Source organism: Pantherophis guttatus, chromosome 4, assembly GCF_059756535.1.
Source record: "Pantherophis guttatus breed Tessera chromosome 4, ASM5975653v1, whole genome shotgun sequence".
NCBI lineage: Eukaryota > Metazoa > Chordata > Lepidosauria > Squamata > Colubridae > Pantherophis > Pantherophis guttatus.
The window spans coordinates 36046794-36190972 of record NC_142066.1 but is presented as its reverse complement, the minus strand read 5'-3'; the positions used below and the strand labels follow the sequence as shown (position 1 = coordinate 36190972).

The window sequence follows — 144179 nt, the reverse complement described above, 5'->3', positions numbered from 1 at the left end:
GGAAAATAAGTTGACCCTCTCTTCTTTGTGGCAGCTCTTCAAATTTTGCCAAAAAATAGAATACCGATTTTTCATAGATTTCCATACCAAAAATAGAATACCAGTTTTCCATAGATTTATTTTTTTATTGAAAGAATCTGAGAAATAATGGAAATGGGGACCCTGAGATGCTCCAACAGATATATTGACAAACACAGGTTAGATCTTCCTGGCTATCCATATTATTTAAACCCAATCAAATGTTCACCACATTTATACACTCTTACCTCTCTCACGATGCTGAACCTGTAGCACATGACCATAGGAGCCACTCCCTAGCTCTCTGGTTATGTTGTATCTCTCCTCTACCTCCAGTTTTGGTAAACTCTTCGAGGTAATGGATATGAGCTTCTCTAGGAATTCCTCATTGTCTTCAGTGTCATCCATATTCTCAGCAGAATTGACATCTTGCTCATCAGCAGCATCTGAGGAGAGAGAGGGATATTAAAATAAGCTATTGCAAATCAGATATCAAGTTCCAGTTTCTCTTAGCATTGATTGGAAAATTGAATGTGATTTACAAAAGTTATCAGATTTCAGCTGAGAAGAGTCTGGGCATTTGATGATCCAATTTTCTTTCCACTGTGATTTTACATCAAAGTTAGTATTATGTGACTGCTATGCAGATATCAGTGGGAAAAGGTTTAAAGGAAAAGGTGAAAGCCAGAAAAGGTTTGAAATAATTTTGCTCTCCTTAAAATGGAGATTAAAACAATCTTCCTATATTTGTAGTTTGATCAGCGATGGCATTTTAAATGTATGTATATGAGTGCATTCATTGCCTTAATTTACTCAAAAGAATGGACTAAGGAACATTATGGGAGCAGTGTAAGTCCACTGGACCTACTTGGCTATAATCTTAAGACCTTACAAAGACTTTCTGAGTACTGATCCAGTCATAAAAGCAAAGGTGAGACTTTTTTTTCCTCTCAGTTGTATCTGTAAATAAATTAATTCCTTTTATGAAAGTTTCCTTTTATGAAACATTATTACATTATTATTAACATTACATTACATTATTAATATTAATACATTATTATGTATTTCAAAATAAGAGCAGTATATTTACATTTGCACTAAACCATAATGTGATTTGTTTGGTTTGACTTATTGTGTGAACTTATTTGATCAGAAAACAATATGTAAAATTAGTCACTATTAATATTATGCATTTTCGTTGCTATAATTTTAGCACTTGTTGAGGGAAATCAATATTTGTGGCATTTGTCTTCAAATGCCTGGGTAACTTTATAGTTTAGGGTATTGTGAACCACAGTTTGGGAAGAGCACAACTTCATGCTCTGTGTCAGGAAAGCAAATTAATTCACCCTGATTTGAGAAATGTATTTCTCCTATTAGTGTATTTGGAAGCCTTTGTGATTTCCTCAACCTAGTATTCCATTGTAAGGAAATAATAAATCCAGTATTATGGGTTTATATAGCAAACAGATTTCACAATCTGGACTCTCATAAAGTAGTTTATTGGGTTATGTATTGCAACCCTTAAAAGTGTTTCTCAATCTTTGAGACTCTTAAATGTGTGAACTTTAATTCCCAGAATCCCCCAGCCAGCTGACTAGCTGGGGAATCCTGGGAGTTGAAGTCCATATATGTTAAAGTAGCTAAGATTGAGAAACACTGCCTTAGATAAGTTGCACCTTCCCAGAAGATGAGCTGTAACGTGCTGAATCTTTCTCTTCTTTGCCACTGAAGGGAATGTGGAAATGCGGAAATGTGGATCCCAAATCTGCTACGTTCCACGTTACAAATTCTGTACGAGGTGAATAGCCTCTCTGATTTGGAATGATTTGGAAGTGGTGGTAGAAGAAATCTTCTCGTGCACAGTAAAATCGGGGTGGGTGGGTGGGATGGGAGAAGCAGCTCTGGAACAAAAGCACATAAGGGAAACCTTCGCTGGATCGCTGACCGCTCCCTTGTACGCCTCTTCCTTCGTGATTAAGCATTCCTGCATCCCTTCATTTTAACTAATTGAAGTTTATGGTATATCGCCAGCTATTGCCTAAGGTTAAAAGCAGCCCACACCTTTCAAAGATCTCCTTGGGAAGAAAAAAAGAAAGAAAACAGAGAAGTTTTTTTGTTACCTAATTCCCTTTATTTGAGAATTTCGGACTTGGCGTTTACAAGCTTCCCAAATGGTTCAATGCCCGTGTCTTCCAAAGACCGCCGCTATCTTTCTCCGAAAATTCCTTTCTTGAGCGGGAGTGCGGGGTGTCGTGCCTTGAATCCAAGCCTGGCAGGTCAGGGTGCGTTCAGCACAAGAAAACTCAAGCCGCCAGCGGGTTAGGAAACAGCTAACCGGGAGATGAACCTGAACCAGCCGAGTGACACTCTTCCACCGTCCCGCACCCGGCGGAGGGGGGGGGGGCATTCTGTTCGTGCCGCTTGCGTGTGTCTGAGCGATTGACTCTGCAGTTTCGAATCCCAACCTTCAGAGAACTCAGTTCAAATAGAGCCGGAAAAGCATTCTGGGGTGAGGCGAAAAAACGGAAACCAGTAGCACAGAGAAATCCTAGTAGCAGTTCCTTGAGGTTGGATAGTTTTTCAGCCCAAAGCAGGAAAATATGTCTCTGTCTGTTGGAAAATCAACTTGCTAACTGATATTTCATGAAATCGTAAAATGACAGAGTTGGAAGGCACCCAAGAGGTCATCAACTCCAATCACCTGCACAATGCAAGATTCACTACACACAATCCCCAATATGATTATCAATGACTGTCCTAGCTTCTATTTGAAAACCTCAGTGAAGGGCCACTGCATATGAGTAATGTGTTCCACTGATTGACAGCTCTTACTCTCCATGAGTTTTTAATATCTGTATATACATCTTTTAAATTTCATCCAATTAGTTCCAGTCTTAAACTCTAGAAAAAGTAAAAAAAAAAAAAAAAATTCAAACAGCGTTTCAGGTATTTGAAGACAGCTATGAGGTCCTCTCTCAACTTTGTCTTCTGTACGCCATTAAAAAGAAATCATTCAGAGGAACATAATTTCCTCCCTCCCTCAAAACAGATACTGTTGTAACTATGACTGTTAGCATAATATTAATAAGCTATTTCAAACTAGAATCTTTGGGGGGGTGGGAGAATCCAATGTTTTAAGATTCAGTGGAAAGTGCAGAAGACCTTTAGAATGAGTATGAGTCTTTTCATATATACAGTGCAACACTTGGAAAAGTTACCTACTCATATGCTGAAAAAAAATCCCCTGTAATCTTTTCAAGGTTTAGTCATTTGGGAGCTAGAATGAGTCACTTTTTAAATTTGGCATTGTAAAACACAATGGCAAAAACAGGCATCACTGAGGGATTTTGATGCTAACTCCACAACAGCCAAAAATGTAAACACGGAACAATGTATGGAATTTCACTGAAGTCTACTTTGCCTTTTGTAACCAAACTCTCTTATTCATGTTCCAATATACAATTCCTTATTCTAAGCTGAAAAGAAAACTTCCCAGAAATGATTTAGTATAAGTATTGAGAAAAAGTTGCCTGAATTTTGAAGAGTCTGAAAGAATCTATTGGAGAAGTATATAAACCGCTTAATCTTAGAGACGGCTGAGTTAATTTCAGAGAGATGAAGTATGCCTATGTCATGATTCATTTTGTACATGATTCATAGGAGAAGACATCAGGCATGATTCATAGCAGAATTAAAATGTACCATATGTTTGCTATTTTTTTATTTTTTTACATTTCAGTGGGCAAACATCACTTTGTAACAGCAATTACCCACAGCAACAATGATCATCTTTCACTGCATCCTTCCTCTCTTTATTATGATATAGTAACTAAAGAAATGTGAGTTTAAATATGTAAAACTGATTTGAAGGGCTATGTGGGCTTGGAAAAATCAAACTTTGTCCCAGTTGGGTCTATATTATAGGGATATTTGTTTGTTTAAAACATTGAATCAATAGCCTTTAGTCCAATAGAAACAGTTATAAAAGTATAAAACACAAATGTAATATATTTTAGAATTTTAAGGTCATCAATCTTGATTTTCTGGAAGAAGGACGCGATTCAGAGGTAACCATTAATGTTAAAGGAAAAAGTTTGCCTCTGCTTTTGCTATTCATCTATGGTTACAAAAAACTAACAGTAAAGGGGGCAAAAGGAAGATCCTTTGTTTCATAATACTTTTATGCAGTACTTTTAATACTGCACTACAGGTGCAGAATTTCAGTAGTTTTGGCTTTCCCGTGCATGTCTTTAGATTTTTCTTTTTAACAAAAGTTTCCAAATTAAACAAAAAATCAAAGTAGCCGAAAGCCTAGGAGAGAAATGTATAAAAAATAAACTAAAGAGGAAATTCAACATAAAGTTTAATATATTTTTAATTCTTGGCAGAAAATCATCCTATTATTCATTCAGTAGCCCTGAACTGAATGTCAAGAATTAAGGTACTTTTCAGAGATATTTCATTGATAATAGTCATACACAAGACACTTCTGCATAGAAACTAATGGATCACCATATATTAATAAGTGTCCCTGCCATTCATTTTTCAGGTGTCCTTCCTCTCTCCCTCCCTCCCTCCCATATTTTAATTCCTTTACTTTTAGCTCTCCATCTTTTTTAACTACAGGTAGACATCAGAATAGAATAGAATAGAATAGAATAGAATAGAATAGAATAGAATAGAATAGAATAGAATAGAATAGAATAGAATAGAATAGATTTTTTTTTATTGGCAAAGTGTGATTGGACACACAAGGAATTTGTCTTGTTGCATATGTTCTCAGTGTACATAAAATAAAATAAGAGAATGAAAGAGATGTAGATGTAATTATGCAATACAAATATACTTTTTTCACCGGATTGGAACTGCTTTTTTTTCTGAAATTAATCTGATAGAGAAAAGTCAGTTTTCAGAATCACATAATTAGGCTCACCTTAAAATAATATTACCTCTCAATGTGTCACCAAAATTCTGCAGTGAAAATTTCAAGCAAAAACCTTGTCACAGAAATAGAAAGTAGCATCAAACATTACACTGTAAACAGTTACATTGAACCTATAGGGTTTAATGTAGTTCATATAGTTAAGAACTATAGACATTCAGTGTTTATTCCCCTCACAGAACTGCTACTAATCTGATCAGTGTCTTTTACTTAAACCCAGCTCCCAGAATTGTTGATTATATAATAACAAAGACATTAACTTAAACTCTGAAATCAGAGTTTAAATCTATGTATCAGATTAAAATGGAAAAGAGAGAGAGTCTGACAACGGGAAGTTTGAGTTTTGCTGATTGGTTTTTTTTTCTCTCTCCTCTAAGTAACCTTAACTGGTCCATTTACATCTGTGAAAATAAGATGACTTATTTTGGTTTGGTTTTGGCTTGGTTTGGTTTCCAGGCCATCTTACTTACATAGCACCTCTAGTTTTAGAATGTTACTTGGCTTGGCATTGTCTCTGTAAAAAACCTATGCCTAGGTAGGAATCTGTGGACAATTGTTTTCAGTGTTAAGCAGACACCAAGGAAGGTGGGAAAGGGTTGTTTCCACACCAAACTGAGGGGTAGGCTCACTTTTCTTTGTAAAAAAAAGTGCTGATGGGGCATCGGATGCCACTGTTTGATCCTGAGCAGTGATATTAGAGCTCCTGCTGAGACAAAATCTCATGCTTAGGGGACCCTCTCTCAAAAACATAGGAACACTATTTAGACCACTTGGAAGAAATGCCAACCACTTGTCCAATTAATTTGTAAACAATTGTGTAGGATAGCAATGCCCCTCACCACAGTGTCCACCGGCTGCATCAAGAAAACTACATTATGTTCCAATCATTAGAACTGATTATTATTATTTTATTAAATTTATTTTCTACCCATCTCGCCACAAATTGATCATGATTTAATCTTTATCAGAATTCATTTGAGCTTAGTCTGGAGTTTGCAAATTCTCTCCAGCATGAGGAATAAATTAAATTCAATGGATTAGGAATATTGGTTTCCCTAGATCTGGACTGAAAACATCTAACTGACTTCTAGGTGACAGCAAAGAGATACCTAAAGCTTTCTGATGTCATCCAGACTTTTGCAGCTCGGATCTGGTTACTTAATATAGTTGCAATTTCTTCAACTGCTGTATTTATTACTGTGACTCAATGGTGTGTCGTGCTTAAGCTGCTATATCACATTGATATTTCTTAAACATCCTTAGATCATAAGAGGCATTATAATTCCAATCTTAATCTTTGCGAAATAAATCTTAGTGATCAGTGAAAGTTAAACTGAATAAAGTGGTATAAAACAATCACAGACACAGACATACATGACAGTCTCAAATTGGACAGATACTCTAATATAAGAGGAACAGGATTAGCTTTTTCTTACAATATATAAAGAAAATGTAGACACAAGTTTTTATGCTAATCTCCCTTCTTGAAATAATAGCTTTACAACCAGCTAGAATTGGTATAGTGGTTAAGGAGCCAGCCTAGAAATCAGTTCAAGGTGGTTTTTGAGTTCTAGTCCTGTTTTAGGCATGAAATTCAGCTGTGTAACTTTGGGTCAGTCCCTTTTTCTCAGCCCAACCCATTTCACAGAGGAGTTGTTGTGAGGAAAAGAGGAGGAAGGAGTATTGGGTATCTTCATTGCCTTATTTATAAAACAAATAATAAAGGCAGAATGTAAATATTTTTTTCTTTTGAACAAGGAAACTTTCAGTGCAAAAAGCAAAAAGAAAATCAAGAGGTGCCACAATATAGGGTATTTAATAATGGCCATCTTACTGTAATTTAAGGCAATGAATAAATCTTATTATTCACTTCACTAAAGACAGCTGTCCTAAATATATAAATAAATGAAAAGGCAATGCAGGAAAATAAAATTGCAAAAGCAATAGAAATTTTTAAGAGGGAGAATCAGCCTTTCTGATTTGTATAGTCTTTTTCTCAGGAGTCTTTTTCTCCTGAAATTCTCCTGAAATTTTATTCAGGAAAATTTATTTATTTATTCAGGAAAATCCTTAAGATTGAGAAAACATAAAATTAAATCTCCACAGGCTAGAAGTTAATTAACTGGGTACACTTAGCCTAGAACAATAACCTTCTTTTCCCCTCCTTAATTAAAATATGATGCAAAAGCAGAGCCTGCTTAACTTGCTTTTGGTTCAGATAACAGAAAAAAGACATTTGAATCTGCTATCAAAACTTCTCTTAACATAAATCCTGCTCATTTGTACTAAGAGATATAAGTCAACCTAACAACTATCAGCTTTTACATGTGTTCTTTTCCACTCACTTAAGCTGGAACAAGATATCTTTGTGACGTGAAAGATGGCTTAAGCATTTTTCCTCACGTACCAATTCCAAGATAAGCATATCACCTTTTCCTCTATAGTTTCTCTTTCTACTATTGTTCCCTCTCAATTCTCAGCTGTTGCAGCCTAAAGTACCATTTTAATCTCTGTATTACACTATCACTAGGAGGTGTTGATAGATTAGATAGATCTTATGTGAATATATCTAATCCATTTCTGGTCCCTATTACTTTTTAGCATTGTCAGCATCCCAGAACAACAGGAATTTCTCTCTTTTTAAAGTCTTTTTTGTTTTTAGCGATGGGCAGTGATATTCAGGTTTGATTCTTATTTCATTTAATTTCCCAAATGAGGTTTTTATTAAAAACAAAACAGAAGTATCTTTCCCGGCCCCTGCTTCTGTGTCATGTAGCTGAACTCCTGTGGAGAGAGAAAAATTACAATACTAACACAGACCATGGATACAGCTTTGTTCATGTCTCAAAATAAATATGACTATGATCAGAAAGTCATAGTTAATTCTCAGCTAGGATTAGATGTGTTCAATAATGAGAGACCTGAGACCTAATGAGAGATCTATGCACAACTGTAAAGATCACTGAATAACTTGTGTACCATCCCTCTTTTTCAGTTTAACCTATTTTATAATATGGTTTTAAAATTAAAGAAAGAAACTATCAATACAGCCTTGAATTCTTAAGAAAGAAGCTCAGGCTATAAATATATAAATAAGAATATTTAGAAATTGTTTACAGTACATGATGATTAAATGCAGCAAGGAACTTTCTTGCAGAAATTCACTAAGTGATAAAAATATAAAATCTATTTTTTAATACAAAGCAAACTTCAGTTAATCATGTTAATTTCCTTTGCTCTCACCAACTCCTTATGATCCACCAACACTATCCTGGAAGACTAAGATATTGATATTCTTGTAGCAAAAACATCTCCACTAAGTTTCACTGTTCATCTCACTTTTATGTTGAGTTGCCTGTGTCTGCAGTATCAGTGGCCTTCCTTCTTATCTCTTTAGCCATCTATGCTGCGATTGTCTGGTGCAGGGGTGTCAAACTCAAGGCCCAGAGGCCAGATCTGGCCCATGGGGCCACCCTGTAAACAGCGAAGGACTGGCCCACGGTGCCTCTGCCAGTGAAAACAGAGCTCAGGAGGGCCATGTGTGGCCCTCCCGAGCTCCGTTTTTGCTGACAGAAGGTTGCAGGGGGTCATTGCAGCCAAAAATGGAGCTCGGGAGCCTGTTTTCACTGGCAGAGCACTCAGGCCACCACAGGTGCCCCCCAACATGAGTGATGTCAAGCTGGCTATTCCCACATGGTCATGCCAACCCGGCCCCCCGAGATAAAACACAACCCTGAGGTGGCCCTCAATGAAACTGAATTTGACACCCCTGGTCTAGTGCCTCCTTCACCAATATGGTGAGTTATTTGAGTTATTTATTTATTTCCCACATTTATTATTTTTACAGATAACTCAAGATGGCAAACATATCCAACACACTTTTATTTTCCCCACAATAGCAACCCTATGAGGTGGGCTGGGCTTTTATTTTCCCCACAATAGCAAACCTATGAGGTGGGCTGGGCTGAAGAGGGTGATTGGCTCAAGTCATCAGGTGGTTTCTATGGCAAAGGCAGAACTTGAACTCATGGTCTCCTATTTCCTACCCTGGTATCTTAACCACTAGACCAAACTGGCTCTCTGGTTTCCTTCAGTATTGCCTTTTATGAGCTGATGCAGCTCTATTGGGTCTTTTCACACCATCTGGCTGCCATGCCTTATGGGAGTGGCCTTGAATACTGCACTGGAGTCCTAGTTTATCTGTTTAATCACATATCTCCCCCAACATGATCTACATGATCTCTTGAGAAATAATTAATGGAAGACTCCTCTCTCAGAACTGTGACTTCCAAGATAAGAGGAAAGGGCCACAGGGTCCCTCTTTTCTGGGGTTTGTCAAGGGCCCAATTTTTATGTGAACTGGCCTTCATAATTTCTAAATTATACAGTACTAAAAATCAAACCCATTAATTAGTATATCAGACCATTTCCTTCATATAGCTCTTATTTTATATTTTCCTGAAAACATCACCCTTAAAATAAATGTTGTGTAAGATAAGATTTGGATGGAACGTTATCTATTCAGGGAACATGGAAGAGACACCATACTAAAGCTAATTTATGAATTGGCAAATGGGCCAATTAAAAGAATTTGGTGCATTAGCAGGCTTTAAGTTTAACAAACAGAAAACAAAGATGTTAACAGAAATAGAAGATCAAACATAATTGTTAAGTAAAATGGATTTTAAGGTTGCAAAGAAGCTGAATTATCTGAGTTTCACCATGATAAATATGAACTGTTTCACAATAACTATATTATGACATAGTATAAATGTAAAATTTCAAAAAAATACATTAAGACATGGACTAAAGTTAAAAAAGATATCTTCAAAAAACAATTGCCTTGTGGTGAGATGGGTGGCGAACAAATTTAATAATATTCTAGGTCCTTCGGAAGGACTCAACAGATGGACAAAAATGCCAAATCCAGTCTGCACATTTGGTTGACTGATTGATGAACCAAATAACAATGTTAAAATGGAAAAAATTACAACTGACATTTTGGGAGAGAATTTCAGTGATAAAAACGACTGTCTTGCCTAGAAATATATTTTTTGTTTCAGACAATAACTCTTTGGCAATTCACGTACCATTTAAAAACTGGCAGAGGTTATATCTAAATGTATGTACAGGTGAAAAACCATGAGTGTTTTGGTTTATGGTTTCGTAACACCATAAGGTGTTACAAAATGAAAAGAGTAGGACTGAGCTTACCTGATTTTAAACTGTATTTTGAAGCTTGCTGTTTAGATTTAGATGAAAGAGAGGATGCTGCTAAGAAACAAAAGACTTTGGAATTAGAAGGACATGACCTGATATTTGGGTGGCACAGATACTTGTAGCATGACAAAGTCAGGATTAATGTGGATTTTTAAAAAATAAATATTATTTAAGGCAGGCCAAAAACACACTGTCATATTATACACCATAAATAATAGGCACACATAAATGGCTGACTTTTTGTGAGATATTAAAATTTTGTCAAGGAGAAGGTAAAATAAAATCAAGAGAAGAATTGGTGACTAAGTTGTCACCAATTGGTGACTAGTTGTCAATGGTCCTCTTATTTACGGTAGACCAAAGAAATTATAATTTTGAATGTTGTAAGATTGAGTCTGAAATAGAATTTTGTCAAATGATGACCATGTAACTGCTAACATATAAACACTTTTATTGAAATTTGAAACAGAAGAAGAACAAATGAAAGAACGATATGATAAACTGGGCTAAAAAAATGGGTTGTAATATACAAATGAAACAATTGGAAAACGTGGCTGAAAGAATTGTAATTTATATTATATTTAAACTTAGACATTTTTTATAAAATTATCTACAATTATTATATAGCACCATATTGGCTAGAATGTCTAAAGGCACTTCAAATTTAACTTAGAAAATGAACAAGAAGGGACATTTTATCATGTTTGATGTACATGTAAAATAAGTAGAAAGATCTAGATGAAAATGCATACATTGATTCAGAAGATTGAAACCCATGCTTTTTCTTTTGGGATTATTGGACAAACACTTGAAAAATGTTATGGAACTTTGTTTTTGTACGTAACTGCAGCAAGAGTATTGTATGCACAGAAATGGAAAGGTTCAGCACTACCCATGATGGACTAATGGTTGGTGAAGAGGAGAGTACTTGCTGAATTTCTTTGATAAGAGAAAAGACAGTTATCTATTATTTATTGATGATTGGAACTTTCTTATAGACTTTTTGCAAGACAGAAAAACAGGAAATGATTAATGGTTTTGATGATTAGACAGGATAAATTATAGCAAGAAGAGTGTTGCAATCATAGAATAAAAGATAAATTTATAGTTGTTCGTGTAATTGCTATAAAGAAGAGTGGAAGTTACTTTGTATGTTTTTTCTCTTTTCTCTTTTTTGCATTTTAGCTTTCTCTTTTTTCTTTCTTCTATTTTCTTACTTATACTAATTTGTATTGGATTTTAGCTTCTTTTTAAAAAACTTTTAAATAAAAATGATGTAAAATATATATTAGAAAAAGTAAAAATAAGTATTGACAACTTAGGCTGCTGTAGGTGATGTTACTGATGATGTACAATAAAGATGCTTTTCAAAGAAACAATGAATCCCAAGAAACTTGTAATCTTCATTTTGTAGTAAGGTATTTATGAAATAAAATATAGTTTAACAACAATTTTGCATATTTTCTGTTATTTTCATGAAATGTTACAGGAATTTTAGACAATTCTGGTCTTGATATGTAACCCTCTTAAATTTTCCCAGTATTTATTTGTTTTATTTTTGTTTCAGGGAACATCCATTCGGGAAGAAACAGCAGAATATAAGTACAATGTCTTTAACTGATTACATCACGAAGCACCCATAGATTAGAGGAAAGCAATGTGTTTAGTTCTTGGCTCAAGTATGAGTAAAAATAATTTTACACTGAAATTCTCTAATTAATGAATTCTGAAGTATTCTGGTATTCCTGTGTGCATTTCAGGAACTAGGAAGATTTAAATTATCAATAATCACAGACATTCTGCAATGTAATTTTCATACATTTTATAGCGCTTTGCTATAGTTAGGACTTGAGTTTTTAAATTTTCTATTCACCTAATATTTACCTATGTGGTTATTATGTACAATTTTTTTAAAATACTAGCATAACATTCCGAACTTCAGTGGAATTGACAATTGCAATGCTTAATGATAGAAAGGTATGCAATTGGTGCATCTAAGATTTAAATCTTGAATACTTTTAATTGAAAGTAAATTCCATCAAATGCAGGAGAAGCAAACAATTTTGATGTAACACTTATCTATATACATGATGGAGAAATCAGTAGTTCAATGAAACTGGGCTAAATTTTGCTTTAGGGATGCTCCAAAGTATTATCTCCCAAATGTAGTGATTATCCCTGTTCTATACAAAATGCATATAGATAAGATTTTTATAGTAATTCTTGAACGAGTTGTATGTTCATGTGTATAAAAATTTTAGCAGTTTGCATATAATTTATTACTCTGGTGAAAATGCATTATAGAATAAAACAGAACAGTCACAAAAAATATAGAGTCTTTTTGCAAAATAGGTTCTTCTTGCAGAAATAATGGGAAGCAGTTGCATTTACCTCCAACATTTTAACATAAATGGCAAACATTATTGAAATCTTTTGCTTAAATATCCAAACCTTTCATCTGAAATAAATAATTCAGATAGGTATTAATTTAAGAATATGCAGTTGGCTCAGATGCACAAAGTAAATATGTGCTGAATGCAAAATACTATGCATTTAAAGCATTTGTATGTTTCAATTAGTTTTAGCTAAAATTAAAAAAAGCATCCTACTTGTTCTGCAGAATGATAGAAAAAAGCAGTGGAAGACTGGCTTCTCTATATCTGATCTCCTAGATTTTACCTTGATCTGGGAGGCACTTCTGGGCCGGTGCTGGAGTGGAAGGCTCATGTGGAAACATAGCGGCAGACCATTCTCCTGTTGCTGTTTGTTTCTCATGTACTATGGCATTCATCTGTCCAGGTGTCATTGTTACTGGTTCAGACTTGGAGCTTTTGCTGACACCCAAACTGTATTTCCTGGATGTGCAAAGAATTGTAAAATAGATTTTCTCTTGGATTTTTCTCTGTGCTCAGTCTGCCGGTTGCTCCTAAAAAAGCTGAGGCTGTCCTAGCTGGTTATAATCTCTCCACTGTGAGGAGAAGGGAACATGTGTCATAGGCTCAGACACAAGCCGGGCAAGCATCCAAAGATAGGCTGGGAAGGCTAGAGGAGGGTGGTGAGATAACAGCAACAATGCACAGTGCCAGAGCTGAGTCCAAGCCTTACACCTCTGCACAGTTGGAGGTCAACATGACATACCTTTAAAGCCTTCAGCCCATAAAGGATGGAAACTCAGATGGAGGGATGAAATCTGAATGCCTCGATATGGAGAAACAGATCCATGCAGTAATAAAAGTAAATACAAACTTTCAGTGATAGCAATATTCATTCTATTTCAGAGACTGGAATAGCACGTATTAACTTCTGAGTGCAAATTCCAGTCCAGTTCAGAGTGCATAAACAGTTTGGAAGTTCATATGACTTCTTCTCGTAAGCAGTTATTTTCAGGTGAAAAAAATTCATATCTAAAGCAGTGAATAATACCCTAGTAAAGTAAATCTGCAGATAAACTCACTGAATTAACATTAGGTGTTTCTGAAAGAATTTGATATTGCTATTAAAAATAAGGACTCTCTTTAGTAAAGTTAGATTTCTGACTGATTGCATCCATCTAGTTTTCTTGGCCATGGATGAAAGTGGTCAGACATTGCCTTTTTCCAGGTATTTTTTTTTTTCAATTTGGCAGGATAATCTGCAGTTTAGGATTTCCTACTCTCTCATTTAACTATTAACCATGTCCAATTCTCCATAACATTTTAAAGATAAATCAAGAATCGCTATGAGATGCTATTGTTATACATGATATTTCTGTTACTAAGTCATAATCTTATTTCCGTGTGTGAATATAATAATTATTCCTCAGGACTGATTCTCAGGATTCTTTCTTTTCTTTTAAAATTAGACAATCTTTAACAATATTCTGATTGTGACAAGCATATACAGCTAGTCTTTCTTTAGTGACTGCCTTGCACAATGTGCAAGTTTTACAGTTCTGATAGTGATGAGAAAGTAGTTTTGTAACCAATCCTTGCATTTATAACTTTGCATGTTGCTAAAGCAAAGGAGAGCTGAAGTAAGATTGCAAGCACAACTGAAGTTTCACTAAGAAACTACTGAAATTAGTTTCAGTATTCAATTTCAACTGATGAAATTGCCAGCCAGTAATGATGAAATTGCCAGTCCCAGTTACTGTTGTTAAATAAGGACTACCTGTAATATTTTATCATAATACCTGCCTCAGTTCCTGAGGTTGTGCAGCAATTCACTATTTAAAAATTATGGATTATTTGTGTATCAACTATTTTATTTATTTTGCCATTGATCTTTCATCTTGTTATACTTCGGCTATTTTTTTCTATTTTTCTTGGTTTTAAACAGCCCAAAGTCACTAGATGTCAGGCTGCATATAAATTTAATAAATTATTGATGGACTTCCGGTTTGATGTCGCGGCAAGACAGTCAGGGAAATAGTGGGCTCTGATGAGCCCCGCAAAAATCCCAGCTGCTGGACCGCCATCGATGGGTCTTCGGACCGGAACCGTCCTGCAATGACAGGGTTGGAAGAGAGGCGCCTTGGATGACCAGAGGAGCAGGCAAGTTCCTCAGAGGTCGGAGGGAGCTCTCTGTGAATTGGCAGTGGGGGGCGGCAGCCATGGTGGCTGCCACGAAGCTGGGACAAACTGGGCAAGTGATGTGCAGGAGGAAAGTGGAAAAGACTGATGCCTTTTGACGCCGGGTGAGTGAAAACCAATCCAGGGTTGAAACAACGTTTGGAGTAATGGCTTTTTATTTTGTAAGACCCCTAGCCTTAAATCAGCAGCTGTGGAGCTAAGGGGCATAGAAGATTTTAAGATGAAATTTTTAAAAGAAAAAAAAAAAGACCTGATTGAAAATTGATATTTGAATAGACTAAATTTGAAAAATAAACATTGAGACTTGGTTCAAAATTGAACAACTTTAAAATTTGAATTAGACTTTTAAAGAAAAGAAGATAAAGAAGAATTATTACTTTCAAAATACAGAAGAAGGAGAGAATTGGGTTGGAATGTTATATAATTGGCGATTTGCATGACTAAAGGAAATTTTGGATTGTAGAGGGACACCTTCTGGGCTAAAAAGAAACATTGTAACTGGCTTCTTGTTTGGGAACACTGTGAATACTTCAGATAATAACCGTGGATTTTGGAGATGGAGCTGTTTTTTTTTTTTTTTGTCTGCAGACAGTTTGACTTTGTTGAAAAAAAAGAAAAAGTATGATGGAACTCTTATAATTGGACTAATTTGCGCAGGAACAAAAGAAGTTAAATGGCGCAGGAACAAAAGAAGAAAATTGATATGATTTGTTGAAATAGAGATAAGAAAAAGAACTAAATTGATATATGGAGAATTAAATTGTGAACATTGAAACTGAAATGGAATATATGTTACAGACAAGGAAATGAGGAATGATATACACATGGCTGGAAAAAAGAAGGCAGAAACAATGTGATTAAAAATAAAGCAATGTATAGATAGACAGTAATAATAAAAAGGAGGTTTTTATAGATTAATAAAAATGAATATGAATATGAAAAGAATTTGATATAATATGTAAAAAACTGAAATAAAGAAAAAAGTAAGAATATGAGAGGAATAGAATATATTATCAGAAATTTACTAATTTATATAAGGAAAGGTTTGGAGTAAGAACTAAGCCTCAATGTTAAATTGTTATAAAGATGATAATGATAATATGATTGAATATTGACAAGTAATGTATTGATGGATGATAAAATTTTTTAAAAAGGATGATTATGCTGGGATAAGCAGTAAACTAAAATGATCATGCTGGGATAGAAAGCAAAACATAGAGAATTATACTGGGTATAACAGTAAAATATAAAGAAAATTATGCTGGGTTTGACAGCAAAACAAGATGATTATACTGGGAATAACAGTAAAGAAAAAATAATTATGCTAGGATTGACAGCAAAAATGATGATTACACTGGGAATAACAGTAAAACCTAAGAAGAATATGCTGTGATTAATAGCCAAAAGAGGAAGATTAAGAGGAAGATTATATACTGGGATAAACTTTTAGAAATAAAAATGATCATGCTGGAATTGATACTAATAATGAAATGATTATGTTGTGATTAAAAGGGTTAAGCTGAGATAAATAGTAAAATGAAGATAATAAATGGTAACAGTTAAAATACTGCGTAAATATTTTGTTGATTTATGTCTTTAAGATATAACCATCCATGTTAAAAGGAAAAGAAATTGAAATGATACTGAATTAAGGATTTTAAGATTAGTGTAATGGGTTTTAAGAATTTTTTCTTCTTTTAGATAGAATTTATGGCAATAATGTTAGAGAAAATTAAGTTGCGTTATTTGAAAACTAAGATTTGTGGTGAAATAATAGAAGGTAATTGATAAAATGATATAAGTTAAGAAAAAAAATTCTTTTTTTTTATGGTAATTAGCGGGGATTCAGGAAAAGCTTTTGTTAAAGAGGAATTAGTTGATGTTATTTTTGCCGGAAGAGCCATACAAATACTCCTATTCATTGAGAAGCATTGGATCTGTACTCCTCAACTCAATTATCCCATATAACTGAATAAGATCATTTTAAATCATTTTAAAGCGAAAAGTTTATATTGTATTATGGACACTTGGCATTCATAAGAATAATTTGGAAGAATTTACTATAACTATAGGGAACTCACTAGTCTGTTTCTTTTTGTATATTGTGTATTGCAACTTTGTTTCCTTTATGTTTGTTGCCCACCGGCCTCCATCTCAGCTTATCTATAGAGCTGAGACCTCGACTAGTCATTAATCATAGGACATTGTTCAATGTTTTCATTTATATACTTCCCTGTAAATTGAAACCTAAGGAAAAGGTTTGCTTGAAATGGTCTATCTAAATTTGTCATTGTTGTTTGGAGAAGAATGTTGGATTAGGGTCTTTGGGCCATGGCCAAACACCAATGATTGCTCTTTTTATTATCGAGAGAAATTTTTAAATGTAATATTTGAATAACTCTGAATGCTTTTTATACAGTGGGTGTCCTGAATCTTATGCTGGAATCTTGTTTGTCTGTAATCTATAAATATTATATATGTAGTTTGTTACTATTTTTTTAAAAAAATCCTGGAATGTTTTTTTTTAAATATTTCAGATAAAGGCTTTGTACTCGAGCCTGTACTTAACATACAATGATTTCATTTCATTTCCATTTTCATTTTATTGGATTTATATACCGCCCTACTCCCAAAGGACTCAGGGTGGTGAACAGCCACAGAATAAAACACATAAATACAAAAATTTAAAATAGAATAAAAATGAATTAAATAATTTGGCTGAGACAAATTTAAAATACCCAATAATTTAAAAACAAATTAAAATTTACATTTAAAAGGGGAAAAGATTTAGGCCAGGCCAGCTTGATGAAATAAGAAAGTCTTGAGCTTTTGATTTTGTTAATGCCAATGATATTCAAGTGGTGCTATTATTATTTTGGAATTGCATCAAGTGTACCTATTATTATTGGTTCTATTTTAGTTTTCTTTTGCCATGGTATTTCTATTAACAAGTCTTTTTTATTTTGTGATTCTCTTCTCTCTGTTCTCTTCTCTTCTCTTCTCTTCTCTTCTCTTCTCTTCTCTTCTCTTCTCTTCTCTTCTCTTCTCTTCTCCTCTCCTCTCCTCTCCTCTCCTCTCCTCTCCTCTCCTCTCCTCTCCTCTTCTCTTCTCTTCTCTTCTCCTCCTCTCCTCTCTTCTCCTCTTCTCCTGTCTCCAGATACTGCCACATGCAACAGTATTTGTAGTAATCATCTTCATCCAGATTTTTTATGTTATTTTCATAGGGCATCTTGAATGTGATTCATCACATAGTCAGTCAGATTTTTGGAATGGATTTGGCATTTTTTTTTCACCTATCAAGTCTTTTCCAAAGATCTGGGATATGTAGAGTTGCTATTTGATTCTGCTGTTATTATTATCTAATAAAAGTATGAGTTAAGGTTATTGAACTAGCATTGTTTAATTATATTAAAAATAATTTTAGGTGATCTTTCATGACAGAGTTATCAAGATGCCATGTATATGATATGAAACCATAAACATATAGCTAGTTTGGCCCTTTTCTAGGTAACATTCTTTAAATCAAAAATCATTCATCTAATTTAACTGCATAGTTCAAAAAGCAAAACATTATTAGGCATTCAAAAGTCTCTTCAAGTTCTACAAATTGCATATCTATATACTTAAAGAGAAGTACAAATACCATATTATTAAGAATATTATTTCAAAATTGATAAGTGTGTTAATGAAAAAGAGAATCTTACAAAACGATTTGTCTAGTTTCATGTGCAGCTACTAAGGAACTCAGATAATATCAGAAAATAGTAATCAGAAACAATGTGCAAGAAGTGAGGAACTGGTGAACTATAAATTCAAGCAGACCTAAGTGGATCCTGCCATAGCATGGGATGGGGTTAACACTAGGAAGAAGAAGTTCAAGCATGGCTGATAGTGAGGAATGCTGGAAGTTGTACTTCAACAGCTGCTACAATATAGGTCTGATGAAAAAGAATGTGAGCAAGGAGTTATTTAGTTCAAATAGTAACATAACTATTGGCTTGTTAAATTATGATAAATTTGAGTGAAAGAATTAATCTATGAGCATACTACCATGCTTTTGTTTAAACAGGTAATTGGTAATTACCTGTTAACTTGTAATTGTTTCTTTTCTTCCAGGTTGAACTGATGAAAAAAAATTCTATGGAATAGTAATAGAATATAACAGTGTAATGGAAATAAATGAATTATTTGTGTCTGTCAATTCACAAGCATTTTTTTCCTAACAGCATTTTTGCAGTTTGACTTGAATTAAATGTGAATTTTATAAAAAGAAAAACCCAATTTTGAAATGAAATCCTGTGTAAATGGCACAGAAAATGAGGTGCTATAAACAGTCTACCAAAGAAACTTGATTTACTAGTATATTCCACTGTCAAGATCGTAAAGATTTCTGAAGAATACTGAACACATATTTAAAGATGAAGGAAACATTCACAATCAGAATTCACAAATGAGAACTTTAGGAAACAAGTTGCCATGATCATGAGGTAAAGAAAAAATAATTTATTATTATTATTATATCATAATAATGCTTCAGAACCGATTTTTTTACTTCAATGAAAATAGTGATCAGATCTGAGATTATAGGGCAAGTAAATCTAAGTGTCCTCCAAATATCAAATAAGTTCTTTGTGGGCTAGCATAGCTTTATCTGGAAAAAACTAAGAAAGACCTTCAAGATATAGTATATGAGTTTACTACGCATAAAAATATGGGGCCAACAGCCAACCTTTTATGCAAACTAATTCTTCTAGTGATGGAGATAAACCCAATTGCTGGGCCTATTGGTTTGCAGTTTTAAGGCAAGTCTTCCTTTAAAAGATAACCATTTTATATGGACATTCAAGACAGATGTCTGAATCATGAAGAGTTAATATGATGAAAAATATTGTAAGAGAGACATGATTGATCTAGTCCTTGATGGCCCAGTTCCTGCATCAAACAATGTCTTGCATGTTCTGATTATACAGTGTCCCATAAAAAACAATAGTATCATATTTTAATTGCTCTTTGCTATATTTTAATTAGAAACATAAGCCTTCTTCAAAATTTGATCTAGTATCCAAGATTTAACAAGAACTTAATGTATGTATATTTTCCATGTTATTAAAATATATTGCTTCCTACATACTGATAATTGTTAAAAGCAAAAGAGTAGATTATCAATAGTAACCAGTCATATTGGCTTCTAATTCCCTGATAAGCTAGATGTCTTGAATATGACAAAATGTAAATCCAGAAAAAAAATGAAAGGAACTTTTCAGGAGGAGCCTACCAGTCTCTAACACTGTGTGTGTGTGTGTGTGAGAGAGAGAGAGAGAGCGTGTGTGTGTGTGTGTAAATAAATAATTTGCATAAATTATATTATCATATATTATAAATAATGCCTATTATATATATTATACATATATATAATTTAAAGCAACACTTTATTTATTTAGTATTCTTTTACTTAGTGAATTTGTCTCCAAGCAAACCCAACATATAAAACCTGAGCATGATTATGGATAAAGGTGAAATAGATTATTACAGGTGATAATGTTACATACTTCTCAGTATTTGAAATAAACTTATTTCATGTCCTGGTATAATTCTAAATATAACGTTTCCATTTAAAGAATGAGGTTAATATTTAGAAAATACTTGAAAGAGTGGAAAAGTTTAGAAATTTTGAGATATTAAACATTTGATGATATTACTAAAGAGATGATGATCATTATGTCAGCCTAATAACTAGCTCTTTTCTCACACCTTTGTTGCAATAAGCAATATTAAGGCAATCTTTTTAATGTTACATTTGATGAAATGAAGGGTTTGGTGTAATAAAGGATATGGTGATATCTTCAGTAAATTCTGTAAAACACTTATTTTTTAAATTATTGCTTCTCATTTCTACTTGGTGAACATACATATTCAGACTTTTCTGTTCTGTTAAACTCTTATCTACCATTAATTATTTTGTTCATTAAAACAATTCTTTTTTGCTTCAGTACCTAGAAAGCTAATTTAGCTTTATTAGTTACTTTTACTCTATAAAATACATTTTCTACATGGTTACATTGATAAAATAAAGGTTCAAAATCATGAAATCTGTTTGAGAAATGTCCACTTTGCATCATTCTATTTTTGACTACTGTCAGTACCAACTGCTTTAAATGAGATTAATTGGAAGAATTTTTTTCTTCATTTCTTACTGACTTCATTGTTTATTCTGTTGGACTTTCTTTCCCCACTGCTGCCCTACCAGGGACCTGTAGTATAATTTATTTTTGTTTTCCACCTTATATATAGTTTTTCATAGCTTTGATACTTTAAAAAAATGTGATACTTTTTCTCTTTACTCTTATGTATGAAAATTCTACATTGTGGTTAATACTGCAATCAAATAACTCTACTCTGTATGAAACATCGCAATTATTCCTATGAAATAATACACACATATCTTTACCAAATAACTAAAGTAGATGTGTTTTTCTTTCCTTGTTCTGCAGTTTACAAGGAAGAAATAGGTATGTGAAGGAACTTCCTAGCTTATCCTATTATTGCTAATATTATACTAATTCTAATTTGAACTCTTGATAATTTAACTCTTCTAAATACTATTATCTTTTTCTCTAAATATGAAACCTCTTCCTTCCCCATCTAAATTATTTGCTTAATGATTTATCTTTTTTTCTTGCAGATTTTATACATTAGTATTCAACTAATATAACTGTTTTTATAAAATTGTTGCTTTGCTGTTTTTAATTTCATCAATTGCTCTTGAATTGCTCTTTCTTTTGATAAAATAGCACAATGGTTTCTAACAATTTCTTCCAAGTTTCAAAATCAGATATCAAACACTGATAATTGTTACTATTCTTTCTACTTTTTAAACCATTTTAAACCATCTTTTTTAACCATAAAGTCTTAACAGAATTTGTAGAATTTTGATTCTTTTAGAGGGCAGTCAATCAGCTACCAGATCCAATTTTTGTCCTATTCAGTTCTTTTTAAATTCTCTCTTTTTTTGAAACCAATCTGGTAATGCTACCCTGTCCTCATTGTTCTACCGAAAGTAAGATAACCCGGTATATCATCACAACTATATCATCCAATGATTCATTGCTAAACATTTAAAAAGAAGCAGATACACACGATCACACTACTTTGTTTATTTGTAGCAATTAGTAATTTTACAATCTGCATTATAGAATTTTTCAGGTTGATTCAGGTCTCTTGTTACATCTTAAAAATATATGTTGTCTAAATAAGAAATTGGGATATAGGTCAGGGGTGGGTTCCACTTACCTTTACTACCGGTTCGCAGTGGAAGCATGCGCAGATCACCCATGATGATGTTGTAGCGGGTGGGCGGAGCCTCCCACCAATTTTATTATCAGTTCTATAGAACCGGACCAAACCGGGAGCAACCCGCCACTGTTATAGGTGATCTGAGCTAAGACATTTTGTGAACATAGATTTACATCAAATTATTTGAAGTATGTTTGCATATGGCCCCCAGCCTCTACTTTTTAAAATGATCCTTATGTAAGATCATACTGCCAAAAACCCCCAAATATTAGAATCTCTATTGATGATGAATATTTGATAGGAAACAAACTTCTTTTTAAAAAAGACAAGCCCACCTGTATTTGCCTAATGTCATCATCCAGTCCACTGTGCCCTTTTCCTCTGCTTTACATGGCCGGATCATTTTTGACAAAAGAAGGAAAAAAGAATACCAGGGTTTCATTTATGTATTCCACTTTATCACCATTTGATTCCCAAACCAAAGTAAGATATGAAACATCTGACATTATTTGCAAGTGAAGATACATTTATGAGGTAATGATAAATTAGTTACCTCACTGATTTCATTTCAGGCTTGTAAAATTCATTGAATGGTTCTTTTTATGCTTTTTAAAATTCCACAGCTGCTGGAAGATTTTCTTGCTACGCAATTGTTTGGCTTTTGCATCTGGAACAGTACTTAGGTACTCTTGATATGGTTACTTAAGCTTTGTAACAACTGGTATAAAACCCTTGTTTGAGCTTTAAAGCATGAAGTGAGCTTTTAAATAGAATAACCAAAAGGAAAAAAACAACAATTAGCACAATTTGATATATTATTTTAGAATATATTTTTTAAAAAATGGCAAAGATCGAACTTTTCTATGCCATATTGACAATAATTGTATTAGAACCATATCGACAATCAATTAATATCAATTGTAATAATAATTATTATATTAGAATGTAATATTTAAATAATATTTTAAAATTAAATGTTTAGATCATTACTTTCAGATTACATATGATTTTAGTTGCATATTGGTACTTAAGTTATCATGCCAATAAAAAAAAAAATCAGGAAAAATGATCTTTCGGTGGCACCGTCGACATTGCTGGATGCTCTCTCTTAGAGCGCCAGCCCTGTGATCTTGTAAAGCCACCCTGACAGCGCAAATCAGCTGTCAGGCGGCTGGAAAACCTTTCCCCCAGGAGAAGAGGGAAAGGAGAGCAATCGGATGGGGGTAGAGCTCCCCGAAAGCCCCTGAAATAGCTTTGGGGGCTTGGAGGGTGAAAGCTCTCCAGGAAGTCCGGTGAAACTCCGAGATCCAGGGCGCTTCTGCTTTAAGCAAAAAAAAAATGTCACGACCACTTCTGCAATCTTTATTGAGATCTAAATTGTTTATCTATGCAGACGGAGTGAAGACAGGAGAATAGACAATTGCAAGTAACAAACCCTTGATTCCATGTTTAAATTGCTACTTTTTGAAGTTGCTTAAAGAAGTGAAGAAAATGGCGCTTGGGCTTAATAGGGTGTGAAAGTGAAAGTTAACTCTTGTTGAAGCTGTTAACACCCAGCATTGCTCAAGATGGATGGATAAAAAAAATGGCTGGTTTTTTTGAAAGAGATGAAGGCTCATTAGCACAAACATTAGCAAATACACAAATGATGATTGAGGATCTTTTTTTAAAAAAATTAGAATCATTTACCTCCGTGCTGGACAGAATGGAAGAGTTTTTCAACAAGGATTTTATTCAAGCTCGAAACAAAATTACAAGTGAAGATACTGTATCGGTATTTCAGTTGCTAAATAATAGTGAATTGCTGAATGAAGAGGTGGAAGAAACAATCCAGTTTAATGTGTCTTTGGAAAATGGATTGGATGTTTTTCAAACAAAGAAGGAAAGGCTGAGTGGTTTGAAGGAGTGTAACTGGGAAATATTGAGAGAGATTTCTCCAGAGGCTTTGATACAGACAACTGGAAAATTGTTAGGAGGTGCTGGGATCTTTAATGTAAGAAGGAGGATTCAAAGTGGAATTTTACAATTTTTTTACAAAAATGGATTCTCAATCGCAGTTAAAGAGGCGTGCTTAATGAAAGGAATTACTTTCGAAGAGAAAAAGAAGATGGAAGAATAAGACTGAAGAAGAAGATTTGCAAAAAAGTCAGGAAAAAATCGAGATGGAAAAATTACAATCTTTTTGCCTGGGGAGGATAGTAGTAGTGAAAATGAATGACTAGACTTGTATTTAGGGATATGATTTGTTTTGAAAAGTTATGTTATAGTGTAAATGAATGATTTACTTATATTTAGGGACATGGTTTGTTTTGAAAAGTTATATTAAGTAATGTTATGTTTGAATTGTTATGGGCTACTGACCAAACTTTCACTTTTGTCCTGAAGTATATTAACACCAAAGTTATATTTCAAGGAATGCTTTGCTGAAAAATTTATATAAGCTTATAAAGAATGTTTTGTTGAAGAATAAATATAAACTTGTGGATTATAAGGAAAATATAAGTGGTGCAAGGGTTGAGGGAAGGTCTTTTACAATATTTTTTTATAGATATCAAATAGTGAAGATGTTATTTGATTATAAGCAGTGGATTTGTAGAGAATAAGATGAATAAGTTTATGCAAAGCTACTAAGTAAGGCATGTTCCCAGGAAGAATTAATATGAGTTTATGGGGTAAAAAGTACAAATAAGGTTTTTATAATATAGTTTATTTAAGATTGGTTAAAATATTTTGTTAATGTGTTAATATATGTAAGGGTTGGAGATGTGATGGTTAATTGTAATTGGGTGCTGATTGTGCAAAGCTGGATTGTGCTTATTATTGAAGAACGGACAAGAATGAAGTTGGATTGATTATTTTCAAACAATAATTGGTTTAAATAGTTATTTTCAGATATAAACAAGGGGAGTTAAAGTGTAAACGGAGATAAATCTATAGATAGTTAGCTTATGTTTTTTTTTTTTTTATGTTTGTTAAATGCTATAGCCTGTATTTGCTCTGGGAAGTCCGGGGGGGGGAGGGTTGGGGCAGGAGGGGGGAGGAGGGAAGGGAAAATATGTGTAAAATTTTTAAAAAACTTTTTAATAATAAAAAAAATCAGGAAAAATAAAACAGGCATGTTCTACAGGTAATTATAAATGCCTTTCATTAAATCTCCCTTAAGTTGTTTTGGCTGGAGAAGATGAATATTATAGTCCAACAAGGTTGGTTAATATAGATTTGGGAAGGTTCTGTTAGTAAAATAATAAAAATGACCAGCTTAAGCAGCTTCTACCATAGGGCCACTTTTTTATTTGTATATATGATAGGCACATACATCCAGAATTAAGACAATATGACCGATGATTTGGTAGAAACACTGTAAATTTCAACTTATTTGGGGGGGAAATTGGTATCAATTTGATTGAAGATTCATCTAATATAAAGTTAGTTACTTTCTTTTTAAGCTAACTTTTTATCCACTTTTGGAATTAACTTGTCAGAGGAAGAAATAGTATTTATAAAGTTTATATTCTATATTTTTCGGTATATTTAATTGATTTTAACAGTTAATGTATGACAGTACACTTGGGAATGTGAAATATATTTTTATTAAAAATATAATTATATATTGTACTTTCCAATATTTGTATTAATGATGTAGAGCCATAATTTTCCAAATACATGATTTCACTTTTAGCTACTGCAATTCTCCAAAACCATATTTACATATAAATGGATAAGGAAAATCATTTTTAAGTGAGGATAAACAATTTTTTTTATTGAAAAGTTTAAAAAAAAAATTACACATGTTTTCCCCTCCCTTCTCCCCCCTCCTGCCCCAACCCTCCCCCCCCCGAACTTCCCAGAGCAAATACAGGGTATAGCATTTAGCAAACATTAAAAAAAAAATACGCTAACTATCTATAGATTTAGCTCCCTCTTGCACTTTAACTTCCCTTGTTCATATCTAAATATAACTATTTAAACAAATTATTGCTTGAAAGTAATCAATCCAACTTCATTCTTGTCTGTTCTTTAATAATAAGCAAGTCTTCTTTCTTCCAGTATTACACAATCAGAGCCCAGTTACAATTAACCATCACATCTCCAACCCTTACATATATTAACACATTAACAAAATATTTTAAGCAATCTCAAATAAAATATATTATAAAAACCTTATTTTTACTTTTTACCCCATAAACTTATATTGATTATTCCTGGAAACATTCCTTACTTAACAGCTTTGCATAAATTTATTCATCTTATTCTCTACAAATCCACTACATATAATCAAATACCATCTTCACAATTTAATATCTATAAAAAATATTGTAAAAACCTTCCCTCAATTTTCCCTATAACCCACAAGTTTATATTTATTCTTCAACAAAACATTCTTTAATATAGCATTAATGTAATTTAAAACAAAGTATAAAGATTTAAGTAATATCCTTCTTCTAACCCATAAACTTATATTAAATGATCTGCACTGTCCATAACTTTTACATCCACAATATTTTTCTTTTAACCCATCAGCTTATATAAATTCTTCAACAAAGCATTCCTTGAAATATACTTCAAGACAAAAGTGAAAGTTTGGTCAGTGGCCCATAACAATTCAAACATAACATTACTTAATATAACTTTTCAGAACAAATCATGTCCCTAAATATAAGTAAATCATTCATTTTCACTATAATATAACTTTTCAAAACAAATTATATCCCTAAATACAGGTATAGTCATTCATTTTCACTATTACTATCCTCTCCAACAAGGAGCGTTATAATTTTTCCTTCTCCATTTTTTCCTGACTTTTTTGCGAACCTTCTTCTTCAGTCTTATTCCTCCGCCTTCTTTTATTTTTATGAATTGTTGAATTTTCAACTGAAGTTGCTGTACCTTACAATCTTGTTCTCTTCGCAAAGTAGTTCCTTTCAGTAAACACACCTCTTTGACTACGATTGAGAGTCCATTTTTGTAAAAAAGTTGTAAAGTTCCACTTTGAATCCTCCTTCTTATATTAGAAATCCCAACGCCTTCTGACAATTTTCCAGTTGACTGTATCAAAGCCTCTGGAGAAATCTCTCTCAGTATTTCCTGGTTACGCTTCTTCAAACCTCTCAGCCTTTCCTTCTTAATTTGAAAAACATCCATTCCATTTTCCAAAGGCACATTAAACTGGATTTTTCTCCCACCTCTTCATTCAGCAGCTCACTATTATTTGGCATCTGAAATACCGATACAGTATCTTCACTTGTATCTTTGTTGCGAATTTGAGTAAAATCCTTCTTGAAAAACCCTTCCATTGTTTCCACTAGCGTGGAGGTAAATGATTCTAAAGTTTCTTTAAAAAGATCCACAGTCAGTATTTGTGTATTTACCGATGTATATAATGGTAAGCCTTCATCACTTTCAAAAAAGCCAGCCATTTTTTCCCCCTCCCAATAAAACTTTCACTTTATACTTTTCCAGCAACTAAATCAAATTATTCCAATCCTTAAGTGGTACAAGTCTTTTTTTTTGGAAATAATTTTTAAATCCTTCTCCTTTTAAGATAAAATCCTCTTCTTTTAAACAGGGGCTTTCAACACAACATAATACTTTGTATCTAACTTTCACTTCTTCATGCCCCATTAGAATCAAAAGCCATCTTGCTTTCCTTTTCTCCCATAGAAATTCAGAGAGAAGTGATAGACTTTTCGGGGTTAAAGTTTAGTACTTGCAATTTTAGTTTCTCCTGTATTTGCTCTGCCAGCTTTCAAGTCTAAAATCTTTTTTAAAAATTGAGTTGCTGGGGTGGTTGCGGCGTCTAGTTCTGCTTGAAGCAGAAACATCCCGGATCTGGAGCAATGACGGGCTTTCCGGGGAGCTCTCACCCTTTAAGCCCCAGATTTAAAAAGAAACCTGGGGCTCTTGGGGAGCTCTACCCACACTCATCGCCTCTCTTTCCCCCCTTCTCCCAGGGGGAAAGTTTTCAAGCCGATAGACAGCTGATTTTCGCTGTTTTAGCGGCTCTAACAGAATCCCAGGGCTGGCGCTCACAAAGGAGCGTCTTTCAGCACTGGCCGAGCCACCGGAAGTCCCAGGATAAACAATTTTTGATAAATTGCTCACTTAGCTAACATTATATGTGTGTGTGTGTGTTTCATGCTAGGAGTTTTAAGTGCTTGCAGTGTGCTGCCCTCTCAGTATAGGAAACAGTAGTGACTTGGATTAAGACCATTTTAAAAAAAATTTAAACTCATGTATGAGATATAGACAACACACACTGACCCCCAAAGATGTAAGTCCCCAGGATGCCACATGTAGTAGAAAAGACTGAAGAAGGAAATGAACTTTTGTTCATCTGTATGTAACTAGAGCACTTCATGAGATTGGAGACTGTTTTGTGAAATACAAGTAGAATTCTGTTTCATGATGAAGCTCAGGCTATGTCCAGGAATTATGGGTTTTTTGTGCCTTAGGAAGAGCACCTCCTGTAGGGGACAGAGTGCTGTGCCTGGAACAGTTAATCTGCTCTGAGAACAGGGCTATGTTGAGATGCTGACAGTTATGTTTATGTAACTGTTTCCTCCAGCACTAGGGTAAATTGGCAAAGGGACTGAATTTTCAGACATAGATTCCAGCCGCACACCCATGCTTAGGCTGTGATGAGACAACACAGGTGAACTGTGCAGAATTGGTGTATAAACACGCTTAAATACATTCACATACCTTCACCTCTTTCAATGTGGTAGTTCTTGAACTCATTTACCTATCTAGTTATCTTTTGGTCATTGTTTTCATCATGCCCAAAAACTGTATGGATTCAAAACTTTCTGAACTTATTGCACTCTCAATATACAATATTTTAAACAATTAAATAAGAGTGAGGATATATTACGTTTCATAGTTATGAAATAATTGTAATGTATTATAATCCAGATTTTACCATTTTTGATTGGCAAGTTTAGCAATGAAAAAAATCTGATAATCAAGAATGTTCTCAATCAGAACCTAGAACTCTAAGCACATTTTGTCCCCATCATCATATCTATTGTTCTATTAATCCACAATTATCTTGTGATCATCGTATTACTCATGCAATCCAGACATGCCATGTTATAAGTCTAATATATAGAAGTCATCACTGAAAAGTGCAAGTTTCCAATGCAGTTTTTCTTCTTCCTATATGCCCCTTCAAATCCTCACTTACGATCCATGCAAGAATCCTCTCTGACCAGTGCTGTAAAATAAATAAATAAATTTCCCATACTGTACCTCCAATTCTTGTTCACATCTGGTCTTGTAAGAAATGGAAATTTTCTGGGGTCTATTTCTAGAGTCTGTGCTCTGTCAACAGTTCTTTGGCAGCACACAAAGAGTGTGTCCTGCCAGAAGAATATTACTGAATGGATTCTAATATTAAATTCAATACAAATTCAAATTGTTTATTACACCCATAATGCCAAATACAGTAAAATTTCCAATAATAAAACTATTTATATACATGTCTTTATAAATAACAGAAAACTAATGAATATAATAAGAGATAAATAAGAATGTGTAGAGAATGTGCCCAAAGTTGCCTTATCAGGGAGATGGGCACATATACATTTATAGAAAATTAAAAGTTAATGTTAAATAATAATGTCTAATGCTAAAAAAAAGAGATACCTGCTTGCTATGGAGCAAATACTCCCTAACCACATAGCAGGAACCCTAAGGATGGTTGCATGGATAGTTAGAAAAGGTGTTAAATTTTAGGTGGTGTCCGGTACAAGAATAATATATTCTTATTCTTTTCATATTATTGGAGAAATGTTGTTAGAAAAGTTGCAGTTTCTTCAGTATATGTCTTTTACATATGGATACTTTAGTAAGAATAAACAGGTTAAAGAAGTGTATGGATAGTAGAGTCAAGATACATTCAGTACTACTCCTGTATAGTGAGAACCCCATATTCTGAGCCATTGCAGAGTTCATGTTAAAGGTTCCATTGCACCCATTTGATATCAGCAGTTACTTCTGCTTTTTCATTGACAGTCCTAATACATTGAAAAAATTGCCACTAATGCTAAAGCATTCAATACAATTTAGTGTTCCAAAGTCATAAAGAAGCAAGCAACAAATAAGTATCTAAATAATCAACAGTAGATTAACTAATTGACCAACCATATATAAGAACATATTTATATTCAAAATGTACTGAGCCCTAAATTCATATTCTGGAAGGCTTGTATTATGGCCAAATTACAATATAATTTACCCATGGGTCTTCAGTGTCATATTCTCTCTTTCCCCACTTCTCTTTTTCACCTCACATCTCCAATTCTTACTATTATACCATTGTTTCTGCCACTTTGTTTCTGATATGATGCTATCCTTTTGAGAATACAAAGCTTACTGTAAAAAAAAAACAAAAAAAACCCCAATAGGTCAAAAACATTGAAGAAATTTCAAAAACTTTGGAAGAAGCAATGATACAATTTTTGTTTTCCTTCATAGGTTCACCAATATTATCCAGATCAGAGCTGTAATGGGGAAGAAAACACCTCAGGGTTGAACTAGCCACTCTTCCAAGGTCCTTTTGTTCTGAGGTTCCTTTTGTTCTGCATCTTTGGGTGAACAACAACTGGAAGATTAGATCCATTTGCTGCTGTTGCTGCCATACCTTCCCTATAAATTAGTTTCTCACTTCTAAACCAGCCCTCTGGGGAAGCAGGAGAAGGGGGTATTCTCAACCTAGCCAGGTCTGCTAAAGATAAAAAGGGAAAACAAAGAAAAACTGAGGCAGTCAGTAGCTCGACCAAGCTGAGGTAAATAATAAAAGGCCAATGGTGAACTCCAGAATTTAAATAGAAAAAAAGCTTTATGTAAGCCATATGAAGGTAAACACATACATAAAGTTTAAAAAGATAAAATACCAAAAAAATTCTTAATGCTATTCTTACCATAGCTAAATAACTCAATTTCCAATCTTGTCTGAGGGAACCCCTCATCCTGGATTCCAACCAACTTTCTCACTGGACTCCAAAGCTTCCCACCAAAACCTGACAGAACTTAAATCACCAGCCAGCCATATGTGCCCAGAAGGAATCATCTGATCTCTGAGGGAAATATGGCTGGCTGGTGATTTAAAGGCCAGCTGCTTACCACTATAGGAGCATATGCAGAAATTCATGTGATGGTAAAGCTTTTTTAAACCAAGCTTTCAGTTGAGACTTGCCCAATATCAAATATAAAATTCCATTGGAGTCTTGATTCTATCTCTTAATTCTAATCTGTATTTTCTATCACTTCTTCATTTGGGTTCTTCCCCTCTTGTAACATATAAAATCAGTTAAGAGCAAAGATATGACTGAGAACAATGTCATACATTATTTTATGTTATTCATATAAATAAATAATGAACATGGACCAGACTTTCTCCTGGTCTGGAAATTTTCATGAAATAACTGGCTAGCCATATATGATATATTCTTACAAAGGAGCAACTTCAAAAATGCCAGGGTATATAAGAGCTTTCTCTCAAATGAGGATAAGGATTTCCTTATAGGTTAGCAGTTGCATCAATATGCCAGATCTTTTAAAATTTATTGTGGATTTCGCGACTGTTACATTGGAATATTCTACTATGAGTTTGGAATGGCAGTGTTTTGTAAAATATAATTATATATAAGGGCAATCTGACTAATATGAAAGAGAGCTGCCTAAAAGGGTTCTTATGCCAAAGATAGGGTTGCCAGGTGTCCACTATTTGAGCGGACAATCCGCTTTTTTCACATTATGTTCACTATTTTTTTTCACAAAATAGTGGACATTTTTTTATTCAAAAGCTTTATGATGAAATGGTATGTAAGTTTTGCGAGTCAGAATTCTATGAAGTTTTGCGCCATGTTCCAACACGTTGGTTAAGTTTGTTTAAAGTGGTCGAATGACTTCTTTTAAACTGGATACCTCTAAAATCATATTTTATTTCTCTTGGATCTGATGAGTGCCATAAGGTTATCTGGAACCTTATTTCGGATCAGGAAAATGAACTCGCAAAGGACGATGAACCAACAATTTCAGAATTGTATTTATATTTCACGCACTTCTTCATGTCAATAATGCAAGACACCCTACTGAAGCTGGAAAGCAAGAAAATTCTTGCATGTGATCTTCACATTATCATGTGTAAGCTGCGTGATTCTTTGCAAAAAAAAATATATGATGAGCAGTTTTTTGGAATGAAAGTTTTATTTGCCTTACGTAAAAAACATTTGCCTGAGAATGCCGTGCAAAAGTTCAAGAAAGAAGCCATCAACATGTATCAAAGAGCTATTGTGTACCTAGAAAAGTGGTATAATTTCACCGATTCAGTATATGAGATGCTAAATTGTTTCAATCTAATCGATCGCAATAATCCTCCAACTTTAGAAGAAATGACGAACATCTGGTTATTATCACCATGGCAAGAAGAACTTCCACCCAACACTCTCTTCGATGAAATTTCTGCCTTAGAAGAAGTTTATGTTCATCTGCAGGGTGATTCATCCCTTGATAAATGGATGTACTTTTTCAAGAAAGAGCCAGCTCCAAGTTTACTGAAACTGTTCCAGTATTGTGCATCAATTCCGGTATCAAATGCAAACGGTGAACGAATTTTCAGCGTCATGGGAAATTTGTGGACTGACAAGTGTAACCAACTGCTTGTACCATCAGTTTGAAGTGAACTTTGTATATTTTTTAATATTTCTCAACTTTGTACTGAAATTAAAGAATTATTCCTTAAACACAAAGAATTGATCAAAGCTGCGCAGTCAAATAAAAAATACACACGACAGCAAAGTAAAATGTAATTTAATATTTTACATATTATTATATTTGATGTTTTGAATTTTAAGTAAAGTTTTGAAGTGATTATTTTAATATGTGTTAAAATGTTTGTAAGAAAATATATAATTTAATTGTAATTTTTTTTTAAAAAAATTACTACTTAACCCCCCCCCCCCCCGACACACACACACGCTTGTCCGCTATTTTTTGGAAGCAGACCTGGCAACCCTAGCCAAAGATAAGGAATATTTTTCTGCCACTAAGGTGGAACTTCAGTAAAGGAATTTTTAGCTTCAGATGCCAAATGACATGGGTTTCTCCTGCATCCACACTTGCAACATGTTAAAATATCCAACCAAATGACATTCTATTTTGCTAGCCCTTTCTGAAAACGCTCATGTTTGGGGGGTTTATTTTGGCTGATTGTGAAGCACTGGGTTAAGTTTGCTATTGCATACATTCCTACAGATTTTACTGAAGTTTACTTTGCCCATGATCTCTAAACCTTTATACATAAACATACATACATATGTACACACATACATATATGTATATACACACACACAAACGTATATGCATATGTATATGTATATGCACAATCTTAGCTTTATCCTTAACAGTGATGACAGATTTCAAGTCTAATTCCTATTTAGCAACATCCTTTAACAAGGTAGGAATAACACTTTTTATTTGAAATAGTGTTTCATCTTGAAGCCATCTCTTCTGCCTCTTTGCTCAACTTTTTTATTATTATTATTCTGTGAGGAATCAGTTGCAACAGAAAAATAACCTGATCTTGTTGGCTTCATGTAGAAAGTAATTAATACATGACACAACATTAGCAGTACCTGGATTTGGCAGAAGCAAAGGTCAGGCATGAAGCCACTCACCCTCAAAGACCTCCAAGCAGCTGCTTGCCACTGGTCACCTGTTAAATTTGTTTACTCTTTATGAGATTGATAGTTGGAGAACGGGAGGAAAATGCCTCTGTAACAGATCAGGCACGGGAGCCAAAGCATTCTGCATACTTACTTCTATGATTGCACCATAGGTCAAAAGCTTGCATTCCTAAGAATATGTATTTAAGCGCCAGGGCTCAGATGAGACAGTTATGACAGAAGAGAAGAGTGGCTTTAATCTTGGCCTCACCTACTGCTTTACTCATCTTTAGAATACTTTGGCAAGTTACTAATGCATGACTTTCAGATAGGCTTGAGATCTCTAAAAGGAAAAGGGCTGATTTTAAGTGTTGTTTTGAAATGCTACAGATCATACTTCAAGAAGCTGAAGAAAATGAAGTCTGATCAGCTCCAAAATCCACCACTTAAGGGTCATAATCCATTCCATGATGCAAACCTAGATGAGCATATTGGATGCAAAACTCAGATTGTTCAGCTCTTTCCGCTGATTCTTAATGATGTCAAATGAGAAAAATAAATAATTTCTCAACTTTATATGAGGCTTTAAATATATAACTTTTATTTGTTACTATGTAGTATTACTATAATAATAAAATTGTAGGCTATATATGCAGGCCATATAAAATAGGTTAGTATTCCCTCCTTTTTTGCAAATATTGGTCTAAGATTGGGGGGGGGAAGTGGCATATGGATTCTAATATTTGGATGATGATGCCCAAAGCAAAGATTTCTTGAAAATTAAACTAGTTAAAACAGGGGTAAATAACTTTGAAACCTGCAGTTTTTGAAGAACAATCCCCAAAATCCTTCTAAATACCTGAGAAACTGGGACATAGTGTCAACCCATTTGAGCAGAAGTTCAGGATTCATACCTTTGATCATTCTCTGAAAGAGTGTTGTTGAAAAGTTTCCTAGGATTTCTAATAGGAACATGGATTTGAACAAGGGATATATTTTAATTTAATTAACACAGTTATGAAAAGTTTAAATGTTATATAAGTATATATCCTTTCCTTTATATGAAAATAGCCATACCCCCTCTTGACTGGGGCCTAAAATGCTCATGTTAGCTATTCATTCCTTTTTGATCCTGAAGTATTGAGGACTGGTTGACAAGTAATGTGGTGCAAACTCATCCAGCTCTTTATTCTCTGTAGGGCCTGCATAGTGACACTTTCCCTTCTATGGCCACAACTGTCTTGTTGAAGACAGAATTGATGTCCCATTCCCATTGGAAGTTTATCTCTGGACAAGATAGAAATATTCTCAAGAGCTGTGAGAAGGAATGTAGCAGCCAAGGGGCAGCATGGAGCAAGGATGTGTGTATGTGTGTGTGTGTGTGTATGGATGGATTGCTATATAAATAGATGTGTTATGCTGTAAATAGCCCCTGTGCGGCCATAGTCTGATGACAGAAGGACATTCCACATTACCCCAGAAGTAGGCCCAAGCAGCTGTTGCTTGGGGACTACTCCTGGGAATACAAAGGGCAAGCCATTCATACTTTCCAGCTGTACTTGTTTTATTGGATTGGCATCTTTTTTCTTACTCTTTGTACCAACTGCTGCTTTGAACTCATGTCATGTAAGAATTAGAACATAGCCTTTAAGTGCTTTTATCATGGCTGGTACAATTAGCCCTAAAAATGGCCTGCGGGATGGAATATGTAGGGGACTGCATGTGTCTTTTCTGAAATCATGCCGTTGCTGACGTGTTACTGGCGCTTGATAAGTGTTCTGCTCTTGCAGGGGAAGAAGCACTTGATAACTGCTTAGTAACTTCCCAATACACTCCCCAACAGGACTTAATTTCTAAAATGAGAAGTGTTAGGGTTCAATGCCAAATAGATCATAAGCATCAGCATCAGCATTGTGTATATATCTAATGATTGGTATACTGTCCTTAGAGTATTTTAGCAAAGACTGGATATCCTTCTCTTAGAGATGTTCTAATTTTTTTCTGTACAGCATATGACAACTGAGCAGTGAACTAGATGACCAAATACTCTTCCAATTGCCTTTATTAGACAAAAATAAGTTGTTCCCTACCCTGGGAATTGACCATCTAAATCAGTTCTTAATTAAGATTTCCAAGCATGTTAAATTACAGACCTTAGTATCCTCAGCCAAATATAAATCATGAATGCAAAATGTTACACAGGTAGTCCTTGATTTACAACCATAGATTTAGTGACTGTCTGAAGTTACAATGGCACTGAAAAAAGCAACTTATGACCAGTTTTTATACTTACGCTGTTGCAGCAAGCCTATGGTCGTGTGATCAAAATTTGGGCGCTTGGAAACTGACATGTATTTATGACAGTTGTACTGTTCTGAAGTAATGTGATCACTATTTGTAACCTTCTCACCTGGCTTCCAACAAGCAAAGATTCGCTTAATGACATGATTCACTTAACAATTGCTGTGGTTGGCTTAACAAGTGTGGCACAAAAGGTTGTAAAAATGGGGAAAACTCACTTAACAACTTCTAACTTAGTAAACTTCATTGCTTAGCAATGGAAAGTTTTGGCTCAAATGTAATTGTAAATAGAGGACTGCCTATATTCTGTCTTGGAAGCCACTTTACTTCATTTGTGTATGAGAAAGGAACATTATTATTTCTTATTTTTTTCATATGCTCATAGATAAGATCCTCTAACTCCCCTGTTTCTGACTATTTTGTTTCTTTTGAAAACAAGATTTTTATTCTCCACTGTAAATCATCAGACAATGGAGGGCAGGTGAATATACAGCAGTGCTTTCCCAAACGTTTTCCTCATTAACACTTTACAGAAAGCCTGATTGAACTTAAAGCCTAAAACCACTTTTCAGAAATGAACTTCAAGGCCTGCTTGCTTTTCCCTATCTTAAACACCATTGTAATTTCAAACGGTCACTAAATGAATGGTAACCCAAGGACTATCTAATTATAAAAACAGTATCATTGAATTATCTTTCTCATTTCAACAAATTACCATTGGTAAATTCATCAATTTTAGGTCTTACTAGAAATTATTTGGGAAATTTTCAAATACATTTTCGTACATATGGCAATCTTTAAGTCAATTTAAATGTCCTTTTTGTGTTGGATAATGGGTTCATTTGTTGTTTCCCAGAGAACAACACTTTTACCCAATTTTGGATAATTTACTTAGGTTTGGGAACCATTTATATACAGTAAAAATCAAGTAAGACAAACAGGAGTTCAGGAATAAAGAAGAGAGAAAAAGGAGGACTAGAGAAAAAGGAGAAACAAATATTCAGTAATAATAAATCTGTGTAACAACAAAAGAAGAGATGTGATGTGGGCCTTAAAAATTGACTTGGTAGAAAGGTTGGGTAAAAAGAGAGGAGGGGAAACAAGGCAAACTAAGAAACAGTAAAAGACATCCAAGTCAATAAAGGAAAATAAATAAATAAATATATAAATGGGTTGCCATGGAGGATATTTTAAAAATAAGAGACAAATAAAGCTTGATTTTAATACCCAGAGCAATGAGGAGCAAGCATCAACTCTGTTGTGTGTCTGTTGTTATTTTCAAAACTCCAGGTATGATTACCATATAAGCATTAATTCTTAATGCCTTAAGTCCCTTAATCCAGTTACAGTATTCTCACATATTGTTTTAGGAAATATAAATACAATCTTTATACTTTCTAAAAAAGTAGTGGTGTCATTTCACTGGAATTGGAGGCCCAGCAGGAATCACACTGGGAGGTGAGATGCGATAGGACCTTGTGACATTAAATCTCTAAGCCATGAATTCCCTTGCGGTATACCATGCCATAGAACCTTGTGCCACAAAATGCGCCTTGGTCTTCTGGAGGCTGGGACAGGTGGTGGGATTAGTTGTTAATGAGCCCTTATATAATAAGGTCAGGTGCAAGGCTCCAGTAGGATCCTGAGCCTGTTGAATGGCAGCTCTATCCTTAGCAGAGCCTCTCACAGCCCCAGGCTGCCACTCCCAACTCATGTTGGGGTGTATTAGCGCCTCCTCTCCCCACATCTCTTAGCAGCAGCTGCACCTGACAAACTTCCCATTCTCTAATCACTGTGCTAAATATAATGCAGCTGGCTGAGTCCTTAGTGTGGGGTCAATGAGGTGGGCTTGGAGGTATATGTTGGCCCATGGCTGTTTTCTCCATCCCCAAATGAGATGGAAAATAGAAGTCATTTGGAGTTAGCATTTAAAAAGAAATAGAACCATCATAGACAGAGAAGGTTATTTTTCAGTTTTCATGGAGTGGCATGCATGGCTATATTGATCTATAAGAAATATGGCAATGTAAATAGGGAAAAATCAAGGTAGCATCTTTATTAGTGCTTTTTAAAGTGTCACAAAAAGAAGGAATAAATTTGGAGAATAATGGCTATTAGACTAGATGGCAAATTGACTGCTTTTAAAAGCCATTTCTACCTGTCTCAGTTAAATTGTAAGCAAGTTGGTAAAAACTAATTTTTACTGATATTATGTAACAATTTATAGCTTTAAATAAATAAAGCTCTACTTTGCTAAAAGAAGAAAAAAATAATAATAATCCATTAATAATTCAAGTAACTTTTTTTGTGTGGAAAATATTTAATAGTTAAAGCTAATTAAAAAACCATTGTTGTCAGATATTCTGTGGAAACATTGACGCATGTGTACAATACATAGCTTGCAATAACTAAAATATTTGTATTCTCATTTCTGTTTCTATAGTTGAAAGATAAATTAGATACAAAGTTTATGAAAGACTAGAAATAAAATCTTCAGAAAACATCCTTGATTTGTTTTAATTTTTTCTTTATCACTTCTTACAAAATTTTTGCAAGCTTTAAAAAGTCTCCTTTATAAATTTAATATGGGGAAATTATCCAGATCATTCTTTTAATAATTAAAAGGAATATACAAGTAACAAATCAAGATATCAGCTGATTTCTTTTGTATGTTCAGCGTAACATCATTTTCTATGTCATTCTTGTAGCCTCTCATTTTTAAATCCACTTTCAAAACAGTCTCATTCATGTCAGGTAATACTTGTTCCTCTTCCATCCTTTTCTTTTTCATTTTGTTTTTAATGAAGTTAAGTAACATTTTTAAAAATTTACTTCTGGTCCATTGTTCAAAAGTATCCCTCAATGTGTCCAATGTTAAAATATTTTGCTTCATTCTGTTTTAGCAAATGAAGTTTGAGTGTTGTTCTCCTCTCATTGTAGTCTTTAGTTCTTTCTAGTTTTTTTAATGTCCAATTTTTTAAATCTTATTTTACATATTTTAAAAGAATTCAAAACAAAAGCATTTTCCAACAGGAAGGATTTTTATAATTTATTCCAAAGTCTTATTTCAAATTTACCTGGATGGTTAGTCCATATGTAATTTTCTAAAATCTAGTCATCCTTTTGCTGTTTATTTTAGGGGGGGGGGAAATAAGTTCTTAAACTTGTATTTAAAACTTCTTTACTAAGGATTGAAGGAAACTCCCCCATAAACATATTAATCCAAAGGTCTCTAATAGCTGAAAAGCCATTCACAATCAATTTCTAAAAATTATTAGACAAAGAAGCATGTGAACCAAATGTCCTTTTAAAGGTGACAATCACCATTTGAGCAAGATGGTTATCCTCTGTCTCCCAGAGCTTTAAACCCAGAAGAGTCTTGAGGTCTCCTCACTAGGAGCAGCTTTCTGTTGCCCATATGCAAGTGATCTCAAGTCCTGTCCTTGTCCAGAGAGCAGTTATGAAACCCAATCTTTCAGAGAGTTGTTTTCACTTTGCCATTTCTTCCCCAAAAGTCCAAGTTAGGATTGTTAGTAGTAAAAGAAAGGAGTATAAAATCGGTTTATTTGATTAAGGTTAAAATACATGAGTTGTTATCTCTGGTAACCTTTAATGAAATTTTACTGACCTAATGACTGAAATGATGAAGTTTCATGAATTTGTTTACGGATAAGAAATTGAAATATGGGAAGAGATAATTTGTTGTGTTTTAAGAGAAAGTGATGTTACTAAAGTTGTTTATATTTGTTGTGATGAAAGGAAACGTAACTTTATATATTTATTTTATTTTTCTTTATTATATTCTTTTTCTTTCTTTTCTACTTTTAATTTATTGTTCTTTCTTCTTCTTTGCACTGAAAAAGCAGCTATATTACTACTGGGAATTATTCTTTTCTTAGCTCTTGACTTTTCTCATTCTACCCCATTATGGATGTTTACAAAAAGCACAGAAATTAAATTACACAGAGTACAGCCATTTTATGGAGAGAATAATTGCCAGTCTACATAGCAGATGAATGGACAGTATCCAGGTTCAAATTATCTTTGACTCTGCCATTTAAAACCCAGTTTTAATCAGTGAATAATATAATAAATGAATCGCTCACTACAATTACTTAAAAAAATCATCTGACAACTTCTCTTAGTGCACTCTAATATTCAGTTCATTTGATTTTGTATTTCTGACATAGGAATTATGACAATTTCTGATTGTGACATGTTTAGTATTGTAAAATTTGCACGTGTAGATCTTAGCCATCTTATGGCACAGTTTCAATAGGCAGACTTTTTGTCTCTCTGTATCTTGGTGGTGTGAAGATCAATATTTTGCATTACAAAAAAATCATACATATTTCACTTCAGGGGTAGTTGATTTTCCAGTTGAGTTTCATCTTGCCCAGATGGAGATAAGAAGGATTGTGATGAGACAGGCTGTACTAGAGAGGGCAATATTGCAACCAGAAGACGTATAGAAGCTGACAACTCAGCCAAATTGTGAGCTATAGCCTTCAGTTGGGAATCTTGATTCTTAATGGCAACGGAGACAGAACCTAGTTCCCCATGGAGACCTTTCATTGTATGGACCAAATTCCTCAGGGCTTGTGGTGAACAGCAACATCTTTGATCTGCTTTACTTTGTTTTTGCATTAAAAGACAGTCTGGGAATGATTCACAGTGTTCAGAATAGGTGACAGGTTTGACAGATAGGACATTTGGATCTGATGTTTTGGTCAGGCCTAGTGTGGTAGAGAAAAGAAACAGTGACTTTTCAATATCCCAACATATCCCATTAATAGCTAAGAGAACAATCCTTCCTAGCATAGTACTTTCTATATACATTGCATACATTGACTGAGAATTATGGAAACTAAATATCCAATGCATATGTTCTATAATGGGTTTGCAACTCCCACAATGTTGACAGGAATTTGTATGATCTCCCAATACATATTGAAGGATAAGGGAGTTTGTTGTGCAGAAATAGAGATGATCTTTTTTTTAAAAAAAGAGGAACTTTTTCCTAGCCTAACAGTGAAGATTTATCTTCAGTACTTACATGTTTTTCATAATTTACCTTCTGAGTTGAATAAATTGTTCCCCAATTGCCCCTTCATAGTTCTTGGACTTGGGTACTGTTGGCTTGAATTGAAAACTTCATTGGAAATAAAGATAAACTTTGGTGCAGTTGGAACAACATTTTGTAGGAATATGAAATAAAATGAGATTTCAGAATTCTGCAAAAAGCATATTTAAAAAATTCCAGTATGCTTCTGGTGAATAGCTGGAGTTTTCTAGAGATCCCTTTGTAATCATTAGTTTGACTTCTCTTTCTCTAAAACAGAAGTGAGGAACTATGGTCCCTTTATGACTAGTGGACTGGTCAGAAATTCTAGGAGTTGAAGTCCACGTGTCATAAAAGGGCCATAGTTCTCCACTCCTGTTCTAGAGGGAAGGAGAAATGCTAGCAGTAACTGCAAAAGCAGTCTTGTACTTCTTACTTTGAAAGGGGAAAACCAGGGTAGATTCATAAGTGGTTCTAAGCCATGTATTTATCCATGGTTTAACTATGATTTCTTAATAAGCGACAGTATTCTGGGTTTATGAAAGTCAGTATGATATAGTCATTAAAGAACTGGGCTAAGACTGAAAAGCCATTAGTTTTAGCCCTGCCTTAGACACCAGCTGAATTATTTTGAGCTACCTACTCTCTTTCAGCCCCATATATACAGCAATGGTAAACCACTTTTAAACATATTGCCAATTAAACTGGAGGGACTTGTCCTGGTAGTTTCCAGAAAACAAAACTGACTCTAAAGCATGTCTGTCTGTCTATCTTTCTCTCTCTTTCTGCCTCTCCCTTTGTCATTTTCTTCTAAATCCTTACTCATTTGATGACATTTTTATGACCTTTGAACATTTCTAGATACAGTAACATTTTCTCTCATGTTTATAGGTGGTAATGTGATGGTTTCCTTTAGATTGTCTATAATTCTATTGCCCCTGACTTTGGATACAACCTGTATATATGAATACATGTGCATATTTTTGACTGCAGAGAAGAAATTATAAATGTGCTACACCATAATAGCTGGATTTAAATAACACTAACTGAAAATCAAACAAGTTGTTTATTGTGAATTGTGACCTCAGTTGCAATAATACTAATGGAATCATTATTAGCTACTGCTGTTATATTTTTGATTCTATTTTCCTTAGCCACACTGAGTCACTTGTCAGTGAGATGGGTGGCTTATAAATTTAATGAATGAATACTGAATGAATGAATGAATGAATGAATGAATGAATGAATGAATGAATCAATCAATCAATCAATCAATCAATCAATCAACCTTTTCCTTCAGGAAGTTAAAGAGATTACCAGAAAGGAGGACTGCCCTATCTAGATGTCTGCTATTGATTTCCCAGCATTTTGCTCCAGAAGAAAAATGAAACTTGAGGACCCAGTTGTGGGGGCAATAAGCTGACTTTGTATAAATATACAAAAGTATGAAGGCTATTGCTTAACGCACTGTAAGCCGTCCTGATTCTCCGGAGAAGGGCGGCATATAAATCAAATTTTAAAAAAAACTGTATTTCCCCTTCTCTAACCACTACTGTTCCTCTTCTCCAAACTAACTACATACCCTTCTTTTCTGGTAGCAAGAAAGACAAAGATAAGAATAAGGAGCCTGGATAGCTCAGCAGACTAATGCATTGTAATTTAACTCCAGCTGTCTGCAATTAGTAAGTTCGAATCTTGCCAGGCTCAAGGTTGACTCAGCCTTCCATCCTTTCTAAGGTAGGTAAATTGAGGACCCAGTTTATGGGGGCAATAAGCTGACTTTGTAAAAATATACAAAAGTATAAAGGCTATTGCTTAACGCATTGTAAGCTGCCCTGAGTCTCCGGAGAAGAGCGGCATATAAATCAAATTAAAAAAAAATACCAATGCTAAAAGGGAATCAGATAGAGATTCACTATCCACAGCACATCCAATCTTGACTCTTGCTTTGGGACTGTTACTCACCTGAGGGTTCCACAGGATGGGGATCTGTATTTGATTCCTCCTGTTTTTCTTGATTTGATTTCTCTTCATAATCTATGACTTTGGATGTGGTTGTTTCAATGTGCTTTTCAGGTTGCAAATTCTTTCTGGTTATAGGCAGTTTCACCTCTTTTCTGACTTCAAAACTTTTTGAGAATTCAAACAATTCATTCCTCACATCAGATGTGCTTATGACTTTCTCAGGTGCCTGAATCCATGTGGCAGTGGTGATATCCTTATTTTCATTGAAGACATCATTGAATTCTATGTTCTTTGTAACTGGAGACACTTCAGCATTGCTATCCCAATAAATGGAAGGCACTCCCTCAGGGGCAGAGTTAAATGATTGTGCAAATGGAGGCGGTCCTGCTCCTGATGGCCTTTCTCTGTCTGATTCAATATCCCACATGGATAATGATTTAAATTCTATGGATTGTGAAATGGGCATTTCCCTCCTTTTTTGAAATGATGACATGATCTTTGAAGAAATAGCTGGTTCCATCTCCTGAACATCCTGTGGATTCTCTGAATTATATATTGTTTTATCTACGAATCCAGGAGTTGTTGACTTTATTTCTCTTTTAGATTCTGTATACCATGTGATGGAGGATGGCTGAAAATTTTCTGTGGAAGAGAGTGACTCTTTTTCCCATTTGTGTGTGGACAATCTTGTTTTAGGGAAATTGTATGAATTTTTTTCCTGCATGTGCTGCAATATATTTGGACTAAAGGTTGATTCAACAATACCTGAAGGATTTATTGGCTTTATCTCCTTTTCCTGTTCAATTTTGACACTTGATGTTTTTAAAAAAGGATCCTCAATGTACCATTGATTGAGAGACTTTACGTTTGACTCATTTGGAAATTCCTGAGTGTTTGTGGTAATCTCTGGTACGTCCATCACATTTTGGAGCTCTGAATTGTTTGGAGATACTTGCTCAGGTGTGATAGAGACTGGTAGTTCAGTTGCCTTTGAACTACCAATTGGTTTTTGGAACAACAGACGTTTCCACCTGCCTAAAATTAGAAAATGTTTACTAGTGTCAGATTTACCACTGTTCTTTCCCCATAACACTAGTTATTACTGATCATTCTCAGAAGCCAGGCAGATGTTCTCATTAAACATGCTTCGGTAGAAATAGGAAAGTTCCTCACCTGTGCAGATGACAGAAGCATCTTCATGATGATTGCAGTTATGCTTCCCCCAAGGCTTAGAATGACAGCGCTTTATAGTAAACTCTCTCCCAGTGCAGTTGACATCATCCAACCAGATAGGTCCAGATCCTGGTCCATATCGAGCATTGCCTGGACTGAGAAGTGGAGCTCCACAGTCCAACTCACGGCATACAACAGCTGCATCCACCAAGTCCCAGCCATCATCACACACTGTGCCCCACTGGCCTTTGTACAACACCTCTACCCGTCCAGCACAGGATTCAGGGCCATCTACAAGCCGCAGCTGCTGCTGGCCTGAGATACAAGGAGTAGAAAATGATTAAACAGAATTAAATGTCTTTCATCAAAATTGTTGCCTTGGATTTCTCATTGGTGTATTTACTTACGTCAGAGGAAAATATGTAATGTTTGAAGCAATGGGGAAACGATCCTGCCTTGGTTGGGGAAGGGAGAATAGATAGAAATTTGAAGAAAATGAAATATATGCAGTGCTTTATTTACCATTCTTTGGATATAAATTATTTATGATTGTTTCAGCCAACTTCCACCCACTTTCCCTATTCTGTTTCCTAGTGGATTAAACATAATGAGAAAACATATCCACATCTTTACTTCTTATGTCTTATTAGAAGTCTCTGTTCTTCAGACATACAGGAACACTTGGCTGGAACCATTCTATGAAATCCAAATATCAATCCATTTTAATCCATGTTTTCTGGAGCAGTTGAAAAAGGACAATTTGTGAGTATTTAGGACCAAACTAAATGTGATATGCTAGGGCCATCACTGGTTTCCCTGAATAGAGTACAAACTCTTCCTTACGTGATTTGTTTCCTTCCAGAGATGGGAACTAGGAATTATCTTCCTATGACATAATTTTAAAAGATCAACATTTCCTAAGAAAATTGATAGCCTTTTCTTACAAACAAGATTCAGATCTAGTGAGATATGTGAACAGAATTAGGAAGACAGTACAAACTTTCTGGTATCCATGTGGACTTGGGCTTGAATTATTGATGGAATAGAGAGGCCGCATTCTGCTTTCTTTTTATCTAGTTTTCCTCAACTACAAAAACCTGTAGAACACCAACAGCAATGCAGGACTGGTCAATAAGCTTCAACAGTATAGTTCTAGTGGAGTTTCACTTCAAATGTGAATAGTAAGTCAATGCTTTTCCAGATAAACCAGTAGATAAAGTACAACCACTAAAAAAAGTACAATAACATCTCTTCATGTTACAAAACTACTACCGCTGAGCACTACCTACTACTTCAGTATACTATTTTGGGTAAATGGGATACCTCTTACCCTAAATTGGCTGACTAAAGCAAATGGTTACAAGAACCTGCATGATTGCACAAACTTTATGACAGTGTTGTGGAAATTTGTAGTAGTGGGAAAGAGGTAAATGGGTTTACCTTGGTTTAATGATACCACCTCCCCATCTGAGAGAGCCTGAGTTTAAATATACTTTCTCTTTCTCTTGAGACATATGAAGAAGGATGTAAAATGCATATATTTATTTAATATAACATTTAAGCCACTTTCTCTACCCTTTTGCTTTCACAGATACTAAAATGGACACTTCCCACATATATAACAAAAACTGCTGCTGGATGATTTATTGCATCCTTTCCTAACTTAATGTCTTAAGCTGAGACTTTAACTTGGAAGAGTTTCCAGTTAGTGTAACCAAAGGCAATATGTTTCTACATATCAGTAGGTTGGAGAAGACTGATCTGGGTTTTCATGAAGGAAGTAGTCACCCATTTCTCCTTATTACTTGCTCACCACTTTCTGAAAGACCTCCTTTGATAATATCATCTGTGGGTTCTTGACTAGTCAAAGTTTCTTCCTGGTTTCTTGTAAACTGAATAGGATGTGGAATTTGGTTTGGTGTAACAGACCAGGATCTCTGAGGAGCTAAGGTCTTTGTAAGCATGGCTGTTTGCTCTTCTATCATGGCAAGGGACATTGCACCTGTTGGAAAAGAAGTCAATAAATGACAGAGTGTATGCCACAGTAGTAATTCCACAATTCTTCAGAGCAAAATTCTTCAGAGAGTCTTATATAAATGTACTGTCTTTGTAAGAGCTGAATATACAGGTGGCAACTTGAACTGGAATTTTTTATTAGCTTGATATAATGGATTTTCTCCAAAATAATCTTGGGGAAAAATTAGTGAAATGCTAAGCAATCTTCTCCCATTTCCTATCATTCACATGTATTAGAACACAACTCTATGAATTACACACCATCACAGTCTCTTTAACCATGCCTGCTAGGATTTTGGGAGTTGCTGTCCCAACATCTCTGGAAGGCGCCAGAGGGTTAAAGACTATGTTAGAAATTCCTAGTTCTTTGTCCTATAGTGCTCTCCTCCAAGACCTAGATTGGAATATGTCCTGGGAAGTGTAGGTAATTGTTATGTGTCTCTTATCATTCTTACCTGAACACACAACCCCAGCATCTTCACTGTGTCGGCAGTTGTTGGTCCCCCAGGGACTGGTGTGGCAGTCTGCCAACTTTGACTCTTCTCCTTGGCACTGTACATCATCCAGCCAGATGACACTGCTCCCCTCACCAAAGAATGCACCACTTGGTGCTGCCAGAGCCTCCCCACAGTCCAGCTCTCGGCATATGACAGTAACATCCAGAAGGTCCCACATGTCATCACATACTGTCCCCCACTGCCCTTCATGAAATATCTCTAGCCGGCCAGAACACTGATTTCTGCCACCCACAAGTCTTAGGTTTTCTGGAGAGAAAAAGAAGGAATTTAAGGCAGATTTTGGAAGAGCCCAAAGTACATATGAAGATAAGTTTGCTATATATGGTATTCTAAAAGTAAAGATAACATCTCCCTTTCATTAAGCTTGAATTTTCCTTACTTTAAGCTTGAAGATTACACATCCATAAATTTAGAGCATTTTTTCCTTAAGGGAAAAATATTCCTCTAAATCATATCCAGATCTTGTTTTGTTTGTTTTCTAAATAAAATTCTTTTAAATCATGAGGTTTGGTACTGCCTCTCCTCCTTACGTGCTCCAAATATTAAATTTACAGATTATTTTTAAGGTAAATGACTCAGATCAAAATCAGTTATATAAAATGGAGGCAGGGTTCTCTCATCTCCACAGTGACTTTTAATCCTATTCTGGAGATTGACAATTTCTGTTCAAACAATGGAAGTCTGAATTTTATAACTGAACTCACCCTCAGTAGGTGTAGATGATACAAATGGCCTTATGGTTGTTACTGCCTCCATTTTGCCCTTCTTGAAAGGTGTGTGGGCAGGAATGGCAGTGAAAAGAGGGATGCGTTGTTCTGTGTAAAGACAAGTGGGAAGAAATGTAGGTTTCATTGCTCCAGAAGGCACAGAAAGCGATCTGTATATATTGATTTATTTAAAACATTAGTACAGCTTCCCCATCTTAAAAACATCTTTTTTTTCTTCTCCTGTTCAATCATATCTGATTCTGGGAAACTACCTGCACAAATCCATGGAGTTTCTTTGGCAAAGTTTTCAGAAATGATTTGCCATTGCCTGGGACTGAGAAAAAAGTAATTGGCCCAAGGCCATCCTGGTAGTTCTTACCTAAGGTGGGGATAGAAATCATGGTTTCTAGCCTGATGCCTTAATCACTGTGTCAAATTGGCCAAGCTGGTTTATACCCAACAATAAAAGCTATATATACAACTAAAATGAAAACCATAATCCCATCAAGGAAAAACAATAATTGTCACTTTGATCTCTTCCCATTCCAGAACATGGGAGAAGAGCCAGGTCTTAAACTGAAAAGTAAAAGGGTCTCCAGGTGAAAGCATTCCATAGGGCAAGGGTTGCAATGGAAAGGCATGCTTTTGAGGACCCACAATGTGGATGTACTTAAGGGAAGGAACTTGGAGCATGTCTTGGAGCATTTGGTGAGATAGGTAGATACCTCAACAAGAAGCAGTCCTGCAGATTTTTTTCTTTTTTGACACTATGTTTGAGGGGCTAACCTTGCATTCAACTCATTATATCAGGTCACACTTAGTAATGTAAAAAGCTCAACTTTGGAAGAAGATTTGGTCAATTATTTATTAGTTAAGCTTCAAGGTGAGGACAGAGGAAAAGGCAAACTTCTCCATTAAATTAGATGCCAGGAATGTCCCTATATTAAAGCTAATAGTGAAAAGACTCCAATTGTCCCCAACAAGCTTTTGTTGTAACTTAAAACATTTGTCTTTGTTTCTCAAATATTGATGTGTACTTGAAACAGATTTGGTAGCTACAGTACCCCAAGTAAGACTGCATAGAGGGTTTTTCTGTGTGATAATCAATTCATCTGGTATAGCCAGCTGTGTGGAGAAGCAAACATTTGGACCTCTGTAAAAAAAAGTGTAAAAATATTTGTAGTGTCAAGAACTGACATGCAGTTGTTACTTAGTAGGATATAGAAATTGTTTCTTGTGTCTAAACGGTTGGATCTGGAACAAAAGTTGCTTTTAAAGAAATACGATGAAAGATCTTATTGCTTCAGGTACAGTTTCCTACTCTCAGTTTTTCAGGGTGGGATTTAGGTAATGGTGAGAATTGTGTTGAGTTATTGTTAGTTGGGCAATCTTCTACATCTAAAATACAAATAAATAAATGTGCTTTGTACTTGCTCCCTGTTTTATGGATAGGTTTCGATCATGACATTGATTTTCACATTTAATAATTAATACAATAAATCAAGCTGAAAACAATACCTAAATCAGGGAGCTACTAAAGAGAAAAGCACAATCCCACAAAAAATGGCATGGCAACTACTATATACAAGCAGAAAGTAAACCCCATACTTACTCACACTAATATTATCTAATTGGGTAATGAAACATCTGCCACTAAACAAGGAAGCTCAGAGAGCACCAAGAACTCCACAATAAATTACTTCTAATCATCTTAAACAAGCATCTTGTGAAAACAGTTGATAGTAACAAGAGCCCTACCTGAGCAGATGGCACTGGCATCTTCCTCATGGGTACATATATGCTTGCGAAAGCCACGGTGATGGCAGGAAAGCAGGTGCCTCTCAGTACCTGCACAGTGTACTTCATTGAGCCAGATAGAACCAACTCCTTCACCAAACCAGGCTCCATGAGGTGCTGAAAGGGCTTCCCCACAGTTTAGTTCTCGGCACACAACAGCAACGTCACGCAGGTCCCAATCATCATCACACACGGTCCCCCATTCATCTTTGTGGAGAACTTCCACCCGTCCCACACAAAGGTTAGGACCTCCAGATAAACGTATCTGGAAAGCGCCTGGAGAAAGAGAGATCCACGGGGACATACAAAGCTTTCTCTCTTCACTTTAAACAAGATACCCTGAATATACTGAAATCTTTTCTCTTGAATTTATATAAATCAGTTTTTAATCATTCAGTTATTTGCTTTACATGATTTCAAAACCAGAATCAATAGATAAAAGCAATTATTTTTATAAAGAAACACACCATCTGCAAACTGGTATAAAAAAAATAAAAATGATAATTTGTGATGTTGCTATTCTTGAGCAACATCATGGAGAACAAAGTATAAAAAATGCAAATCATGCCCTATATTTCATTGCACAAGTCAATCCATCATTTGATTAGTTTATCTGGAAACATTCTGACAGAGTACAACAAACAGTGAACTAGTCCGGTCCACTCTAGTTTACATGTAAAATGCAAGACAAGGAAGTGCAACAAAAGAGGGTCTTGTTCCATCACCACAAACAAATTTGGTGCTTTAGTTGCCCATTTTTCTGGGGCTTTCCCAACTAATTGTCTGTATTACTGAAAAATCTGAGGTTCCCTTCAATTTGCTGATATTGCCCTCTTGTGGATGGCACAGGTATAATAGCGTAAACATCTATATTTGGGAAAAAAAGCTTGAATATAAATGTGGTGACTATAGATTATAAATCATCAATCTCAAATTGAGCAGGGCAAAGATCAAGGTAGTCAAGTTTTAATTTGATTTACCTGTGACATGAAGTTTCAAGAAGACCACTGCAAAAACAAAGCAAGACAGGAATGAAAGCCAGTACTCCTTACATTCTGGATTTTATTTAAATGAATCCAATATTTTCAAGCCTTAGACATGCGGAGGGGGGGGGGTCGGGGGGGGAGAATTTATTTTAGAGATACAGAAGCAGTTGCAAATAACATCAGATGAAAATATTATTTCAAATCAAGTTCATGTAGTGACTTTATTGATACATTTATGCAATATTCTTGGCAAGAACATGGAAGTTGTACGCTACTGTTACTACACATTTTTTCAACGAGACCTTAGCTTACAGCTTTGGTATATAATAAATATTATATTAATAACTTTTGTAATTTCCAAGACAGTATCTTCTAAGGCAAGGCTTCTCTGGGACTGATTTAACTTGTGTATCTAAAGGCACAGCTTGCTTAACCATTGTTCATTGAATAAACAAACCATAGTGTCTGTCTGTAAGACAAAATGGCTGAGTTTACAACACTAAGCCATAATACTGAATTTGCTTGATCTTGTATCAAATATGAATTCAGACAATATTTCTTTTTTCTATCTTAGCTTGTTAATTTTTTTCCTTACAAATTCTATCATCATCAATATTTAAGTATTCGGCATTTTATACTAAACAAGTCTGATTTCCAGGAAACTATTCTGCATAAAAACATACAGTATACTGGGACATATTAGAAACTTCATGGCATTGTCTTCTGATAATTTCATCAGCTCATGAAATAACTAGGGCTCAGTCTACTATTATGCAGATAAGGAATCCAGCTTAGATAATGGTTGTTGACAGAGTGGTATATGCTAGGTATTAGAGCCGAGGTGGCACAGTGGTTAGAGTGCAGTACTGCAGCTACTTCAGCTGACTGGTAGTTCAGCAGATCAGTGGATCAAATCTCACCGGTTTAAGGTTGAGTCAGTCTTCCATCCTTCCGAGGTGGGTAAAATGAGGACCCAGATTGTTGGGGGCAATATGCTATTTAGTATACTGTCTTTGGTGTAAGCTGCCCAGAGTCCTCGGAGAGTGGGCGGCATAGAAATATGAATAATAAAAATAATAAATATAAAATAAATATTATGGTTAACATTGGATCAGGTCATTTGCTATTTTTCCATTCATTACATATATTGAGTTGCCAGTACTGAGGTTAAGATTTAACTACTCTATTAAGCTTCTGAAAATATGCCCCCTTTGCTTCAGAGAGCACTACCCTAGGGCAGTCCTGGATCTATTTTAGATCCCAGGGTTTATTTTCTTCCTGGGGCAGCTCAAAGTCTGGTTTAGAATAAATATATCAGTTGCAGAACACATCTTTCTCCTTCTGTCCTGGCCACTTTTTACAGAGGCACAATTGAGAATGTTTTAACAAACTGCATCACTGTTTGGTTGGTGACTGCAGTGCCTCAGATAGAAAGTCCATACAGAGAGTGGTAAGGACAGCCAAGAAGATTATAGGCTTACTCTCTGTTATGTAGGACACTGCTTATAAGAGCTATGCACTTAGAGCTCAAAGCATTGTTAGAGACCCCACACACCCCCTTCATGGTCTGCAGTATTTCTGTTGTTCCTCTCTGGGAGAAGGTTTTGAAGTATTTCTACAACTACCAGATTCTGGTAGTCGTAGCTTTGTTCCCTATGCCATCCATCTGGAAAACTCGCAAGATCCATTTCTCTTACCATATACTGCTGGTATATCACCGTATCACCGCTGCCCCCTGCTGCAGAGAGGCGGAACTGGTCAGGCGGTTCCACCCCAGGCGCCTGATGGATCTGGAGGGATTCCAGAGGGAGCTTGGGCCATTTCCTGAGGTTCTGGTTCATGACTCAACCAAAGACCTGGTGGCTGCCTGGGATAGGGCGGCCGCCGGAGCCTTGGATCGGGTCGTGCCTTTGCGGCCTCTGACCCAGTGCCGATCCCATGTGGATCCCTGGTTCTCTGAGGAGCTTAGGGAAATGAAGCACCGGAAAAGATGCCTAGAGAGCGGTTGGAGGGCCAGCCAATCCGAATCTGACCGAACACTGGTGAGGTCTTATATTAAGACCTACCTAGTGGCGATAAAAGCGGCAAAATCGGAGTATTTTTCCGCTCTTATCGCGTCATCAGATAATCACCCAGCCACCCTGTTTAGGGTGACCCGCTCCCTTCTCCATCAGGGAGCTAGGGAAGACCCCTTGCAGGGGAGAGCTGAGGACTTTGTTCAATATCTGTATGACAAAATCGCTCAGATTCCAGAAGGATTGGACTCTGACTGGGTAGTTTCAGACGGAGTGACAGAGGCAGGCCTTGAGAATGTCATTTGGGAGGAGTTTGACCCTGTGGCTCCTGAGGACATGGACAGGATTCTGGGTAGACTTAGCGCAGCCACGTTTACTGGATCCGTGTCCCTCCTGGTTGGTACTGGCCTCCCGGGAGATTACACAAGGCTGGCTCCAGGGGATTATCAATGCTTCTTTGAGCAAGGGTAACTTCCCCGCTGCCTTGAAGGAGGCAGTGGTAAGGCCCCTCCTTAAGAAGCCTTCCCTGGACCTGGCTGTATTAGCTAATTACCGTCCTGTCTCCAACCTTCGCTTGTGGCGAAGGTTGTGGAGAGTGTGGTAGCGCGACAGTTTCCCAGGTACCTGGAGGAAACGGTTTATCTAGATCCATTCCAGTCGGGTTTCAAGCCTGGGCACAGCACAGAAATGGCATTGGTTGCATTGGTGGATGATCTCTGGAGGGCTTGGGACAGGGGTTTTTCCTCTGTCCTGGTCCTATTAGATCTCTCAACGGCTTTTGATACCATCGACCATGATACCATGGTATCATGCTGCGCCGATTGGAGGGGTTGGGGATAGAGGGCACTGTTTTATGGTGGTTCTCCTCCTTCCTTTCTGACCAGTCGCAGTTCATGTTGACAGGAGGACAGAGATCGACCTCGAGGTGCCTTGTGTGTGGGGTGCCACAAGGATCGGTTCTCTCGCCCCTCCTGTTCAACATTTATGTGAAGCCGCTGGGTGAGATCATCCATGGTTTCGGGGTGAAGTGTCATCTGTATGCTGATGATACTCAGCTGTAAATCTCCACCCCGGACCACCCCAACGATGCCCTTGATGTGATGTCCCAGTGCCTGGAAGCCGTACGGATCTGGATGGGGAGAAACAGGCTCAGGCTCAACCCATCCAAGACCGAGTGGCTGTGGCTTCCGGCATCCTGATATAGTCAGTTGGTACCAGCACTGACTTTTGGGGGCGAGTCGCTGGCCCCCACAGAGAGGGCTCACAACTTGGGCATCCTCCTGGATTCACGGCTGTCCTTAGAAGAACATATGATGGCTGTGGCCAGGGGGGCCTTCTATCAGGTTCGCCTGATTCACCAGTTGCAGCCCTTTCTGGATTGGGATGCCTTACGCACAGTCACTCATGCCCTCGTCACGTCCCGCCTGGACTACTGTAATGCTCTCTACATGGGGCTCCCCTTGAGGAGCACCCGGAGGCTCCAACTGGTCCAGAATGAGGCCGCATGGGTGGTTATGGGGCGACTCAGCGCTCCCGTGTAACACCTCTCCTGCGCGAGCTGTACTGGCTCCCGGTGGTCTTCTGGGTGTGCTTCAAGGTATTGGTTACCACCTTTAGAGCGCTCCATGGCTTAGGACCCGGGTACTTACAAGACCGTCTTCTGCCACCGGTAGCTTCCCACCAACCAGTACGTTCCCACAGAGAGGGCCTCTTCAGGGTGCCATCAGCCAGACAATGCCAGCTGGCGGCCCCCAGGGGAAGAGCATTCTTTGTGGGGGCACCTACCCTCTGGAACGAGTTGCGCCCAGAGATACGGTGGATCCCTGACCTTCGTGCTTTCCGAACTGCCCTAAAGATGTTTTTGTTTCATCAAGCCGGGCTGGCCTGACCTACTCTTTTTAAAAAGGATTGTTTTAAAAAATTAGGGGTTTTAATATAGGGTTTTTAACTATGGGCCAAATTGATTTAATTGGATTTTAATATTGTTTTAAATTTTGTATCTGTGTATTTTATGTGCTGGCTGTTCACCGTCCCGAGTCCCTCGGGAGAGGGGGCGGTATATAAATATAATAAATAAATAAATATACATGTATATATCTGAACTAGACTGTGTTGTTTCTCCATGTCATATAATATATGTGGATATATGCATAATTTTGTATTTATTTGTTTTGTCATGTTTATGTAATGTATACTGGAGGTGGTGACCCTTTGAGAACTGTATGCAACAAAATTTCATTTTAATGAATGCCGATTACTGTACATTCAGTGACAATAAAGTTATTCTAAGTCTTTCATTCAATGGCTGACAACTACATAGTCCAATTCAACAAATTCTTCATATTCTCTTCCTCACCATTCCAAATGTAAGCTCACAATACAATGGTTTTCTTTTTTATGTCTCTGTAGACATGGTACCCTTAGTTCAGGCCCGCGGAATGTTTAGAATTGGCCTGGGGGGCCGCCCTGGAAATATCAAAGGACCGGCCTGCAGTGCCTCTGCCAGCAAAAACAGAGTTTAGGAAGTGGCCCTCCCAGGCTCCGTTTTTGCTGGCAGCGGGCTGCAGGAGGCCATCACAGCCAAAAACAGAGCTGGAAGGGCTGCATGAGAGCTGCAGGACATCAAGCTGGCCATGCCCACCCTGACCATGCCCACTCACCTCCCCCCAAGGTCAAACACAACCCTGATGTCACCCTAAATGAAATCAAGTTTGAATTAAACCAATTTCAATTCTAGCCACTATCAATCAGAGTTCTATCACATCAATCCTGCAAAATAAGATGATTCAGAACCTGAACCAATGAGCTTTAAGTATCCAGCCATGATAATGAAGAACACTTGCTGAAGTATCAGCACAAAATGGAACCAGAAAAAAATATATAGGTGGCCCTTGACTTACAACTGATTGTTTATCTACTATTTGATGTTACAGTGGAGTCCCCAAAAGTACTTACAAACCAGTTCTGAAATTCTGATGGCTGTTCCCCCAAGAATACATGATCACATTTGGTGTGCTCAGTCATAGGCCTACATTTACAGTCATTTGCAGTGTCCCATGGTCATAATTTACAATTTTCCAAAAGTCAAGGTTTACTTCCAGTTTTGGTGAAAACACCCAGTAGGAAAAAATGGGTTCACTTAGCAACCACATTTAATTATCAAGATGATTCACTTAACTGCTGCAAAAAAGGTAGTAAAATGAGATGGACCTGTAAGAACCCACTTTATGACCACCATGACTTATGACCATAATGGGCAGGCTCCATTATGGCTGTAAATTGACAACTACCTGTAAAACTTTATTGTCTGAATAGATGAGACAAATCTGCAAAAGCTGAGTGTTATCTTTTCTCAAATAGAAGATTTAAGATGCTTGGATATTTTAAAAAGAAAATGTAGCACAACTATCTACGTGTGTATGTTCTCCTGTACAGGTAGTCCTCTACTTACAACCATTCATTTAGTGACCATTTAAAGTTACAATGGCAATGAAAAAAGTGATTTATGACTGTTTTCACACATACAACCATTGCAGCATCCCTGTGATCACCTGATCAAAATTCAGATGTTTGGCAACTGGCATGTATTTATGATAGTTAAAGTATCCTAGAGTCACATGATCACCTTTTGCGAACTTCTGACATGCAAAGTCAATGGGGAAGCCAGATTCACTTAACAGACATGTTACTAACTTAACAACTGAAGTCATTCACAACAGCTGTGGCAAGAAAAATTGTAAAATAGGACAAAATTCACTTGACTTTTGTGTTTATCAATACAAATTTTGAACTCAATTGGGATTATAAATCAAAGAACAAGTACATAATGGATTTCCGTCCATCTTTTGCTATCTGAGGAGATGGCAGAAATGTTTTTTATTAAAATTTACTTAGGTGCCTGTATGCTCTTAACATTTTAATCCTTTTCTGTGGATTTCTAGAATCAAAATTGCAGGGAGGGAGGATATTCTTATGCATAAATAACTAAACGGACCAAAAATGTTATTTTTCTTCCATCCTCTCATGTAATCTGCTTTCTAAATTGTTGCAAAACAGCCTTAAAATACATTAAGTACAGCCAAGTCTATTAAGTGATCTGTGTTTAAAATAAACCAGAATCAATTTATTATCTCGTTAACTTCACAACCTCCACAAGCTAGTGTAGAATAAATGAATGCAAAATGTAGCAGCAGAAGTCTTCAGCAATATTCACTTGAGGCTAGAATATAGATGAAAGTACTGTGATCTATTATAAAAATATTATATGTATTTCCTGACTGAAATCTTGACGACACTTTTGCATTGATCCATGAGGTTTCATCTGTTACTGCCACAGAATGTCATTTCCTCCTACAGCAGTGGATCAAACCCATGAAACCACATCTCCATTAGTGCATTCTTTCTCATAACTCTGATGGGAATCACAGGCTTGTTGGTAGAAATATTAAGCCACTCTCAGAGGGCCAGTTTGGTCGCCCAAGGAAAATAAGGTTAGCAGTAATAAAGGAGACACTACTCACCCAGAAAGGACAAGGAGGTCTGCATGGTGTGAATGGCAGGATCGGTGAGTTGCCTGATTGCAAAGGCAATCAGAAGCAGTTAAAACAGAAGACCCAGGCTGTGAGTCAGCCAGGCAAAAAGGAAAGTAGGAAACACCCCTGCTTTGCCCTGGGTCATGTAACTTCCAATCTGTAGCCTGGGAAGAAGAGAACCAGACCAAGGAGGAGAAATTCCCACAAGACTAAGCCTGGTGTGAGAGCCACATTTGAGACATTTCTCTTTCAAGAGAGCCACTTAACAGAGACCTAAACTGGGTTGCTGTCTCTGTCAATAGAAAACTTTAAAACTCATGTTGATTATGTAGCAATTATACTAATGTGCATAGTTTGCTCCTTTCAAACATTTTTTAAAACCATCATTTGTCCTGAAACACAGCTTCCAATTCACTTATATATGTGAATCCTGGCCAGAAATAGACACAATTTTTCCAAGATGTCCACTCATCATTTCTCATAGCCTTGCGTTTTTAACAGTGGGATATAATGCTTTTTCCATGCAGTGTTCCAGAGTCATGTAATTGTCATTTGCACCCTTTCCAGCCAGCTTCTAACAAGTAAAGTCAATGGGAAAGTCAGCAGGGAAAGTTATAAACTGCAGTTATGTGATGTCTCATTTATTTACATTAATTAACGATGAGTTTATAAAGTTGTACTTCTTTTTAACTGATACATAGTATTAATCTAATACATAGATCAAGATCATAAGGTAGTGCACCAAGATCAAACTGTATATGACACAAACAACCTATAAGTACCTAATAATTAATAATAAAATATTTTTGTCCCCATAAGATAAGTACAGATTGAGTTCAATTAAGAATTAAAATTAACTTCCCCCTTTCTTTTTTGCTACAAATTGGTGGGAAAGGAGGCTCGACAGTTATACAATCTGCTCTGTCCATATAAGCTGGCTTTCATTATTTAATTTTATGCCTATTACCATTGAGCATCTAGGAATTTCCTTAGCTTGCCATCTTTAAAATAAGTACACATTAGATAATGGAAATTAAATGATCTCTTTGCACCAAGGGTGGGTTCTACTTACCTTTACTACCGGTTCGCAGCAGGGCCGTACGCTCTTCTGTGCAAGCACAGAAGTGTTTTGATGACATCGGGGTCAGTGGGCGGAGCCTCCCACCGGTTTTACTACCTGTTCTATAGAATTGGTGTGAACCGGGGGGGGGGTAACCCACCACTGCTTTGCACCCCTTTTCACCTCTACGGCAAATGGGAAGGTTCTTCAAACAATTCTTATCTCTATCCATCACCTGGCTTATTATTATTGAAATGAGTGTTGATATCTAAGAGACAAAGTAACTCTCAGTCTCAACACATAATTTAAAAGTAAGGTCTATATATTTCTTAGTAAATCAACATTTTACTTCAAACACAATGAATGCCTGTTAATAATGTTTTGGGTCCTCTCTAAAATCCACATTGTCTCCAATTTGTAGCATACTGATAATTGAAATGTCCAGCAATTGGAATAATTCCAGAATTCTGGCCCAATAGCTGGTAGTCATGGTAATACAGCATTATATAGTTCAACATTCCAGACTAATTTAGAACAGTGGCTGGTGACTAAAAGAGGAGATGGTTAAAGAAAAATGAGACCAGTAAAATTCAGACAACAGTACTGTTGCTAGGTTCTTTCAGCATTTTATTGGTGAACACAAACATGGATTCTCAACACAAGTATTAACTTAAGCTTGTTCCTTTGAATCTTGTTTTTAAAAGTCAAGTTTCAGCTGCAGGACATATGAGGTAAGTGTTGCTGGATAAAATGGAAAGCTTTTATGCGGTACTAGGCAATCAGAGCCAAAATTGTACATCATTCACCGTTAGGAATACAGTAGCTGCCAAGCCAGAGAAAAGTTCTTCTAAATAAACAAAACTGCCTTGGCTTAATCTTTTCAAATCTAAGAGAATGTCCTTGATGATTTTTCAGAATGCATTGCTGATAACCATGAAATGGATTGTCTCTCAATGAAATTATTATAACTTATTATATATGAAGTTATAATTATTTTTGAAATCTAGTTTCTACTCTAATGTCAACCTACAAGGATCTAAAAAGAAGTTAGCAGAATTGGAACAATCATTACCATTATTATCAGGATTTCTCCCTCTAGTTGATCATGACATAAAGATGCAGAACCTATCTTCTTCAAATGTTGTTGGCCTAAGACTTTCAGATGTGAAATAGTCATGGCTAATGGAAATTCATACTTTCTTCCATTCCCCATTCTTCCATTAGGAGAATTTTGTTTCTTATATACCTAAATTAGGATCTTGCCCCTAAGTTCCTATCACTTTAACACAGAGTCCATGTCTTGTGCAGTAGCAATACTCACATTAAATAGCTTTGCTTGTATACAATTTTATTTGGACAATCATGTTACCTCTTTTCAGCCCACTTTTCTTGCTTTGGGGAGGAAAAAGATTCTTTCTCACAATCATACCTAGGATGGGCATGTTCATTTCTGTTCTGTCAAATAGTGAACCATCCTTTACAGCCAGAAGCCTTATTCGCTACTGGTAGTTCTCAACTTATAGCAACAATGGGAACTGTAAACTAATTGTTAAATGATGCAATTATTAAGCAAAGCATCATGTGACCAAACCCTTTTTTTTTTTTTTTTTTGCTGCATTCATTAAGAAATTATGTAACTGTGATTTGTTAGCTTTCTTGCTGGCTTCTCCATGGATTGTTTTGAAAGTCGGCTGGGAAGGTCACCAACAGTGATCGTGTGAGCATGGAATGGATAACCATCATAAATGGTGTGATGATTGCCAAGTGCCCAAATCATGATCCCATGAACTCAGGGATGCTGCAGTGGTTATAAGTGCAAGGTCTGGTTGTCAGTTTTTTTTCTGTATTGACATAAACTTGAATGGTCACTAAATGAATAGTCATAAATCAAGGATTGCCTCGTACTAGAAAACAGCAAAACACTGGGGGGTTTTCCCATGACAATTTCAGAATGCTTGATGACTCTATACAGTGTGTAAAGGCAAAATTTGGCATAGTATATTCACAAACTATGTTACTACTAAGGCTTAAAGAGAAAGATGTTAAATTTTTGGACTCTCATATCTTAATCAGCTTTGCCTCTGAACCCAACTTCTATTTATCCTTTAAGATTTTTGTTTGTGCTTGATCCTGAATCAGCATGTAAGCAAGTAATGTGTTGCAATTTGTAAGCAAGTAACCTTCAGTAATTCATAAATCACAGTTCTGCAACATTAAACCTGACTTTTATTCACATCTATCAAAAATACAGACAAGCCTTTTCAAAAATATAGTGAAGGCCAGCATTGTGCACCAGATTAAAGCAAACTAGATAGAATGAGAAATAATGAAAATAGAAGATTCCATAATTGTTGCTAACTACCATATGGATTTATGGGGTGAGAGTTGGGGACTAGTGAGAGTTCAGAGTTTATCAATATTTTTAAATATTGGCAAAATTTCCATCTGCACAAAGTAGATTCCAGTAAGAACAGAGCATCTGGTCAGAGCATAAAGGGAAAACCATAGAGCTACATATATAGAAATATTGAGTCAAAGGACCCATGTCTAGTATTCTTATTCCTGATCTTTTCTCTTGGTCTCTGCAGTGTTTCCTAACACAATGAATAGGTTTGGTGTTTTTCTTCTATTACAAAAAGTAAATTGCTACCCCTGAATCACTACTGCAATAAAGGCAAAACATGTTGGTCCCAACAACTATAACTCAGCTTCCAGTAACCTGGCCGTCACACAGATGTAACATATCTCTGTACACTGTGTTCCTAATGACTGGGTATTTAAAATTGAAAGACATCATCTTCACTCCAAGTCATAATATTTCACTGAGTGTATATGAACACACACACACACACACACAAATCAGGGAATCAATTTGAGCTGATAGTTAAAGCTCCAGATTAGGAACCAGGAGACTATGAATTCTAGTTCTGCTTTAGGCATGAAAGCTGGTTTAGTGACTTTGAACCAGTCAGTTTCCCTTAGCTCATGATGTCAGGCTCAGGTGGCAAACCAATTGATCAATTCTTGTTGAAACCAACAGATCAATATTGATCAGAAAAATGCCGACTCTGCATTGGCAGGAAAAAATCTAGCAAGAAAAAAGAAAAGAAAATGTATATACAAAACATTTTTGTTGATCATACAAAATTTCCATTCCACTGAATTCTTTTGCAATGTACATCTCATGAGTTTGGAAATCTAGTTCGGCATGATAGAAGTTGGGTACAGACCATGATTCATTTAATTTTTTGAATTCTTTTGGCAAAAACATCTGGAGGAAGATACATTTGTGAACCAGAATATAGCCAAGAATTTATAAAATCAACTTCCTGTCTGGGCTAATAAGAGCCCTAAATAGTTTGCTAGTCAACCCAGCTTGGTTGTTAGAAAAATAACACCGTAGAACCAAGCTGAGTCTGGATTGTTTGCTAATTTGGATACTGAACTATGTTACATGCACATGAATGCCAGAACATTTATTAGCTTATTCTAAGAAAAAATAAGCTTTTAAAGACTATTCAAATGTGTGCTCTCTTAATCCTTTTTGTGTCTGATACTATGTTCCTTGTCCAGTTACATTTCTACCCATAAAATTCCATTCATCAGTTTATCTTCAAAAGACACTATATGATGTAGGGATATGCCACATGAATTAAATACATATATTTAACATGTATCATTTTAAAAAATGACCTCAAGCCAGTTTTTATTATCTTCAAACTCTGTGAAAATTCAATTATATGAATATATACGATTTAAACTAGTTTCCATGACAAGAGCATACCTCTATGCTCTTGGATTTATGATTTCCAAAGATGCTATGCACATTCTCATCCTATAGTAGTTCAACTGTTTTAATGAGCACAATTTAAACTAATCTGAACTACAGGGATCATGTTCAATTTCCCCAATAAAGCTGAAATATATTTTATCAGAATGTATAAAAACTTCTGAAATCTCATCTTAAAAAGGTATTTTCTCCTTTCTTAAATCAATTTTACTGAATTTATAAAAGTGAAACTTTAATTGTCTAGAGAATGCACAACTAAATTTCTCTAACCCTAAGAACTAGGATCAGAGAATATACTCCAACCCAGGCATGCAAATACAGATTTAGAAAACTTGTCCATAAATTCACTACCAGCTGACATAAGTGAGGGAATGAATGTAAAATACATTAAGTAATGAATGCAAATGACTAGATCTGTCCAGTCTGTATGACATCAAGGTACAACAAAATGCTTAAAATATTTCTATAACTTATTTAAGAAACTGGTCAGCTGCTGGGAATTCACTATCCTGATCATTAATTTGCAAAGAAAATACACAGTAATCTGATAAAAGCTAGACATGCCCTATGCATTCAGGCTGGTTTGCAGGTGAAATATGAATCTGGCATGTAAATTCCTCATCTGTGCATTCTGAAAGACTATTTGAACAATAATAATTTTCAGATGGCCTTCTGTTATGTAAGTGCATTCATAGAGAAATACATATATACAAAGGGTGTTGCAAACATCAGGCCCTATAAGCCAATCTCTATGTATATTTCAGTTTTTTTCCCCTCCAGGGAAAATGTTACTATATTTAGGAGTGTTCAAAAGTCATGCATAAAACAAGTAAGAAAGGATTTAGAAAAAAGGCAATCAAGTTGAACAATTGATGTAATTTATGTAATAAATTGTCTATAGGGCCTGACTTTTGGTATATTCTCTGGGTTGGTTTGTATGTGTGTTTATTATATACATATTGAGAAAATTTGTGCACATGTGTGTATATATACACACACAATCCTCTGGTTGTATGTATGTATGTATGTATGTACATATATACACGAGCACACGTGCACAAATTTTCTCAACTGTTAGAATTTGCTGTTCCCTTTGTATAAAATGTGAAGTTATTCTGACCCCAAAAGAGGATACAGGAAATGAGCCTCAGTTCCTGTTTCCAACATCAATGAATAATGTGGAACAGAAATCCCAAATGAGAGTTTGATTGCTATGCCAGACTGGGAAGAAGGCACAAACTATCCTGATCTGCTTTGCAGCCACACTTTCTTTTCTAAGCAGAAACCATGTTAATAATAACTACTGCTTAGGACCTGGAATGCCTCGTTTTAACTGCAGACTGTTTCTGAAACTCTGTGTTTTCTTTGTTCAAGAACAACAACATTCAAAAACATGCTATCTTGACTGGTACCAAAGTAATAGATACAGTTCTAAAGTTCTTTGATGAACTCTTGTTGAACAGTGTAACCCAACCATGGGTGCCCACCACTCACACTATAGCCAGTGTTCTCAAAGAGACCAATAGCAGCCTTAGCCACCACGGAGACCTGGGCCACCAGGAATTTGAAGCCCTGTGCACGAGCCTGTGCCTCTAGAAAATGAAGGAGGCACTGACCCACACCAGAGCGCCTGTACCATCGGCTGACAGCCAAGCGCTTGAGCTCAGCAGTGTGAGGCTCTCTATCAAGAGGCTCCAAAGCCACACAGCCACACACATCATCATCATCATAAACAGCCACCCACAGCCCACGATGGCTTGCACTGTAATAAGCATGCAAGTGTTTAAGGTCTGGTGAGCGCCATAGTAGAAGTTTCAGAGCCACTACAGTGAGGAGTACTGGCAGCACAAGGGCCACCACAAAGGAGTTCAGGAAGAAGCGCAGTCCACTGCTCACAACTGCCATCAGTAATAAGGCTAGTGGCCGTGTCAGCACATAAAGTATCAAGCGGTTTTCTGTATCTTTGAATCCATCCTGATGGGAGAGAAATAGAAGAACATAAAAAGTCCTCAGTTTAGATGAACCCAAATGCCAGCGAAGTTATCAGGCATACATAATTGTCTCTAACTTTGTCTCACATAGCCATCGTACTCTTACCTGGTCCTGTTCAAAATCAGTCAGTGAGCTTTACGATACAATGATATGAACTCAGATATTCTTGGTTCTATCCTAGCATTCAAAACCACATGATCATATTGTCACAAATCATTTCCAACTAATTAAAATCCCACCTATTACTTTCACGTTACAAGAAAAAGTCAAAAGCAACAGGCATGATGTCTTTTAGGAAAACTTTTATGCTGTTAAACTTTGTAACTGAAAAATTCCAGAAAATATTCTGGACCCAAAAATACAATTGGACATCTCCTATGTCTTGTATAACTGCTGAATCCATGAAACTTTCAGAGCACAAATACAAGTATTATCAACCTGTTGAAGATACCTTCTGAAAAAATGTTTAACATGGATCAACACAGAGAAAATTCTCAAAAAAAAAAAAAAAGGAGTAGTACTGATGTAGCTAGATCCACGTTTTTCCTCCATCTCACCTTCAGAAGTTCCAAAACAATGGGGGCTTCATCCTCTCTCATTTCCCTGATTAACAGTTGTTCCGGGTCCAAGGTAGGCATATTGTTAGCAACTGATACCTAAAAGGAAAAAAAGTTCAAATATTGACTGAAAAATAATTTCAGACTACAGTGAGAGAGAACCTTTTGCTTAAATGGGGAAATAAATGCTTCTCAATACTCCAAGAGAAATCGAACTCCAACTACTCCATATAAGGGTGCTCAACCACCTCCACCATATAAAATAAATATAATTTGGTAAATATATATAAATAGTTAGGGAACATCTTTTCACATCTTAGTAATTATTCCTACTTTCAATTCCCCTCCCCATATTCTCCACATATGTTTAAACTACAGTACAGAGCCTTCTTTAAATTTATGAGCAAAATTGTGATAGGTATCACTCTGAAACAGGGTGATGTCTAACAGGAAAAAAGAACAAGTATTACAAATGGTTTTATTATAAAATCACAGACTGACAGTACAACAGGGCTAAAACCACAGATTGTTGATTACAACACAACAGATGAATGCCCAACTGCACTTTAAGCTAAAACACATCGTGGTTTAGTATGATGCACAAGTCCCTAAAGAATCACTGGTTACCTCTGGGCCACCTGCTCTTCTCTGGCTTCCGTTTTCTCTTTTGTTATACAGAGTCTCTTACTTCAAAAGATTATTCTGAAAGGGATTATTGAGAAAACGATGGGTTTTAGTGCTTTATATCTACTGCAAGTATCATTTTTCCTTACAATAAATTCACAAGTAGATTATCAAATGCAAACGAGCAATAAAGTTTTCCTCGTAAATTTTACAACAGGAAAACTGCAACACCTGTATTTTGCCTAACCCCTCCCTTTCATAAGAGGGCCACCGCAGCCACGCCTCCCCCGCCCGTGCAAAAAATAGAAGCACCTTATTTAGCATACTCACTACAGTTAAACCTTTCATGGTCTCCCCCTCTGTTCCCAATGGACTCACCCAGTTTGCAGGCTACCGCTGACTTCTCCCCTGCAGAGAGGCTCATGGGATATTCCAATAACTGTTACATTCTCCACTCCTCCTTCCAGAAAAACGGGAGGGGTGGATAGGAATGAGTCCTGACCCAAAGGCCCGATAATTCAATCTCTTTCCAGACTCAAGACTTCACTGAATATGCGCATGCGCTACATTCGTTCTTCTTCGACCCCTATCCCTTCCTACGCAGCCCTTAGTTACTGTTGCTAAGCGGGACCAATGTGGCTTCTCGGGTATGCCAAGACCGTCGAGTTGTAGAGATGTCCGAGGAAACGGGGAGGGGGATGACTGACCCCCCCCTTCTTTTTCTGTATTGTATAACAAAAAAAACTATCGGATGCATAAATCCTGGCAGACAGGAATTCAACAGATAAACCTATGCACAAATCATGGCAGACAAATTCAACAGGTAAATCTATACATAGAAAAGGATACATTAACCTTTTGCCTATCTGGATGTTATGGCAGTATTAAAAACACTATTAACCCTGAGGAGCCTATGTTGTTCACACATGGTGGGAAGAAAGGCTTTGGGATTGACATGATATATTTTCTTTTTGCCTAAACCTTTAAATTACATTCATAAGCTAGCAATGTAGAAAGCAGAATTTTTACTGTCTATAGGGGAGACTACCCAGTGGTGGGATTCAATTTTTTTAACAACCGGTTCTGTGGGCGTGGCTTAGTTGGGGAGTGTGGCTTGGTGGGTGTGGCTAGCTGGTCATGTGATTGGGTGGGTGTGGCTATGTGCATAGGGACTATTCAGAGGGTTGAAAAAAGTCATTTCTGACTGGTCCTCGCACTTTTGACTGGTCCTTGCACTTATGACCATCCTCACATTTATGCCCGTTGCGGCATTCTTAACAACTATGTCAGTCATTTCACCACTACTTCTCTTCACCACGGTGACAAGATAGGGCGCAAAACGTAAAATGTGAGGACAGTCGTAAATTCAAGGACTGGTCAAAAGTGTGAGGACCGGTCAAAAATAACTTTTTCAGTCCTCTGAGTAGTCCATATGCACATAGGGACTACCCAGAGGGCTGAAAAAGTGATTTCTGACAGGTCCTTGCACTTTTGATCGTCATCATTTATGCCATCATTTATCTTCTAGTCCAGAGATGTCCAACCTTGGCAACTTTAAGGCTGGCAGACTTCAACTCCCAGAATTCCTCAGCCAGCTATGCTGGCTAGATAATTCTGGGAGTTGAAGTCCACAAGTCTTAAAGCTGCCAAGTTTGAAGACTTCTGAGCTAGGGCTTGGGGTCACCCTTTTGGGGAGGGAGAGGGGTCTCATTTGGAGAGACCCCCTGCCTCTCAGGAAGCATCAGGCCCAGGGAGAGAAAGTTGCCAAGGTTGGACATCTCTGGACTAGAAGACCTCCAAAGGTCCCTTCCAATTCTGTAATTCTGGTATTGGCAAGCAAGCACAGTTAAGCTACTTAAATCCTCCAGAGCAGGGGTCCCCAACCTTTTGGACCTCAGGGACCATCAAGTTCATAATTTTAAATTTCGCGGACCACTAATACGAATCCAGTGTGCCACTTGTTGAAGCACCTGGACTCCAGTGATGGGATAGGGTCCTTCAGACACTCCCCCCTCTTTCTCTCCCCCCTTTCTCTCTCCCCCACTCTTTCTCTCTCTCTCTACCCCCTTTCTCACTCCCTCTTTCTCATTCTCTTTCTCTCTCCCCCCTCTTATTCTTTCTCTCTCCTCCTTTCTCTCCCCTCTCTCCCACTCTTTCCCTCTCATTCTTTCTCTCTCCCTCTTTCTCTCTCCCCCTTTCTCTCTCCGCCATTTTTCTTTCTGTCCCTTTCTCTCCTTCCCACTCTTTCTCATTCTTTCTCTCTCCCCCTGATTCTTTCTCTCTCCCCCTTTCTCTCTGTCCCTCACTCTCTCTCCCCCCTTTCTCTCCCCCCTCTCTCATTCTTTCTCTCCCTTCTCTCTCTCCCCCACTCTCTCTCTCTCTCATTCTCTTGCAGGGGGCCGATATGGTGACTGCAATGGAGAGCAAAATCTGGCTTCTTCTCTCTGCTGTAAGTGCAGCATCAGGATTCCACCTTGGTATATTTGCAGTGCAAGACAGCCCTTGTTTCCTGCCAACTCGGAGCGGTAAACAGCGTCTGGTTCGGGGAGCAGCCGGATTTTGCTCTCCATTGCTCTCTCGGCCCCCTGCAAGCTCTCATCTCTTGAGAAGCCCAACCAAAGTTTCCCGCACCACTTCAGGGAGCGCTCCTCGAGAGACGAGAGCTTGCAGGGGGCCAAGAGAGCAATGGAGAGCAAAATCCGGCTGCTCCCCGAACCAGACGCTGTTTACCGCTCCGAGCCCCAAGCGGCAGGAGAGGAGGGCTGCATTGTGCCGCAAATATACCAAGGTGGAATCCTGATGCCGCACTTACCTGCAAAAATTTTCAAATGTAGCCCTGCCCTCTAACAGCCCTCCTGATGTTCAACTGTTGTGTCTCAAGGAGGATACTTGGCCATCTTCATGCTTGAAAGGATTCTACAGTGTAACAGCAGATGTCTCCCACCTTGGCAGTTTAAGACTTGTGGACTTCAACTTCCAGAATTCTCCACAATTCCCCAGAATGGGCTAGGTGGGTTGAAGTCCACAGGTTGTAAAAGAGCCACAGTTGCCCAGCCCTGGGCTAGGGTAGGCTGACGCCACGCAGGTGGGAGGCAGGGCAGAGCGAGGGGCGGGCGAGCCAGCAATTTAACAAACGGTTCGGTGTGCTGCGAGGCCAATAAATTGCAAAAAAACACTGAGCCATTTGTTAAATTACTGACTCGCCCCCCGCCCCCCCACTATTTATTGGCAAGGGGCGGGGCGAGCCAGCAATTTAACAAACGGTTCGGCTGAACCGCCTAGAACCAGCAGAATCCCACCACTGAGACTACCATACCAAGAAATCCTTGAACTGCAGATTAGAACAGGGAGGAATTTTTAAAAAGCAGAAGAACAAAAGCATCCTGGGGAATGGTGGTAGCCATATCATGGCCAGCAAAGTGCCTAGATTCAGTCATGCATGTTGCCAATAGTTTTAGCTTGACTTAAAAATGGATTGTATACGTATTTAAATGTTACCTTCCCCCTGTCTTGGAATATAGCTGGCTGCACATTTAAATAGTGACCAATAATACAATAGGTTTATAGAGCCCCAGTTTCGTAAGCTACCGAAGCCACAGAAATTCACTATGCTGTGCCAATAATTTTGAATTCAACCAACTTCATAGGATTCAGCTGTGGGACAAAATGAAAGGCTTACCCATCTAAGCCATTTTAAGTTCTTGGAAGATAGGATAAATAAATACAAACAAAATATATACTAATTCGAAGTACTGATGGAGGGAGTATTTGATCTGTAAGCTTCTTTGCATCCAGCTTGCTAATGTTAATATTAAATGAGATCCTGAAAACAAAATCAGAGCTGTTCTGAAAATATTGTGTGGTTTAAAAGCTGTTGCTGAAAATAAAAGACAGTTCCCAATACCAAACGTGTATAGTAAATTAGTTTGCACTTCATTATACAATATGCAAATTACTTGTTGAAATTGTTACAGTAATTTATTTTTAGTATTATTATATATAGTACATAGGTGGTCTGAATGCACCCTCCTGTGGTGAGAGGAAATATTGAATACATGAAGGCAAATCATAGGTTTGATGTGTTACATTTATGTGCAGCTTTTCACTGGTCCAAAATGATAACATGAGTAGCAACTATGACAGCAAAGCTGTGATAAAGAAATCCTCTAGTTAGTAAGCCTAACTTAGTAACTAACTTATTAATGTGGTGGCTCAGTGGCTAAGACCCTGAGCTTGTCGATTGAAAGATTGGCAGTTCAGGGGTTCAAATCCCTAGTGCCGCATAACAAGGTGAGCTCCTGTTACTTGTCCCAGCTTCTGCCAACCTAGCAGTTCGAAAGCACGTAAAAAATGCAAGTAGAAAAATAGGGACCAACTTTGGTGGGAAGGTAACAGCATTCCATGCGCCTTTGGCGTTTAGTCATGCTGGCCACATGACCACAGAGACATCTTCAGACAGCGCTGGCTCTTCGGCTTTGAAACAGAGATGAGCACTGCCCCTAGAGTCGGGAACAACTAGCACATATGTGCGAGGGGAACCTTTACCTTTACCTTTAAGCCTTATGTATATCTATGAAACCCTTGTGCAGTGGTGGGTTGCCCCCAGTTCAGACCAGTTCACAAGAACTGGTAGTAAAACCAGCGGGAGGCTCCACCCACTGACCCAGACGTCATCATAAATGATCTGCGTATGTGCAGAAGAGCGTGCGCGGCCATGATGCGAACCTGTAGTAAAGGTAAGTAGAACCCATCTTGTGTAACATTAATCTATATTACAGGTACATTTAAATACATGCTTAATGCCCCAAACCTCATGAGGCAGAAATTTTGTCTTACACTGATTTTGAGATTAAGTACAGGGGGACAGAGGGCTGGTTCTATAATCATCAAAGCTCTGGGCTTTTGTTCTTAGAACAGTACATTTTCTAGTTGTCTTCTGTTCAATATCTACACTAGATACCTTCATAAATCTAACAGGAATGCAGCTTGTAAACCCTTGACTGAAGATCTGCACTATCTGGGATAGTCCTCTCTCATCAAGCATGCAACTTAGAGAGATACACACAAAGCGGTGAAAGAAGAGTACAGCTATATAACCAGCCAGATCAACAAAATTAACCTTGATGATCAATGGGGTACACTGATTGATGCAGCAAGATCACCCTCATATCCCCTTCATAAATATTGACCCTTGGCCAGTTGAGTCACATGTCCAAAGTCCTACTGAGTGCCTGAGGCAGAGGAACAGTTTCAGTCCTGACAAAATCAAGTGGCTGTGCTTATTTGAGTCCGCTGGTCCTGGAGATGTTCCATCAACTTTCAGTGGGTTTGCACTCCCTATTTGAGTTTGTTGTGCAATCTGCAGCACCTCTCAGACTCAAAGAGCAGGTGATAGCTGTGGTCAAGAGGGACTTTTGCAGAGATTTGGTTAGTATGCCGGTTGTGACCTTTTCTGGACTGGGACATCTTTCATGTCCTTTTCAATCCCCATTAGAGTTTACTGTCATGGACTCTACATAAGCTTGCTGTTGAAGACCATTTTGGAGCTATAGCTGGTATAGAATCTGGCAGCACAGGTAGTGTTGGTAATGTTGCATTACACTCATGTGACCTCAGTGCTTTAGAAGCTGCAACAATTACCAGTCAGCTTGCAGGAGCAATTCAAAGTGCTAGTGATCAGCTTTAAAGTTAGCCTGGTATAATCAGACAGAGAGGATGTGCTTTGAGCCCTGTCCATTAAACCAATGTTTCTTAAATGTGTAGTCCTTTCAGGGGGTCTGCAAAACTAACAGTTTGCCAGCCTGTGCTGAAAAATAAAGCAATATTAAAATCCCATTAATTGTATGAAGTGGTAGCAACAGTGTGTCAATTTTTATTCTTAATATGGTCAGCTTCGATAAATATAACCAATATGAACAAAAATCTCCTTTGGGTCCTCTGAAATTTTTAAAAGTGGGAAGGGATCCTGAAGGGAAAAACAGTTTAAGAAACACTGCATTAAACAATGTCATTTTGTAGGAACCAGAAAATATGCCCTCTGTTGTAATGCCTGCTCCCGAGAATGATGGTTCTCCAGAATCATGTAGTCTCCACCATTATTATGTTTAGAAAACCTGTTTATTCTCCTAGCCAGGGGTTTCAAACTGGCAGCCCATGGGCTGGATGCATCACATTCAGGCCATGCCCACTCCAGCTCCACCAAGGGAAAAAGCTTCATGAAACGTCATGTGATGGCAATGTGACAGCACGAGTTTGATACCCATGCCCTAGGCCTTGGGATACATTAATTGAAAAGAGAGGCTTTAGATTTGATATGTCTTCCAAAACAGCTTTGTATATTCTTATACTCTTATACTCTAGAGTTCTGTAGAGTTAGGCCTGTAAATAACCTTTATTTAAGAAAAAAAAACTTCTGACCCACTAGATCTCCACAATTGCCTCATATGTAGGCCCTACCTTGATAAAAAACAAACAAACAAACAAACAAACAAACAAACAAAAAATTCCAAGGATTGGCAATTCTGAAAGCAAGAAGATTATCAATCAGCATCTTTTGCAAATTAATTGGGTAGTAAGTGTTGATCTTGCCTGGCAAGAAGAAAAATGAGTGAAAGAAGATTAAATCATTCTGCCCAAAAAGAAAAAATAGGATTAGGGCAGGTTTTGTGAGATGGGTTTTCTGGAAGTTATTGTCTTTAATATGATGCATTTTTCCAGGATCATATAAAGAATAATAAAATCTAGGAAATCACAATGTTCTTAATATACTTGGTACTAATTCATGAAAAAGCTTCAGTATTGCAGCCCTCCTATAAATGAGCTAGTCCTCATATGACACTTGTGATGAAATCCCTCATTTAAAGTGTGAGCATAAACCTTAAAAATCCTTAATGTCTAAGATATTTTTGCTTCTGGGTTTGCCTCCTTCCTTCATGAAGCTATTAAGTTCTACAGAAGAGGAACTTCTGAAGATGCCTTGTTGATTGTTAAAGCCTTGTTTTTCTGGTGAAAGAGCTGACCATCTTCTGCCCTGCTGCAATGCTCTACCTCCAAAACTGTTGGGCTTTCTCTCTAGATTAAAAAAAACTTTTAAAAAATGACATTTTTTCTAAGTATTTCATGTTCAGCTAATTTTAGTACTATTTTTAATATATACTGTTTAATATAATGTTACTTGCTTTCAGTATTAATTTAATTTGAAGAACAGAATTTGAATTGAATGCTTGACTAGATTTTCACTGCTAAGGTGTAAACCAAGTAAATCATATTATGACTTGATTTATAAGCCCAGTTACTAAAGCATATTACTTACTCATCTCACCTAATTCTGGCTATATATCTCCCTATACTTCCTTGGTTAATTCAACTAGAATTAAATCAATGGCTTGTAACTATTTTGAACCACAAACTAGCTATACACATTTTAGTCTGGCATGCTTTGCAAACCTACTACTGTCTACTCAGAGATGAGCATTCCACAATTTTCTTCTTCTAGAATATCAAGAGGCTTGATAGCTGTTGAATTATTCGAGACTGTTACTGAAACCTCATTTTTGTTACCTCCTATCTATGCTAAACTTTAGTAGTATCTATATCCAGTCATGTACTGTATCTAAATGAATCAGCATGGAACTGAGAAAACGAAGAGTAACAATACCTTTTCACCTTTAAAAAAAGGCCTCAAGTCAGTAGTTTAATGCACAATCTGCTTCGCAAGTTGAATGGCAGAAACCCTGAAAAGCCTACCTTATATTTTCTTATCCCAGTTTAGTAAGTTAAAATATTAAAAAATGACTTTAAAAAAATATTGCAGAAACTTGACTGAGTTACGAGAAATATTTAACATTATTACATAATAAATGTGATCCAGCCTACATATGAAGGTACACTAAAAAAATACAACTGAAAAAGACCAAAGGAGCATCAAAGCAGTCTTTTATTTTCATTCCAGCTCACAAGGATCTTTGATTCTGTTGTGTTTCTTAGCACCAGGAACTAAGGTCCACTCAGGAAGAAATGTACTTCTGCACATGATAAAAGGGCTATAATGGAAGAAGGAATTAGCCATAAAAGCCATTGTAGTTGTATGATGCAGTCTATAGTAGGTGATAAAATTGTCTCCTATCATATCAGGCAATCTCAAGCTTGAATGTCCCCAATTTCCTACTTTACAAAAGGATTATGCTATTTCACAGCAGTATGGTCCACAGAAGGAAAATGGAGAGATCAGCTGCCCATTAATCACATTCTTGTCTAATAGAATGGGTACAATTAGGCTTTTTTTTTTTTTTTTTTTTTTTGCTAGAACAAAATGTTTTAAATATAGGGATGGATTTGGGTAAAAATAAGACTGGGCTGGCACTTCCTCATGTGCAGTATATATTGATGCTGAGAGATTATTGTGGCTGCAGGGATAGAAGCAGCAGCGGCAAACCACATAGGATCAGAAGAATAACAAAGGACATGCTTTGGACCAGCAGGCAAGGTTGAACCCAGCTATTTGTTGAGAAAATTTGTCCTGAGGAACTCAAGCAGAACTCACTTGGTGAGCTGACCACCTCAAATACAGTATATGTTTGAAGTTGTCCAGTCCCAAATCACGCAATCTAGCCCCATTCTTAATTCTTTGTAGAAACCAGACTGTTCCTGATCAATACTCCAGTCCAGGTATGTGAGGCAGCTGTTTTTTTAGAAGGTGTGAACAAGTTGCATGTTTGGTACTGTTTGCACAATTTGAATGGAAGACAGTCCTTGGGATGTAACTGGGTTTTGTAAAAGCTGCACCATTTGAGGTGTGCTGTTGTTTTCAACAGCAGCTTGATTGTTATCTGAGCTACTTACCTGCAGGGTCGGTACACTCTCCAGTACTTGGAGAGTCTGCTCACCCTGTGCACTGCGGATAATCAACAGATTCTGCCCAGTCCCTGAGCTACCATCAGTACTATGTAACTGGAGGCCAGACAGTTCCTGCAGGGTCTGGATGTTCTCTACTTCCTGAACACACAAACGGGTTTGTTCTCCACCTGCCCGTCTCAACACTAATACATTTTGAACCCCTTCTTCAGTCTGCAGAGTCTCAAAATGCATGTCTTGCACACCCTCAAGGTTCTCAACCTCACTTCCAGACCCTAGCAGTTCCTCTCCTGGAGAATTCTGTACAACAATCAGGTCCTGGCTTTCTTCTTCCATGTTGGATCCCTGATGGAGGTCCACTTCAGAAAGGTCATGTGAGCTAGACAGAGCAGTTCCAATCTCATTCATTTCCTGAGCTGAGCCCAGAGTCTGAAGTTGGACACTGACCATCTCTTCTGAAGGCTGAAGCTGCTGCCCTTCCTGGGAAGACATAAGCCCCTGGATCTGATTTGCACTATCCAACTGCTGGGAAGGAGCAAGGCCTTGGATTTCAACACTGTTCACAGACTGATTTGACTGAGGCAAATTCTGAATCTGAAGAGAGTTGGCCTGCTGACAAGATGTTAAGGTCTGGATCTGAAGAGAGCTTACTTGTTGGGAAGACTGGAGGTTTTGGAACTGCAGGGTCCCCACCTGCTGGGAGGATGTTACAGCCTGAAATTGCACAGTATTCATCTTTTGTGAAGGCTGAAGTGTTTGGAAGTGCACTGTGCTAGCCGGTGGATAGCTGGACAGACCCTGGATCTGCACAGTGTTCTGGGGTAGAGGCAGACTTTGAATCTGTAGAAGACCAGTTTGTGGAGGGTTAGGGACAGCCTGGATCTGAATTGTGCCAGTTTGCTGGGCAGTAGGCAAGGTTTGAATTTGTAGTGTGCCACTTTGTTGGGCAGTGGAAATGTTTTGGAGTTGCTGAGGCAGAGTTTGAATCTGGATAGTACTTGTTGATGGATTGGGTGGTATATATTGTATCTGAACTGTGCCCACCTGCTGTTCTGGCAAACTCTGGAGCACCATAACATTCTGTCCATTGGTCTGCAGTCCTGGTGACCTCTGGATTTGTACATTAGGGATAGGCTGCATATTGGTTCCAGTGGTACTGGGCATTAAAATAATATTCTGGTTGCTAGATACTGGTGATGGTGGGGGAGGTACTGACACAGACTTCTTTCCCTTACTTTGACGGAGTAGGACAGGTCTGCTTGGAGTAGTGGAAGCACTTGGCACCAGGGTAAAAGTTGCTGAAGCAGCAGGTGTAGTCGTTACCATCTGTGGACTGGGCAAAAGGATGAATTTGGGGGGTGAACTTTGTAGAAGTGGCTGCTGCTGCTGCTGCACACTGGGAATGAGTTGCAAGCCCTGAGCTGTCTGCACTAGCAAGAAAGTTTGACTGTCGGAAGAAACAGCTGGGGATGGGTTGCCACTTAGGTCCACATTCAGAGTGGCCTGCATGTTGGGTACGATTTGTACCTCCTGGGTGGCAGCAGACAAGGCAGCAGTTGTGTGATTGGCTGCCTCACTGCTGTTATGGGTACGCAAATGACGCTGTAGGTAAGATGCCATGACAAAAGCCTTGCAACAAACTGGGCACTGGAAGGGGCGTTCCCGGGAGTGGGTGCGTCGGTGGAGTGCCAAGTTGGATGAGTGAGTGAATGCCTTGCCACAGTCCCGGCAGCAATAGGGCCTCTCACCAGTGTGCACCCGCTGATGTTGCCGGAGGTTGGAAGTCTGAGTGAAAGCCTTGCCACAAGTCTGGCAGGCAAAGGGGCGCTCCCCTGTATGCAGCTGCTGGTGCCGACGAAGGCATGAGGTATTCTTAAAGGCTTTCCCACAATCCTGGCAGGCATATGGACGCTCTCCAGTATGCTGGCGTAAGTGGTATTGGTAATGAGAGGCCCATTTAAATGCCATGCCACAGGTGGGGCAGGTGAAAGCACGCAGCCCTGTATGTACCCGCTGGTGAATGCGCAGTAGCGATGAGCGCTTGAAGGCCTTCCCACATTCACTACAAGCATAGGGACGCTCACCTGTGTGATCACGGAGGTGATAACGTAGCCCCGAGGAGCCCTTGAATGACTTCCCGCATTCTCCACACACATATGGTCGCTCAGGTGGTGGAGGTGGTGTTGCGGTGGCTGTAGGCACTGGCTCAGCCTGTGCTGGACAGGTCACTTCAGCTTCCTCCAGCCTCTGTTCAGCTGGGGGATGTGAACGTTGGTGGCCCAATAAGCTGGCCAGTGCAGGGAAGGAGCGCTCACACACCACACAGGTGTAAGTGCGATCTGATGAATGTTGGCTCTGCTGATGCCTTGCTAAACCTACTGCACTCTTGAAAGTCTTACCACACACTGAGCAAGATACTGAGGGCGTGGGAGATACTACAGGTGCCGTCTCCTCCTGCACTGATGGTGGTGGCATTTCTGGCAGAGGCAACGGCTCTGTTGGGGCCAAGTGCGTTTCTTGGTGACTTAACAGTTGCTCTTGCAAGGGAAAAGTAAGATGGCAGATACTACATCGAAATATCATCTCTACTGTGGTGGTTGGCTCCTCCAAGAAGAGTTGTGCTGGAGGTGCAATGTCAGCATGAGTCTCTAGGTGCTGCTGCAAATAGGTATCAGATGCAAAAGCTTTACCACAAATAACACAGGTGTGAATAGAGCGGGCAGTGTGTGCTGATCGGCAATGCAGTGCTAGATTAGATGAGTGCGTGAAAGCTTTACCACAGTCCTGGCATCGATAGGGTCTCTCACCAGTGTGTACTCGCTGATGCTGTCGTAGGTTTGTGGATTGAGTGAAAGCTTTGCCGCAGATAGGGCAGACATAAGGACGCTCACCTGTATGTGTGTGGCGGTGCCGCCGCAAGCTAGAAGAGTTCTTAAAGGCCTTATCACATGCTGGGCAGGGATAGGGGCGTTCTCCAGTATGTTGGCGCAGGTGATACTGGTAATGGGAAGACCACTTAAAGGCTTGGCCACAATGAGCACATTTAAAAGCACGCAGACCAGTATGTACACTCTGATGGATCTGAAGCAAGGATGACCGTTTAAAGGCCTTGCCACATTCACCACACTTATATGGTCGCTCACCCGTGTGTCCACGCTGGTGATACAGCAAGGCCGACGAACCTTTGAAAGCCTTGGGGCATTCTGAGCACTTATAAGGTCGCTCGCCTGTGTGAGTCCGCTGGTGATGAATGAGCCGTGATGACCATTTGAACACCTTGCCACATTCTAAGCATTCATATTGATGATCGCCACTGCCACCTGCAACAGGACCTCCACCTGTTGGGGCCACTGCGGGCACTGCTGCTGCCTGCATCTCTATCTGCTGAGCTCCCACCATTTCACCTGCTGGAGAGAATCAGTATTACCTGTTTGTCACAACTGTCACTAACATGTTAGCAAGACTTATTCAGCAAAATATGTCACTAATTGACTTGTAATTCAATATGTTGCATGCATGTCAAAAAATAAATTATATATCTGAGAAATAAACAAAATCTTCCCTACAGTGATCTTCGCTCACTCCATGTACTTTGTCCCAGAACTTAAATAAGGTAAATAAGCAATGCTATCTAAAAGTTTAGGGAACTGATGATTTCTACCATCATCTTCCATGGATGCTATTGGCAAGACCAAGAGCCCAGAAAAGGAAATAAACTATATTCCTAGCCCTGGCTATTAAGGAACAGAGACATATTAACACTGGGATTATTTTACCAAACAATTACCTTGTAACCTCAAAGTCGCACCAATGTATACAGCTACAGCAACAAGACCCTGAGAAGCAGATATTTTCTATCCTCATCGTTATAATATTCTAAATGTATTACACCGTAACATATTCTAGTAGCCTATTTATGGATTAAAATAATGGTAATTCACATGTAAATTGCATAAATAATAATATTTGAAACTTGAATTATCAGGCTGAAATAAGAGCAACTATGTTTATTTTAACAAAAAGAAAAGAATGGTATATTCAAATATAATGGGTGCAATATTTTAATTGACAATACAATATTAGAACTGAAAGAGGGATCTGGGGGAAGGGAAGGGAAGGAAAACCGACAAGAAAGGATATTACTACTCAGATATGAAATCTTGTTCATCTGTAGCAATTGGTAGGCAACTAAAAAGCAGCAAAACATCTGGTTACTAGTGCTGAGCAGTTTGTGAAATTGGAGGAGTTGGAATGAGGCAAGTCCAGACACTTTGTAATCAAGAGTTCAGATTATGGCTGAGAATTTCTTCATGCTATCAAAGGGGTACCTGTGAAAGTGGTAAGTCACAATTCCTATGTCTCTCAGTTTTGGCCAAATTTGAAAAGGCAACTGGGGGCTGAAATGCAGATCTGGAGCCACAATTTTCCAATTATACAATAAACCATTAATCTCTCTCTCTCTTTCTCTGGGAAATGGGACATTGGTTAAATATTTTACATCTTCAAGAATCCTATTTTATCTCATTCTCCCTGTCTCAGAGGGAGAGGGGAAGGGAGCGGTAGATAAAAATAGGATTCTTGAAGATGTAAAATATTTAACCAATGTCCCATTTCCCAGCATTCACATAATACTTTAGAAACCAAATGTTACTGAAGCGCAGAAAAAGGGTTACAGGGTGAGTAGAGGGTTTATTTTCCCTCCAATTTCTCTCTCTCCGTTTTTTGAAATAGGCCCATTTGACTTTAAGCAATGTCCAGCCTCATAACGGTGTGAAGAGGACAAGCCATTCTCTCACTTGTTGAACTGCAGCCTGCATCCTCCAGCAGGGACCACAATGCAGGTTGGGCACTGATGGGAGTTGTAGTCCATCCTAAGGGCGCCAAGTTGGAGAATGGTGGCTTAAAGGTGAACCTCTCATGAACCGCTAGGTGAGAAGGAATTCCACATTCACGTGTCCCTCAATTACAGCCCTTCCTATTGCCTCCAATATTGTAAGATGAAGAAACATCCTGTAATTAAAATTGCCTTCCCCATTTCTCCACCCGACCACCTTGGGAACAAGCGAATATTCTGTCGGAGGGAAAAAAATTCCCCTTTTGTGACATGCCCCTTTAAAGAAAGAGCCTTTCCTTTAAGGAACCCAGCTCCGCCGCCCCTCCCCCTTCGCTGCCGTTCGGTCTCGCGACGTCTTTTTTTCCCCTTCCCCCTTGCTGTCCCACTAATACTCTGAGTTTTCTCCTCACCTGGACCTTTTTTTTCCTTCCCGCGAACCTCGTTGCAATGAGGGATTGATGGGAGAGCCGCCACGGGGCTATGGGGGGAGGGGCACCCCCTCCTCCCTCCTAATAGCCAGGGGCGCGAGACACCCAACCTTTACCTTGCTCACACTAACAGCCCGCGACGCCGGCCAACCCCACCCCTTTGCTCTTCTGCCATTGGCTACTCAGAACATCTTGGGAGTTGTAGTTTAAATACAAGTCTTTCGCCATCTTGGCCATGGGGCACGTGACCGCGAAGTAAATATGCTGGAGGCTCAACAGGAAGCGCTTTCTGTGCTAGTTCGATGTCAGGCAACTGCGTGGTCGAGGCGCAGATTTGGGCGGTCGCGGAAGTGCTATGGTGTGATAAGAATTCGGATATTAAGAACACATCAATGCACGTGCATTTGTTTCTGTTGTTAGTCTACTCCCAGGACAAAGTGTTTCTACCTGCTGAATGAAGTTTAATGTTTACACAATGCACTTTATCCAGGCTGAATCATGCAAGTACAAACTACATCGTTAGTTCCCTGAATCACAACAATGGGAACTCACAACTCATACATTTGTTTGCTTGAAACATTGAATCTTTTCAGCACTAGGGACCGGCTCCGTGGAGAGAGAGGTTTTTCTGTGGACCGAAGAGGGCGTGGTTTTGTCCGCTGCCTGCATCCCGCGGACGGGGCTTCTGCTTGTTTGTGCATCCCAGTTGTTGGCATGCAGTGTACCGGTTCTGGTCCACAGACCAGGGTTTGTGGACTTTGTATTACATACAGCTAGTCCTCATCTTACAACCACAGTTGAGCCCAAAACGTCTGTTGCTAAGTGAGACAGTTAAGTGAGCTTTGCCCCATTTTACAACCTTTCTTCCACAGTTGTTAAGTGAATCACTGCAGTCATTAAATTAGTAACATGGTTGTTAAGTGAATTTGAATTCCCATTGAGTTTGCTACCTGTATTTTACACTAAATATTACTAAGGGGTGGCTGATGGACTGGAGGGAGGGGCTTTTGCCATTAATGGATTGATAATAATAATGGAGAAATGCTTAGAATACTAGAATAGTTAAATAGGAAGAAATTAGAGGAAATGTATTAATTTAGTTGTAAGGAGTGCAATTAGAATTCAGAATAAATACATTTCTAGTGTGCACATATATATGCAGGCTTTCTGGCTTGTTCACAGTAAATTTGGGCTGAAGCCAATTAAACAAAACCAAAAATACTCAGTTAAATAATATATTGTAGAAAAGCTGAGAAGCCATTATGAAAGATTTTGTGACTATTGTGTATCAAAAGTGATTCCTATTTATACTGAAATCATTTTTTTTCTAATTTTGCTCCTCTTTCTCTTGCCCAAATTATGCAATGAGCTTCATGGTTTTCTCCTTTGGATGGGAGAGCCAATTTCCATTAGGTTGTAGTTTTGACAGTAGACAAATAAAATACCAGGTTATTTTCCTTTGACCATGTAAAAAGTATCCCACGCCCCAGTTTATTTCCAAGCTGTTTCAAAGTTCTTGCCCTGTCAATGTCCAGGAGGTTATTTGTAATGTGCTCCTATATAGATCAGTATGGTTGGATGGAGGGTGCTTATTTTGGATACAGAAACTGAATTAAATGACCATCTTCCTTTTCTGTTCTGTTTTGTGATATTTTGAGATTGCTTTTAGTCTTATCAACAAGCTCGCAAACAACAACTTCAACATTTTTCTTCTCTGTCTCTTTCAGTCCCTTTCCACGGCAGAGGGAACATGACCTGGGTAACTTGCTGAGTTGTCCTAGAGTTACATGGCATCCTGGGAGCCAGCCTAAGTTATTAGCCTACTGGAAGAAATCCAGCATGTTCCAGGACTGAGGTGTGAAAGCATCGTTGACAAGAGATTACACAAACACTTTTACTGTTACACAACAGCCTTTTGGCTGTTTTCCTAACTAGTGATCAGAAAGTCAGAATGTCAATTGTGAATAGACCATCAGAGTTTATATTTCATTACAGAACATGTCAGAGGTTAGATAGTCCCTATGGCATTTTAAAAGTTCTGAATGTTGTTATAGTGCACACCAGAATCAACTTTTTTGCCTTCTTAAACTATATCTATGCATGTTTATCTAGAATAAAAATTCGAGTCTTGCACATCTAGAATGAATTGAGGAACCAATTATCCAGATTATTTCTGAATAATTCCATACAAAATAAAAAGGTACACTCATACCTTGCCTTGGAAAACAGAGAATTCTTCTAGGATTTTTTTTCTGTTCATCTTGCTACATATAGTAATTGTTTAGAAGAATCAGAGAGTTATATGTTAAAATTGGACTTTCCAGCTTGATCTTATTCAGCACTGGTATGCGTAAAACAAATGGTTTTATTTAGATTTTGCACAAATGAGATGGTGTATAGCCCTAGTAAAAAAGCACATTTGGTTTAATTAAATGGAAAATGCTTAAGTTGAAAATATTTGAATGTGCCTCCCATCTCTGATTTAGTGATCCTTTGTTTAGATGTGATCCAATAAACACCTGCATGAGTGTAAACATGGTAATCCAACTTTAGGACAATCTGTCATTCTTAATTATTTTTTAGTGACTAGAAAGCTTATGTGAAGCTAAGGATTTGCACAGCTCAGTTGAACTAACTTGCAGATGCTCCTTAGTGATCTTTCAGAGGGTGTTTTTTAAAAGATGTCAAGCATGCTTAGTCTCTGGATAGCTTAGCATGCCTCGGTATTCATCAAATTTCAGAAAATTTAAAATGTTTTGTGGTGCTGTGGAGTGGGGAGAAAAGACAGAGAAGGCACCTTAACATTAAATGCCTTCTTATCAAAAGGTATAGAGAGCACAAAATTTGCCCATTGATCTTGATTTGGGTTAGAGGAGAAACTGTGACAAAAGCCTGAAAGACATTGAAAGAGACCTGGCAGATCCATGTTATTTACTATGTGCTTGTTCCAGGATTGTTGACGACAGCTGCACTACTCTGAACAGGACTAGAAATCTAAATCAGATGGAGAACAACATTCCTGGATCTGTGCCAGGATCAAAATTAAACGTGTTGTGTGGCCATAGGCACAGTTAGCCAAGCTACTGCAAAGTTGGAAAGGAACACAAACTGAATTGCCACCTGCCTGCCTGAGTTTTGTTTGCAATTAGCAGCAGTTTCCTTCTTTTTAGAAGTTTAGAGCAATTAAAGCTTTTAGCAATTAGATGAATGCTTTACTTTAACAATGTATGCACAGTAAATAACTTCAGACTGTTTATGTACTGAAAAATACATTAATCAAAGAAAGGGGAAAAATATAAACACACAAACGAGTACTTTGAATACTTACATTTCAGTGCCTAGTGGAAAACTTTCAGAAGAGAATTTGGTGAACAATAGAAAAGAAACATTGTGCATCTCTCCTCAAGTGTGAGGTGGAAATCCTGCAATTGCTTGTTGGTCATTGCTGTATTATAGATATGGTGGCTTTTTAATCATGTAATTAGTTTTGTAGAAGCTCAATGAATTTCTAAATACTACACAGAGAAGAAATCAAAGGACTTAATCCCAAACAAATGGGAAAAGAACTGATTTAAATTTCTTGATAATATTGTGCTTTGTACCATCTTTAAGCCACAAATGTGAGTTCTTTTTAGTAGATTGACTGAATCTGACTAGCTGGTCTTCCTTAACATAAATATCATATAGTTTTCATTTAGTGCATTTATAGTGGCAAGAAAATTAAGTATAGAATGGAGATTGGACAAAATCTTTGACAAAATCATTCAAATCTATCTGAAAGGGATTTTTCCTGGTACTAAATTGACATACTATACATCCATGCATGAATTGGCAAAAAACTTCCAATATGATTTTTTTTTTTTTAAATCCCTATTGTCTCTATTTCAGATCACTGCAATCTGTGGGCTTCCCTGAAAAAGCTGATAAGATTTTATACTACTTGATATTGCCCTGGGGATAGTGTTGAAATAAATGGAAAAACTACTTTAACAAAAAAACAGCTTGTTGAGTCAGGCCCCTATTCAAGTGCTTAGGACATGTACGCTTCTAGGAGTAGCAAGAGGAAACAAATAAGAATATGCATGATAACATAATTGTGCAAATACCGCAACTTACCTACTTGCTTCTAATGTTCATAATGGTGGATTTTGTGTGATCATATCACCATATAGGTAGTCATTTTGGCAGCATAACAATTAGTGCTGATACCACAGATTGGGGACCAGTGAAACCATATCATGGGGAACATGACCAAAAATGTCAGAGACAGATTCATATAAGTGGGTTCAAATGGGGAAAAGCCCTATGTTATATAATTTTATATAATTGTTGATAGAGAAGAGGAACAGACCAGGTATTCTGACATTAGTTTGGAAAGGAAAAATAGAATATTGATGCAGTAATTAATTATTAGTAATTTTATTGTCATTAGTCCTCCAGCCTTTCCTAATTCTATAAATGTTTACTTCTAACATTTCCATCAACACCTTTTATATTAATTTATTCTTTCTTTTATTAATTAACAAATGCCTTCTCCATTGCTGTTATTTTTGTCCTTCCAGAATATTTTATACTGTTTTCTGAATATTCTTAAGTTTTGATCATAAAGTTATGCTTACTGGAGATGCCTTCAATAAAGTGGATGTGATTGGCTTGTCAAAACCCTCGTAGTGAGAAAAGGTAGACATCCATTCAGATGACTTTACCTATGAGTAGTAGGATATTCTCCATTTAGGAATCATGACTACTGTAGTTCGAATATTCTGAAAAGTTCCAATAGAAGACAATATATATATAGCTCAGGCTTGAATGTATTGATGATGTTAGCTAGTCAGATAATGAAACATCTATAAGCAAACGATCTCAAAGAACACCAAGGACTTCATAATTCTGAAAAGTATTTGGCTTGTAAATATCATCTTCCATTTCCCCAAAGTTGTAACTCAAGACAAGGTTTAATGCAACAATTTACAGAAGAGCAACAAAAATGATTAGGAGTCTAGAAGCTAAATTATATAAAGAACTAGCTGGATATCCGTGCTTCGTACAAAACTATGTGATTGGGCTTGATAAATCGACACTTACAGCTTGAAAATTAATGAGTAGTTACGATCGGCCTCTCCTCTCCCCATCTCTCCCTCAGCCTTGCCCCACAGAACCCTATCCTATCCCGCTTCTCTCCCTCAGCCTTGCCCCAAAGAAACATCTCCTATCCTATCCCCTTGTTTCCCTCACCCTTGCTCCACATAAACCTATCCTATCCTATCCTATCCTATCCTATCCTATCCTATCCTATCCTATCCTATCCTATCCTATCCTATCCTATCCTATCTCTTTCTCCCCCTCAGGATTGCCCCACAGAAGCCTCCCCTATCCTATCCCCTTCTCTCCCTCAGCCTTGCCACACAAAACCCTCTCCTATCCTATCCCCTTCTCTCCCTCAGCCTTGCCCCACAGAAGCCTCCCCTATCCAATCCCCTTCTCTCCCTCAGCCTTGCCCCACAGAAGCCTCCCCTATCCTAGCCCCTGGTTGCTGCTGTGAAAGTAAAACTGAAAGTGAAACTCCTGTCCTCTGTATTTTGCATTTGGAACAGATTTCTTTTCAGATGGGAAGGGGAATAGAACTCCTTAGCATCAGAGGGCTGTTTGGAAAGTGAAACAGTATTTTCTGTGTGAGCAAGAAGGAGACAGGAAGGAGCCTGGCCATGGGTTAGCTCAAGTGTTCTGCATTAAAACTGCTTCCTGCTGTGAAAGTAAAACTGAAAGTGAAACTCCTCTCCTCTGTTTGTGTTTTGCATTTGGAACAGATTTCTTTTCAGGTGGGGAGGGGGAGTAGAACTCTTTAGCATCAGAGCGTGTTAATCATAATATAGGGAATACTAATGCTCTAATGGTCATTTTGAAAAATCCCTTTTTAGTGAGCACCTAGAAACCAAGAGGAACATATGTGGCAAATTTCAAGTTTGTAGGCTTTACGGTTCTGGACATTTCATGATTACAACCTGAGTGGCTTTCGTGTTTATATATATATAGATGATTGTAGCAACTCGATATACCTAATCTAGTGAAAAGAAGAATTAGAAGTGACATGATAGCAGTCTTCCAATATTAAAGGGCTGAAACAAGGAAGAGGGAGCCAAATTATTTACCAAAGTACCTGTAGGCATGACAAGAAACAGTGAATGGAAACTAACCAAGGAAAGAAACAACTTAGAACTAAGGAGAAAATTCCTAACAGTGAGAATAATTAACCAGTGGAACAAATTGCCTTCGGAAGTTGTAGGTGCCCCATCACTGGAGGCTTTTAAGAAGAGCCTGGATATTCATCTATCAGAAATAGTATAGGTCTCCTGAAAGAGCTGGAGGCTAGACTAGATGACCTTCAAGGTCCTTTCCAACTTTATTAATGTTACTGTTACACAGGAATTCAGATCAGAACATGATCCCCAACAGCTGCTTACAAATGGTAGGCTTTAATGGCTGCTTAGTCCTTAGTTCTTCATTCCATCTTTATTTATTTGACTTCTCTCCAACCTTTGAGAATAGCCAATCTTGTCAATAAAACATAGGCTGAATCTTTGTAAATGGGCTGAGAACCAGCACTTTTTCATGGAACAATAGAGAAGTAGCAGTAGAAGTTGTTTTTTTAAAAAAAAAACTAATGGTAAAACAACTGATTTAAAAATTCCTAGAAACTTTGCCCCCTAAATTCAGTTCATTATACGGCTCTCTGGAAGATAGTCATATCTTTCCACTTATTCCCGCCCTGTGTTCTTAACAATGGTTAACTTCAAACTAAACAAACTGTAACTTTTTTGGTCGTTGTTTCAGATATTCTTCAATACCTTCAAAAATGGTACTCTGTTTCCCCCAAAATGAGACATCCCCTGATAATAAGCCCAATTGGGCTTTTGAGCCCATGGCAATAAGGCCAAGCACTTATTTCAGGGTTCAAAAAAATATAAGACAGGATCTTATTTAAGGGGAAACAGAGTAGAACCTAAAAATTCAGGGAGGGAATTTATTGTACATATATATATTGTATATGTCTTCAGAGTAGCTTGTGTTGCCCAGTCAAATATTAGGAGATGTTCATAGGAATTTTTTATGACACTTGTAACATGTTGTAACATGTTTGATAATCATTTTTATGTTAGAAAATATTTTATAAAATTTGTCAAATTTCAATTCCTCATGACTCATGGGTCCTGGATTTGGATACATTCTATAAGTTAACCATTTGAAGTTGGCTGAAAATGTTTTGCCTTATAGTGCACTGTTTTCCCCTAGTTAAAACACAAACACAAGAGCTTTAGTATATAGATGTCATGAATGTCTGCTAGCATTCATTGATAGCTTATCAATTCCATGATCAACACCCAAGGCAAATATATTATGATTTTTAATTTTTTAAAATGGGGTTTTACTTATTCAGTATTTTCAGTATGTATAGCAGTGCATCCTCAAACTTCCTTCTGAATTCAAATCCAGTTCTTTAATAGTTATGTTTTTTAAATATATGTTTTATTAATACATTTTTATATCATATAAAAAATCCATATCTATCTGAATAGCATGTTGTCTGGACACAATTAATTTTAAGCAGAAATACCGTATTAATCAACATTAATCATAATAAACATAATAAACTTCAGTAATAATCACAAAATAGTAATACAATTAGTTTATTTATCTTACAAAATTTTCAATACAAAAGTTCTTACTATCTTTTGGATCTTTTTATATTCTAATCTCTGATTCTGTTAATTAACCATTGGTAAAACAAGCCCCATGTCAAAAAGTATTCTGTTTCTTCCTTTTCTTTTAATTATTAATCTGTCCATCAGCACATTCTAATATTTTTTTATCATACTTTCATCTGTAGGGATCTCTTCATTTTTCCATTGTGCAAACACAATTCTTGCTGCCGTTAATACATGTAAAATTAAATATATTTTCCCTTTGTCATACTGTTCTGATAATATACCCAACAAGAATACCTCTGGTTTCAAATCTATATGTCATTTTATTATTTTTTTCTAGCCGAGTATGTATTTTAGTCCAATATTTTTTCTCTTTTGAGCATGTCCACCACATATGATAATATGAACCTGGTTTCTGATTACACTTCCAACATTTAGTTATGCATTTTATTTTTTTAATTTTTTTTAAATTTTCAAAAAAAAACTTTATTAAATTTAAAATATTAAAATACTAATACAAATACATCTGTAACAAAAATACATCCATGATAGTTATACAATTCAACGTCGTTCCAACAGTACACAAATCTTAACTTAATTGGGATCAATGGATAGAAAATAAAAATAGGATATAGATCCAAATAAGACATAAATTGTGTTTACATATATTTGATCAAGAAGGAATATCTGAGAATATATGAATAGAGTTAAGATTTGTGTAGTTATGTATTTTAAAGATGTGCTGATGCTCCCTTGTTATGGAATTAAATCAAGGTATACCTTGCCAGTCAGCTTTTTCTAAACAGCATTTTCTGTGAGCTCTGATGATTCTCTACTAAGTAACTGGAAATGTTTCAACACTATTAGAAACTCTGACATCCCAAGACACATGTGCTAAAATTCACATGGAGTTCCAAACTACACTGGCCTGGGAAACCAATTATAACAGGGGTGTCAAACTCAAAGCCCCTGGGGTGCTTAGATCTGAACCACGAAGCCATCCTGGAAACAGTGAAGGACCGGCCTGCAGTGAAAATGGAGGCAGCCTTCCTGAGCTCCGTTTTCACTGGCAGTGGTTTGTAGGAGGCTGTTGTAGCCAAAAACAGCTTGGGAACCTGTTTTCGCTGGCAGAGCACTCAGGCCACCACAGGTGCCCCTGACACGAGAGATGTCAAGCTGGCCACAGCCACACCCTGGCCACGCCCACTCCAGTCCCCCGAGGTCAACACAATCCTGATGCGGCCCTCAATGAAATATAGTTTGAAACCCTTGGTCTAGTGCCTCCTTCACCAATATGGTGATTGAGTTATTTATTTCCCACATTTAGTCTAGCATGTCCTCCTTAAAGCAGCGTGCGTCAATTACAAACTTTGCTGATAATAAAATAATTGCTGCTAAGGTTACAGGATATCACCTCAGAGACATAACTTTATCTTTGGCTTACAGTGTTGACTGAAAAGTGTTGTAGGAAAGATAAAACAATCATTTGAAGAGTTTTGAGATACCATCTGTTAGCTCCCTATTGTGTTCTCATTCTCAGCAATCCTTCCCTAATTCCTGCATTATGATGTCACCAATAGAGTTTCTTATCAGAACATCCAAAAAGAGTTTTAGGTATTTGAAGTATGTGCTATCTCTTCAGTGCCTGGAATAACTGATTTTCTTTGTACAACTTTTTAAAAATAATCTATATAGTGATAGTTGACCTTTTTGCTTATTCCACATTAAGCATCCCATGGCCCCTGCAGCTGAGTTATTGTTCATAAACTCAGATTAAAACAAAATAAGTCTTCCGTTCTTTCCTTCCAATTTCCCCATTATGGTTCAGGACAAATCCTTTATCAAATTAGAAAGGTTAGTCCATTGGCATCAGTCCAAGGGTAAGTTCAGTTAATAAAGCAGTACAGATATATTATGTCTTAGATTCACTTTATGAACACTTTGTCCATCCTGTAATGTATTGTGAAATGTATTGAGACTTCAAACATCCAGTCAAGATTGATACATTCTAATAACAATTATTAGATTGATGAAATGAGCATAGGGTTTGATATCAGATTTCCCCTGAAGAACCAAGCATCGCTGCATCCATTTAGATGATACCTATGTTATGGCCACAAAACAAAGTTGAGATCAAAAAGTTCTGGAAAGAGTTGCAGGGAAGGATATGTTGTCCTAAGTATATGAGGGTATGTGTGGTCATGACCTAACTCCAGGAGAGCAACAGTCCCTGAAATATGTCCCAGCTATCATATAACTTTATGATGCAATAATTATGGCAGGCTGCCGTTGGTTATAAACTTTATTTGTCACGATTTCATAGGATATGTTGAGAATATTTGACTTTGGTCATATAACAGTAGGAATCAAAGGCAATTGTGTTGTAATTGAGAGCACATCATGCTCTTTTGTCTGGAAAAGGTATCGATGTCAGGAGAGATTTCTGTCCTTGCTGAAATTAGTTGAAACAAGAAATCAATGTATCTGTACTGAGGTTGCATAATATTGAGCACTTCTGCAGTGTGTATAAGAAGAAGAGTTGGTCTATATGCCAAAAGATTCTTATGGTGTAGGAATCTTGAAACATGCCCACTCAGAACCTTTCTGACAGCACTGAGGCCATGTCTTCATCACTCATTGGTTTTTCACACCTGAACTATCAATTTTCAAAAGAGTTTACAGGCAGAGGATTAGACTTCTCCACCATCTGCCTAAACTTCAGCAAGATTGGCACACAACATAGCACATTCAGTCCTCATCAACAAAATTGTTATCACTTGACTTCAAAACTTGTTCAATCGTTTGCTTAATTGTAAGACATGGACTCATACTTCTCACTTTCTTTTCCTGGCTGCCCTAACCAACTTCAAAACAAATATCAAGCCTCCCCTTTAATACCAACAATGGGAAGATTCCTTTCTGCCCTATACATCTAGTTATCTTAAATCCAAAATTACCTACTGACGTTTTTTGTGTAAAAGCCAAAAGGGAAAACTACCACTATCTTGGTAACAACAAAAACTCCTAACCAGGCCATATAAATGTATTAATAGTAGATTTTCTGTGATTTATTTTCTTTGAGTATAAGTCTCCAAGCTTTGCTGATACTAATAATTATGGGGCTGACAGATGAATAACTCTTTATCTTACTTTTTCCTGAAGAGGCTGCCAGGCAGCATTAGCCAAGAATATCTTTCAGGACATCTGAGATGTATTTGCATATGAAATACGTGAGTATGTAGAAAAAGAAGATAGCAAAAAAGTTTTAACTTTGCCACCTTGAGATATATCAGCCATAAGAAAAATGCCTGCAAAGTAATCAGAATTTATTTACACATCTTGATTAATTAACAGGAGTTTGCTTTTAAAGATATTCAGGGCTAATTCCTGTTTGTCCTTCATCTACTTCATTCTTCATTTTGAAGTGAACATGCTTCTCAATGTGTATGCAGTGTTGTTTTCAATTGTTCAGTCACCATTGACTTTTGATACAAGGCCAGGACTTTCCTGGCAGAAATTGCTTTTCCAAGTTCTTGAAACTCATATTTGTATTATTAATTATTGCACTTAGTCACCTTCTCTTGGCTTCTTTTTTGATTGACTGATTTTTCCAAGCACCAGAATCTTCTCAAATGCTCTTATCCTTACATTATATGCCCCAATTATCTAGATTTTAGTTTTAGCTTTATTATCTATCTATCTATCTATCTATCTATCTATCTATCTATCTATCATCTATCTATCTATCTATCTATCTATCTATCTATCTATCTATCTATCTATCATTACAATATAGGAAGGTTCCCACACCCTTGAGCCTCCTCCCTGCCTTGCTCCACTTATTTCTTCTGAAGTTCACCTCTCTGAAAGAGAATGAATTCATGTTTCATATGGCCTTCCTGTACAGAAACTGCCTTGTGCCATCCTGGAAGCAGGGATCATTTTAAACCCGAGAATTGTAGCCACTCACAAACTGGCATCCACTTCTGGGATGGCATAAAGTGGCTTCTCTAAAGGAAAATCATTTGGCTCAGAAGGGCTCCCTTCTGAGGGATGGTACAAATGGCAACCACCTGCAGAATGGCATGAGGTCTCTGCAGGAAGATGGAACATTGCATGACTTGGGTGCTGTTTTAGGAAAGTGTTCTATGGAAAAGGTAAGTGAGCAAGGCATGTTGAGGCAGGAAAGAGGCCCAAGGATGTGGGATCCAGTGGGGCAGGAAGCTATGGAAGGAATGCCTCCAGGAGTAGGGAACCCCTGGGAGGTGAGGCACAGGCCACATGTGAGCTAGGGAGGTGCTGCAATGAGGGACTTTTTTGATAGCCTGTCCCCACCCCAAGACACCTTGTATTCCACATAACGACCCATGTGGTCACTTAACAATCACAATGGGGAGAACTGGGATTGTGCTCATTATGTGAGGTAATCATATGAATGCCTCACTTAGCAACCGCAACAATGTAGGACCATAATTCCTGCCCAATTGTAGTTATAAGACAAGAACCATCTATAGTGATGTCCTAAAAATGGTTATCAATATACCTAGTAATAGCACTTTGATTCTGATTTTAGGAAAACAAATATTTGTGAAATTATATAAAAAGAGAGACCAGAAGAAGATAGACATGTCTGAGTACATTTCCTCCACATCCCCCAGGAATGTGGAGGAATACTCAGAGGATAAAATGAGTATTTTACTTCACATTACTAACAAGGAGTATATTATACATCAAAAAAGAGAGGACTATGTTTGATTACTGGCTGAATGTTAATAAGGAATTGATAATGAAGGAAAACATTAAGAAATGTGAGTTGGAGTCTGAAGTGACAGAGTCTAATCTATTATAATATTCTACAGGTAGTTCTCAATTTAAGACTATGATAGGGACCAAAATATTCAACCTTAATAACCATCCTTGGTTATTATGACTGTGGCTTGTGACTGTCTTGTCAGAAGTTGCTTGGAAAGATCCCAAATGGCAAACGTGACTGCAGAATGCTGCAGCCATTTGTAAATGTGTGATGGCTGCCAATTGCCCAAATTGTGATTATGTGGTTATAGAGATGCTGTGATGGTGTTAAGCGGGAGAACCAGTCACTTTTATCAGTTGTAACCTTGGATTGTTGCTAAACAAATAGTTGTTCAGTGAAGACTATTTATATTACTGCCTTTTTCCAATTGTGTGGTTGCCAGAAAGCAAAGAAAAGAACCAGGGATTTTAAAAAATGGTAAGCTATAAAAAGAGTTTGGGAAAAGACTCCAAGTGTCATTTCAGAAAGGAAGGACTATAATAATTAGCAACATGGCCAAACAAAGGACAGCTAAAAATGTGAGAGGATGGGAATGAAAGCATTATGTAGCTTGAAAGTCAGAAGGAAAGGGCTGAGCTTTATATTTTGACTCAGATTTACTTTAATGTTGTCTCTCAGCTTCAAGCTGAGATAATATTTCTTTAAAATAATATGTCAGGCAGTAGAACCTGAAAAGAATATAAGCACCAATATATTGTTTACAATATAAATCTATACACTTTATTTACAATTATACACTTAAGTGAATATTATTATAGCATTAAATCAGCTATATACATATAGTGCTAGAATCACAACAGCATCAATTTCAGATCCCCAAACAGTTTTATGCTCTCAGAAACTCTGGACAATTTTGCCACATAAAAATCACAGGACTTCTTGCAATAAAACCCTCTTTTTGCCATCCTTTAGTTAGATATGTCTCAGCAGATAATATAAGATGGCTTTTCACAAAGAACCATATAATTGTTCATTGATCATCTTTCTTTATACCCAAGTTTCCTGGGCTGATTAAAAAAAAAACACACACTTCACAACAATACGCTTCAAATAAGTTTCTTGCATTTGACTGCTGTTGTAGGAAACAGAATCACTAATTTTTACCCCATTCATTCATAGGAAATTTTAAACTGACTCCATTTTATCTGATCCACAATAAAGGAAGAAAGCTATGATTTTTTCACTTGGTTCCTTTAAGAAGCTTTAAGAATTTGAGGGATAATTCTTGATTAAGGAAAGTATCAGGCCCACCATCATGTCTTGCCAATATGTTGGAAGAGAGAGGCGGGATGGGGGGGGGGCTCGCTGGCATTTTCTTATGCTTTTGCTTTGACTAACTGCTTGGGAATTAGGGAGGGAGATTGTCTTCGGAGATGGAGGGGACTTCCCTCCCAGCCTGACTTCAAGGCCAACCTGCCCTGAGGGTGACCTGTTACCTGCCTAGCACCTCAGAGTTTCCATAATAACCTTGCGGCATCACATTGGCTGCTGGTAGATTGGTCAGAGGGCTTAGATTGGGGAAAATGAAAAAATGCTGTTTGCATCACATGGGCTTTTTCAGATTTCGCCTTGCTTTCCTGCAATCACTTTCTCTCAGTAAAAGTTCTTTTGATTTGACTTAATGGATTCAAGAGGTTTTCTTTACTGAAGGACTAGCTGAGACAAGTCCCTACAGAAAGACTGAACTCAAATCTTTTGAAACTGCGATCTGGAAGAGAGACAGGAGATTGGAAGACTAACTCTCATAGGTTTTCCCTGAGTTGGCTTCTCCTTCCTTGCTCAGTAAGCAGCTTGTTTTGTCTCCTAGTCATCTTTACTCTGTTTCTTTGGCTCCACTGATTTTTACCAAACAAAATATCTTCATCAGGTGATGGACATCTTTGGTCCTTTAAAAGCTAAGGTGAGGTTTCAGAGCCTCTTGTTTCTCCTGGCAACACACTTGGTCTTCAGCATCTCCGGGTAGTGCCAAGAAGTTCTCTGCTGGGTCGGACACGACTCTTTACTTCCGGTAGCAACCAAGGTGTTTTGATGTAATTCATAATCACTTTGGCAGGGCTACGGAGTGCTGGGTTGGGTGTCAGGAGCCCTTGCAACATTTCTAATGCTTGGGGAGTGAAACGTTCCCAATGGGCTGGGAGTGATACAAAACGGGGGCTACGATGCCAGGAGACAAAGCTGCGATAATATCGATCAGAGGGCACAGCTGTAAGCCAGGGGAAGTAGCCAGTTAGCACACAGAATAGTAGTACTCCAAGAGCCCAGGTGTCAAGGCTCGGCTGGGCTTCCAGATTAGCTTTGGGGCCCAGGATACACATTTCAGGTGCAGTATAAGGCAGACTTTCAGGCAAAGCCTTAATGGCTTGACCCCTTGGGCAGCTCAGTCCAAAATCAGTCAGCTTGATGCGCCGGCATTCAGGGTCACAGAGCAGCACGTTTTCTGGTTTGACATCTCGATGAATTAGTCCTTTGGATTCCATGTACTCCAGGGCACTTGCAAGCTGCAGGGCAGAGCGCTTTACCTGTTGCTCAGGTATGCCAACCTGGAAATAAAAGGTGATATTTGTAAGCCCCAGTCTCACAGTTGTCCTAAAAATGAGGAGAAATATCTGGATCCACTACCTAATCCTTTTGGACTCTTAAGAATAATTAATATAATAATTAATTAAATTAATAATTAAAGTAGGATTCTTCATGATCTTAGGGTACTTTTTAAAATATGTGGTGGTTCTTTTTAACAGCTTACAGCTGATTTACCGATTTGATCTGTAAGGCCAGCAAAGGGGACACAAAGTCTTTTAAAGCGCTCACATTTCAGGCAGCTTTCCAAGAAATAACTTGAAACATTACCAAGAAGAGGAAAGTGGCATAAACTTGGGTTGTGTTCAGTATCTATCACGTAATGCAGAAACAGTGTCTGGCATCCAAAAGCTCGCATAGCATACAGTTTCTGTCTCTTTCTAGTTATATATTTTCAAAATATAATAATTAGAATTATTATTATAAACAGTTCATACCATCTTCAAAGAAGCACTTTCCCTTCTGTCACAGTAGGAAGAACTACCTTTTTCTGAGCAATTGTCTGCTAAACAGGCATGTGTGCAACAGTTAAGGACATGCTTTTTGCCTCTAACTATTTCTTCTACAATGAGTGCATATAAGGAATAAATGCATAATAATAAATAAGTGCACATAAGGAATAAATCAACCAGCTGGGATTGTGCAATCCAAAAAAGCAAATTTGAATTCAATCTCATCACCTAAACTATGGTTTATACATGGTTTATATAGGCTGAAAGTTCATGATATAGATTAGATAGCCTTGGATAATAGGGAAATGATATATAAAATATCTAAATTAACAGGAATAATTCCAGTGTTAAGGAGAGCAATGAAAGTACTGTCCACATCCTTAGTAGGAAATTCATCTCTCTCCTCCCTCTCCCTCTCCCTCTCTCCATCTCTCTCCTTTGTCTGTCTTTCTCTCTTTCCCTCCATCTCTCTCTCTTTCCTTACTTTACTTTACTTTTATTTGATTTATATACCGCCCTACTCCCGAAGGACTCAGGGTGGTGAACAGCCAACAATAAAATACATACATACAAAATTTAAAAAGCAGAAATAAAATCGAATTAAATAGTTTGGCCCAGACAGATTAAAAAACCCCAATCAATTTAAAACAAATTAAACTTTGAATGTTAAAAATATTAAAAAAATATTAAAAATTTATTTAAAAAGAGGGAGAAAATTAGGCCAGGCCTGCCTGGTGGAATAAAAAGGTCTTAAGAGTGCGGCAGAAGGTGCGCAGATCTGCGATCCTCCGTATCTCCAGGGGGAGCTCATTCCAGATAGTAGGTGCCTCCACAGAGAAGGCTCTCCCTCTGGGGGCTGCCAGTCGACATTGTTTGGCCGACGGTCAATGTCTCTGTGTCTGACGGCCAATGTCTCTGTGTCTGACTCTCTCTGTGTGTATCTGTCCCACTCTGTCTGTCTGTCTGTCTGTCTCTCCTGCTGTCTCTCTTTCTCTTCCCTGTCTCTCTCTCCTACTGTCTCTTTTGTGTTCAAAACCATAGTCCTGGGAGACCTCAGGATATCATGCCTAGTACTACTATAATTCATCCCCAAAATGACCCTCAACTGAGAAAATTGGGAAGAGAGAGACCAACCGGAGTTCCAGTGGCTGAGTGTGGGCTTCAATCTCCCTATCACCACTGGCATTACAAAGTAACTTCGGTAACAGCCTTTTTTCTTTTTGAAATATCTTGGGTGTTGAAGGATGGGTGTTGAAGGATAATTTCTGCGTATTTCACTATTTGTCACCTCATCTATTTAGATACTACTGGAAATCATTTGTTGTAGGTACTTACCTTTGGCACCATGAGAGTGAAGAGATCATGAGACAATGCCAATTCTTGTGCAAAGACATAGTGTTGGGGGGTTTGGAAGGCAATCCCAAGGGCAGTGGCAATGCAGGGGTGCGCCCCTAAAGTCAGTGCAATGCAATATTCACTAAGGAAATCCTGTAGCTCTGTATCTCTTTTATGTACAAATTTCAGTGCCATGGGGGTTCCTGAAAGAGAAGAGAGTTTGGTTCATGAAAAGGAGAAGAAATCCAGTGCTCTGACTTCTCCTTATTCTAGTTTGAAGTAGTTTGACATGCAGGTAGGTATGCATTTGATGTTTTTCCTTCATTTTATTCTCACAATTCTCTAAGATAGGCTAGGCTAAGAGAAAATGATAATAGTATGTGGAAATGACCTTGGGAGACAGGAAGAACAGCTGCAGACTGGAGAACTGACATATAAAAGGTACCTCAGTCCACAGAAGAATTGGGAAGCATTTCAGAAAGGTATCTTCCTAGTTTTCTGATGAGTAAAAGGAGAGGAGGTGATAAGTTATTTCAGTCTTAACAGAATAGCAAAGTTGGAAGGGACCTTGGGGGTCTTCTAGTCCAACCCCCTGCTCAACCCTATAGCATTTCGAACAAATCAATGCCAATCTCTTCTTAAAAACCTCCAGTGTTGGATCCCCCACAAGTTCTGGAAGCAAGTTGTTCCACTGAATTAATTGTTCTAATTGTCAGGAAATTTCTCCTTAGTTCTAGGTTGCTTCTCTCTTTGTTTCCATCCATTGCTTCTTGTCCTTCCTTCAGAGGCTTTGGATATTAGGTTGATCCCCTCTTCTTTATGGCAGCCCCTGAGATATTGGAACACTGCTATCATGTCACCCCTAGTCCTTCTTTTCATTAAATTAGACATACCTAATTTCAGCAACTGTTCTTCATATGTCTTAGCCTCCAGTCCCCTAATCATCTTTGTTGCTCTTCTCTGCACTCTTTCTAGAGTCTCACGTATTTTTGCAAGATGTTAACAGAACAGTTGCAGTCTTGCAAGATTCTGTTAATGTAGCCTTACAATAAAGATAAAATTAGTATCCATACTCTTGTTTCGGAGTCTGGACTAATTCAAAGGATTAACAATAGCTAAATTTCTGCAAGATCCAAAACACTTTTATTTTGCTTAAAATCATTTTCCAGATCTGCACAACCTTTATAAATTATTTTGATTCATAGCCTTCCCTATTCCTTCTTTTGCCTTCTGAATCCAGACCCACCTTGGCGATGATGGACTGCCATCAATACATGCCCAAAGGCACCACTGCCCAGCTCTCGAATGATGGTGTAACTACTGGTCACCTCCACTTGAGGTAGATTCTGAGCTGTCAGCTGCACCATCTCCTCAAGTCGTTTTCCAATGTCACCTGGGATTAGTTTCATGACTGCAGGGAAAGAGAAACATAGATACATATAGAGAGAGCTTGAGGTGAACACAGAAGACATTATTAAATAAGTAGAACCTTATCTCCATGGGGCTTTCTTGAAGTTTGTCCTGCTAAGCACAAAAGAGGATTTTATTATTAATTTGATTCCCTGGTTTTCTTTGGAGAAAAGATGTGGGGTAAATCTCACAAAAGAAAGAATCATTTTTCCTTTCACAACTGACTACTTTTGGAAGCCACTGGCTGCCTTTTAAAGATTTAAGTATTTTGACAGTCAAAGTTGCAGGATACAAAACAAAAATGGAATTATGTTGGCCACATACTCAACTCCGTGCCAGTAATGACTAAGGCGAGAGCGGAATGTAACAGGCAACGGCCACTTTAGTAACTCGGCCGGGCTCTTATTCGTGAATTGGCACGGTGTGGTATGCTGCACTAAGAGATAGCTGGTCACTCATTCCTGTCAACTCCTGGGGCCCATCTCCCTTAACGTGTCTTTGACCGATCTGACGGCACATTCAACACATCCATTGCAAGACGGGTGGAACGGGGCAAGAAGACAATGCCTAATTCCCTGTGTCGCTAAGAAGGCCTCAAAGGGGGTTGATGTAAATTGGGGCCCTTTATCCAACATGAGAATGTCGGGCAACCCATGGGTCGCAAATAACCCCCGGAGGGCCCGAATGACAGCATCTGATGTGGTAGAATGCATCAGAACCACTTCTACCCATTTCGAGAATGCATCGGCTACAATGAGGAAGGTCTGCCCTTGCATTGGACCCACAAGGTCGATATGCACCCGGGACCAGGATGCTCTCAGGTCTTCCCATTCCCTTGGAGAATCCTTCAGTGGCATGGCGCTATTTTCCTGACACTGCGGGCAGGTGGACACCCAGTCGGAGATGTCCCTGTCAAGATTAGGCCACCACATATAACAACGACCCCGGGCCTTCATGCGAACGATCCCTGGATGCCCCTGATGTAGCTGGGATAGTAACGAGCACCGTAAGGTGGGTGGAACCACTACCCGATGACCCCATAACAGGCAGCCACTCTGAGTAGACAACTCGATCCGTCGGTTAGCGTAGGGCTGCAATTCCGATGGAAATGGACCCTGCAGCCACCCCCTAGCCATCCAATCCATCACACGAGACAACACCGCATCGTGGGCAGACAAATGAGCAATGTCAGTAGCCGTCACAGGCAACGGCGAGCTGTCAATCAAACAGACGGCAGATGCAGGAACAGGGTCAGGCAGCAGAGTAGGCAGAGAGCAGCGGCTCAACGCATCGGCGTGGGCAAGGTCTTGACCTGGGCGGTGGACAAGATTATATGAGTAGGCCAATAGAAATGTCGAGTAACGTGTCATCCTGGGAGGCAATATCAGTGGGGCTTGGCGGTCTCCGGCCAGGATCCCAAGGAGAGGCTTGTGATCAGTGACTAACAGAACGAGCGTCCGTAAAGGTAGTGATGAAAATGCTTGACACCAGTGACCAGCGCAAGGGAGTAGTTCTGTTCCGCCGAGCCGAAGGTGCGAGAGAAATAAGCCACAGGAACTTCTTGGCCGTTCGGTAATGCATGGCTCAAAACAGCGCCCACCCCATATGGGGAGGCATCGCAGACCAGGACGAGTGGCAGGTGGTCACAATATTGGGTTAGAACCGAGTTGGAGACCAGGAGGCGCTTAACGGCCTGAAAAGCAGCAGCCTTCTGAGACCCCCAAACCCAGGGCACCCCACGGTCCAATAAGCGATGTAATGGTTCAGCCATGGATGCTTTATGTGGAAGAAATACCGCATAAAAGTTTAGAAGGCCAAGGAAAGCCTGCAGATCAGCTTTACAGCGAGGGGGTGGGGCATCCACAATAGCCACCGCCTTAGCAGGAGTGGGGTGTATGCCAGAACCATCAACAAGGAATCCCAAAAACTCCACCTGTGATACAGCAATTTGGCACTTTGCGCGGTTCACTTTTAACCCCATATTGTCAAATTGGCAGAGGACCTGGCGAAGCCGGTTCATTAATTCTGACGTGCTTGTTGCTGACACTAAAACATCATCAAAATACGGTATGACCCTGGGGATTCCGTGGACGACTCTCTACATTAAACTTTGGAAGAGCCCCGGGGCCACACTTATACCAAATTGGAGGCGATAACACCGGAACGCTCCACGGTGTGTAACAATTGTCTGAGCCTCCACGGTTTCATCATCAACCATCAATTGCTGGTAGGCTTGAGAGAGGTCCAGCTTTGCGAACACTGACCCCTTGCCAATGGAGTGCAGCATGTATTGCACTACAGGAACAGGGTAGGCGTGGCCTAGGAGGATCTTATTGATGGTCGCCCGATAATCCGCACAGATGCAGATTGAGCCGTCCGCCGTAATAGGTGTTACTATCGGCGTCTCCCAATAGGCATAATCAACCAGTTCTAAGATTCCTTGGAGATGAGCTTATCAAGTTCGGCATCCACCTTTGCCTTGAGTGCAAAAGGCACATGCCGGGGCTTAAGCCAGTGAGGTGGAAAACTGGGATCCAGACTAAAAGAGGGTGCCCTTATAACAACCCAGTTTGCCATCAAAAACAGCGGGGAACTCCCTGACTAAACTGTCCAGCTCATCAGACTGGATAGCGTTAATCCCTTGTATGGTCAGGCCCAGAGCTTTAAACCAATTAAGCCCCAGTAAACTCGGCAAAGGGGTTGCAACAATGACTATGGGCAGCTTGCCTACAAAGTTCTTGAACTTCACCCTGAACTTTTCACAACCTAAAACGGGGATTTGTGCTCCTTGGTAGTCACGCAGGGTAGCCATCATATGGACTGAGGTGTTTTGCAAGTCGCGGCACAAGCCATTTCATGGTGCTCCAAGAAGCAATAGTGGTGGCGGAGCCGGAGTCCACCTCCATCTGGCATGGTTTGCCCTCAATAGTGACAGAGATATAGATCTTCTGGCGGAGGGAACAATCGGCTGCCAGGGTAACCATATTTACAGCCGCCGGATCCCTGGCCCAACCGGAATGGTCGTTCTGGATACCGGCTCTCCTGGGTGGATTACGTCTATCTCTAGCAGGCGGAGCTGCCGCTGCAGCAACTGGCTGAGGCGACGGGCAAACTCGGGCGATGTGGCCCCGCCAATCACAATGGCGGCAAACCGCCTCCTTGAATCGGCAGGCGGACCACGGGTGGGACCCCCCACATCCCCTGCATTCGGAATTCATCAACTTAGGTGGCCAGGGCGGTCTCTGTTGATCCTGAATACGGTTCACGTCACCAAACTCGTCCAGCTCATCTTCATCGCTGTAGTCAACCAAGCTGGAATGTACGGCCTCTCCCTTGGGCTTCTCTGAACTTTGGCCGCGGGGAAGGTCAACTATGGATAGCGTAGCGAGTTCTGCTGCACACACTTCATCTAATGCTTCTTGGAATGAAAGCTCAGGCTTCGCAATAAGTCACCTCTTCAGGTTTTGATCCCTTACTCCACTGATGAGTCTATCCAACAAATAGTCATCTAAGTCAACAAATTGACAATGTCTAGCTGCCTTCCTCAGGGCAGCCACATACTGGCTAATGGATTCACCCTCAGCCTGATCTCTATGGTAAAAATGTTGCAGGCGAGCAATCCGAGATGGTGCTGGGGTGTAATGTTCTTTAATTTGGACATGAAATTGTCCCAAGTCCCTGCGTGAATGGACTGAGGGGCCATCAGGGTCATTGCCGTATTGAACATTTCGGGGCTGTAAAAACTCAAGAAATATGCTCTCTTTTATTCATTGGATAAGTCCCGGTAATCATTTGCGATGAGGAAACACTCAAAATGAGCTACATAAGCCTCCCATGACTCTGTCGCTGGGTTAAACGGGGCGAATTGCTGTGGTGAGGCCATCTTCTGCCGCAGCGCTGGAATGTCATGTCAATCAACGCCGGTCCGATCTGACCCGCTGAACTGACAACCGAAATAATAACGTGCCAGCACTGGTTGTCTCATGGGGCCTCAGGGTGCTGACATCCCACCCTCTTCGCCACTAATAAATACTCAACTCCGCGCCAGTAATGACTGAGGCGAGAGCAGAATGTAACAGGCAACGGCCACTTTATTCAGTACAGTAACTAACTAGTGAAGAACAACTTTCCCGCATTTGACAGCTCCTTTTATTCGAGCCTGTCAACTCGGTAACCAATCAAGAAATAGCTAAACTTGTCCCGCCAGCCGCTAGGGGAAGCAGTTAGCGGCTAGCTAATATTCAACAAGATGCTTGATAGTTTTTCCCCATTAGAGGCTTGTTATAAGATCATAGATCTGCACTCGCCCTCTTGGCCTTCCATAGAGGCCTTAATACCCGACTTGGCCAAATAGCTTGGGCCCTTATGGAGGTGTATTGTACTGAGGACCCCATTGCCTTAGGTATCTTTTAGTCTTATTGTTAATCATTTTTATTTAAATATTTTACTGTTTTGTATTGCTGTTTTTACTTTATTGTAAACTGTCTAGAGTCATCTCTGGGTAAGATGGGTAGCAAAAGTAAGAAAGAAAAAAAGAAAGGAAGGAAGGAAGGAAGGAAGGAAGGAAGGAAGGAGGGAATCATCTGCCAAAAACATGCCTGGAAATCATTGCTTGCTGTCAAATATTGCTATACTCCTTCATAGATTTTAAGCTGCATGTGCATGATCTATAAAATAGGAATGAAAGGAAACATACACTTTTTAAAGAAATAGAATGAATTCATTAGTGGAAAGTAAAAACCATGGTGGATCTTGCAAAATAATGAAGATAATTTGATCATTCTTTTATTTCTCTGCTCTTCAGTTGAGTTTAAAAGCCGAATAGTCCTCAATTTATGATCATATGTTCAGTCATCATTTGAAGTTATGACAGCACTGAATGAATGGTGGTTTTGACTGGTCCCTGGAATTCCAGTTATCCAAGCATGACTGTGATCTGGGTGCTTGGCAGCCGGCTCACGTTTATCCCCAGTCGTGTTGTCCCATGGACACATGATTGCCGTTTGCAACCTTTCCCACCTCCCCAGTCAGTGGGAAAGCCATCAGGGAAAGTCACAAGTTGTTGGAATAAGTCTCCCCTTACTTGTGGTGGTGCAGTGGTCAGAATGCAGTACTGCAGGCTACTTCTGCTGACTGCCAGCTGCCTGCAGTTTGGCAGTTCGAATCTCACCTGTTCAACATTGACTCAGCCTTCCATCCTTTCAAGGAGCTTGAGTGGCGCAGCAGACTAATGCTACTGTTAAAGGTAGTATTTAGCTTCTAGCTGCCTGCAATTACTGCGAGTTCAATTCTCACCAGGCTCAAAGTTAACTCAGCCTTCCATCCTTTCTAAGGTAGGTAAAATGAGGACCCAGTTTGTGGGGGCAATAAGCTGACTTTGTATAAAATATACAGAAGTATGAAGGCTATTGCTTAACGCATTGTAAGCAGCCCTGAGTCTCCGGAGAAGGGCGGCATATAAATCGAATTTTTTTTAAAAAAATGAGGAGCCAGATTGTTAGGGACATATGTTGACTTTGTAAACCACTTAAAGAGGGCTGTAAACAGTGGTGGGTTGCTACCGGTTCGCCCCGAATTGGGCAAACCAGTAGCGGCAGCGGCGGGAGGCTCCACCCACCCGCCTGGACACTTCTGCCCAGAAGCATTGCACATGAATGCGTGTTGTGTGCCCATGAGTGAACCAGAAGCGACGGGTTTTGAAACCCGCTCCTGTCTGTAAAGCACTGTGAAGTGGTATATAAGTCTCAGTGTTATTGCTACTCCTTTCAATTACCCTCCCACGCCTCAATATTTGTGCTATGCTGGCCACTCGCACATTTTCAGATACCTTGCTCCAGGTTCTTGCTGCACCTCCTTGTACCCCAGTGAACCCTTGGATACCTCATCAACCTTTGCTATGCCTCCCTCATACCTACCCATCTGCACATAGCCTTGCATATTCTCTCACCTGGCAGTAGCCCTTGCCTGCTTGCTGGCCTACTTACAACTTTCTGATGGCTTCCCTTATTTAGGTGGTTGTGTGAAACCACCTAAATAAGTTGTCTTGCTGAACTTCCTGCTGGTGGTTGTGTGAAATCACCAGCAGGAAGTTGTCTTGCTGAATAACCACAGAATTTTGTTAATGACAGCCACTGTGACTGCTTGGATTGTCATTAAAAGCAATTCCAGTCATAATTGACATCTTAAATTGATGTGTACCTGATTGCTATTCCCCACCCTCACCCCTGCCCCAACTCACACAGCAATATGGAGAATGAATGAAAATTGTTAGTTATCTGGGAATAACGTATCAAATACTGGGGATAATTTTGCCATGCCCCTAAATGTTACATTGGGAACTATAATGTGCTTGAAACTTCACTTATTGTTCGGCAAGATATTATGATATAAATCAGATTTGCAGCTCTGGAAAACCACATATTATATTTAGAACATTTCTGTCTCCCTTCCACCAGCACTTTAAGGATATATTCTTTAACCCTTGTTTGCATTTCTTTCTCACACCAGCCCTGTGAAGTAGATTACGTTGAAATTAGCCCAAAAGTATATAGTGAATGTAATGGCTGCCAGGGGATTTAAACCTGATTCTCCAATCCATGCATATTCAGATAAAAAAACTGCATGAAAATAATCATGTCACTGTGCAGGCACAGTGAATATGGGTGTTTTGTCTTCAAATATAGCATTACTTCCTATTTACTCTCAATGTTCCTTACTTGTTTTGAAACAACATGTATTCCAACATGAGAACATGATTCCTCCTGGCAAAACTTCAGAAATGTCTACACCCCTGTGTTTACATAAGCAGATAAAGCAAATTCTAGACTGTGTACACACTGAAGGACAACCGGATACCCTTCAGTTTTAGCAAGTTGCAAAATAATACAAGACCCAGAAGGCTGGCCTAGATGCATAGAAAAGTGATGGTCATTGCTGGACCACATACACTCAAATTATTAAGTACTGAATGCTTCTGCTGATATACAGAGTGCCTTGTTCCTCACAAAGCAACCGCAACCAATCCTATCAGAATTGGAAAAAGTACTTTTAAGGCAGAGAATGTGATTTATAGGCAGAGAGGTTTCACTTCTAACATTTCAAAGCTCTGACAGCAGATGTAGGGGATAACATAAAGGACTTTTGCATTCACCACAAAAGCATGACAATGGGATTTCCCTCCTACCCCCCCCCCAGAGCTCTATAAATTCCTTTTAAGTTGCAACAAATGCAGTTGATGCAAGAGAATAAGCAAAAGAGATATAGGAACTTTCAGTCAGTTGCACCATTTGGCCTACAGATTTTATTTATTAATTATTGCAGATGCAATAATTAGAAATAACAATTTAAGTGTCTCAATAGCAGATCCTTACCTGCAACTCTGGAGCTGGAGCACATGTGCCTCTTTTCCATGTATTTCTTCTTATTTTGTTGATTAAACAGTTAATCCTGCCTTGTCTGCCTATTCAGTACCTGTTCCATGCAGATCCTTGTAGCACCTTTTATAGTAACTACTTCCCATCTGATTCTGTCCAGTCACATTAATAGGGAACTGTACCAAACCACTCCTCTCATCTCTTCTCCACTCTGCCCCAAAAGGTCAAGACTTTGGAAGTCCAGGCAGTTCCATGGGACAGGATTAACAGCCACTTATCAGGTTATTTTTACTGCTCTTACCCAGATGGTTTCATACTTATGTGTACCAGATGTTCCTGGAAAGAAATGCTTCTCCTGTCTCTGGAGACCCAATGGTTAAGCTTCGATGAGAGATAGTCTTGAGATGGAATGAAAGGGGACTTTACTGGGGTGCCCATATAAACTCACTGTTTCCATGTTGATAGATCAACACAAGCTTCTTAAGTACAAACTACTTTTCTTGCACCATGTTTTTACTTTGGGTCTCTCACATGCATTTGTTGAGCAGTTCAATCCAGATGACATTAGTTTGATTTGAGGAGTGAAAATGTGGATAATTTTGGGGTTCTACACTGGTTTTTCTGAAAAACAAGATCAAATCTGAGCCTGTTTGTTTTGGCAAGAATGAAATTGGTGAATGGTGTTTTTTCCTACCATCTTTGCTTTGCTTTTACTTCACTATTTTCTGGAAGCAAGCAATCCCTTGCTTTCTGCTGCAATCTAGGCATGAAAGGCAAGGATTTGCCTTTTGTGATCTTATTCAGGAGGGGGGTACGGACCTGGCAGGTATTACGGAGACCTGGTTGGGCCAGGAGGGGGGGTTTCCCCTCGTTGAAATGTGCCCACCAGGTTTCCATGCATTCCATCAGCCGAGCTCACGGGAGGGGCGGGGGGGGAGGTAGCGGTTATCATTAAGGAAGGTCTGAGACCGAGGGAGGCCACTGTTCCTCAGATGGCCGGCTGAATCCCTCCTTGTGAAATGGGGCCACGGGGTTCAGATGGATTTGCTGATCACGTACCTGGCTCCCTGCCACATGGCAGCAGCCCTGCCCGAGCTACTCAATGTCATCGCCGCGGTGGCGGTTGATACCCCTAGGCTTATGGTCATGGAGGATTTCAACCTACCGTCCGTGGGCGAGGCGTCTGAGATGGCTTGGGAGTTCATGGCTTCCATGACAGCTATGGACCTGACCCAGTTAATTCATGGCCCTACCCATACGGGGGGAAACACGCTGGATCTGGTTTTTGTCTCTGGACAGTGGCTGAGTGTAGATTCTTAAACTACTGCAATGCAATATAATGCACAGTTCAATTGTTGCTTAGTTTTTTCAACTCTTTGTGACCCAATGAGCATCATTTCAAACAGGCTGATTCAGATTTGTGTTATCTAATCTGCCTTGTCTTTTTTTGAGGGCCATCAATTTTTCCAAAGATGGAAAAGAGTCTCCAATGATTCTTGTCAATGAATTATGCATCCAAAACATTTAAACTTTAATTTCCTTATTAACGTATCTGGATCCATTCCAGTTGGGCTTCAGGCCTGGGTACAGCATGGAAACGGCATTGGTTGCGTTGGTAGATGATCTCTGGAGGGCTCGGGACAGGGGGTGCTCCTCTGTCCTGGTCCTGTTAGACCTCTCAGCAGCTTTTGATAACATCGAGTATGGTATCATGCTGCACCAGTTGGAAGAGTTAGGAATGCACTGTGTTGCGGTGGTTCTCCTCCTTTCTCTCTGACCGGTCGCAGTCTGTGTTGACAGGGTGGCAGAGGTCGTCCCCGATTCCCCTCATATGTGGGGTGCCGCAAGGGTCGGTCGTCTCGCCCCTCCTGTTCAACATTTATGTGAAGCCGCTGGGCGAGATCATCCATGATTTCGGGGTGAAGTACCACCAGTATGCTGATGACACCCAGCTGTACATCTCCACCCCGGATCACCCCAACGATGCCCTTGAAGTGATGTCCTGGTGCCTGGAGGCCATGCAGATCTGGATGCGGAGGAATAGGCTCAGGCTCAACCCTTCCAAGACCGAGTGGCTGTGGTTTCCGATGTCCCGATATAGTCAGTTGGCACCATCACTGACTATTGGGGGTGAATCATTGGCCCCCACAGAGAGGGCTCGCAAGTTGGGCATCCTCCTGGATTCACGGCTGTCTTTAGACGGCCGTGACCGGGAGGATTTTTCATCAGGTTCGCCTGATTCGCCAGTTGCATCCCTTTCTGGATCGGGACTCCTTACGCACGGTCACTCATGCCCTCGTCACTTCCTGCCTGGACTATTGTAACCCTCTCTACATGGGGCTCTCCTTGAGGAGCACCCGGAGGCTCCAACTGGCGCAGAGTGTGGCCGCGCGGGTGATAATGGGAGCGACATGGCGTTCCCATGTAACACCTCTCCTGCGTGAGCTGCACTGGCTCCCGGTGGTCTTCCGGGTGCGCTTCAAGGTTTTGGTTACCACCTTTAGAGCGCTCCATGGCTTAGGACCTGGTTACCTACCGGACCGCCTACTACCACCAATAACCTCCCACCGGCCGGTATGCTCTCAATGTCGACTGGCAGCCCCTAGAGGGAGAGCCTTCTCTGTGGGGGCACCTACTATCTGGAAGGAGCTTTCCCCGGAGATACGGAGGATCCCGGATCTGGGCACCTTCCGCCGTGCTTTGAAGATCTTTTTATTCTACCAGGCGGGCCTGGCCTAATCTTTTCCCTCTTTTCTTTTTAATATGCAAATTTTAATCTGTTTTTTAAATGATTGGGGTATTTTAATTTGTCTGGGCCAAATTGTTTAATTCAATTTTATCCTGTTTTTTAAATTTTGTATTTATGTATTTTACTGTTTGGCTGTTCACCGCCCTGAGTCCTTCAGGAGTAGGACTGTATACAAATCAAATAAAGATAAAGAAGATAAAGATAAAGAAGATTTAAAAAGTAAAATTTTCTTTGTGTCAAACATTTCCTCATGAAAATAACTATGTAGTTTTCTTGGCAATAGTATGAATGATTTGACACTGTCTTCTTTCAGGGTGTTTTTGATTTGTTGGTCTGTCCTACATTTGGACATTCTTGGCTAATTTCCTATTTATCTGTTAACTATAATTTCAGATTAGTTTCAGAATCTCTGTAAAGGCTTGGGTTTTTTTCATGTTTATATAAGATTTTACTCTTGCCCTACACACAAACACACACACCTGTTGCAACTTATTAACTGGTATAATTGTGAAATGTGTTGGATTGCAAAATCCTACCAAGGTATATTTTCATGTTTTACCATGTTTTCTGTATCTCATATATCAGAAGCTTTGTATTGGAAACAAAAGGAATAGCATCTTTATCATAGATAGTTGGCTCCTTGTATTTTCTTGTAAAGAGATTTAGAAACTCCTGATTTTCTTCCTACTGTTTTTTTAGCTAATACGTGCATACGCCCCCCCACCTCAAAACACAGACAGACATACAATGTCTGAAAGCTGCCTACTAGATCACTTGCTGATGTTTCTTTTCTGCAAAACTGTTTCCATGAAGTCACCTGTTTTTACAACTAGATATCATTCACACAGGCTGAGTCCCTTGCCTGTTGGCATACCATCTTGCACTCAGATGGAAGACAGATGCATTCTGACCTTTCCATATTCCTTGGCAGACTTCATATTGCAGGTGGATAGCTCACACCCAAGGCCGCTAATGAATGTCTGACACAGAAGGCTGCCCCTGGGGAAGAATGGGAGGACTTAACTAAACAGGTGGGCAAGACACTGTTTGTTGTACCCTGAACTTGGGTTTCCATGGAGAGTCACTCTGTAACATGGCTTAATGCTCTTGGGAAGCCAAGAGAAAATGCACAGAAGAGCTGGTTCGGTGGTACACAGAGTTCCAGCTTTGAAAGGACTGCAAGCAGTGCAATGAAATCTGGGAATAAGTGAGGAAAAAGTTATCAACTTTCCCTAATGATCAGCTGTATGGACTGCCATCACAATAGGCTTAATTAATCAGGAAGCCAAGCCAGGGTTTCTTTGCAGATTGATCAACTTTCCCTGATCGAAAGGACAAAGAAAAGCAGTAGCAAACATCTCCCTATTTTCCTGCATATTTCCTCCCATAGCTGGCAGCAACCATTTGTGGGGAAGTAGAATTTTTGTAGGGAGAAAAGCTTTAGTGCCTGTTTCTTTCTTTCTTTTTTTTTAGTAAACCCTGCCAAAACATGTCTGCCTTCCCTGCATTGAACAATGTGCCAAAATAGAGGCCATGAATCATTTTAAGAATTACTTTTTTTAAGTAGGGATGGTAGTTTACAAAATGATCACAGGTTTTAAAAAAAACCCCTAGATCATGTGCATTTCCAGTTCAAGGTCAATACATTTTTGTTTTAATGCTTATGGGTTATTGATTGATAGCATAAATCCTGCCCAAATTGTCATGCCCAATTCATTTTGAGGATGAACTTTCCTTCAGTCATATTTATGGATACTGCCTCATCCTCCCCTGCTTTTTGGTTGATTACATGTCTTCTCCTAGAGGAGATTGGTCAGACATGTTCATCCCAAAATGCCTTCAAACCTGTATTGTTATTCTGAGCTAACTTTGTTCTGTAATTGAGGCATCAGTGGGGCTTCCATTCCTTGATCTGGAGTTGGCAGAGATTCTGTCCCTTTGTGATGCACATTGTTCCATTCTGTGATAGTTCTCCTCCTTAGCTATTCAGCTTCCTGCCCTGAAGTTGGCGGTGGCATATTCTTAGTTAATGAAGTGCCAGCCAACAGCTGCGGTTGTGGACTCTGTTTACTTTGGCAAGTATGCTTTATGCTGGTCATTACCTTGGCACAATAATAAGGGGATCAACACTCTCTGGCTTTTTGAACAGAAGGTTTAACTTTACACACTGAGAGAGATAAACCTATGGTTTCAAATAATGCACACTGAAAACTGAAATTCTGTATTCCCACTGTATTCACACCAGCTGGCTATGTTGATCCTCCTATGCTTTCTCTGTTCTATTGCCCATTTAGATAATATGGTAATTTTCAATGTAAATATCAGCTCAGCATGTCAGTAGCATTAGACAAGCTGCTGTCTCTCATCTTCAGTGCCTTCCATTTATAGTATTTGGACTAAATAGCATACTCCTTTACAGTTGTGAGACAATGATAATTGTGCATATTAGCTTTTCAAAAATTCAGTACACAGGGTATATTATTAGTGGTAATGTTAAAAATAGTATTACAGTCAGAACATAATGGAGTCACATAGATGCCAAAACGTGCATTGAAAATGCTGTCAAAGATTTACCATATCAATTTCTTAATTTTTGTGGGAATCTGTGAATGAATAGAAAGCTGGATCATTTTAGCTATATTTTATTGTAAAATATGTAATGTAAGAGGTAAAGTTCTTTTTAATAAGTATCAATTCTAATTCCATTCTTTCAAAGAACTTAAACTAGCGTACAGGGATACTATTCCCATTTTATCCTTTGAATGACAGACAGGGAGAAGCTTGCTCAATGTAACCCAGCTTTGAAGTTACTAAATTGTTACCAGTCTTAAGGGGTTTGAAAGAAAATCAGCCTTGCTTCAACATTCAACTGTTGTATGTCTGAGTAACTGACTAGACAGCTGCTGCAACTGTCAAATAGATCAGAAGATCAAAAAAAAACAAACAAAAAAAAAAAAACTAAAGATACACATGTTGGGAACTATAGTTCTATGCTACCACCAGGTGGTAACATGGAGTTGCAACTATTTTCCCAAAAGAAGAGGACCTAAAGGCAAAATCAATTTAGATAAACCTCTTTGGATTTTTTTTTTTTATTTAAAGGAGAAAATCTCAGTGAATTCAACAAGCCAACAAGCAGGAACTACAACTTTCAGCTCCTTTTCCATCCCAAAATAGGGCATTAAAAATGGCAGGAGATAATATCCTACATTATACATGGTAAAAGAAGAAGAAATATAGTTAAGAATGAATGAGGCAAAAGGGAGATTGAATACTTGGTTGCTGAGAGAGAATGGATAATGATTGTATCACAAAACAAATATAGAGAAGAGTGAATAGGTCAAAAGAAACAGGAACATTATTATTCTTGGAATTGATCAGCTATTCAAAAAAAGGAAGATGCAGCCTTTCAAGTTAGCTTTTTTGTGCTGACAAAATAAGGAGGAAGCACAGATACATCCATGAGAATTCTCAGAAATGTTTCCTGCATGTACGGGTATGTAGAAGTTAGCACCCATCCCTCTCCTAGAAGAATGAAATATTCTAGGAAATATTAAAAAGGCAGAATATTATACCACCCTGGAAGAGAAACATGCTCTTGGAAAGTAGCCCCCACCTTTGATAATAGCCCCAGAAAGATTTTATCTAAAAATGAAAGGCCTTCAGCTCCAGTTGATAGGATTAGCCCTCACTCAAGATCCAAATCAGGACAAAACCATTAAGCCATAATAGGAATTGCCCAACACCCTTTCAGAACACAACCCTCTTCATTACATCACCCAACATAGTTCAACCAAGCTTGACTGAGAAAACCTAGAAGGTTAGCTATGACTCCCTACAGCAGCCAATAGCTTGCCAGAGGAACAGGGAGCTCAAATTCAAAACCCAAGCAAGGGTATAAATCTCTCTCTCTCTCAGCCATGTGCTCAATTGCCCAGGACCTCAAACCATGTGGTCCTGTCCATGATTAAACCATCTTTCCAAACAGCCTGCATGTTTCCAGTGTTTTTCTTCCCACTTGGAACTGAACCGAGATAGACATTTCTTCCAACAGTTAGGTAGTGGAATTCACTTTTCCATATGTAAACAAAGATCAAGAAAATCTACATCAAGCAATTACCTTTATTAGGCAAGTACTTTAATAAATCATAGCACACATGCTACAAATTATGTTTTAATTCTAACATAATTTTTGTTTGGATTTCACATACCTGTAAGGCATTTCAGTCTTTATCACATACAATATTTCAAGTTTGTTTCTGTTTCCCTTTTCATGCAAGTCTCACTGCTTTCAAATTCTCTCTTGCCTTTTCTGAATACTGTATTAGTAAAACTGCAGAAAAAACAATTGCTACCAACCTGCCTTCCATTGAGGACCTGTATACTGCATGAGTCAAAAAGAGGGCTGTGAAAATATTTACAGACCCTTGCATCCTGGACATAAATTGTTTCAACTCCTACCCTCAAAATGATGCTATAGAGCACTGCACACCAGAACAACTAGACACAAGAACAGTTTTTTCCCGAATGCCATCACTCTGCTAAACAAATAATTCTCTCAACACTGTCAAACTAGTTATTAAGACTGCATTACTATTAATCTTCTCATCATTCCTATCACCCATCTCCTCTCACTTATGATTGTATAACTGTAAACTTGTTGTTGGTATCCTTAAGATTTATATTGACTGTTTCCTAATAGGATTTGATTGCTTATGTGTCCCCTATGACTATCATTAAGTGTTGCACCTTATGATTCTTGATGAATGTATCTTTTTTTATGTACACCGAGAGCGTATGCACCAAGACAATTTCCTTGTGTGTCCAATCACACTTGGCCAATAAAGAATTCTGTTCTAACACTGTTATAGATAGCTTGTATGGCCTTGTATGCAAATAGCATTTTAGACTGAACTACATTTCAGAAATTCAAACCTTTCTACCAAATGTGACTAATACATTTCTAACTGGATTGCTATTTAAATATATTGAGAAAAGTTATCCCTAATCTGGAAACCAGATTACAGACAACGCTAGGGAGAAACACCACAGTAACATTACAGGTAGTCCTTGCCTAAGAACCATTCATTTAATGACAATTTGAAGTTACAATGACTCTGAAAAGGTGACCTATGACCATTCTTCACATGTACGACCATTGCGGCATCTCCATGGCCACATGATCAAAATTTGGATGCTTGGCAGTGTCCCAGGGTCACCTTTTGCAATCTCCTGACAAGCAAAGTCAATGGGGAAGCCAGATTTATTTAATAACCGTGTTATTAACTTAATATAGGCAGTGATTCACATACCAACTGTGGCAAGAAAGATCATAAAATGCAGTAACTCACTTAACAACTTGTCTTGCTTAATAGCAATAATTTTGGCCTCAATGATAATCATAAATTCAGGACTGCCTGTATATTGTTCTCCAAAGAACAGAAAGGATCCTCAGAGGTAGAACAACATCAACCAAAAAACTAGGTCTCTACCATCAGAAGTCTTTATACATCTAAGGGAAAGTTCCTAAAAGTATTTTTTTATTAGTCACTATTGCAAGTAAAACACTCTACAATAGAATAAAATTGTAATATACAATTTTGTACAATAGAATACAAATAAAACACTCTACAAACTGTCAAAAGAGTTTCATGTTTCACTTTTCACCCTGAGATTTTAGAAACAGCTGGGAAATAGAAAGTTCAGAACTCCTCATGTTACCAATTAACAATTTTCAAGCATTCTCAAAACTGGAATGGCTAATATGGAAAAGAAACAAAGAGATATATGATTTTCTGGCATCATCTTCCATTTCTTTATCAACATAAAATAAATTATACCCAGCCCTGGAACCATACACAACACTGGGCTATTGACTAAGAGACACCAAAAATACTATAATTCATTGGCAGAGTATACGTTTAATAAATCTGGTTTCCTCATTTGAATTTTAAATTAGCTACAATACATAAGAGCATAACCCAAAACCAATAGGAATTGAATGTATTTAAGTGGGAAACAGCACATAGCACAGGAGTGTCAAACTCAAGGCCTGTGGGCCAGATGTGGCTTGCGGGGTGTTTAAATCCGGCCTGTGAGGCTGCCTGGGAATATCAAAGGACTGGCCTGTGGTGTCTCTGCTGCCAAAAATGGGTCGAAAAACAGGCCAAAAATAGGTGGCCCGTTTTTGGCCAGTAAAGTGCTGCAGGAGGCGTCCGTCCTGTCTCCCCTCCAATGCTCCCTGCTGCCCCCCCCGCCAGCCTGCAGTGGAGAACTACAATGCAGATCCAGCCCTCGAAGAAATCCAGTTTGACACCCCTGACATTATTGTGCAAAAGTTCCATCTTTTCATTAAGAATAAAGACTATCATTGAAAAATATGTCAGGAAAATTACCAAACTGGCTGAGTTCATGCAACTGAGAAAACAAGCCTAAACTGAGATTATATTCTTCCTTGCTGGGTCTTATTGGAGTGGACTGGAACAATGGAACAATTTTTTCTCAGTCATGGCCATTTGGGGAATGAGAATGAAAGTGTCTCATATAATAAGGCTGGAAATCAAACTAGTGAATGTTGGATGTTCTTGAGATCCTTCTACTTTTTACTTATGTTAAAGGAGTTAAGGACATGATGAGGAAAGAAAATTATGTGAGCAAATAAATTATTACATTATTAATATTTGGGGAAATCCTGCTTTCTGTTGCACCCCAGATTCCTGACCTGGGATATATCAATTGTCTTTTTTTCAGTCATTATTTTGAGAAAATATAGATAACAATTGACCCATCTCCTTAAATTACCAACTCATCAGGCTTTTTCATGTCATCAGTCACCACATAGAAAATTTCCATCTTGATTTGCTTGATATCAACATACTATACTCTGAGGAACATCAATTAAAATGAAGTATCATTTCATGCACAATGTTAATAGGGAAAAAATTAGGGGACAAAATAGAATTCAGAAACAGGAAGACTCAATCTATCTTATATATATATGAAAGGATGTATGTATGTATGTATGTATGTATGTATGTTCAAGCATAACGCTGGAGCACCTCGAGCAATTTTGACCAAACTTGGTACACAGATAACTTACCCTCTGGAGACAAACACTGTGAGGGTAAGGTACCCCTGGTGTGTGTGTCTGTGACTGTCTCTCTCTGTGTGTGTTCCAGCATAACTCTGGAAAGCCTGAGCCTTTAAGGAGAGCGAGTGCGGCATCCTAGAGCAGTGATGGCTAACCTTTTTGCCGTCACGTGCCAAAAGCGGGGGGAGCGTGGCGAGGTTGCCTATGTGTGTGCCCATACCCATAATTCAATTCGCCCCACCCCTGCACACGTGCCCCCCCTTTTTAGCACATGATGGCACAGTGGGCTCAGTAGGCCCATTTTTCACCCTTCCCAGGCTCCAGAGGCTTTCTAGGAGCCTGGGGAGGGCAAAAACAGCCTTCCCCACTCCCCCGGAGGCCCTCCGGAGGCCGGAAACAGCCTATTTCCCAACTTCTGGTAGGACCAAAAGGGCCCAAAATCAGCTGGCTGGCAAACACATGTGTGCTGGAACTGAGCTACGGCAACACTCGTGTGCCAACTGATACAGCTCCGTGTGCCACCTGTGCCATAGGTTCGCCATCTCGGTCCTAGAGTGACATTTGTTCGTTATGTCATGGGAGGGGGAAGGGAGTCTGATTAGGCCCGTACAAAGGCCTTTGATTGACTGTGCTCCCTCACACAGTGGGCCTTTAAACCTAGGTCTCCCTCACACAGTAGCCTATGAAGCAAAAGAAACCTGATAAGGCCAATACAGAGGACTTTGATTTGAGCGTGCCATGGCCTAACTGGATTGTCTGCCCCCACCTCACAACTTCGGCCCATTTTCCCAGGATCATCATTCACCCAAACTCATTGCATGAAGGATGTGACTACATCAACCAAGGTGAAACAGAGGAGACCTAGCCCATTTCAGCAGGGGTGGAGGAGGCGCAGCATGGCTCAGCTCAGGGATTTATGTTCCAGTCCCAGGCCCGGTTTGAGGAAATGGTAAAGCAGATGGTGGCACAGGTAGGGGGATGGAGGGGGAAGGGATAGGTCAGGGATGACGAGCATGGGAGTAGGGGGAAGAAAGGCCACTCTCAGTGGCTCCCTGTCAGACAAACGCTTTGACATCTATAAATATCCAGGCAGCGGCAGTTATCAGCTAGTATAATTTAAAAAAGCATTAAAAACAGTTCAGGAAGCCCGGCCTCTTTTTCCTCTTTTACTATCTACGGTAAATCTTTGATAGACTTTTGAAAAAAGAGCCCAAAGTTTCTACCAGTACAGTATCATTGTTGTCATCATCATGTCAACAATTTATTTTTGATTTGATAAAAAGTTATCGTGTCATTGGATAGGAAGCATCCCCAAATAATGACATTTGATCAAGAATAAGAACTAATCAGCACTGCCCTTTATGATATAAAGCAGATGAAAAATTTGGGATTAGTGTATGGCCTTCATGAGTCTGGAAAACCATACTCCACTGGAAAGTTCTCTCTAGGTTAAAGATTGGAAACAATTGCAAAAAAAAAAAAGTTCTGCTGGAAGCAGTTGAGAGGCAGTGTGACAGGAGAAACAGGATGATAGGATGAGGATATTGAATTAGATCTTTCCTCCACCCTTTTTGAATTTCAAAAACTGCAAATATTCATTTCATATATATAAATCCAATGGCAGGAAAGTTTTTGTTTGCAGATACTGCAATTACAAATTTGCTCTTGGGTAAAGTTTTTGATGCCTGACCAATGTCTCTGCTGGAATATCCTGCCACACTTGATGCAGCGATGTGACTTTTCTCCTGTATGGACTCTGATGAATTATGAAATCAGCTAGCAGAATAAACATTCTATTACACTTATCACAACAATATGGTTTCTCTCTGGTGTGGATTTTCTGATGCCCGATGAGGGAGGAGAGCTGGTTGAACTTTTTCCCACACTCAGTGCAGCTGTGAGGTGTCTTACCTGAGTGGATCTGCCAGTGTCTGTAAAGGTGAGAGAGCTGGTTAAACCTCCTGCCACATTCATCACAGTGATAAGGCCTTTCTTCTGAGTGGTGCCTGGTTAAAGCAGAAGAAGCAATGAACCTTTTCCCACATTCAGGGCAGCCATATGGCCACTGACCCACATGGATCCTCTTGTGCACTGTAAGCGCTGAGAGATGACTGAAACATTTCTGGCAGGAATTGCAGTGATAAAGTCTTTTTCCTGTGTGGATTCTCTGATGGCTAATCAGATGAGCCCACTGGCTAAAGGTTTCCCCACACTCAGTGCAGGAGTGAGGTTTCTCACCAGTGTGAATCCTCTGATGCCGTGTGAGGTGTGAAAACTGGTTAAACGTTGCTCCGCACTCAGCACAGCGGAAGGGTTTCTCTTCCATATGAACGTGCCGGTGCTTAGCTAGATCTGATGACAATTGAAGCACTTGCCACATTCAGCACAAGGATGGGGTTTTTCCCCAGTGTGGACCCTCTGATGCCGTGTGAGGTGCGACATTTAAATGAAACTCTTGGGGCACTGGCCACAGTGGTAAGGTTTCTCTCCTGAATGTGTTTTCAAGTGCTTGGCTAGGCCTGATGGACGGGTGAATCTTTTTCCACACTGGGCACAAGCAAGAGGTCTCTCTTTTCTATGAATGCCACCATGAGCTTTGAGTTCTTCTTCTCCCTGAAAATGCTGCCCAACTCTTCGCAAAAATTTGGCACCTGTTGAAAGAGAGAAAGGAAAGCCAGACATGATTCAATGGCAAAAGATCCAGTGAGAAAATGTAAAAAAAATTTAAATATCTCCAAGGTGCTTTTTCAAAAGGCAACTGGACTGTCTTTTCCTTGAGGAAGAAAAAAATGTTTTGCTTTTCATCCATCCCCACCATCACAACCGATTAAGCATTTTGGATGGGAAGCAAAATGTTTTCTTCTTCCTCAATGAAAAACCAGTCCAGTTGCCTTTTGAAAAAGCGCTTTTGTCATAACTGTGACTTGGATGACTGAAAATGTCCACAGACAAATATCTATATAATTTTAAAATATTATAAATTAATTCTGTTCCTCGAAAAAGGATACTTGAAGCTTAACATAACAACATTGGCAAAGTAGATTTATTTAATGTCACTTAGCAAATCAAATTCTATAAAATGTGATATGTAATATTAAGTACACTGTAAGCAGACTACTGCCCTATTAGAATTGTTTTTAGTGAGATGCCTTGCATTGAACTTTTACAAACTCAAACTCATTTGAATTTCTCAACCCTGTCTATTAAAGCACACCACAATCCCACATATGAACTTTAAAAAATGGCTAGAGGTTGCAAAGTAATCTTTATGTGACTTCTGTTATTTGACTTGGTAATACCTAAATTACTACTCCAGGAATCACATTTTTTTTAAAAAGTTAGTATATTGGACAATTTGTCTATGATTTTTTTTTAAAAAAAATAAGACAGGTAAATGTGAAAATAAAGGGAAGGGGGAGGATATGTCCTGCAGAAAATCAGTTGATTTTGCCTATGTTTGTGGAGTATTTGAAAAGCAAGAATTACAATAGGCTATTATGTAGTTATCAATAAGAAGCCTATGAGAAAGAGGTTCTGGTAAGAGAACATGCACAGCTATTACAAATGTTACCCGATATGCCAGCATTTCCATTATTTTGCTGCCTGGATTCCTTATAGATGGACTTTGGCCTGATGTTTGCTGGAGGTTGTTGTGTCATAGAGCCATTGGTGATTCCCATTGGTGATCCCTTCACCTGAAACCACAACAACTATTATGTTGATAGCAACATGAAAAAAAAAAATACTACAGAAGCTAAGGGAGCCCTCTCGATCCCTTGATTATGAACCTTAGAAATTCTGCAAATTCTAGCACTACTCCTTTGAAGAATCAGGAAAAAATATCATAACTATCAAAATCTAGACAACCACTAGAATCTTTTTGGGAATCTTTCCTGCCATTTAATGATCATCTCAATTTTTGAAGTCCATTTATACCAGCCTAATAAGAGATGCGTCTTGCCATTTTATACAATGTAAGAGCTAATCTTAAATTAGCTGACAGTCTCTGGATTACAACAGAAAGCATGGCTAACTTTCCATAGGCAGTAAACTAGTCTCACACAAACTAAAGCAGACAGCTAGATGTGACTTAATCCAAGACAGGTAGAAGCATGGCACCTTGGCCTGGCTATTGTTCATGTCATTACAGATAGTCCTTGACTTACAACAGTTCATTTCAGAGGTGGCTTGGGAGTTCATGGCTTCCATGACGGCCATGGACCTGACCCAGTTAGTTCAAGGCCCAACTCACATAGGGGGACACACTCTGGACCTGATTTTTGTCTCTGGTCAGTGGTTGAATGATCTTGGTAGAGGGGACCTAGATATTAAACCCTTGTCATGGACAGATCATTCGCTCCTCCAACTAGACTTTCCTACCGCCGTCCCCCGCCGCAAGGAGACGGAGCCAACTAGATGGTTCCGTCCCAGGCGCCTGATGGAACCCGAAAGGTTCCTGACGGAGCTTGGGCCGTGCCCTGAGACCCTAACACACGACTCGACTGAAGAGCTGGTGGCCGCCTGGGAAAGGGCGGCCGCTGGAGCTTTGGACTGCGTCGTGCCTTTGCGGCCTCTGACCCGATGCCGATCTCAACTGGCTCCTTGGTTCTCTGAGGAGCTGAGAGAGATGAAGCGTCGGAAAAGACGCCTAGAGAGCATTTGGAGGACTAGTCAATCCGATTCCGACCGGACACAGGTGAGGTCTTATATCAAGACCTACCTAGTGGTGATAAAAGCGGCAAAGTCTAACCACTTTTCCGCTCTTATCGCATCTGCAGAGAACCGCCCAGCCGCCTTGTTTAGGGTGACCCACTCCCTCCTCCGGGGGGGGGAGTGCGGGAAGATCCCTTGCAGGGTCGCGCTGAGGATTTTGTGCAATTCCTGCACGATAAAATCGCTCGGATTCGGGATGGCTTGGACTCCGACTGGATGAGTCCACGGGAGGAGACGAGGGCAGGTCTTGAGAATGTTACCTGGGAGGAGTTTGATCCTGTGACTCCCGAGGATGTGGACAGGGTTCTGGGTAAGATTAGTGCCGCCACGTGTTTATTGGACCCGTGTCCCTCCTGGTTGGTGCTGGCCTCCCGGGAGGTTACACGAGGCTGGCTCCAGGGGATTATAAGTGCTTCTCTGAGTGAGGGTGCCTTTCCTGCCGCCTTGAAAGAGGCGGTAGTGAGGCCCCTCCTCAAGAAGCCTTCCCTGGACCCGGCTGAATTAGCCAACTATCGTCCAGTCTCCAACCTTCATTTTGTGGCGAAGGTTGTTGAGAGCGTGGTGGCACGACAACTTCCCCGGCACCTGGATGAAGCTATCTATCTGGACCCGTACCAGTCGGGCTTCAGGCAGGGGTACAGCACTGAAACGGCATTGGTCGCGTTGGTGGATGATCTCTGGAGGGCTCGGGACAGGGGCTGCTCCTCTGTCCTAGTCCTATTAGACCTCTCGGCGGCTTTTGATACCATCGACCATGGTATCATGCTGCAGCGGTTGAGGGGGTTAGGAATAGGGGGCACTGTTTTGCGGTGGTTCTCCTCCTTCCTCTCCGACCGCTCGCAGTTTCTGTTGGCAGGGGGACAGAGGTCGACCTCGAGGCATCTCGCATGGGGAGTGCCGCAAGGGTCAGTCCTCTCGCCTCTCCTGTTCAACATTTATGTGAAGCCGCTGGGTGAGATCATCCGTGGTTTTGGGGTGAAGTGTCATCTGTACGCTGACGATACTCAGCTGTACATTTCCACCCCAGACCACCCCAACGATGCCCTTGATGTGATGTCCCGCTGCCTGGAGGCCGTGCGGGCCTGGATGGGGAGGAACAGGCTCAGACTCAACCCCTCCAAGACCGAGTGGCTGTGGCTTCCGGCGCCCTGATATAGTCAGCAGGTGCCATCGCTGACTATTGGGGGTGAATCCTTGCCCCCCACAGAGAGGGCTCGCAATCTGGGTGTCCTCCTGGATGCACGGCTGTCTTTAGAAAAGCACATGACAGCCGTGGCCAGGGGGGCCTTTTATCAGGTTCGCCTGATTCGCCAGTTGCAGCCCTTTCTGGATCGGGACGCCTTGCGCACGGTCACTCACGCCCTTGTCACCTCCCGGTTGGACTATTGTAATGCTCTCTACATGGGGCTCCCCTTGAAGAGCACTCGGAGGCTCCAACTGGTCCAGAATGCGGCCGCGCGGGTGGTTATGGGTGCAACCCGTTGCGCCCATGTGACACCCTTCCTGCGCGAGCTGCACTGGCTCCCAGTGGTCTTCCGGGTGCGATTCAAGGTGTTGGTTACCACCTTTAAAGCGCTCCATGGCATAGGACCCGGGTACCTTCGAGACCGACTTCTGCCACCAATAGCCTCCCACCGACCAGTCCGCTCCCACAGAGAGGGTCTCCTCCGGGTGCCATCAGCCAAGTTATGTCGGCTGGCGACACCCAGGGGGAGAGCCTTCTCTGTGGGAGCCCCAGCCCTGTGGAATGAACTGCCCCCCGAAATACGAAAGATTTCCGACCTCCGGGTGTTTCGCTGCGCTCTGAAGACCCTGTTGTTCCGCCAGGCAGGGCTATTAACATAACGTTTTAAATTGGGGTATTTTAAATTTCTGGGATTTTAATTGGAGCCTAATTATTTAATGATTTTAAATTTTAAATTGTTGTCATGTTTTTTGTGTTTTTAAATAGGCTGTACACCGCCCTGAGTCCTTCGGGAGAAGGGCGGTATAGAAATAAAATTATTTATTATTTATTTATTTATTTAATGACTGCTCAAAGTTGCAATGGCACTGAAAAAGGTGACTTGTGACTATTTTTCACATACAACCTTTGAAGCATCCCCATGCTCATATGATCAAAATTCAGATGCTTGGCAACTGGTTCATACTTACGACCATTGCTGTGTCCCAAAGTCATGAGATCACCTTTTGCAAGGTCAATTGGGAAACAAATTCACTTAACAACCAGATTACTAATTTATCAACTGTAGTGATTAACAACTGTGGCAAGAAAGGTCATAAAATGGGGAAAAGCTCACTTAATAAATGTTTAATTTAACAACAGAAATTTTGGGCCCGTAAATCGAAGACTATCTGTACTTGCAAACTTAGCAGGGAACACTAGTGGCAGCTTCATTATAGCTGAATCTTTTGATACTGCCTTCTCATAGCAAAACTCTACAACCTTCTTCAAAGTGTGAGCTTAAAAAAACTCTATATATAGTTGCTGGGTAACCAATGGAAGCACTTCCTTGAGGGCATATATGTATTATGCAACCACAAAATTCACCTCTCTGTCTCTTCTATATTATTTCAGTGTACCAACTAGACATGAAGAAATAGCAAATCTTAAGAAACCACACAGAATAAACAAACTCTTCATCTTTCAGTAAATTTGAGGATCACATGTAGATTCATTTTCAGATTCAGTGCTCATAGGTAATAGCACATACGTCTCTGAGTGCATAAAATTTTTACTTATGATTGGTTAACCCATGGTTGGCAAACCACATCCGAGAGGGTAACCTCCAGGCTAGAGGTGGTAATGGAAATACCACCATATAAAAGATACATCTTTACTCTTCTTATTCCCCTGCCATGATAATTTCCCCTTCTGTCCATTTCATTTCATTTTGTTTTGTTTTATTTCATTTCATTTTATTGGAATGATTATTCCAGCAAATTCATTTCCTGCAAATTAAAAAAAAAATGCATGTCAGTCAGCTACACTCCCAAAAGGTGCATAATATATTAGGATCCCTGGATATTCATCTCAAACTCTAATGAATTGTAGAATCTTTTCAAAAAGATGGGTTAAAGGACCTGACCTGCTTTTCCCCTTCTTGCTGTCTTAGGAGAAAACCTCCACCAAGCCCACAGCCTAAGTGCAGGTCTCTGGCCACATTCCCAAATTTTATTTTGGATTTCCTTTGGCAGGATTGTCAAGAATTGCTCCAAAATCAGCATCTCCAGGATGTATTCCTTTGTCCAGCTTTCAGGCTGCAACCACCAATGGCACAATTCTTGTAAATGGCTACAAGCTTCACGGGGTCCCCTGGCTTCCAGGAACTGGAACCGATGGAAGTACTGATGCTGCAACTCCACATTTGTAGATTCTTCTTATAGAAGGAAACATTTATCTTTTCACAAGTGAACCTTTCATCAGCTTCAGGACTCTTAAAGACATGCTGAGTTTCTCCATTGAGATTTATCATAAGTTTGGCCATGTCCTCACTTCGTGACCATTGACAAGCATTGACTGCTCATTCAAATGCAGACAGCTCATCCCAGGATGGTGACTCCGACAGTTGAGAATTTGCCCAGTTTGAGTGAGAGGTCTTTATTGTTTTCAGAAATTCTTGCCATTGGAGATCTTTATGGAGAGGCATTCCCTCTTGTCTTTCAGTCCTACCATGCTTGGGTGAGGCATGGTAGGATTAAAAACTCATTGATTATCCCATTCTGAATGCCCCAATATTTTCTTGCCCCTTTACCTGAGTCAAGATTTGGATCTTCCATTTTTTTTCTTTGTGTGGATTGTTCACAAGGGCAGATAGATTGGAAGAGTGAATCTTATAGATTTTCTTGGGATTTCAGTTCTTTTATCTCTTTCTTTTGTAACATCTGTTCCATATAAAATCCATCAGCTTCCCTTCTTTTGTTCCTGCGCCACATCTTTTGTTCCTGCGCCAGTTAGTTTCAATTTTAATAGTTGCATTATATTTCTTCTTTCTTTATCAAATCACTCATAGACAGAATAGGAATCTACAAAATCCAAAAGTCCATAGTTATTTTCAAAATAATCCAAAGCAAGTAGCAAGTCAGAATATTTCTTTTTCAAGCAGAAGGCGAGTCTCTACAATACCCACACTTTCACTTAATCACAGCAATCTCCATTTTGTATTCATTATATAACCATCCGTTTGTCTCTCTTCTTTTAACTTTTAAAGGTGTTAAATCCATAGTTATCGCTTTTTGCTTTTTGCTTTTTCCAAGGATCAAATCAATTCCAATTTAAAGAAAAACCCAATTTTCTAGTATATTAATAATCAATTCTACCAAGTCAGCCTGTACCAAGGCAGATTCCTTAATGGGTCTTTGTCTCCTCTTGTTACTTTGCCAGATCTTCATGCCCCACAAATTACACCCGCTATTTAAAGCTAGGGGTCTTATTGGTAAAAGTCCCTACTCAAGTGTTGTTCCCCACCATGGTTGGTATCACTCACCTGACTTCAAAGTATCTCATTCTTTCTTCTTTCCTCCTGCACAATTCTTTTCCCGGTTTGTTGCGGCTTTGTGGCAGCTGCCATGGCTGCTGCCTCCTGCCGCCGACTCAGAGGGTTCCCTCTGGCCTCCGAGGAACTTGCCTGTTCCTCTCAGCCATCCGAGGCGCCTCTCTTCTTCCCCTGTCCCTGCAAGACGGGTTCAGTCCAAAGACCCATCAGCGGTGGTTCGTCAGTCGGGGTTTTTGCAGGACTCATGAGAGCCCGTTATTTCCTCGACTGCATCGCTGCAACATCAAACCGGAAGTTTTCAGTTCTTTTATCTGTTTGATATTGGCCTTACCGTGGATCAAGTCCACATCCCCTGAAGCCCCAGAACTTGGATCATTAACCACCATACACAGTATAGCAATCTTCCATTCTGAGAAACTCAACTTGTTCTGAAAAAGAGAAAGAAGCAGAAAGAACCTAGAAATCTTTGCACAGAAATTCAACAAAAATAATTTCCTGTTATGCAACTCTTGCTCCAGTTGTTGGCTGAAGCTATAGTGTCACAAAATATTTACCAAAATCGTGACTTCTTGTAGAAAATAGTAACTGAATGTTGGAAAATCAAGGCAACAGAAGGCAAATTTGATGAGTGAAAAAATATATTCTAGGATCTTGATGTGGAAAATTAAATACCGAAGACCAGAAATTGAATTTGGAAGACTTATAATATTAGAAAATTCAAACAATTGAAAAAGCCTGTGATAAAAAGCCTGTGAGCTTTGTAAAAGGAATTCCACAAAATGTGTTGGATTACATTTCCCTGAATTGCAGTTTCCAGAAAATGTAATATAGCAAACTGGAGGTATTTACCTGCAGCATTACTTTATGCTTTAAATATTCAAAATGAATGAAATACATACCGAGCAACAGCTGTGCTGTGATCAAGAACTAAAGGAGAAATTATTCAGGACAACTGTGCTTTTTCCTGAGAGGGTTGCACAAATCTTAGGAAATGAGATTTCTTGAAGCAGTTGCATGTACAGATGCAGCATATCTGCTCAAAATTACCTTTTCCATTTAAATCCAGATTTTAGTCCAAAGACTGCAGCTTTACTAAACAATTTGTGGAAAATCATAGCAATGCAGTTAATCCGTGACTTACAACCATTCATGTAACAATTGTTCAAAATTACAATGGCACTGAAAAAAGTGGTTTAAAACTGGTCCTCACACTCATGACCATCATTCCCATAGTCATATGATTAAAACTCGAACGCTTGGCACCTGGCATGTATTTTCAAAAGTCATAAGAGCATACCTGGGTCATAAGATCACCATTTACAATCTTGCCAGCTGGCTTCCAACAAGCAAAATCAAATGGGGAAGCTGGATCCATTTAATGATATGATTGACTTAACAACAGCAGTGATTTGCTTAACAAATAAGGTAAGTCGTAAAATCAGGTACGATTGCCTTAACAATTGCCTTGCTTAGCAATGGAAATCCTGGTCCCAGTTGTAGTTGTAAGTCGAGGACTACTATATAAGTCCATAAGCCATCTGTCTGCCTGCTTGTTTTAGGGTGAGAGAGATGGCTTTGGTATTCTCCCAGATATGAAAACATGACTTGGTGTTCCTTCTGTCCTCTGAGACTGCTCATGTGCTTTTAGGCTTTCTTCATAACTTTAAAGACAAACTGTTGCAGTGCTGATATGCACGTAGTCCGGTATCTTCCCATAAGCAATGTGACAGCAGGACATGTGGCCATGAATAATCTAATGTTCTGCTGATGAAAGTGCCTTGTCATGATATTATTCTAAGCAAATTCAGCAGTGTGGGGGTAGTGTTTGCTTACTTGCTAATACTTTCATATTCTCAAAGAGGATTCACACAAGCATGTGCATAATTTTATCTGCAATTCTTTTCCCTGAAACTGCATTGAATACTGGCTTACTTTGGAGCAGATATACATGACATTGGTATTTTCTGGATTTTTAAAGAAAGGAAGGCAAACAGAATATCAATAAAGTACAGTACACATGCTGTCCAGCCTCTTCTTAAGTCTCCAGTAACGGAGCTCTCACAACTTCTGAAGGCAAGCTGTTCCACTGTTTAATGCATACAAACACCCCCCCCAGATATTTGATCTGAGGGGAAATTTGCTCAAGGAATGTATACATTTAAAGCAATGCTGTTTATTGCAATTCATTGACAAAATAGCCAGAGAATATTTCTAGTTCTTCCCAAATGAAGAATGGGAGAAACCTACCTCACTGAATAAACTAAAGACTGTGAAGGACTTGTTCAAGTTTTTTAGCTCTTTGTCTGTTTGTTATAGAATTATTAGGACCATGGAAGCTTTAGTGGAAAGGATATTGGTTTTTCCACATATTTCTCCCAAATGCTGAGGGTCATCTTAATAGACTTGTCTTATTCTTGGACTCATCTTCCCGCTTAACAAAACATGCATCCAGAACTTCCCTCAAATTGCACCGATGCACCTGCAAATCCATTACTGACTCACCTCTTAGCTCACCTTGGAGAATTCTTTTGCCAGATCTGTGATTTTGGTGTTGCTGGGGGCACAATGGATGGGATCAGAACTGCCTCTGAAAGAGAGGAAGCTCTCTACCGAATTCTGTCCATTTGTCCCCCGTCCCCGTTTTCTCTCTCTCTCCACAAGCAGTTGCCAGCTTTAGGACCCATAAAGCTCCACTCATTTAATCCTCTGTAGTTTCTTTCAGAGGACTCTCCTGGTTATAAGCTCTGTGATTCAAGGCAAGTCTCATTCAGACAGTTCAATTGTCTGGTACTGCCATCAGGATGATTCGGAGTCCTTATTCTGCAGTCAGTTGCATTGATTTTGTAGTAATACACTCATAAATAAGAGTATGCAGATTGCAGACCTAGTGGCAAGTATAATCTCTTGTGCTTGTATTCCATTTTCAGTTTGCTATCTCAAAGCTACCAAAAATGCTTGCCCAACTCACATCTCATTATGCCATAATGTGGTTTATTTGATTTTGGCTCAGTGTGTTGTGTGAACCTAGACAATAGTGGCTTATCTAACAAATAGTTAAGTAAATCATAATACACACACACACACACACACACACACACACACACACACACATCTTGATTTGTTCAATTACAACAGTAGTTAATTTGATAGTCTACAGATATTTAGGACCAATCTTGTGCCACTGCTTATGATTTATGGCAAAACTGAAGTCCTAAAAAAGGTACCAGATTCTTACTGTACAAATTTATATAATCTTGTAAAATTTGACATATTTAGAATACTATGTCTTCTTATTCTTTGTATAATTCAAAAATGTGCATAATAAGAAAAGGCCCCTCCCAGTCATGCGACCCACAATGGCCTCTGTGCAGCATGACCATAGAGAGACATAGTGGACATTTCTAATATGCTACACATATGGGAGGAGAAAAAGCAGAATATATTTCCAACATTCTCTTACAAAATTAGTCATTTTGTCAACAAGGTGAAGGACAAAAGATGAGACTGGCACTCTGAGAGGGAGAGACAGTGGTGATTCTTTTTACTTACTTGCTTTGCTCGGAAAATTGAAGAGCTAAATATAGCTTTCATTACTAACAGAATAAAAGAATAATAGAATTGGAAGAGACCTTGGAGGTCTTCTAGTCCAACCCTTGCTCAGGCAGGAAACCCTATACTATTTCAGACAAATTGTTGTCCAATCTCTTCAAAAAAACTTCCAGTGTTGGAGCATGCACAATTTCTAGAGGCAAGTTGTTCCACTGATTAATTGTTCTGTCAGGAAATGTCTCCTTAGTTTAGATTGCTTCTTTCCTTGATTAATTTCCACCCATTGCTTCTTGTCCTACCCTCAGGTGCTTTGGAGAACAGCTTGACTCCCTCTTCTTTGTGGCAACCCCTGAGATATTGAAACACTGCTATCATGTCACCCCTAGTCCTTCTTTTCATCAAACTAGACATGCCCAATTCCAGCAATCATTTTTTAAATATGTTTTAGTTTCCAGTCCCCTAATCATCTTGGTTGCTCTTCTCTGCACTCTGGAATTTCCAGAGTCTCAACATCTTTTTTTTAGATCGTGGTTATATTGTGGCAACTATTTTTTTCCCTCCATGTTATTAGGAGACCCTCATTTCTCCCTCTTTGTAAAAACAAAAGTACAACAGGACAAATAAGGAAAATGGAGAAAAAGAATACAAATCCATTTTTTTCTGATGTGTGTTCCCTTTTGAGTGATGGCACTTTTTAGTTAACTGACAAGTACAATCTGAAATATAGAAGAGAGTCCTTCTCCTTCTCAATTCAGTGGAATACATATATATATATATATATATATATTGATATATATTGGCTAGTTTACGGGTCCCCAAACTTGTCAGCTTTAAGACTTGTGGACTTCAGTTCCCAGAATTCTCCAGCCAGCTATGCTGTTGAAGTCCGCAAGTCTTAAAGCTGCCAAGTTTGAAGACCTCTGGGCTAGTTTATATTTGCAGTTGAAACTGGAGGGCTGAAATTACCGGTAGTTATTAGATGAAGATATTTATATACAAAAAGCATTGTTTTTTTTTTTTCCAAATTAGAGCCTCATCCATATTAAGGTAACTACAGTAGTGGCCAAAATTATGGAAACCTTTTGGGAAAAATGTATTTTTGATGTTTGATGGCTATTAACACAACTTTTTTTGGAGTTTCAAGATAATCATATTCCACTGAATGACCTGGGAATAGCCCAGACCTTAACCCAATTGAAAATCTATGGAGCTGACTAAAGAAACTTGTTAGTCAGAAGTGACCCAGCAATAAAACCCAGTTAATAGAAACAATCATTCAATCTTGGTTTCACATTATAACAGCTGCAGAACTAAAAAACTTGGTTCGCTCCAGGAGAAGACTTTGTAAGGCCGTAATTCATGCTAAAGGTTACCCAACTAAGTATTAACTGATGTAATAATTTTTGTATATCTTGTTTTTTCTATGGTGATAATTTTTGTATATCTCATTTTTTCTATGTGTTTCACTTTTCTTTATACCGTAACTGCTATTCTAATAGTAAATCCTTCATAAAAGTTATTGCATTACATTCTTGATTAAATTATCTTTCCATTGATATATAATTTTATGGTACTTCTCCAAAAAAAAAAGTGTTATTAGTTAGTTTTAGAAAATATACTTTTCCCAAAAGGTTTCCACAATTTTGGTCACTACTGTACCTTCTTAGCTTATGGCCTAATAAAAACATCACCATTGTACATGATAAACAGAAACTCTAGTGACACATCTTCCTCTATTTTCCCTCCTCCAAACTGACAAAATAATGCCTTGCTGAGCTTCTGCTTGTTATGGCAAAGAAGCCACAAGGGAAGGAATACTGAAAAGGTATAAAACCGAATTTTGCTGCAACCCCCTTCCCCACAATACACATATAGCAATGCAAATTACAACTACAATTCTTCTGTATGGGATTTCCTTCAATAGCTGAGCTGAAAAACTTGAAAGAATCACCTGTAGTTTCTTGCAGTCTGATCTTGGCTGGGGCTCTCATTCACACATTCTTCTCTCATCACCTACGAGTTAATTACCTCCTATGAAAGTAAACCTTGCAGGAAAACCACTTCATTTGATTTAATTCACACATTCTTCTCGCATCACTTACGAGTAGATGACCTCCTATGAAAGTAAACCTTGCAGAAAAACCACTTCATTTGATTTTAATAACTTTAATTGCTGCTTGGAAAAAAACACACATCTGCCCTATCGATTTGAAATACGACAACAGTTAAACCAAGTGTGAACTCCCAGCCCTAGAGAGGGTCAGGAAACTGGGTATGAGCGAAAAGGGGATGCTTTAGTGCAGGACACCCTTCCTGCTCCTCTACCCAGGATCAAAACTTGGAATTTGAATTTTAATAAGATTGGTCTCTCCGGGGTAGCGGATCGGCTGCAGCTGGGCTTTGTTGAAAGCAAGCAGTGAGTGGAAATTGGGGTGGGGGGTTGAGTAGGTGAACAGAACTGAGAAGCCGTGCTGCAAAAAAATCGAGGGGACAAACATCTGAAGGAGGTAAAAGGCTGGTGGGCAAAGTGGAAAATTCAGGGAATTTTTATATAATTTTATAACCCGGTCTCCTCTGACGATCTGGCTTCCGTAGTATCTTGTGCCAGACTCTAGTCACAATAGTAATGATTGATTGATAGGATCTAGCGGGCCAACAGGTTTCAAGCGATCACTTTTATATTATATGGTATTAAAACTGTTTTTCCTGAGCAATGAGCATGGTTAAGCGTGAAGCTTTAAAAGGGGGTGAAATGAAAGAAGATTCAAGACCATTTTGTCAGCTTTGCAACTATCTCAAATCTTTCAGGCCCAGTCCTGTTCTATATACTGCTGCTTTTAATGTCCTGTGAGTTTGATTCTGATGCCGATTCTAAGCCAAAAGTGGTTGTCTTTTGCCTCCTCTTTTATACAACTCTGCCTCTTCTAGTTTTCCTTCCTTTAATAGTAGGAAATGAAAACAGGATCTAGCTGAGCAGAAGATACCTTGGGAAGGCCCTTCAGCTATTGTGTCTTAAGATTTTAGGGAAATGAGCGAAAAACTCTGATTGCTTCATTTAAAAAAAAATGTTTTTGTACTTTTTCAATCTATACCCACATGAAGTTTCCTCTTTATATGTATAGAGCAAGGGGATTGTAATAGCAGCATTTACACCAGATCAACTTTAAATATGTGTTCAGTATGTTGAAAGCAAATACTGGTGCCTTTGAGGGAAAGGCTGTCCATGCCCATCAGCCCTTGCTTTTGGGAAGTTGGCAGAAGCCTGCAGCCCAAACTCCTACATTCCTTGGGAGAAGATGGTGATCTGCTATGCATTAGAATCAGGAGGGCTGACTATATATGTGTGGGTCAGACAGAGAAGGCTTGAAAGTTGCCTTTTTCCAATGTATATTTTATATTTAAATGGAGGGGCCACAAATTGGAGTGTATGTGTTTTAACGTTTTAATGTCTTCTTTTAACTTTTTTTTTTAAATTTGATTTATATGCCGCCCTTCTCCAGAGACTCAGGGTGGCTTACAATGTGTTAAGCAATAGCCTTCATACTTTTGTATATTTATACAAAGTCAGCTTATTGCCCCAACAAACTGGGTCCTCATTTAACCTACCTTAGAAAGGATGGAAGGCTGAGTCAGCCTTGAGCCTGGTAAGTTTCGAACCTGCAGTAATTGCAGGCAGCTGTGTTAATAACAGGGTGCATTAAACCACTGTACTACCAAGGCTCATCAACTTTTGTATGGGATATTGTTGCTTTATTTTATTTTCTGTTGTAAGCTGCCCAGAATCCCTTGGGAGTTGGGCGGCATAGAAATGCGACAAAATAAATAAATAAATAAATTCATCAAGAGGTGATATAGATTTATCAGTGTGGATTTTATAGAATTTAAGGATTTAAGAGGTGGCTTGGGGAGTAGAAACCTGGGATAGGGAGGGAAGGGAATTCCTGATTTTCTGTAGAATGTGTTTAATTCCTGAGCCGATTAAAGGCTTGGTTTTGTCCACTCTGGACTCACACAACATTTCTGTTCTCCCTTTCCCCAAAAGAGGTTCTCCTTCTCCTTGTGGCATCAGCTATTTCTTGATTAAAATCTTTGCCATTGCATTTTTAATGCCTGCTTTAAAAAAAAAAAACTTTGTTTCAGTTAAGAATTTAATATCTCATCTTTTTATAATTGTGATGATAATTATAATTTGTGTCAGAAGAAGTGACTTAATTCTTGAACTGCTGGCATCATTTGTTTCATCTTTTATTTCAATGATGGTTTGCAGAATATACTATAAAAGCCTTGTTTATGCATTATGGCTTGTTCAGCCCTAAATTTATAAGCCATAGTGGATGGTTAGTTTATCAGATGAGTTAAAATTCCAAATAAGCCAACCTTACAGCTTAGTATAATGAAGTTACGCTTTACTTAAACTGTTCAATGCTTGTATAGATATGGGTTTGAAGGAGAACGAGAGAAAAAACTAAAAGTTTTGGGAAGTTGTTGGGTATTAATGTAAGTTCCTTTTTGTCAGGAGGACACAGCTTCCTTCAGTTTAAGCATCACAGTAACCCCTCCCCCTTCGAAATGCTGTATCTAAAAGCAGACAGGAAAGGACCCATTTTACAGACAATTCAGGCATTTTAATGCAATGTTTCTCAACCATGACACCTTGAAGATGTGTGGACTTCAACTTCCAGTATATATATTCAGGAGCACTTTTCTTGCTTGAGGTCCCTTGACTTCAGATTTAACTGCTTTGTAAGCTGCCACTTCTGGGTTAATAAGAAGACATCTTCATCCATTTTACAAAGTAGGAATTGTGCAGTGGTATGATGTCTTTCTTTTACTTATTTGACATTCCATGTATGAATTTGGAGAATGTATGTATGTATGAAACTTTTTGTTGAGAGAAATTCAGCCTCTAAGCCTCCAGGTGGACAGAGGTGGACTTCCTTCTGAGGAACCCAACTCTATGTGACATTTTTTTTCAAGATGGAAAAAGAGGCCCAAGAAAGGTCTGTGTCAAAAGGGCCTGATGGACCAGGAAGAAACACTGTTTCAATACATTCTAGTAGTGCTCCAGATCTGTTCCAGTGGGCCATATCAACAGAGGAAGGGATTCCTTACAGCCTCAAAGGTCAGTGGCAAGAATATTTGAAAACAGTCCCACATCCAATCTCAGGATGGGAAGCCTCACAGTTGCCAGATCTGACCTTGTGGGATGACCTGACTATCTTTGATCATGTAGTTGGTGCCTGTCAGTGGCCTCAAGAAGAGGTGAGCAACCTCCTGCCCACTCTTAGGGCTGAAACCCAGCAGATCTTAAGTAATCTGAATGCCAAAGGGGACAGTAGGAGGATTAAAAAACTTCCATGAGCAACAATTCAAGTACCACTGAGATTCAGTGGCAGTGCTTCTGCCACTTCTGTTATCAGCAGGCCGAGGGACCCCGTGAGGTCTGTAGCCAGTTGCGGGAACTCTGCCACTGCTGGATGGAACTAGAGAGCCACACAAAGGAACAGATCCTGGAGCTGTTAATTCTGGAGCAGTTTCTGACAGTTTTGCCAAAGAGAATCCAAAGCCAGGTCTGAGAACGGGGTCCAGAGACTTGTACCCAGGCTGTTGCCTTGGCAGAGGGGTTTCTTTTGCACCAGCAGGAGAATTTGGAAAGTGAGCCACAGGTGAGGAGATTTATTGTATAAATTGTGTAGAAAACAGGGGTAATCTATACTTCAGAGAGATAAAATACCAATTATGTTGCATAAAAAGCCAACTCATGTTAGCAGCAAACATGTATACAACTTTCAGTTTGTGATGGCTGAGCTCACACAATAAGCTAAATCTCAAGATGGATTAACAGTATAAAATTACAGGTAATCTTTGATTTATGACCACAATGGAGGCGATAATTTATGTTGTTAAGCAAGGCAGTTGCTAAGTGAGTCATGCCAATTTTATAACTTTTTTTGTCATGGTTGTTAAGCAAATCACAGCAATTGTTAAGTGAATCATCTGGTTATTAAGTGAATCTGGCTTTCCCCATTAACTTTGCTTGTCAGAAGCTGGCTGGGAAGGTAGCAAGTGGTGATCCTATGACCCCAGGACATTACAACTGTTATAAATATATGTTAGTTGCCAAGCACCCGTATTTTGATCATATAACCATGAATATGTTGTATCAGTAGTAATTGCGAGGACCAGTCATAAGTCACCTTTTTCAGTGTGATTGCAACTTTGAATGGTTACTGAACGAATTATTGTAAGTCAAAGACTACCTATACTGAGTTCATGTACAGCTATGCTCAAACTAACCTTATGATGACTTAATGGATGCTAAGGCAATGATTAGGATGCCAGAATATGCAAAGCTTATGAACCTTACCCATTTTTAGTGCATTGTTCCAAACCAAAAACTTATTTATCCAGGCAGGAGTGTTCACACACATACACACACACACACACACACACACACACACACACACGAAAGCTGTCCTCCATATTGGTCTTGTGAATCATATTATGCAAACAATCTGTAGAACATTTTGTATAGCAGGTTGTTCAATCATATTAGTCTGTGGGGTTGCTAAGAGTTGACACCAATTTATTGACACACCATCATGGAATGCTTCCCCACTATCATCACTTGTACACATAGACCACATTCTGAAGTGTTAAGCTTCAGAAACAATTACATAGTTGAGTTTTTTCAGAGAACCTCAGCTTTCCTATTCCCCATGTTTGGAACCTTCTGGGTTTCAACATGTAACTCTTCTAACTACAAGAAACCTCTTGAAGAAACAAGGTGAGAAAAGACTACTGCCTTTACCTTTGGTGTTAGCATATTTGGCCATGGGGCACATTGATGTGCGTATTGCTTAATGCAAATTAACCAAGGGAAGTCTGTTTTTAGACATGGTGCACTGAACTCTGCAGATCCCTTTGGAGTTATGCAAGAGGAATTATAATTCAGTCTAGCTATTCAGAAGCACACACACAGCATTCCATACTATTTTCTCAGTAGCAATGAGATTCAAGTCTCATTTCCTTTTGCTCTCATAATGCTTACTAGAATCAATGACAAAAATCTTCTGTAGAATAGCTGGGAGGAAAAGAAGGTTGAATCTTCATTTCCAGCGATCCTTAACAAAACTGTGATTTTTGGCACTCACTTGAAAGTGCCCCCAAAATAGATAGGTCTCCTGGGATTTGAGAGCAGGTAGATTATCTAACAACATTTTTCTTGGTGGCTCTTGTACATCCTGTTCTACCTGAAGATTTATATATTTTAATGGGAAGCAATGCAGTCCCTCCATACTATTTCTACTGTAATTAGTCATGCATACCATGATGCCTCAGAATGCCTGTTATGTATTTTCAAAATTCCAAATACCCAGATGAAAAATTCCAAATAGGACCAGAAAGTTTGAAACTTTGGGCCTAGCCTTGCAGTCTAATCATGAAGATTTTTTTGGACATCAGGTTGGGCAACTTGCAGGCACAAGCAGTAGCCTCTGGTGCCATGATAGCAGCAAAAAATTCCAGCTGATTTTTTAAGAAGATGGTGTAAAGCTTAAGAAAAAAAATTAAGTATGCCAAGACTCCATAGGATTGTAGTACAATAAGTACCATTGGGGTGGATATCTATTATTTTATGTATATATAGCCTTAAAAAGTAGGAAAGGGGAACAAAATCCTAACTCTTCTGAAATCATTATGTTACTTTCCTTTACCTTGTGACCCACTTTTGATCTCCTCCCCTCCGAAAAGGACAAAAACCCTTGATGCTTTGACCAAATATGTAAAACTTAAGGTTAATGCCAATGAGTTTGCAGGTGTTAGTCCCTTCATTACTGCCCATATACAAAATGTTCAGAAACACCTAAACAATGTTCTGTATCATAGCTAATGTTTTAATGCATGACTTCTTATCTGCAGCTGTTTTCATTTCTGTTGGCTTTATCTGTTGGTATGATATCATTTTGCTAAAAATTGTTTTTGGAAAAAGGGGCTTGGATATTAACTTACAGTGTCATTTCAGGAGTCTGACTCATTTCAAGAGGCAGCTGTAAATCTCTCCGAAGGCCAGCAGGCTGTGTCAGGTGCCAGACAAAGGCTTCTTGCCAAGGAAGTCAAGAAACATGATAATGGGAAAGCAAGCTTGTTAGGTAAGCCTTTAATTTGCAAGTGGTGATAGTCTTGTTCTATTCAGCTCAATGTAAGGTCATATGGTCAGGCCATGGATTATTCTAGATTGCAATATTCTGAAAAGGACATTGAAAATGCTGGAAATCAGGCCAGCTTCACTCTTGAGGTGTCCCTTTCATACTTTGGATGGGCCTTTCTATAAAAGTTCACTCTCAAAACATTTTGAAATTACATTTTGCAAATTCCTAGCTGTATTTCAAAAGAAGAGGATATCTACAGCAAAGTTAGAAATTGCAACCTGTGAAACCCTTTTTGGTAACTCCTGGTATCGTACACTTCTGACTTTTGCTTTTTCTCTGGGTTGGAGCAAAAAGATACCCAAGTAAGTCCAAAGTAGGAAAACTAAATTAAAATCCCAGCCTGTGCTATAAGCATCATATAAGGTAAGATTATATTTGAATCAAACTTGATACCTAGTAAACATCATGCACTTAGTTGTGTATTTTTTGAAATGATACAGAATAGGTTGACACTGCCTTTTTACAAGGCTTGTTTTTACATTTAGCCTATGGTGTGGGGATTTCTCAATTTTCCATCCAAATAATATAGGTAATCCTTAATTTATGACCAAAATGGAGCCCGACATATTCATTGATAGACAAGACAGTTGTTAAGTGAGTTTTGCCCCATTTTAGCACCTTTCTTGCAATAGCTATTAACTGATTCACTGCAGTTGTTAAGTTAGTAACACAATTGTTAAGTGAATCTGGCCTCCGCATTGACTTTGCTTGTCAAAAGGTTGCAAAAGGTGATTACGTGACCCTACCATCATAAATACATCCAGTTGCCAAGCATCCAAATTTTGATCATGCGACTATGGGAATGTTGCAATGGTCATAAATGTAAAAAACATTCATAAGTCATTTTTTTCCATACTGTTGTAACATTGTAAGATCAGCTAAGGTCAGCTAGTTGCTGATAGCCATCCATGTATAAAAAGGAGGCAAACCTTCCAATTCTACATGTTGTCCTGCCAGTTGCAGCCTCTGATCCTCCATTACCCCCAAAATACCAAGTTTTATAGTTCCTAAGCACCAAAAAGTTATTATTCTCTGCTGTACAACATGTAGTCTGGCTTATCTTTGGAATCTTCTAAGCAACTCATTTAGACTAAACTGTAAGATCCCGTGTTACATAGGTGTGGAATATCCAAAGATGGTGTGGGTAGAAAATAACTTTTAACAGATTGGGATATCTTTTCAGTGTTTTCAAAATCTTGATCACATCAGTGCATTTAGTAATAACGTCTGAAATTCTTTCTGCACTATCTCATAGGTTCCAGAGTCACAAACAGAGGAGCAGGAGCTATTCAGAATCAAGAGATCAAAGACGAGGGGACACATAGTACTTTGCAAGGGACTCTCAAAAAGAAGAAACCCCACAACTGTATTGACTGTAGGAAATGTTTTGTGAGGCTATCAGACTTGGCAAAACATGACAATACACAGGTGCCAAGCCTTTTCACTGCATGGAATGTGGGATAAGATTTAGTCAATTGTCCCACCTGACTAGACATCAGAAAATTCACACAGGGGAAAAACCACACACATGCACTGAATGTGGTGCATCATTTGGCCAGGGAGCATCGCTGGTTAGTCATCAGAGAGTCCACTCTGGAGAACAGCCTTATCATTGTTCTAATTGCCAACAGTACTTCAGCCATCAGTCAGCACTTAAAGTGCATGAACGTATCCACATGGGCCAGAAATCTTATATCTGCCTAGAATGTGGGAAAAGATTTGTTTCTTGTTCTACCCTCAAAATACACAAACGGATCCATACAGGAGAAAAACCATTTTCCTGTGCTGAGTGTGGGAAACGATTGATGCAGTGTTCTAACCTGATTTCATACCAACGTACACACTCTGGGGAAAAAAAGAAGATTCAGTTATCCATCGGACCTCACCCGGCACCATAAAATTCACACGGGAGAAAAACCATTTCCTTGTGATGAGTGTGAGAGGAGATTCACTAGGTTTTCAGATATCCTTATACATCGGAGAATCCATATTGGGGAGCGCCGATATCGCTGCCTAGAATGTGGGAGGAAATTCCGTCAGAAAAGTGCATTGGTAACACACCAGAGAATCCACATGAAAGAGACAGCAGCAGGAAATATCAAACATTCACACAAAAATAATGAATTGGAAATCTGCGACACCGAAGAAAAGGCATGCATTCCAGAAGAAACAGGAGTAAAATGCTTCAAAGGTGAAGGAGCTCACCTCAACTTATCTTCCTGACTTCAGGTCCATCCCTTTCTCATGATCTTCTTAGGGAAGAAAGTCTATAGAGAATGTGAAGAGTTCATGTATTGTTCCTTCAATCACTTCTATTCCTCCTCCAGTGCTGATTTTTTCAGGAACATTGCTGGACTTTGTCCCTAGTTTTAGGATTAGCCTGGAATATTACTGTAGTAGAAGTTGGAATATTCTGCTTTGGTTTTTCTCTTGGTATTTAGATGTTATCTGCATCAATTCATTGGGTGTTGGGGCAATGTTTATTCACGCAACAATGACTGGAAAAAGAAATCGAGCCCTGGTTCCTTGCTTCCTTCTTATTTTTAGTTTGAAAGGATGATAAGTACCCTGGTAAGAAGAAAGTTCTTGTTTCACTGATTTTGTCAGATAGAAAAAGGCTTTCATATCTGATTTTTTCCAAAGTTGAGCCAGAGCATAAGACTTCAGGAAAGATCATATTATTGAGGATAATTTGTGCCATCATATTTTATAAAATAGAGATAGGAATATGTCCATAAAAAATTGTAAAGTAGACATCACATTTCAATTCAAAATAAATACGTACAGAAGAGAAAAATGTGAAGCTTTTTATGTTTCAAAGGCAGCACAAGAGCTAATCTGGCAAGGGCTGAGGGTAGACACGAGGACTCTGGCGTGTGAACTTACTTCTTAAATCCAATCTCTAGTTTAGCTGTTGGTTGAATATAAAGAAGTGAAGGATTGAGATATTAGCTTTATCTACAGGGTAATTCATATCAAGGAGTTTGGAGGTTAGGAAAATACGTCATGCAGAAATTTGCACATTTTTCATCATGTATGTTTCATGTCTTAAATTTTGTGAAGTTTATCTTCTAGGTCACTGAGGTGATTGTATATGGAAGTAATTGGAGATGTGAACATTGTTTTTTGGCAGAAAGATCAGGACTCAAATGTTCTGGAGAACTATGACTTCATTGTGTGACTTTTACAAACTATGTTCTCAGTCTGAACTGCTTATCCAGAAAAGTATAAGAAGGGCCTATTGCATAATTAAAAACTAAAAGGCAATCAATATATTGAACATGCCAAAGAAGTGTTTCAACATCAGCGCGTGCGCACCCCCATCATGTTTCAACAACACTCAGTCTTGGAAGGGTTGAGCTTGAGCCTATTTTTCCCCATCCAGACCACATGGCCTCCAGGCAGCGGGACATCACATCAAGGGATCATTGGGGTGGTTTGGGGTGGAGATGTACAGCGGGGTGTCATCAGCGTACTGGTGGACTCTCACCCCAAAGCCACGGATGATCTCACCCAGCGGCTTCACATAAATGTTGAACAGAAGGGGCGAGAGGACCGATCCCTGCGGCACCCTCCAAGCGAGGCGCCTTGAGGTCAACCTCTGCCCCCATGCCAACACAAACTGTGAGTGGTCAGAGAGGTAGGAGGAGAACCACCATAACATGGTGCCTCCAATTCCTAATCCCCTCAACCACTGCAGCATGATACCATGGTCAATGGTATCAAAAGCCATTGAGAGATCTAATAGGACCAGGACAGAGGAGCACCCCCAGTCCTGAGCCCTCCAGAGATCATCAACCAACACGACCAATGCCGTTTCTGTGCTGTGCCCCTGCCTGAAGCCCGACTGGTACGGGTCCAGATAGATAGCTTCCTCCAGGTACCGGGGTAGCTGTTGTGCCACCACACTCTTGACAACCTTCGCCACAAAATGAAGGTTGGAGACTGGACAATAATTTACTAATACAGCCGGGTCCAGGGATGGCTTCTTGAGGAGGAGCCTCACCACCGCCTCTTTCAAGGCAGCAGGAAAGGCACCCTCACTCAAGGAAGCATTTATAATCCCCTGGAGCCAGCCTCGTGTAACCTCCCGGGAGGCCAGTACCAACCAGGAGGGACACGGGTCCAGTAAACATGTGGCAGCACTAAGCCTACCCAGAATCCTGTCCACGTCCTCAGGAGCCATGGGATCAAACTCTTCCCAGATAATATTCTCAAGACTCACCCCTGTCTCCCTCCCTGGACTCATCCAGTTGGAGTCCAAGCCTTCCCGAATCTGAGTGACTTTATCATGCAGGAACTGCACAAAATCCTCAGTTCGACCCTGCAAGGGATCTTCCCACACTCCCATCGAAAGGAGGGAGTGGGTCACCCTAAACAGAGCAGCTGGGCGGTTCTCTGCAGATGCGATAAGAGTAGAAAAATAGTTAGATTTTTATTGCCAATAGGTAGGTCTTGATATAAGATCTCACCTGTGTCCGGTCAGATTAGGATTGACTAGTCCTCCAAACACTCTCTAGGCATCTTTTCCAACGCTTCATCTCCCTCAGCTCCTCGAAGAACCAAGGAGCCGGTTGAGGTCGGCATCAGGTCAGAGGCTGCAAAGGCATGATGCGGTCCAAAGCCCCTGTGGCTGCACTATCCCAGGCGGCCACCAGGTCTTCAGTCGAGTTGTGTGCCAGAGTCTCCGGAAACAGCCCAAGCTCCATCTGAAACCTTTCGGGATCCATCAGGTGCCTGGGATGGAACCATCTAGTCGGTTCTGTCTCCCTGTGGCAGGGAGAAGCAGCTTGAAAGTCTAAGTGAAGGAGCGAATGATCTGTCCATGACAAGGGTTTAATGTCTAGGTCCCCTCTACCAAGATCATTCAGCCACTGACCAGAGATGAAAATCAAGTCCAGAGTTGTCCCCCTGTGTGAGTGGGGCCTTGCACTAATTGGGTCAGGTCCATGGCCATCATGGAAACCATGAACTCCCGAGCCACCTCTGACATCTCACCGATGGATGGCAGGTTGAAGTCCCCCATAACAATAAGTCTGGGGGTATCAACCGCCACCCTGGCTATCACGTTGAGTAGCTCAGGCAGAGTCGCTTCAAGTGGCAGGGAGCCAGGTACATAGTCAGCAAACCCATCTGCACCCCATGACCCCACTTCACAAAAAGAGACTCACATCTGGCTATCTGAGGAACAGTGGCCTCCCTCAGACAAAGACTTTCTCTAATAGTTGCCGCTACTCCCCCACCCCTCCCCTGAGCCCTCGGCTGATGAAATGCACAGAAGCCTGGAGGGCACATTTCAACGAGGGGAACCCCCCCTCCTGGCCTAACCAGGTCTCTGTAATCCCAGCCAGGTCTGCACCCCCCTCCATAATAAGATCACAAATGAGGGGGGCTTTATTAATTACTGACCTGGCATTACATAACATCAGTCAAGGACCCAGGGCCTGAGACTCTGTGCAATCCAGGACACGAACCACGCTATGGGGGCCGGAGTGCGCAATTGCTCGAAGACAGCGCGTGCGCATCTCCACTCACCCCCACTCATGCCCTCGTCACCTCCCGTCTGGACTACTGTAATGTTCTGTACATGGGGCTCCCCTTGAAGAGCACTCGGAGGCTCCAACTGGTCCAGAATGCGGCCGTGCGGGTGGTTATGGGCGCACCTCGTTATGCCCATGTAACACCTTTCCTGCGCAAGCTGCACTGGCTCCCAGTGGTCTTCCGAGTGCAATTCAAGGTGTTGGTTACCACCTTTAAAACGCTCCATGGCATAGGACCAGGATATCTACGGGACTGCCTTCTGCCACCAAAAGCCTCCCACCGACCAGTTCGCTCCCCCAGAGAGGTACTCCTCAGGGTGCCATCGGCCAAGTTATGCTGGCTGGCGACACCCAGGAGGCTCTCCTCTGCCCTTTGGAATGAATTGCCCCTGGATATTCGTAACATCTCTGATCTCCGAGTCTTTCGCTGTGCCCTCAAGACCCTACTGTTCCGACAGGCGGGGCTGTCTAATTGAATGATTTTAAATTGGGTTTTAACTTTGGGTTTTAAAATTCGGCCAAAACTATTTAATGATTTTAATTAATTTTAACAATGATATTGTATTTTATGTTTTTAATTTTGGCTGTACACCATCCCGAGTCCTTTGGGAGGAGGGTGGTATATAAATAAAATTATTATTTATTGGTTAATCTTTAGTGAGATTCACAGCCTTTGAGGCTGGTTAATAGCTCAGCAGCTCGAGTCCTAACCAAGGACCTAGGAACTGTTAAGGTATCGTCGGAGGATGTAAGCTGTTCCGAGTAAGGTGGTTTTTTGTAGAGTCAAAATGTTCAAGTCCGGCAAATTTAGAATTTCTAAATAGCGGGGTAGCCCTTTGGGTATTGCTCCAAGGGCTCCAATTACAATCGGGACAACACACGATTTCTTTTTCCACAGTCGCTCAACTTCAATTTGTAAGTCCCGGTACTTTGTGAGTTTTTCTTGCTGCTTATCTTCAATTCGTGCATCACCAGGTATTGCAATGTCAATGAACCATACTTTTTTCTTTTCAACTATTGTTATGTCAGGTGTGTTGTGGACCAAGTGCCTGTCAGTCTGAATCCTGAAGTCCCACAAGATCTTGAGTTTCTCATTCTCTAAAACTTTCTCAACCTGATGTTCCCAGTGGTTTTTGCTGTACTCAAATCCAAACTTCTGGCACAATTATTATTATTATTATTATTATTATTATTATTATTATTATTATTTCAAATCCGAGGTATAATTGCTTTGAAACTCATTGGATTTGGTACTCAATACATTTTGATGTGAAATTTTTTCCCCAGTACTCATCATTTATTTGGTACTCATCTTGGCACAAGCTAGAACTTGTCATTGCCAGCTGCCTTGTGACTTACTACATTATTCCTTATGGGGAAAAAATGTTTGGTACTTATCATTTTTAATACTTATCTTGCCTCTTGGAGCCAATTAATGATGTGTACCAAGGTACCACTATATTGTCAATGATATTAGTCTGAATGGAAATCAGTTGCTGTGGAATTTAGTTTGTATGTAAATCCTTCCTGAGAAATGAATCCTGCTGTATTCAGACCAGTTTGCTCTGTAATAATTATGTTCAAGATTGCTCTCTTAAGCAGATCTTCACATAGCAACATATCTCTTAAAAATGCAGTCACACTGAGTCTTCCTGAAGAATCGGTATATGTCCCCAACTGGATTTTATTTCTTTCCTCTATCACAAATTGCCATTTGCAAATAAATTATGTTATGTTATATTACATTTCTCTGCAGTTTTGTTTTTCATTTTGTAGGAATTTATTCCTATAGATAAGAATTCAGAAATGTGATCCATCAGTTGTAGCCCAGAGTACAACCCTACTCCTACAAAGTTGAAAAATCTGTGGCCATCTAGACAACTGGTAAAGTATAACTCCCAAAATTCCGCGTACTAGTCATGATATGTGAAATTTGAGTGGTATAAATGACTGGTTGTTAAGCAAGGACTACCTGCATAAACAGTCTGAAAAAAAATTGATATTTTCTATGTGCTCGTGAGAAGCACATGTAGTAGAAAAATCGGTCCAACACATAAATTCTGCCACTGGTTATTCTGAGCATTGCTTCAATATATCTATGAGATAGGGGAAGATATGACTGGTTAGCAGTCTCAGTGATAGCAATGAAGTAAGTCTAAAGATCTGGGGCTTGTTTCCTTTGATACAAGGGTTATAGCCTCTGCAAATGATACCCAAATTCTTTTTAGATGCTTACCTTCTTTTTTAATACATATTAGTTTGGCCCTTTTTGTAGATCAAATTGACCAATTATGCTTAAATGTATATGTTTTGCCCTATTACACTACTAGTGAAACTTTCAATGAATGGAATGCAGCAGTCTCAAAGTTAAGGCACCATGCTAGAAAACAGGACCATGCATTCTTAGGCATGAAAGCCATCTGGGTGACCTTCAGCCAGCTGCATGTCTCAGCCCAAATCACCTCCCAGGAGGAAAGTGTATTGAACATGTTTGTCACCTTGAGTTACTTTTAAAAATAATAAGAATGGGACATAAATAAAATAATGTCTACTTAGAATTAAGTCTTATTAATTGTATGTCAAAAAGGTATAGAATTGTAGCCATAGGTAGAAATTCTATCTGGGTAGAAGTATTTAGGGAAAAAAGCAAATTAAAAGTAGAAATCAATGGAAGGTGAAGACTAGCATTTAAATGCATTGATTAATTGAGAAACTGGTAGTTGTCAAAGCAGAAGAAGGTCTGGTTTGTAGATTAACATGATATGGTGAAATTGAGAAGTCTTTATTTCATTCCAACATTTTCCATTGTTAAAGTTGGCCACTTGTATTCTTCTGGGGTAGGAGCACCTATCATGCCATATATATTGAGTGTAGCTCTCTTTTTCATCATTTAACCCTTAAGATCCATGAGTGTATAGTATTGTAATTTTATATTTTCATTGTCCACATTGGGGAAGGGGAAATGATTAACATATGGAGGAAAGAGAAAAGGAAACAAAGAAAGAAAAATTGTCAGTGAGATCATTATATCTAACAACTAGTTGGATACCCGTGCTTCGCTATGAAACTATGTAATCGGGCTTGATAAATCGACACTTACAGCTAGAAAATTAATGAGTAGTTATGATCGCCTCTCCTCTCCCCTTGTCTCCCTCAGCCTTGCCCCACAGAATCCTATCCTATCCCCCTTCTCTCCCTCAGCCTTGCCCCACAGAAGGCTCCCCTATCCTATCTCCTTCTGCAGAT

At 39.0% G+C, this 144179-nt stretch overlaps 4 protein-coding genes, 2 long non-coding RNA genes and 2 pseudogenes across 17 annotated transcripts in view; 3 read left to right on the top strand and 5 right to left on the bottom strand.

The window, feature by feature from the left end:
- Window positions 1–13084, bottom strand: part of LOC117668986 (putative serine/threonine-protein kinase SBK3) — an 18256-nt gene extending 5172 nt beyond the window's left edge. The window contains exons 1-2 of one of the 2 annotated variants that reach the window (XM_034423072.3): window positions 12863–13084; window positions 267–464 (exon numbers count right to left, since the gene is read on the bottom strand). In XM_034423072.3, the coding sequence (XP_034278963.1) occupies window positions 267–464; window positions 12863–12989 (325 nt within the window). In that variant the 5' untranslated portion in view covers window positions 12990–13084. Of the gene's footprint in view, window positions 1–266; window positions 465–2141; window positions 2469–12862 lie in introns of those variants that run through there. The other variant, XM_034423073.3, reaches the window with a different exon arrangement.
- Window positions 13085–39975: 26891 nt separating this feature from the next.
- LOC117668985 (uncharacterized) lies at window positions 39976–58341 on the bottom strand. 2 transcript variants are annotated; one of them, XM_060693654.2, is made up of 9 exons: window positions 57858–58341; window positions 50233–50259; window positions 49214–49528; window positions 47453–47563; window positions 46686–46994; window positions 46028–46216; window positions 44215–44529; window positions 43042–44076; window positions 39976–40750 (listed from the first exon to the last, which is right to left on the bottom strand). In XM_060693654.2, exons 1-9 carry the CDS (start codon window positions 58075–58077, stop codon window positions 40368–40370), a joined length of 2904 nt encoding a protein of 967 aa, XP_060549637.2. In that variant the 5' UTR covers window positions 58078–58341; the 3' UTR covers window positions 39976–40367. The 2 variants fall into 2 exon arrangements, with proteins under 2 accessions (XP_060549637.2, XP_034278962.1); XM_034423071.3 differs by lacking the exon at window positions 57858–58341 and adding an exon at window positions 56774–56936.
- A 16-nt stretch (window positions 58342–58357) lies between these two features.
- Window positions 58358–82144, top strand: LOC117668991 (uncharacterized). Of its 4 annotated transcripts, none has more exons than XR_004592339.3 (3): window positions 58358–58576; window positions 80651–80778; window positions 81875–82144. It is a non-coding gene; the product is annotated as an uncharacterized LOC117668991 (long non-coding RNA). The 4 variants fall into 4 exon arrangements; XR_015733713.1 differs by lacking the exon at window positions 58358–58576 and adding an exon at window positions 78878–79670; XR_004592340.3 differs by lacking the exon at window positions 58358–58576 and adding an exon at window positions 79191–79281.
- LOC117668990 (putative N-acetyltransferase 14) lies at window positions 60055–79085 on the bottom strand. Of its 5 annotated transcripts, none has more exons than XM_087891949.1 (4): window positions 78906–79046; window positions 73650–77068; window positions 64185–64283; window positions 60055–63609 (listed from the first exon to the last, which is right to left on the bottom strand). In XM_087891949.1, exons 2-4 carry the CDS (start codon window positions 77058–77060, stop codon window positions 63067–63069), a joined length of 4053 nt encoding a protein of 1350 aa, XP_087748075.1. In that variant the 5' UTR covers window positions 77061–77068; window positions 78906–79046; the 3' UTR covers window positions 60055–63066. The 5 variants fall into 5 exon arrangements, with proteins under 5 accessions (XP_087748075.1, XP_034278969.1, XP_060549638.1 ...); XM_034423078.3 differs by lacking the exons at window positions 73650–77068; window positions 78906–79046 and adding exons at window positions 64812–64886; window positions 65187–65895; XM_060693655.2 differs by lacking the exons at window positions 73650–77068; window positions 78906–79046 and adding exons at window positions 64812–64886; window positions 65139–65831.
- Window positions 82145–88272: 6128 nt separating the features above from the next.
- On the top strand, window positions 88273–97296 carry LOC117668992 (uncharacterized). Its single transcript, XR_004592342.2, has 4 exons — window positions 88273–88506; window positions 89789–89856; window positions 95993–96098; window positions 97044–97296. It is a non-coding gene; the product is annotated as an uncharacterized LOC117668992 (long non-coding RNA).
- On the bottom strand, window positions 92134–104713 carry LOC117668987 (serine/threonine-protein kinase SBK2-like). 2 transcript variants are annotated; one of them, XM_034423075.2, is made up of 4 exons: window positions 104584–104713; window positions 97050–97214; window positions 95804–96006; window positions 92134–93979 (listed from the first exon to the last, which is right to left on the bottom strand). In XM_034423075.2, exons 1-4 carry the CDS (start codon window positions 104621–104623, stop codon window positions 93386–93388), a joined length of 1002 nt encoding a protein of 333 aa, XP_034278966.1. In that variant the 5' UTR covers window positions 104624–104713; the 3' UTR covers window positions 92134–93385. The 2 variants fall into 2 exon arrangements, with proteins under 2 accessions (XP_034278966.1, XP_034278965.1); XM_034423074.2 differs by lacking the exon at window positions 104584–104713 and having other exon boundaries at window positions 97050–97275.
- Window positions 104714–115651: 10938 nt separating this feature from the next.
- Window positions 115652–122918, bottom strand: LOC117668989 (uncharacterized; annotated as a pseudogene).
- Window positions 122919–132160: 9242 nt separating this feature from the next.
- On the top strand, window positions 132161–138190 carry LOC117668993 (uncharacterized; annotated as a pseudogene). The gene is made up of 3 exons (XR_004592343.2): window positions 132161–132849; window positions 135207–135333; window positions 136649–138190. The product of XR_004592343.2 is annotated as an uncharacterized LOC117668993 (transcript).
- Window positions 138191–144179: the final 5989 nt, after the last annotated feature.

Coding starts and splice junctions, on each gene's coding strand:
- LOC117668987 (XM_034423074.2), bottom strand. CDS start 97,275: ATGTCTTCTGTGTTCACCTCAAGCTCTCTCTATATGTATCTATGTTTC. Junction 96,007..97,049: donor GGCAGTCCATCATCGCCAAG/GTGGGTCTGGAT, acceptor CTTCTCTTTCAG/GAACCCCCATGGCACTGAAA. Junction 93,980..95,803: donor TCACTCTCATGGTGCCAAAG/GTAAGTACCTAC, acceptor TTTTATTTCCAG/GTTGGCATACCTGAGCAACA.
- LOC117668990 (XM_087891949.1), bottom strand. CDS start 77,060: ATGGTGGGAGCTCAGCAGATAGAGATGCAGGCAGCAGCAGTGCCCGCA. Junction 64,284..73,649: donor AGAGTGTACCGACCCTGCAG/GTAAGTAGCTCA, acceptor TTTTCCTTTTAG/GTATCAGTTGCTAACAATAT. Junction 63,610..64,184: donor TTGTTTTGGAACTTCTGAAG/GTGAGATGGAGG, acceptor CTCTCCCATCAG/GATGGATTCAAAGATACAGA.
- LOC117668985 (XM_060693654.2), bottom strand. CDS start 58,077: ATGGATAGAGATAAGAATTGTTTGAAGAACCTTCCCATTTGCCGTAGA. Junction 44,530..46,027: donor AGGAGGTCTTTCAGAAAGTG/GTGAGCAAGTAA, acceptor CTTGTATCTCAG/GCCAGCAGCAGCTGCGGCTT. Junction 40,751..43,041: donor CCATCCTGTGGAACCCTCAG/GTGAGTAACAGT, acceptor CTACCACACTAG/GCCTGACCAAAACATCAGAT.